The sequence below is a fragment of the Ixodes scapularis genome, unplaced genomic scaffold (assembly GCF_016920785.2).
Source record: "Ixodes scapularis isolate PalLabHiFi unplaced genomic scaffold, ASM1692078v2 PGA_scaffold2__306_contigs__length_199485367, whole genome shotgun sequence".
Taxonomy (NCBI): Eukaryota; Metazoa; Arthropoda; class Arachnida; order Ixodida; family Ixodidae; genus Ixodes; species Ixodes scapularis.
In genome coordinates, this window is record NW_024609857.1 from 143,445,694 (window position 1) to 143,560,434 (window position 114,741).

Below are 114,741 nucleotides of genomic sequence, written 5' to 3' on the forward strand. Positions count from 1 at the left end.
GGCGTTTTCAACAAAATTACGTCGTTTTAATTGAATAATGGACTCCGGATTGTTGTCTCAAATCTGCCGTTTTTATGCTTCGTGTTGGACTGCGTTTGCACTGCGACGTACACCGCTCGAGTAGATGATTCGGTCCTGCAACGAGTTTGTTGCGCCAATAATGCGGCGTGAATAAATTAGGGCAAGGTTTAATGCCTGCCCACAGATGCATGTACTGAGACCATTTTTTACGTAGTGAACGTAGTGCTTTTTCTTTATTTTGGGAAGAGGCGTTGGTGCATTTAATATGGTACAATCACTTGAGAGTTGAGAAATTGGAGAGCGAGCAAGCTTTCCCAACTTTGTCTCTTTCTCTCTTTTACTGCCCTGTTTCAGTTTCAGCAGGCATATCTACTAGCAGGTACAAACTGCTCTAAAGCAGTTAAAAAACGGGAAGCTTAGGACGGTGCGGACTCCGTGTTTCGCGCTTTTCCCAAGGTGACGGGGTAAATGCTTTTGTGAGGTATGCCGAATATGCTAGCGATTTTGTTATGCCCGTCGTTTGCGTCTCTCCAGCAAAACGAATAAAAGGATCTACTACAAAGGCGCAATCACAAGCCAAGATTTACGATAGCAGTGCGTTTGCTTCGGTGATCCCTGTAGCTGTATTTTATCGTGCACTCTAAAAAAAAAAGGTGTCAAGGGAGAGTAAGTGCCCTAACTTACTCTCCTTTAACTCTATCTGCATGGAAGTTACTCTTTCCCGACCGCTTCTTTCGATGATACTCTCCCTTAACCCTCCCTCGACCTCGAGAGTAACTGTAACGAGAGTTAGTTTCTCCTCGCGATATCACGGGCTGTCGATAGATGGCGCCGCTATGGGTTCGGCGCAAGTTCGACGCTGTTCGGCGCAGGTATTTTTTTCGTTTTCTCGGGGAAACCTTTTTTTCCTATCCGCTTTTCTTTTTTTTTTCTTCTTCTTTTTTCTTTTTTTTTTTGGGGGGGGGGGGGGGGGAGATGGGCAAGGATGTTTTAATAAATGAGTTGGTACAGCCTGCCTTGACGGGTTTATATTTCAGTATTTATTAACTTAATTATTACCTGCGGCAGGAAGATCATTTGAGCGGGGGACACTCCTTTATCCAAGCAATAGGCAATTAATGTTTTTGCTACACAGATATATTAAACAATAAACATGTAGATCAGTGTGTAAACGGGTGTATGAGCGGATGCTGACGCGCGTGTGCGATTATGTTTCGTTACATAAGTGCCTAGGGTTGTTATGTAGCCCAGGGATGTTTTGGGGGCATTGTTATATTTTTGGGGGGTCGTTTCAAGTTACTGCTGAGCCCGACCTCACTGATCGTAGGAACAGGTATATGTATAAAAAAAAGTATTTTTTCCACATTCGCATTAAAAGCAAGCAAATAGGAAAACCTCCCTCCGTGACAGAAGAGGTCGGCTTCGCGCGGTCTATTGCGTACGCCTCGTGACGACCATTTCATAAAGCGTCGCCCTAAACACGGCGTTTGTTTCGAAGCCATGTATAGGTTCAAAAAAACCTATACATGGCGGCAAGCCAGGTTTATGGTACGTGACACTAGGGGCTCCCTTATTTTCACCGCCGTGGAGAAAATAAACGACGGAGCCAGAGCGTTTGGAAAAGTTGTTAGCGATGATTTCCAAACTTGTTATGCGGTCTTTGTTTTGAGTCATTAAATAAACTTGGCTTGACTACTACCTTTTTTTTTCAATATTTACATTTTACTTTCCGAAGCGAGGGAGTCGATTAGTCTTCTGCTCTGTTCAAGAAAAGCTCTGAGGGGTTAAACCTTTAAAGGGGCACTGACACATCAAAATCATATTTTTTTTATTATCCGAAACGATTGAAAACGATGCCGGGACATTACCCTCAAAATTTGAAATTTGGGAGTTCAGTATTTGTGAAGTAAAAAAAACAATTTCCAAATGCCGAATTCGAAGTTCCCGCGCGATCGGCGCCGGTGCCTTGACGTCAAAAATCGCGGAGACCTGAGAGTCGACTTTCTTTCACCACCCCCTGCTGTTGCCATGGCGACCCAAAGCGAGGAGGAAAGGAGTGAGCGGCGGCGTTACGGCCAGTTACGGCGGACCGATTTTGAGCGGTGTCGCCTGTTTTCCGTTGGAGGATACAAATCCAGGAGACGGCACCACAACGAACTCCCGATTTTTGGTATTTCAAAAAGAAGGGCTGTAGTGCGTTCGCAATTGCGTTAAAAAACATGTTTTACGATTGCCGTAATTAAATGTTATAGAGATGTCGCCTACAAAGCTTCTAAATTTTCTGATTTTTGACGTCACCGATCAAAAGAAGCGAGGAGGCGAGAGGCGGGAAAATCAAACGCCAAAAATAAAAAGGCGCGCGCGCGCGCGGGAAAATTTTTTTTCGCGATGCGGTTTTTTTTGCGTGTCTATGACTGCAACTTGCATCGTTTTAGACAATAAAAATAAATACGACCTTTGGGGTGTCAGTGCCCCTTTAACTCTGCACAGTTTGCTACATCCTTTAACTGTTTTAACCTCACTCTCCGAAGCTCCCTTGACAGGAAGGTTTTCGATATAAGAGAACATTCAAGATCGCTGCTCTTTTCCGCTGTTCATCAAACAGTTCCTAATGTACAGCGGAAGCACCGTGTAGCATTCCGGATATCGATATTTGTGGTACGGATCTCACTGGCTTTAAATATAGATACATTAGTGTGTATTACAGAAGTCTTATTTCGCTGTCCAACAGAGCCACATGTAAACTGCCATTGACGGGTTCACCTTACGTTCAGTTGATTCTACACAGCAAGCGATTGCTCAATTATTTGGGGGAGAACGTAGATTGCTCTATGTCGCCCTACGATATGTTAAAAAGTATGCTAAGCTTCTTATCTTCAATGTCCCCGAGGTACGAAACACGGACGACAGAAGCTCAGTTAAAATGAATGAGCGAAAATGTCTATATGTTCTCTAACTACCGGTTGCTTCCTCCATCTAGCATGGCCTTTGAAAAAGCCTGTGTCTAGAGTGCCGTGGTACTCTTGCCAAGCGTTCAAGTGCCCACGTCCGATGGCACTCTAAGCACGCATTGGAGTGCCGTCCGAATGCCCTAAATGGGCTGTACAGAAGACGTGGGTCAGCGCGTCCCAAGAAGCATAGCCTGCCGCATCCGTGAGCTAAAGAAATCCGATTCACAAAAATTTTTTCATTATCGAAGTGCTTCGGAAGTGAGGGAAGTGTCGCAAGCGGAAATTTAGAGGACCCAGAGGAAATTAGAGAGTAAATAAATTTAGAGGAATTTAGAAGATAAATAAATCTGTCTTTAGAGACAGCCAAATTTACTTATAAGCTCGGTCTTGGTACCAATCCAGCCAGCTGAAAGTCATGATGTGGAAAGATTGTGAACTTTAATTTGGTCTCCTGTGTTTGTTAGTTACCGAATCGACAACAAACCAGCACCGACCAACCAGCTCTTTTACGACGCAAATATTTTCACGAAAAAACTTTAAAAAAAAAACTTCGAAAAAACAAATAAATAAACACAAAAAAGATGGTGTGGAATGGGCATGCTGCGGACACTAAAGTTCGTTAATATTTTTCTCGTATTTCTTTTTTTTTTTTTTTTTGTATGGAGCATTAGTGCAAGCTGGGTGCAAGGTGCGCAAGGAACGAGCGAGGCGCCCGTTGAGTCCGGATTCCCTGGATTACCGCCTTCGGAAGCACACGCTGTCTTCAGTTGCCACACAAAGCCTTTAGTCATGGATCGGGGACTTTATCCCCCGTAAGCTGACAGCGCGGTGGAAACTACGTGCTTGTTAGACCGTTTGACTGTCAGTCTCGCACCACGTGATCACCCCTTCTCCGCATACACACGCGAGGCGAGCGAAATCAAGCGATAGGAGTCAGGCCACTGAATGGTTGGCTAACGCTTAGCTTCACCGCATTGTCAACTTAGAGATGAACGAAATAAGAGCTCACCTCTTCAATCAATTTCCGGCCTGTTATCGCCTGACATCACTTTCTGCGCGCGAAACCTCCAACCTTGAAAGCAACAAGATCGTTTTGCCCACGAGCAAGCTTCCCGGAACTTTAGAACGGATGCCTTGCGAACGATGGGGCCTAGGAAGAGTAGCGCTGCCATATATTTTTTTTTCTTTTTAAATTCTGTTTTTGATTTTACGAACGGTTTCGGAATATATGACCGAATACCGTTTTGGCATCTCCACAGAACTAAGATTTAGTGACACTATGAATGTGTCATTGATAGTAGGTATTCCATGCGCAATTATGCATAAATATATAGGACAACGATAATTTATTTGTTATGTTTGTGAACACGGAAAATACATAAATGAATTAATTAATATATTTATAAAAGTATCTGTTTCATATTTTTTCTCAAGAAGGTCTTTCTCGCGCGCTTCATGGATAACAACACAATCATTTAAGTACTGACGTGTGCACTTATATGGCAGAATTTTTTTTTTATTTTTATACAAAAGACCTTTACGTTAATTTACCTTAATTACTTTTCTCGATTAAATTTTCCCTATAATAAGGGACGTGCTTAAATGCATATATGCTTCTGTGCAACCCTGCTGTCATTGCTGCCAAAAAAAGCAAACATCTTTTTGATAGGACAGGTCAGGAGTGCTTATATTATAAATTTGAAATAAACATCCGTGCCAAAATCACCGGTGCATTTCCAATGAGAGGGGCCGCCATCCCGTGCTCGCCTGGCGTATAAATGATCAGTGACTCATCATTCGTAATCTATAGATAGTATTTCGGATGAAAACATTATTTCAAAGCAAATGAGGGCGAAATTACAGTTGATGTGCCATAGTGAATCGTTAATTAAACAAGAGTCCCACCTACACCAAATCTATGACGTCGCGCTTAGGCGGTGGTGCAGCCTGTTGAACGAGAGCATGGCCGAACGCTTCACACTTCGGGAAATATGTGCATGCCGCGCGTCGTGCGCGGAGCTCTTGTGTGCAAACGCGTGCTTGTTTACACGCAATGAGTTGGTGTACACTCGATTCAAAGGTCAAACTGTTCGTGAGAGATTATTCGGCGTGAGGTCGGTCTGCCTTTCAAGATTTGCGACACTGGTTCACGCTGTACATGAGACACGCGTAGCTATACTCTGTTTCATACTTAGCGTGCAACGCTGTGAAAGCTACTGGCGCGAGCGCGTGGCTTTATCTATGGTTTTGTTTGAGCGAGAACGCGTGCAAATGATCAACGAGATCAAGCCCCACGCTCGCGCCAGTAGCTCTGACAGCGTTGCACGCTAAGTATGAAACAGAGTATAGTGCAGCACGACCGCTAACCTGAGGTCGTTAACGTGCATCACGCGCTATACTTAGTTTCACCTCCGAATGAACCGCAGATGCTGTTTCAGTGTGTGTGCACCCGCGAGCGCTCGTGTGCCCGCCGAGGCGTCATCCAAAACAATTAGCTCGCGCTTTTAGCACGTGTGACCAACAATGGTCCATGCTGAGTTGAGACGAAGTATTCCTGGTGTTCATAGCACGTTCTACAGAATGAGCTTGCGCTCCTCGTGCTCCTAGCTCCAACCAGTCAGCGACACGCGCGGGCTAGCGCATAAACCTCCCTTTGAAACAAAAATTTCTAGCGCAAGCGGTCATTCCGCGAAAACACCTCTGAAAGCTGCACTTTCGTGCCGGTAGCCTTCGCTGTTTAAGGACAAGCCTCGGGCACGTGCAGCATTCGCGCGGGAATATATGTTGGTGGTGTTGTAGTATTTTGAAGTGCAGGAGAAAAGCTAGAAGCCACCTGCATCTCTTTCACAAGCAGAGTGCTCGCGAAAGTAGCGTAAGTGCTTTTAACGTAAGCTACCACTTTTAGAAACAGATTGTAATTGTGTGAATAATCTTCATTCTTTTTTTCCCAAAAAATTGATTTGTGATAGGAGTGATCTCCGAGAATACGGGTCACCAGTGATACCATATAGTGCCATATTGGCGTGATATTTGAGTGCTGTGCTCTTGATGGATCGTGTTCCTTCTTATTATTCCTTCTTTTTTTCTTTTTTCTTTTTGCAATTTGAGAACTGGACTTTTATGTAGTCGGACGCTGTGTTTCTCTACCTGTGACAATTTGATAGTTTATGTACGAAATTAATCCCTAAAATAATGCCCTCTGCACACCGTAGGTATTTTATAAATAAATAGAACAAATAAATATCTGCGGGAAGGGTGCGCTAATAACTGATTGAATAATTTTCGATTAGTTTTTCATAGGTTGGCACTTTACGACAGTTAATCATTCAAATATTAAGCTGAGATCTGTTTTTGTAGTGAAGGCAACGTGGAAACCGTTCGCGAGTTTTAGAGATTCGAAGGGCTATCGCTGTAAAACGCCAAACACTATCCAATGTACTTTTTTTTTTTTCGGACATGTTGGTTTGAATATATTTACTGTGGCGGATGCTTTCAACGCGTGAGCTCTTGTTTAGTGGGGGCATTCCTTCAGTAGTGCACCCGCTCTCTCTTGCCTCGGTATTACGCAAATCATATGATTAATAACCCCTCCAACTAGCAATCCGGAAAATGGGTTTTATCGACGTGTTTTATCCGCTATGGCAATCAGTTTGTTGGAGGATGCTTCATCGACAAAATCGTCTCGTCGGCACCCTGTGCTGTCCCATCGACGGTTTCATCAAAACGAGCGTTGTATCGTTTCATAACATAGCTTGCTTTGTGGTAGCATTTATGGGCGAGCCCTGCGCACTTTACGCGTCCGTAACGGTCCGCCGGTCGGTCGTTTGTAACCATACAACAGATTGGAACCACCACGTAACCACAGTGGAAATAGCGCTCCATATAATAGTCACAAGGTCACGTGACTATAATCCATGCGGGCGATGTAAACATCCTCACTGATGAATCCATGAATCCCGAACAAGAGCTCTGCCGGACAAAAGCTTTTATGACCCGTACTAAACCTCAGCACATTTTTTCCAGAGACGCGGATAAAAGTACATCATTTTACGACTACACATGAGCAAAGGGTGCATGAAGAATTTTTTTTTATTTCATTGCCGATCTTGATATGAGGACCGTATGTTTGTTTCTGGGGGCCGAAAACTGCGATCAGAAATGTCTCGATATGGGCTCATCGGGGCCGCCAAATGGGGCTGCCGATGTCCGCGTCAATGCCTCGCAGTTCTGTCGCGGCCAAATGCATGGGAACTTTCGCTCCAGAATATTATGTTGACTCTATGACCTCGAGAGAAAAGCTTCGTACTCTAACTACGGGTTTATGGACTCCATTTCGTGTCCAGTGAAGAACCCCGGTGCGATTGACAGGACAAGAACATATTCTGAAACGTGGTTATACAAGGACGGCTCTATGACTTTACGGCACTACTGCTGCCACAATAACACGCCGAATGCCTCCAACATGGCACCAAGGCACTGATAGCAGACGATAACGTTGTTTTTGATTCAGAGTTTAGCCGGAAATAACGTCAACTGCAAAATGCAAAAAAAAAAAAAAAAAAAAAAACGAGCACAAAGAAGTATGAGTGCACACTCGGAGCGCTACTGGCTACTGAATTTTATTTGGAAAACACGAACATATATACACACATTATTATACCTCACCCCAAATTAATCTGATTTTCTTGTTTGATGAAACGAGTGACGACGCACTGATGCAACCGTCATCCTTCTTTACACTGATTTTGAATGCCTCGAAAATTTTACCCTCTGTTTTCGGTACCTACTTGCCCGGAATAGGTATTTTATCTAGCAAAAAATCATACGAACGCTTATCACAGTGGACTGCCAAGTTCCACAAGGGAGACCGCTTTACAGAAAGTTCATGCCCTGTGTACGATCTGGTGGTGCACGAAAGCACCCAATGTCAAAAGCCCGTGCCAAATGCCCCACGACTGACACCTCACCCTTTAGCCCCGCCTTTAAAAGGCTAGCTTGATCAGAAGCCCATGACGCGAATCCCGAGATCACATGGCCGGGTCCTCACCGTGACGGCGGAGCATTCTGCTTTTAATTAAGAGACAGCAAGTGTGCACGCGAGCGTGTGTAACGTAATCATGCCGTCATTCGTAGACCCTCAACGTATTAGCTTAAGACATGGAACTATGCTGGTTGAAGCTCGCACAGGGATTCTTGCACGTGAGGCTATAATGCTACACCCGTACGATCGCCCACATGTGGTTGGTATTTTAGACTACCGATCTGGTGCAATCCACATGTTTGCGTGCATGTTTTTTTTTTTTGTGTGCGCATGTTTTGTTGTTTTGTTTATTTTTGAGCATCGCTGGTGCTCCAAGGCAACGCGAAAGTGGCTGACGATTTTCTTGAAAATCATATTGCCTCTTTTTTATTCGTTGGGAGACATTTGATTTATCATTCTCTTTTTAATGTTGACATTAGGCTTCAGGCTGAGTTCGGAGCGTCGTGTCTGCCAGATTCCTTTTTTCTTCTTGCTAGAGCTGTCATGTCTAAGCAATCTCTACCACATTGGTTTTTTGGATATCCGGCAAGCAGATACCAGCAGAGACAAACGAAAGAATTCGAGCGCCCTTCCCCCGCACGGCGTGGGGCGGGGGGGGGGGGGGGGGGGGGGGGGGGGGGGAAGGAAGGCGCACGCACCGACGGCCTCGAAGCCGGAATGCTTACAAGGTCGCTCGGCCTGGTGCAAGACCTCTATCTTTCCCTGGGAAAGGGCGAGAGAGGGTGATGAGAGGACAGTTCCCCACCCGTTTTCCCCACACTGCCCTACACCATCACCAATCTCTTCTAATCTCTTCTTTGCAAGCGAAGAGGACTCGTCCTTGAAGGAGGACTCCCTTCATTTCTAAGCTGACAGTGTCGAGCGAGCTAAGCGCCCACCGGACCAGTTATCACCTGCCTCGCTCTCTGCGCCTGGTTACAGGAGGGAGCGTGATCACGTGGTTAAAGACAGACGTGCGATTAGTTCACCGGGCCCCCCTTAGCTTCCTCTACACTTTCAGCTTAGAAGTGACGGAGCCCAGCACGCAAAACACACACACTAAAAAAAAAGTAAAAAAAAAAAAAAAAGAGACGAAAGCGTTGAGAGGCGCGCGAGGGCGCGCGCGGGAAAACGCTGACGCCGTCGAGGCGAGATCTCTTTGCTTTAGGGCATTTCGCCATCGGAGCGGCGTAGGGAGGCCTACCCGAAAGCCGGCGCACTCAGCTCGCGGATGAAGACGTCTGTCACGTGATGTTTACTGGGCGCACCGTCGACACCGCTGCGTAGGCTCGCCGACGGCAGCTCTTCCGTGACTTCGTTGCCGCGACCTCTTGTCACCATTCAACCGCACTTAAAAGGTAAGTAGCTCATTTTCGCATGAGCCTTGAGAGATAATCGAAGTGCAGAAGGAATGAAAGACGCGTAACTTAACGCGATAGCGCGTGTTGTGTCAGAAAACGCGCTCAACCCTGTTGCTTCTGCTTTCCCCACTCAGTTGCACGAGGGCAACGCATCCTCGCATGAGACTCGACTCGATTGATGTGTCCAGGACAAGGGCTCATATCCATGGGAGTTCGGTTTGCTCTGGTTTCTTCCAAACACTTTTTGTTCGTACCTTTTCGCTTTCCGGCGCCGTAAGAAGAACAGAAGAAATCAAAAACACTGAACCGCGCTCGTTGAATAATTATAATGGGCGCTCTCGCGTGCTGAAATTTAAGAGAGCATGTCATATTTTCTTTAGTCTATATATATATTAAAAAAAAAAAAGTTCTTGTCTTAGGCAGTGGTGTGTTCGTTTCACATCGCGCATCCCCGCTCCGCAAGTGCGGCCACCGGACGGCCATGTTACATGTCGAAAAATTGCCTATTTGGAGCGTTGCGGATGCTGGCGGCAGCGTGCTGAAGATACGTGTTCTACTCGTTCGTCGGTATTCGCCGAAGAAGTTATTTAAAACCCTGTGTAAGCCGTGAGACTTGCCGTTGAGAACACGCGAAAAGTTTTACGGAAGCGCAGTGCCGAAGGGAACAGACGCAACTCGTCGAGATCAAGTTTACCGCGGCGTGATCAAAGCTTCCTTGGCACGCCGAAGCGCTGCGTCTCTCTGCCTTCGCGCGCTTGGATACCGATCAAGAATCGGCGCCGCCGCAAAGTTTTGAAGGTGTGTCGCGCGTATATGTCATTGCATCATATATCGGGCACGGAGTTCTGGGTCGTCCAGCTGTTCCGGCGAGTTGCTATGAATAAAGGGGGAAAACAATATGGGGACAGTTGCTCTTATGCACTATTAACCATGGCTATTAACCAAGTTCCATATCTGCTCTAATGAATCACATGGCAGCACAAATAGAGCAACGCTGCGGAGCAAGTTTGGTTTTTGAAGGCAAACCTGCCTTCAAAAACCAAACTTCTTTTTGAAGACAGCGAGAATTAAAATTTTTGAAGCGTGACCCATACGGTCGTGTGCACTCCCTTGGCCAATCCCAATTAGGCGAGTCGCGCTCAAACGTCAAGTGCAATAAAGTAGGTTTATAATGAGTCAGCACTGATCATTATAAACCTACTGAGGAGCTGTTTTGCACAATATTCTGTAAACCGTCTAACGACGAAAAAAAGACGTGCTGAGTGCGACACAATTTGTGCGAACAAGTGATCGCTGGTTTTTCCAGTTTTTCTCTTTGAAACCAAGGGATGTCATCCAAGTTATTATTGCTACGGAAAGAGCTCATATAATGTAAGCAAAAACATTTTGTGTTCGCTAATACTATTTGGAAGTAAAATGTGCCGATGTCGTGTTCGCGCTAACAATGTCGTGATGTGTACCTTCCTCTCCTCGTTCGTTGCCACTGGACACTGGATCAAGCTCTTTCTGGACCGCTAGTGCCGGAAGTTACAAATACAGCCGTCAGAGTAAAGTAAAACGCTGCTCCAGAAGCACATATGGCTTCATGTACATTGCACTCGCAAAGCACATTTACACATTGATTCCTGATAGTTATCTGAGCATGGGAAGGCACAGAGACACAGCACTTTTCTGGGCCAGGGAAGCTTTGATCACGCCGCTAGACCGGTGAAACTTGCTTTCGACCAGTTATGCCTTTTTCCTGTGGCACTCTGCTGCCGTAAAAATGTCCACGTTCTCTCAACGGCAAGTTTCACGGCTTACACAGGGTTTTAAAGAACTTCTTTGGCAAATGACGACAAACAAGTTGAAAACGTCTTCAGCTCGCTGCCGCCAGCCTCCGCCACGTTCCAAAAACAATTTTTTGACGTGCAAGATGGTTGTTCGGTGGCCGCACTCGCGCTGCAGCGAGGAAGTGGGAATGCGTGATCCGGCAATTGCCATAGAGACCAGTGGTTCGTTCGTTTCGCGGTAGGCCTACCGAGGCGAACGACGACCGTGCTTGCATAACGTACCGCAGGATGGCGCCACCGACATCATTAGATGCTGGCTGGAAGCAGACGAAGACGTGCCACCTGCTTTTGCCACTATGATTTATTAAATACTTTCAGCGGATATGATATGTTACCGCTCGATAATAAATGGGACTGAGGTACACGACCCACTTCTGTCCCACGGTGAGCTGAGCAAGCACTCTGCCATAGACGGAAACAATTTTGTCCTTTCATGAAATTAAGGAACCCCAAGTTACTCGCTTATATTTCTCTACGTAAAAGCAACCATTAAAATATGTGCTTGAGCGAAAAGTAGCCACTTTCCGAGAAACGTTTTCAACTTTTACTTTTCCTTTATGGTTGCTTCCCTTTGGCTGGAACGATTATTGATGCCTTGCATGGGAGGAAGTGAGGTGTCAATCATTGTTTCAGTGGCCCCAATTACTTGAGGAACACTCGTACGATTCTTCCTCGCTGTATTTGCATTTTAAAGGGATGCTGAACCGAAATCTGGATTCCACAAAACACGGCGGCAAAAGCGTGCAACGGGATGCTACAAACACCAAAACCCTTATAGCGATATCTCGACCATATTTTCTAAAAAAGGAGGTGCATTTGACAGATATGTTGACGTCTTGTTTCTCCGAGAAGAGTCGAGAAGGAAAGGGAACGGTCTCGCGTCTTCCCCGCCTCGCCGCCTTGATAGGGCGGAGCGAAGAGAGGAGAAAACCAGATACGTTGACGCCACGTCCCTCGTCGGCCTCGTTCAATCTTGACCTCTTTTTCCAAAAATACGGCCGTCAATTCAAAATATCGCCTTACGAGTAGTCTCGTAGGTATTCTAGCGTCCCACCTACAGCTCCTGCATTGTTTTCTGAAATCCAAATTTCGGTTCACCATCCCTTTAAGGAAAAATGCATGTTGCAACGTGTGGTTTATTCGCTCTGTGGAAATAGTTTTATTGCCCTGCAGTTGTCGAAGACTGAACTGATTTAGTAAATGGATCGAGATTTAAAGGCGTTTTGCGTTTTTACTTTCTATCCCCTTCTATTACAACACTTCCAACAACAATCTTTTTGCTGCAAATATTTGTCTGTGTTTAATCACAGTTAAAATAGTTTTTATAGCACTTTGAGGAACTGCGGGGTTTTCTATAGTACTTGCATCGCTTTTTACAAGGTGATGAACCGGAACCACCTGCTCCAAAAGCTGAATTCAGAGGGGGGGGGGGGGGGGTCACACTACCACAGCCATGATGGAGCACTCACACATATTTTTGTTGCAGACTATACTTCTGAGCATCGCCAGCAATGACGGGGCCCATGTGCTGGACGGACCATGGGACGCCACTGAACCAATCATTTTCGAGCCAACCACGGGAAACAGCGGCTCCCAAAACCCGTCCTGGTGGATTTCAAGTTAGGAGCATTAGGAGCCTGCCAACATTGGTCGTCAGCTGCGATGCCTCTACAAAAGCCGTTATCCCATGCCGGTCATTCGGGGCACGCTACCACAGCCGTGATGGAGCACTCAAACATCTTTTTGCTGCAGGTTGGTTATTTGAAAACTTCAGCTTGCTGTCATTCTAGCAACTAATGTCTGCTAGTGGTATTGTGGCCCAGTGATTGCCAAATTTAGCATAGCTCTCTCAAAATTTTCTGACAATTATGTTGTAAATTTTTTTTTAAATTGTACAGTTAATGACAACGAGTTACTTTCCAAACAGAAGTTGGTAGAATTTATTCTTGCCTTTGTTCTATGCTTTCGTATTTGGTTAGACAGCACTAAACCCCGGTACAAGGAAGATTTTGAAAACTAGGGCAACAGAAAGAAAAGACTATTAAAGATAGCCAAAAACTCGAATGTCGAGGCAGCCTGGACCAAATATAACTCTTGGGCCAAACTCTGTATCGAACGTATGCATTTCTTCGAAGACAAATTTTATAACTGTGACCTGCCTTTAATATTATAGAATAACCAAAAAACGTTTTGGAAACTTATTTTCTCATATCAGTCATCCTGTTCTATACTCTTGATGAACAATGATGGCAGTGTTATTTCGGACGCTGTATGTCCTACGGTTTTGAAGAATTGCTTTTAGTCTACTTTTACTGATGGAGATAGTTCCTTCTTACCTTTTGTACCAGATGTCGATTTTAGGTATATGAACACTATTTCTATAACACCGTCTGAAATTGCGATATTGATGATAACCTCAAAATTTTCAGCTTGGCTGGTGTCGACTCAATTAATACAAAAATTCTAAAAAATATCAAGGGTGTAACCAGCGAAATATTGTCACCAAAAATAGGTGATGAGGCAAAGTAAAACTGAACAAAATGAACGTTTAATGGGGCGAACTTTGCCCAAATTAGAGGGAAATAACAGCACGTCGGAGGCGTCGAGTGTCTTCAATGCAACAGGGTCGAGCACAAGCGATAACTGGTTGCATAAGGCCATGCGGGGCTTCTTTTATAGCACTTTCCTTTCTAGAACATTCTGTACTCAAACATTCTGTACTCGAACATTCCGTACTAAAATATAGAATTAACCACGGCCTTCTCAAATTTTCCAGAAGCATCATCTTGGGAGTAAATAAAAACATCTGCCGGTCCCAAAATTCAAACCCGGGACCTCTGCATGACAGTCGGGCGCGGTGCCCACTGGGCTACCCCTAAGCACGCCGTAATATGCAGTCTACTTTTCCAGCATTCGTCCACTGGTTGCATCCCACACGAGCGGAAGGTTGGGAAGGTCGTTCCAATCTACAAAAGTGGCGACCGTCACTCTGCGGGAAACTACCGTCTTATATCATTAACCAGCGTTGTATGCAAGTTGTTAGAACCCAATATTTTCTCATGTAGTATCGCTTTTGGAATCTACTAACAACTTTTTCTACCAAGATCAGTACAGGTTTCGTAAAAGATATTCATGCTAGAGGCAGTTGCCGGAGTTCACCCATGATATTCATGTTAATATGAACACTAACTCCCAAATATGATGCCATATTTTTTGATTACTCTAAGGCTTTCGATCATGTATCTCTCTGTCATTTAATATCAAAACTTTCCTCACTGAATCTTGATTCTCCCACTTTATCATGGATTAAAAATTTTCTTTGTGAAAAACAGCTCAAAAGGGAAAAGGACAAAAAGGAAGGACTACATAGGATAAGTGCTGAATAATAACTGATTTTTCATTGGAATGTGTAGATGGCACTATGTTCGCACGGGCATAGGGCGCACCGTGGATTTTTCACTTCTTTCTTCTTCATTGCACACTCCACATGCTAACCAAGATCCAGAAAATGAATCTCACTGTTCGTTGGAGTCAGTGAAGGTTGGCTCACTCAAGATGGTCTGTTTTTTATTATGTAATAGGTTTCCTTCATTTCCTTACACATTTGGTCTTGGTGTTTAAACAATACAATGGTGTTGGAGAACTGCGGTTTGCACCCGCAATCGCGACAGTGCACCGCTAAATACTAGTATTAGGTCCCTTGCAATGAGCTTTGGTGTTCTCAGAGTTCGATGTTCAGGCATCGCCCGGTCACCCAGGTATCCTGGTCACCAGATAGAAATCAGAAACATTAAAAGATACATTTTTGTAATTATTGGAACTTTAAATATTCTGAAATGTTTTCTGTATGTCCAGTAACCTATGGGGCTGTCATGTAATGAATACTCTTACTTGCCTAATTTCTGTGTCCTGGCCCCTTTCAAGTAATTTCATTTGGGTTTACAGCTTTCTTGAATCACACTGGCACCTGCAGTGCACTTACGTGTAACTCATAGTTTGCAGGTATCGGGTGGTTTAGTTCGTCATTGCATTCTGTTCAGAACCTAACCACATTCCACATTTTTTTGTTTTTTTTTCGAGGTTCTATAGTTTTTCATATAGACTTGATTGCTGTGCAAGTTACGAACATTGCCTTCCACTTGAAAGCTGGACGTAACCCACTAATTATTTTTCGAGAAAAAAATATGAGCATGTTTTACTCAGTGCTGCATCTTGTGTGCACTTGCTTGAAATTTCTTACTAACACGGTGTTCAAACACCTATCTCTGAGAGGTGCACTTGGCAGTAACCTCTGAAATTAACTTGTGACAGCAGGCTTGATGAAACTCATTGAATGTGGAAATTTCATTTTGAAAGGTATTTTTCGAACTTGCCTTGTTAAAGTGGTTTCATAGCATAAGTCACAAGTTGGTTTCACTGCTTAGTGCCTGCCAGAATGAATCTGAGTTACCTGCACTGCGCTTATGTATAACTCATAGTTTGCTGAAATCGGGAGGTTTAGTTTGTCATTGCATTCTGTTCAGAACCTAATCACATTCCACTTTTTTTTTCCAGGTCCTGTAGTTTTCCGTATGGACTTGATTGCTCTGGAAGTTAGAGATTACCTTCCACATAAAAGCTGGACATGGCCCACTAATTTTTTCCCAAGAATAAAGGTATGAACAGGTTTTACTCCGTATTGCATCTTATTTGCACTTGCTTGAAATTTCTTACTAACATAATGTGTAATTATCTCTGAGAGACACAGTTGGCAGTAACTTTTGAAAGTAACTCCTGACAGCATGCTTGAAGAAACTCATTGATTGCAGCAATTTTGTCTTCGAAGGCATTTTCGGACTTCCCTTGTTAGTTCGTAGCATAAGTCTCAAGTTGGTTTTGCTGTCTAGTTCTCGCGAGGAGTTCAGCTGAGGCTCTTGCAATGCGCTTACGTGTAACTCATAGTTTGCAGAAATTGAGAAATTTATTCTGTCATCGCACTCTGTTAATAATCTAATCACATTCCATATTTTCTGTTTTGCTTCTCCAGGATCTGTAGTTCTTCATATGGACATATGGGCTCTGAAAATCAGAGATTGCCTTCTACATGGAAGCTGGAAATGGCCCACTAAATATTTCTTGAGAAAAAAAGGTATGAACATGTTTTACCTAGTACTGTATCTTGTGTGCACTTGCTTCAAATTTCTAACTGTTTAAGCACCTGCTAACCGCTGGGATGCGCAGTTGGCGTTAACTCTTGAAAGTAACTTGGGCCCACAACCTAATAACATTTTATGGGCGCTAGATATTTAATTTGAATTGTTCCGGCATCAAAAATTAGTTGGCGTGTTCTCCGTAACTTGCGGCACCAGAAAACTGCAACTCTCAATCACTGAGCTGCATGTCAGGCGTGACAACGGTAATCATTCACACATTAAAAATTAGCTGCCGTGTTGTCCACACCTTGCAGCAACGGCTAGAGCCTGTTGAACTGCTAGCTGCAATGATCTAATAAAACGTACGTCTCAGTGAACAATAATTATATTAGTAAAATGCCATATTTATTGTTCACTGAGGCGTCCATTTTGTTAAGTCACTGCAGCTAGCAGTTCAACAGGCTCTGGCCGTTGCTTCAAGGTGTGAACAACACGCCAGCTAATTTAAACGATTCCCGCCGTCGCAAGTTACGGAAAACATGGCAGCTAATTTTTGATGCCGGAACAATTCTCGTATCCGTGCATCACGTGCGGTACAGTGACGGAGAGTTACAGTTTTCTGCCATGCTTCTACGGGTCAAGTTACGGGGAAAACCGTAGGGCCTCATTACTCTCATGCACGTAAGACATAGTTAATGCTGTGACCATGATGGAAGACAACGGTAATTGTACCGGCATCAAAAATTAGCTGGCAATTTCTATTAATTTGACGGAATTTGTTTTTACAGTGAATGTACTTTTTGTCAGGATCCGATGAGCTTGGACTGTGTCTAACTCTGGACCGGGAATGTCTGACAAGTCCAGCGTGTAATCCACGGCGAAAGGCCCTGTACAGCGCTATTTGTAAGTGCTTTTTATTCTAATAGTTCATGAAAGACGTTATGATTGGTTACTTTTGTGTTCGAAGTCATGTTTATTTCATTTTTGCTGTTAAAATATGGCTGTCTTCTTGGCGGTAGATGTGTGCTGTAGTAAAGTCCTCCCAGTAGGTCCAAAGCCGAATGCCACAGAGCGTTGAGTTAGTCCTTATTTGCCAAGATTCGGCTTGTTGGGTGCGAGTGGAGTGTCAGTTACGTCACTGCGATATGTGAATGTATTTGCCAGTAATTGTCTTTAGTCGACGATTTCTTTTTATATGACTGATTTATTTTAAATTCTTGATTCATTCAAATGTCATGTTCTTTCCTATAACAGGGTATTTATTCGACTTAATTTAGTAGTACATTTGACGCTAGTGAGCTGAAGAGGAAGGCCAGCGGTTTGATTTTTAACTTGTAAATGATATGGAGGCAATATGGGTATATTTATGACTACATATTTCTGTGCCGCAAATACCGTAAGCCTTAAAACATTTTTTTGTTCGTTTTCAAATCAACATAAAAATATAGGTGTGAACTTAAATGGCGAGGTCGTAATTATCAGTTCTTAAAAACCGGTGAAAGGAAAAAAAATGTTTTTTTTTTTTTTAAATCTGGTTGGGGCACGCGTGTCAAAAAAAAAATTGAAGTGAAAATTTTTTTTTTATTTTAGAGAAATATTGATGGCGCGAGGTGCCTTGCAACTAAGTCAATAGTCACCTCCTTTCAACTGCTTTTCTCTTGGCATTCGGGCGTGCGGAGGAGAGGTGGATCGGCTTCGCCTTTACGTTGAGGTGGAAACAACGAATGACCATCTCGTTGAGGTGGAAAGAGCAAATGACCATTCTGTGATGTCATGGACTTTGCCCGCATAATTTCAAATCAATCTTTTGCCGTCAATATTGCTCTAAATATTTTTATTTTTTTTTCGCATAAAATTTATTTTTTGACACGCGTGTCCCAACCAAACTGCTTAAAATATATATATATATATTTTTTTCAAAGCCTCTTCAAGGTTAGATGAAGGGTTAAGGGTCACTATGATGTTGCAAGGTTAGGCCTAAGCAATTTAGAGATTCACCTTCCTACTATTTGAAAAAAAGAAAAAAAGAGCTCTAAATTCGACCTTGCAATGCAATGCATTCAGAGTGGTGCAACCAGTTCATTCACATGCAACGAGAAATTTAGAGCCCACATCTATTGTGCAGCTAGCTGCATGATGAAGTGGCACACATGAACAGCTTGCTGACTATCTATTAGTGTCGGTTGTGGCGGAGCTTAGGCATGCCACGATGCATTCTTTGTTTTGACATGTGGCACATTTATCAATTATTTTAACTCTTGCGAATCAAAACCTGTGTGTTCTTGGGTTGGGGTACTTTTATATATATATATTTAGAATTTGTGCATTTTAGTATGTATAATTTTTTTTTTTAAGGTTAAAATGTACTTAATGACAAATTAGCTCCTTGTAGAGTTGAAATTACTTTTAATTAATGGTCTCCCCAAACTAAGATGTTACATGCATTTGCTAGCTTTTTTTTTTTTTGTAAAGTTGTAAAATAAACTATAATATACGGCAGTCAGCACTGAACCACCACAATAGATTGTTCACACTAACTAATCTATAAAAACTTGGACGAGTCTACTTGGACAAATCCAGATGTTAAGAAATTGCATTCATCCTACCCTTCGGGAAAGTCTGTATAAATATAGAGCTATGTCTTTTACCACTGTGGGCAGAGGCCAGCTGAATTGCTACCGTTTGGAAGGTGGAGGGGTGATGTGCAGGGAAGCTAAACCCTGTCCCCCTCTCCCATATTGTTTGCTATAATTGTTTCAAATGTCAGGAAAAAGGGGGGGGGGCAACTGCCCCCTCCCCTTGCACCCTTGTCCCGATGCCACTGGCAGCGGGTGCTAGCTTGGGGATGCCATAAATAAATGCAACCACTTACGGCTGCCATTGCATACAAAGGAAAAAATAGAGAGAGAGGGAGAGAGATGTGGATTATTTTTCTTTTAGGTGTTCATGTCAGAAGGGGTACTAATGGTTTTGGATGGTTGCGGCTGAGTGAGCTAGCCATGAGTGCTGCCTAAGTGTTTGGTTCGGACTCTTGTTCAATCGGCAAAAATGCAAGTCCCAGACAACTATTCAAGTATATTCTATGAATGGCTCCTGGGATTTTCGAAAATGGTCTATTGTCATGCAAATGAGTGCACTGGTATTAACTAAGGGCACTTAGCAAGCTTACTCTTTTTTAATATTTCTGACTTTACATTTATGCATTCATTCTTCACAGGAGGAGTGGCACGACGGATCGACCTGCCCGGTGATGCGCAGTGATGAAGAGGACTCAAGTGCCATAACTCTGGTGTCGGAGGACCACTTCTTTGAGGTGACCGATATTGTGGCTCCTGCTGTGCTCGTTCTTGCACTGCACTGGGTCCACGACATATCTTACCGTCAAAAAGCAAGCCGGTCACTCGCAGTGATTGGGCACTTCATTGGTTTGAAGTACAAGATAAAGTCCGTCCTGGCTTTGGATCTGATATCAAAGTTAGAAACTTTTAGCCAGAGGGTATTTAGGTGCCAGTTTTGGTTTTTTTGCCATGTGCTGAAATTAAAGTCTTGGTTTATTAAGCTTTTTTCTACTGTTTTTATTCTTTCCATGCTGACTTTTCATGAAGACCTGTAGCCTCTGTACAGGCTCATTATCTATGTGCCGTTCCACATTTCCTATGCAACCATCTTGTAAACATGTACATAGCCGATTTTAGATTTTAGGGCTACTGTTCATTGCAAAATACTTGAGTTGTCCCTAGTTGTATGCAACAACTCCTGCAATAAGGCCAAAAACATTCCAGATTACAGTGAAATCAAGAGAGGTATTGACATTCATAAAATAATTGCAAAAAGAAAAGTACAGTGGTCGCACTTTAACTGGCTAGAAATGCTGATTGCCAGTAGAGTTTTTTTTTCTTTTTCTTTTTTTACTTTTTTCCAGCAAACTTTTTATTAACAAACAGCCAAATTTACACTTCTGTTCTTCTAATTTTCTTTTCAGGCGTTTCTGTTACTTTTTACTGGGTTAACTTGCACTCAACAACACAACAAAAACAACATATAAGAGTATAATTGAGTGCAGTTTGTGTGACCCCTTCCTGAAAAGTGTGTTTAATTCTTTTATACAGAGTTTAGGCACACGGTGGTGTACTTTACACAATTCTTTGTGGAGAGTAATTGACTCTATTAAAGAGTTAAGCACTCTTCGAAAAGGGGTCACACAAACTGCTCAAGTGTGCTGTTATTTGACATTAACTCTCGCTAGAGAGCATACTTAACTCTTTAGTATGAAGTGTAGGCAACACTTCGAATGGAGTTTTATTTACTCTCCTCAAAATGGTCATCACAACTCTTCCTAGAGAGCATGCTTAATTCTTTAATACAGAGTTTAAGCAACACTTCTAATGGAGTTGTAGTTACTCTACACAAAAAAGTGAAATCAACTCTTCAGGGAGAGTATGTTTAACTCTTAAGTACAGAGTTTAGGCCACACTTCTAATGGAGCTGTAGTTACTCTACACGATGGAGTGAAGGTAACTCTTCCTGGTGAGTACGCGTAACTCTTGAATACAGAGTTGAAGTTACTCTACATGAGGAGTGAAGGTAACTCTGCTTGGAGAGCCTCCTTAACTCGTTAACAAGGAGTTTAGGCAATACTTTTGATAGAGTTATAGTCACTCTACACAAAGGAGTGATATTAATTCTCGTCAAAGAGTTTAGACAACACTTTTTATGGAGTTATAGTTACTCTACACAAAGGAGTGAAATTAACTCTCACACTTACACATCGAAAGAGTAGTGCTGACTCTGGCAAAAGTATTGGCATGACTCTTTATAGAAGAGTTAAGTGAACACTCGCATGGCAGAGTTAAACTGACTCTCGTCGTTGAAGAGTAACCGTTACTCTCAATAGAGAGTGTGGTTTGCGACAACGCAGATACTCTCCAAAAAGAGTCGAGTCGACACTTGTCGACTCCTTTTTTTTTTAGAGTGTGCTCTCTGCAACACCGTGTCATGACGAAGAGCGGGAACGATAACGGTTTGTGCAGGCCTCCCGGTTGACAGAAACCCGCGTCGCCCGCATCGGCACCGAGTGCGCTTGGGCTGTTGATGCTCAAGCCTTTCATCCGCAGCTTGTCGCCAGCTCATCCTTCTGCTCAACGGTGAGGAAGGGCGAGAGTAACCTCGGAAGTGAATGTAAATCCTCGTTCATTCAGTTATCCGGTGTCAAAGTGTGGAAGATGTCCAACGTGTACTGAGGGCGGGAACTACGAGCGTTTTGCCTTGCTTTACAACCGAAACCACACCAACGAGATAACTGCCTTGCGTACTCCAAAATGACGGAAGCAATAAGTTTCAACAGGTCGAGTACGTCACCGGGGATGTAGGCGAGACGGCGCACACTGTTTAAACACTTGCAGTATCCACGAGTGGTACCAGGAAAGCGACGTCAACAGAGAAGGAGCTCGCGATTCAGCATAATGCAGTGCTACGGGCCCGTGTATCTTCAAAGTTCGGGGTGGTGGCAGTATAAAAAAGAAGACGCATCAGCGCCTCACACCAGTGTTTACGAATAACACCGGTCACAAACTCATGAGCCCCACCGCTCCACTCGACACCGACACGACATACGACAACAAACTGCATCAAAACGCCCCTATAGTGAAGGCGTCTGCTCCCGTACTGCAACTAGCGGAAGTGAAGTGTTGGGCGGATGTCCTTCACAAAAACATATAAAAAATGCTTTGCGGAAGGATCATTTTCATTTATTATTGTATACGTAATGACAGAATCCCAATAATTTGTTTTTCTATCTGATTCAAGCTAGTCGGAATGCTCATAACACTGGTCAAGCAAGAAAATAACAAAAGTTTGAACTTTTTCATGACCGGTTTAAGATTTATTGTTAACGTATCGATATTTATTGCAACGGACTAACATTATAGATTTTGCCTCCATACTTCTTAAATGCAAACAGTTCTAACACACGGCTGTCCATTGTGCCGTGTTTTGTGTATTCTTCTATAAATCTGTAATGGTCAGCGACCAAAGAGCTCACTCGCACATGTCAAGCTTATATGCGCCGCGGGGAGAAATGTATATGGAGTAGGAAGTGTCGGGCGTAGTGTCGTTGTTGTGTTTGTGTAGATGTCGGTGCTGTGTAACATGTGGTACTGGTTTGCCTGCGTTGTATGTAGGGTTGCTCTCTAGTCGTGGTCGTTCGCAGTGTTAACAGACTCGCCTTTTTTCTAAATACTGGCTGCTAGAAATCTCGATAGGTGGCGCAAGTTACCGCCCGATTTTAAATAGTTTGCTCAAGTGATTTATCCCTGTGAGTTCGGCATTTGCTTTTTGTCCAGCGGCCATAGGTCGGCATTTTAAGCTGTCCTCACTCAAACTCACGATCACCATTTTTTCCTCAATCAGAACTCACGCCCACTCACGATCACGATTTATTCAAAATAGGATCATCTCCCGGACTCACCCTCACGGTTCAACGCAAAACCAAAACTCACTCGCCGTCATCACCATGGTCGTCACGCTCACAGATCATCACGGTCATCACGCTCACAGGCTATCACGAATCATCAGACTCACAGGTCATCACACCCACAGTTCCTCACGGTCCTCACACTCACAGGTCTTCACACTCACAGATCCTCACGGTCCTCATACTCACAGGTCATCACGGTCCTCACGGCACTCACTCTCAGCTCCTCACGGTCCTCACACTCACAGGTTATCATGCTCATCACACTCACAGCTCCTCACGGTCCTCACACTCGCAGGTCCTCGCGGTCCTCACACTCACACAGGTCCTCACGGTCCTCTCACAGGTCTTCACGCTCATCACACTCACAGGTCCTCACACTCACAGGTGATCACGCTTGCCGGTTGCTCTCTTTGTGCTTTTCTTTTGTTTCTCTCAAGCCTTTGGTTTGTCTTCGCGTGAGTCGCCACTTCTGAGCCACTAATCCAATTTGAAAGAAATGTACTATGTTAATATTTATGCTCCGCACATTTCTACCAAATTTCGTAAACCTGGATGAATTACGAAAGAAACTAAATGCAAGCTGACGAAGGTGGGTGCGTTTAACTTTCGCCTGCTGACAAGGGTGGCGGAAAAACAGAAACGCGCCTTCCGACAGGTTACACAGACAACGTCGCAGTGATTAGAACATCGCCTCGCTGTGCATACCTCGCTCATTCGTACACAGATAAACAATTACCACATATATCACCTCCGTTTCTTTTTTTTTTTGTGGCACCCACAGGTACTTTTACGGAAGTTCATGCAGAATGTACATATAGTAAACATATGGCATCGACACATTTTTTTTGTGTGTGTGTGTGTGTGTGTGGCGGGGGGGGGGGGGCGGGGGGGAAGGGTGGGGGGGGGGGGAGAGAACGCTTATATTAGGTAGGGTGGTTTCACGTGACGACGTTTTGAAATCTCACCATAATCCCTGTTGACAGTGGTGTCTGTCAGTCATGCTATTTTATGAACAGAGGCCGCGGTGGCCGAGTTTTCTTCTCATTCGAGTTGCTTCTGCTTTTGTTGATCGACCGTGCTTGCCGGAGTAGGCTGCGATTTAGGGAGAATCATCGGCCGGCATTGTTTTTCAGTCATCTCGGCCTTTATAAAATACTGTCAGCATTTATTATCTTGATACATGCAGCCATCCTTGAATTGATTTCGTTTGGATTGGTTTGACTTTGGCATGACTTTGCTTGGTTTTTTGGAGTGGTTTGGTGGTTTGCGGCCGTCCCCATGTGGTTCTTTGTCGCGCTCTCGATCATGTAGGGCGCGCCACTTTTCGTGTGACAAGCCGCGTCATTCTTGACGGGCAGTTTTATAATGGGCAATCCGTTCGTCGAACAAGGTTTCATATGGCGAATTCGCGTGGTTCTTTCTGCGCGCTCTCGAGCGCTCTTTCCAGAGCGCGCGTGATCGGGTGGTTGAAAGAGAGTGCTGCGGCCTGATCGGGTGGTTCATTCCGAGGACGCCTCTCCCTCTCAGAGCGCTCTTTGGCACTCCGTGTGTAGCCGTCGGAGTGCGGAGTGGCGCAGGCGTCACGTGGTACTTGGACGGGGATCACGTGGTTTTGTTGACGATGGCCGGCAGTGGTCTGTGGTTCGGTGGTGGTGTGCGGGGCACGGCATGACGGCGGTTGAAATGTGGTTCTACGAAGTGCTTGTGATGTGAATTCGACGGTGCGAGGATTACGACGGACGGGACGACATTCCTTTGCGACCGTAACAGAAAAAGTCTACGTGTGAAGTATTCCCTGTGCTTTCACGAGATCGTTCATCTCACGGCGGTGAATCCGCTAAGCCTAACCGACGAAGAAACAGCTCGCAGGGCTCGCCGCTGTTTTACCGGGTTTTGTGGTCGCTTCAAGACATTTTCAGGTTTGGTAAAAGTGCGTTCAAAGGTTTGTGTTCTAAAACAAAGGGAAAGCCGAATATAATGCACTGTGATTTTGGCCACATGGCGATGCTTGCACGATATTTCGCCGTGGCAAAAATGCGGTTTATTAACCATTTTATATTTGCCTGTTCTGTCGCACGCATGACCGCTATCGCAGCGCGTTCACTGACGAAAACGCGATGAGTTGACAACTCTTTCCAAGCGTTGGCTTTCGTTCCGTTCTGCGAAAATCAATTCGCATACTGCCGTTTTCTTCTTCTTTTTTTTTTTTTTAATGTTGATGCGTAAATTAATTTACGTTCCACCACTTATTTCATCACGTTGCGAGCGTAAAATTTGCTCAGTCGTCCACCGTACGCTGTAAGATCGTGTTGTTTTTAACGCATTACCAATGTCAAGAAATATGAATTCCGTGACTGCTCTGAGAATCTCGGAGCGCTCTGAAGCCAGCAGTTGTGATCGGCTGAAAAGGATCCCGAGTAGCTCTGGCGGAGAGGAGGGGGCGCTCTGCTGAATCGAGGTCAGAGGAGAGAGGCGACCACGCGAATTCGCCAATAGACAGATTGTTTCATCGACACTGCGATGTTTCATCGGCAGATCGTTTCTTCGACATTTGTTTCATCGATGTGTCATCCGAAGATCGTTTCTTCGACATTCGATGCTCGACAGAGCTTATTACTCAGCCACCATATTACTACATTTCGTCGGCACTTTTTTTTTTGTTCGTTTTGTTTTACTCATACGTCTAGACGACATTTCTCTTTCTCTCTTTCATCGACGCGGCGTTGGCTACTCGAAGTCATGCGTTCTTCGCGTGTTCGCAGCGCACTACGGTGTCCGCTTCGGACAGGGCGCAGGTGGCGCAAGCGCAAATGCTCCTCACTCTTTGTACGCATGCAGTGCAGTGTGCTGTGCGTGGTGTTGGCTGTGCGCTTACGTCGCTTACGTTGCTGGAGTGGTGCGTGCGGCGCGGCGGCCTTTTGCACACGTATGGCCGTTTGGCCGCGTGCTCGGCCTGTCTAGCGGATATTTGTTTACGTAAGGAGCGTGCCCTATATGGGGGGGGGGGGGGGGGGGGGCGGAAGCTGAGGCTAGGCGCTCGGCAGCCAGACGGTCGGACGTAATTGTTGCTTTCTGTCGTGCTTTTGGCCGCGTGCACACTTGACGCTCGCGAGATGCTGAATCATTCCAAACTTTTTTCTAAAAGGAGTTTTTCTCGACGCAGTGGTGGCTTAGTATACCGCTCATCTTTTCTTTAGCATCATGTGAGACTTATTTTGTGCCCAGTAATGCACGCGAAATTCCAAAACTGACGTTTTGCATTCTCGTCTCGGAAGTGTTCCGAAATAGGTAGTGACGTACAGGTTAATTTGTCGGTTTCGGTAGTCTTTAAAAGTCCAATGAACGAGGTATTTGCATTGTTATAGAGTCGGAGCATGAGGAGTTTGAGCGAATATAGGGGGCGCTCCGATCGATCCAACATGGCGGAAAAGAGGGGATAGATTTGCGACGCCCGTAGACCGGTAGCGTATAAATTAAACGAAGCGTGCTGTTCTCTGTTCGTTTACGTGTGCGAGACGATTATCGCTTCAACCAAGACCTACCGTGATGCTACAAATGAAGTGTTCAAGTCAGTCAAAGGCAAGATATCTTACCATAGTCAAGATATGTGTGCAAGTGTTCGACGTGAGCTCTCAGGCTGGTGCAGTTGTCATCAAGTTGAACCGAATGTGGGGGGTCCAAAGAAAGGTACATATCAACAATGTTGGCGCGTTGAAACTACGAGGCGTACTTTATCTAAAACTATCTTTATCCTTGGTGTTATATTGCGATCAGCTGGTCGCCGATCGTCCTGTTTTTATGCATAATGTAAACAAGCCCCGGAAGCGCCAATCTCATTTCGATGTGCTTGTGCACCCTTACAAGCCTCCTTTTGGCTCTTGTGGAAAGCTTTATTGTAATAGTAATAGTCTCATCGGCCGTTCTAGTTGTATGTACCACGGTGATATCTGCTGTGTGTGATCTGCAAAATAAACAAGTCTGTATTAAATGCCAGAAGGAGAACAAAGGTAAAGCTTTTTTAACTTTTTTTCTTTTTACAAAAGAGGGCAAAGCTTCTGAAACAAGAGCAACCTAAGCTGATATTTGAGCGTGCTCAAGAATGGAATGGCAAAAGGTGCTTATGCTAAGTGGTAGGTGTACACAGTTAATTTTTCTTTTGACTCTGCATTGTAATTTGAAAGATATGTATCAGCAGAAGGCGCGTGTCCTTTTGAAAATGTATTTTATTAGGGAAAAAATAGGTTTTCATACACAACCGAAGAGTTCGCAACACCATTTAATGCGAGGCCTGAATGGTTACATCATCTAAGCAACGTCAACGAAAATGTTTGTAGCCGCAGACCGATAAATTTATGTTTAGATAAAGTATGCGTCATAGCTTCAGCCTCAAACGCCAAACATTGTTGATATGTACCTTTCTTGATGACAACTGCACCAGCGTGAGAGAGCCCACGTCGTCGAACACTTGCACCCATATCATGACTAGGGTATGGCAAGATTTCTTGCTTGAAGTGAAGATCATCTCGCTACGACTAGCTACGACCAGACACCGCAGCGATGCAGGCGTCGAAGGGGTGCACCACAGTCAGTCGCCGTCACCCGACGCTGCTCGTTTGGCATTCACGGCTCTCCGCCCAGGTGCTTCGTTTGTACTTGGAACCAAGTGTTATTTTCTGTGCTTGTGTCTGTGCTCAGTGACTGGATATGGGCCTCAAGAGCAGTTCTTCAGGCTCAATAGCATTCGCCGAAGAACTTGCGAAGAAAATGCCACCTAGGAAAAAAGCACGAAGATACAATGCACCAGCTTGGTGGACTATGCACTGGTGGCGGAAACCAGGCCCTGCGGATTTTACACCAAATGAAAACTATCTAAAAAAAAACATTTTTAGGCTCAAATTGGCTTCTGCGGAATAAGCGCCTGGACACTGCCTGTTATTATGCATTGTATATTCACTACTGTTTGTTGCGGCTTGAGACTGCCTTCCTGTAATGATGCAGAGGGGTCAACTGAACCTTGAAATAAACATATTTAAGCACACCTAGACACGAAGTTCCTTAAATCCAGATGGTCAGGGAAAAGGTGTGCCATTACCTAATTTGCCAACCGCACACCAATGGTCACAATCAAAACTCACCGAGTCAATGGGCAGTTTTCCACCGCATTATCGCCATGTAATCACCCATTTGGTCCATTAAAAACCTTGAGGCTGTAGCCACCAGCACACAGATTCTGGATCTGGAAAGCTTATGCTGTACACATGCATCATCACATGAGGATGTTTCTTATCAATCTTAAACATAAAACGCTAGTTATGCAACGAAATTCCCATATCATCACAATTTTAGCAAACTGAATGGTCCCACCTGTTACACTTTTAGCTTTGGAAGTAAACCAGTTCACAATACCACCAGTGGCATACATCGTGCCAAGCATTAGTGCCGCGTGTGGCAGCAAAATGTCTTAACTAGGGAAGCAAACCTAATCGATTGTGTTGATTAAAGCACCTAGATACGGGTGAAATTATCAATCAATCAAAGAAGGACCCTCGAAAGGGAAGTTTTCTCGTAGAACGAACATTACTTTTTATTGGGCGTTCCGCAATGTAAGGCCGAAGACATTCACTCCGTGATCGGTACAGAAGCATTTGCTTAGTAGTCGGTCGTGCGTGATAAAAACAACAAAAACAAAGGTGGATTAGAAACGCGATAGATTCGCCTTTGCACGGAGTACTTAAACTTAAAATCGTGTCAACATAAAGCGACTATGGCCCGCCATGCTAGCAGGTATCTTATAATGTACCCGTGTAGTCGTCACACCCGTGCACCAAACGAAAGCGTTGCTGCAAGCCCCTCCGCCGTCAACTTCGAGTCGCTGTTGAGTCTAAAGAACTGCTCTATGAGGTTCATATCCAACCACTGAGCACATACAAAAGCACAGGAAATAATACTCGGTTCCAAGAACAAGCGAAGAATCCGGGGCGGAAAGCCCTGAATGCCAAACGATCTGCGTCGGGCGACGGCGACTGACTGCGTAGTACACAGGTTGCGCTCCTTCGACGCCTGCATCGCTGCGGCGGGTGGTCGTAGCTAGTCGTAGCAGATCGTGTCAGCTCTGTTGCTCGTACCGGAACACTAGAGCCGCGTAATATTCTTGCTGCTGAAGTTTATAAGCCTATGTTCGCGGCCAATGCATTTGCACAAAGCCAACGCCCAGCTAACCTATCCCCCTCTTTCTCTTTCGGCGACCGGCCGCCAGGGCGGTGACATCGTCGCTGAAACTCCTCAATCGTCTACTTCGTCTTTGCCATAGGGCATTTGAACGGTATTAGCGCACACGTATGAAGAAGAGAAAAGAGACATTCTTCATACGTGTGCGCTAATACCGTTCAAATGTCTAACTACCAACTAGCCCAGTTATCGGGAGGCACTCACTTGATCGAATGACGTTTTAGCGAACGCCCACGTTTCATCGAACGACACTTTAGCGAATAGTCGGACGCCGCGAAGCGGCGTTTTGTTGGTGGGCCAAGTGAGTTCACATTTTTGTAATGAGTTGCCGTAGACTGTCGCCGCAAAGCGGCGTAAAGCGCAGCGCGACGGATGGGTTAACGCGTGCCCCCGTTATTCGCTAAAACGACCATTCGCTCAAATGTCGCCGTTCGCTAAAATGTCATTCGATCTTGTGATGTGGACCCCTTCACAGGAGGCAGCGGTAGTGCACGAGACGGCTCGTCTCGTGCACTACCGTGGCGTTTACCCTCGTGCGGAAAGACCACAGTTCCCGGAATTCATTGCGACAGAGGAGGCATTGCGAAACTGGCGATGAGGTCGGTCTATTATCCCAAGCCCGGTTCACAAATCTGCGTTTCGAGCGACAGAAACCACAAAAACAACACGAACGACATGCCAAAGGGGACGATTATGTTCGTATTACAGAGCGTGACAGATAATGCAATGAGCAGCTTTGTCAAGCAATCATGTGTCACGGTTGTCCCGGTGTCATGTCGTTCGTGTCGTTTCTGTCGTTCCTGTAGCTCGGAACGCAGATGTGTGAACCGGCCTTTACGAGCCTACTCTGATGGTACGCTTGAACGTCACGGAAAATCGGTCTTCTCGCCTTTTCGAGGTGTCGCCACGGGTAGAAATACTAGCGGGGTATTAAGGGATTTGTTCGGCACACAAGCGTCAGTACAGGTCATGACTTTGTCAACATTGCCTGAATCCTATTCTAATTGTAAAACAAAATATCGAAGGTGTTTTCCCGGGCACAATGTCCGCCCCTATCAAAATCGAACTTGGCGGTGTTTTTAAATACAATATTTAGCATTGTTCCGCGCATTTAGTTCCCGGAAGTTAGCAGCACATTCGGGAAGTTGAAGTTGAGTGGTATTTTTTATTTTTTTTTTTATAACTCGCGGAAATGATGACAAAACGGTTTCTCCGGTCATTTAGTTGCACATTCACAAGAGATATTATAATTTATGTTGCGTAATTAGCAAACCCGCGGCCTTTCTGTAACCATCGGTTCGAGACAGATTCTTTGTCGCCCAGTTAGCAAATGTTCATTCAACGCATTAGCGCACTTCAACGACCCGCTAATCAATCTTGCCGTCTGCTACGCCATTGTAAGAGTTCATTACGGGCTTGAATCATCGCGATATGTGTCATATGCCTTCCAACGATAAGAAGTGTTTCAGAATTGAATTGTAAAAAGTTGGTTATCAGATATATTATTTTTGTTTTACAAGAAATTCTTGCCTCACTCTGAGTACCCATGCGTTCGGCCATAATAACGTAAAAAAGAAACATGAGTAAACAACAGTCAAGGGGGGGGGGGGGGGGGGGGAGCACAGCGTCCTGCACGAAGCCCGAGAAACCCGGGCAATTGGCGCCTCGGAGTCGCGTCCAGCCGGCGCGCCGGCAACCCGGCCGTGACCGTGGGGCAGGCGACGCGACGTTGCGGCCACCGCGCGCCTCCGTCACAGAAGGCGCACGGCACACGGCGAATTCTGCGAATCCCGACGAGCCAGTAGATTTATGGGCGTAAGACACATGGCAGCGTCTCACAGGCGACCATTCTAGATGCCACTAGTCTCTATGCGACGCTCTAATTGGCCCACTGAGTCGTAGCTTCCACAGTTTGCTAAGTGTGCCCATAGGCAACCTGCAATGCAGCTTGGCACTACACGTTGCGCCATCTAGCGACTGAAAAAAAAAAAAAAAACAAGTTGGGTAGTCCACGACGGCCCGGGTCGCGAGGACTGCGGGCGGGTGCCTTTAGAAACCACGTGTGAACGTGGCATTTTGGATCGGCATGAGCCTTTTTGGAACTGTTTTTTCATAAAATTAAGTCTCAACTTCACGTCTCTATGACGTTTCCGGGTTCGGGTCCATATCACAAGAGCGAATGACATTTTAGCGAACGGCGACATTTGAGCGAATGGTCGTTTTAGCGAATAACGGGGGCGCGCGTTAACCCATCCGTCGCGCTGCGCTTTACGCCGCTTCGCGGCGACAGTCTGCGGCAACTCATTACAAAAATATGAACTCATTTGGCCCACCCGAAAACGCCGCTTCGCGGCGTCCGACTATTCGCTAAAGTGTCGTTCGATGAAACGTGGGCGTTCGCTAAAACGTAATTCGATCAAGTGAGTGCCTCCCTCCGGGTTCCTGTGACATCTCCCCTAAGCCTAGAGTTTCCCCCAAAAATAAACGCTGCTACTGCTGCTTGAAAGACCGCCACAGTCGCGCCGGTGACCCAAGCGTCAGACCTTACCGCTTCCCTTTAAGACCTTGGGAAGCGACACGGCGACAAAGGGGATTACTGGAGTGCGATGCACCAAGTAAGTGAATTTTACATTAATTGTTGAAGCGAACGAAAATAGATGCGCAGGCTTTGGAAAGTGGTCTGACAGACTCCTTTTGCAAAATAACGTATTTATACTAGTTGTTTCACGAGTCTCTGAGACAGCCATTTAGAGAAATACAGTAGGAAAAATCGGGCCGATTGTTGCTTCGCTTTGACGTCGAGAATCAGGCGATCAGGTCTTCAAGCGAGATGCCCTTTGACCTGTTCCGGTACTCGTAGTTGTCAACGTGCATTTGGTTGCGACCGCGCGCGCCGTTCGGCACGCGCGGTCGCTACCAAAACCTTTTAATAAAAGCATGCAAGTTTTCAAATAGTGGATTTTCGTAGAACAAATTTTTGTTTGTTTCGCTACCAAATTTAATGCTGAGTCTGGTAACAAATGTGACGGCGTGCAGAAAACAGGATGCAACTTTGTTTTCTAGAAAAAGCTCATGCGAAGCGTAAATATCCTTCTCACACGCACACTCTTTTGCCTGTCGCCTTTTTACACCAGACTTGTGCACTGTTCTCTAGCACGGAGAGTTTGGTTCTAATTACCCACATTTTATTCTAGTGTCGTGGGGGCGTCGAGAGGAGAAGAGGACGGTCGAGCGAGGCGCGAGCGGGGGCCAGCCGGCGAGGAAAGAGGAAGAGCGTGCTGCACGAGGCTGGGGCCGGGCAGGAACGATAGAGCCGTTCTGGCTGGTCCGGCCCATGTCGGTCCCCGGAGCATTCCACCAGCGAGCTTCGGATCAGGACCGGCGGAAACGGCGAGCCTGGCATTATCGGCCTAGTCCATGACGGTCCAGGAGCGGTTCTGCAGCGAAACTCTGGCTGTGATAGCCGGGAACAGCTAGCGTACGCAGTGCATGGGAAGGACGATCCGCAGGCGTGGACACGGACTCCGACTGCCAGCCATGAACGACGGGCGACAACTAGGGTCGGCGGGTCCGGACTGCCGGCTCTCGAAGACGGGCAACCGGGAAGTACAGTAAACCCATTCGCTGCCTTCTCGTTGTGTTGTGTCACTTCCTGGGAGACGAGCGAATCACAGACCGATCGGGCGGCGATTATTATAGAGCGACCCCGCAAGCGCACGAAGACATTTCAAACGGGTGTCCAAATGACAGCTCCAGATTATGCTCTAAACACTTCGACCTATCAAGGCTCCCGATGGTCTTAAAAAACCGCATAAAATAAACAGGGACATGGCGCGCACGTGCACACGGGGACTGCTGAAATCGGGGTCTCCACCGCTCGCCACGGCCCGACGGGCGGACTGGCCACTGGCTAAGAGAGACACCTCCGCTTGTTGCGCCGAATGCAGCAATCTCGTGGCGCCGCCTGGCCATTGCCGGCTGGCTGTCATGCACTTGCGCCATCTTGCCCCAAACGACACTTAAAAGCATGATATCGCACAATGTGAAAGACCTCACTCGAAGCTTCGATCGATCATGGCACCGCCTTTGTTGCACTTCCTGAGTGATGACTCATTTGCGAAAGGTACGTTGAGGTGCGCGGAAAAATAAAATTCCGGGTGCTGATGAGGATCATGCGAGTCATTTAATTTTATTGCAGCCGTGCGAACGTTATAGTTGACGCAATCGTAAAATTCTGTGCCCACTGACACCAACTTGACAACAGGAACCGAAATCCACACGAACCTTTCTATGCCACAGAGAGAGGAGCGCTAGCCGTGTGGAGCGCTTCCCCAACTCCGACGTTACCGCGCCGCCTCGAGGCGCCGTCAGTCCGTTGGCGTCTCGCAATCTGCCGTGAAGCGGAGAACGAACGCCGAGGAGAGACGAAAGCGACTCCCCCCCTTCCTCATACCCCCTCTGCCCTCTACAGCTGGTTGAGACATTGCGGAGGGCGCTGGCAAGTAGGAGCCTGCAAGAACAAGCACCCCTCCCCCCCCCCCCCCCTCCTCAGCCCTCCACAGGAACCGGCGCGTTCACATGGCGAAGGAGCAGGCGAGCGACACCCAAACCAACCCTGAAGGCCCGAACCCCACGCAGTAGTTGCGAAGCGAGAGTCTCCTCGCCCACTAAGACGGCCCGGGAGCTCACGTGACCAACCCAGCTAAGAAAATACCAGCGCTCACCACGACTCATCATGGCCATGGTCCTCAGTCTCACGTCATCACGCAGACTAATGCGATCACCAGACTCATATCCACCCTAAGACTCACGTCTTGATTCAGGCTCATGCTCATGAGCCTCGAAACTCACAATCACACTCAAGAGACCTCAAAACTCACACTCATGAGTACTTCACTTAGCGCTCAAGCTCACACTCGCACTCAAGAGTTTTAAGAACTCACAATCACACTCACGATCAAACTCACGTTCATGAGTTCGCAGGGCTCACACTCGCACTCACACTCATTAGTTCTCAGAACTCGCGATCACACTCGCGATCAGGCTCACGCTCATCAGCTCTCAGGACTCACACTCACACTCATAAGTTCACGTAACTCACGATCACACTCACACTCACACTCACAATTTTTCGAGACTCGCGGCCTCACTCACGATCACCTCAAATCTGATGGTGAGCGTGAGTGATCGTGAGTGATCGCACTCATGAGTGAGAATGCCGAGGTATGCCAGCGGCTCGTTGAAGCTACCGACGCCGCCGACCGCCGACGACGCACGTACAGTACGTACCTTTGCACGTAGGTACGTCCGCCGCTTGGAGACTTTACTGTGCATAAAAGATATCGAACGAGAACTAACGCGCCCTGTGTGCTTTCAATTCGGCTGAAAGGCGCGCGGCTCGCTGGGCTCGTCTCTCGCCTGTTCTCGGCCGCTGGCCGCCATGTTTCATAAGGAACACGCTCGAAACGTGTTTTGCTGAAGGCAGACACGGTGTAGCGTGTGAAGTTTACACATCACCTCATGTGTAGACGAAAAACACAGATTGCTGCGTGTAAAACGAACACGTTTCGACGTGTCCGCTATGGGACAACGGTTTACACGTCTGGGCGTGTTATTTTTGCTAACAGTGTAGTGAACTACTTCGCCTTCCCCAGATTCGAGATGATTTCTTCGATGCTCGGAAATGGATACGCATCTTTTACGGTAACCGCGTTCAAGCGCCGATAATCGACGCAGAGTCTCGATGTTCCGTTCTTTTTGGGCACCAAAACCACCGTGAATCCCCACGGTCCTGATGACCGGCGAATGATTCCCGACTTCAGGAGCTCATCGACTGCGGCATCTATCGCTTTTCGCTTCGCCAGGCTCCCAGGACGCGGATTGGACTTCCAAGGGCGTGCATCCCCAGTTTCAATGCGATGTTGCACCTGCTTAGTGCAGCCCGGCTGTTCGGTGAACATTTCGTCAAAGCTGTGGAGCAAAGCCGCCAACCTCTCTCGCTCTGGTCGGGACAGTCCATCGGGATTGGCCAACGGGCGGCCCATTCCGTCGCAGTGCTCGGCGGAGCTCGGAGTTGGGTGACTCATGGGCATGGCGTCGTCGAGGTCGGTTCTTTCCTGTTCTGTCGCTTTTCCCAGCGCTGCCGCCGTGGCCCCCACGGTGCGCTCTCGGAAACTTGAAAGGAGTGTATGTGCCCCTTCTCGGTACCCGCCATTTGCCACGTCAGTGATGATGCCGGTGTGGGCCAGGAAATCCCGTCCCAGAATGATGGGCACTGCCAGCCCGGCCAAATGGACGAACCGCTCTCTTCTCGCGCGTTGATTCCAACGTACCACGAGACGCACTGCTCCCCTCGAAGTCGTCGACCCACAAGCCAACTGGAAAGTGGTCTCCCCATGCCTCACCCGAACGGTCTTCTGTTGGAGATGCCTGAGGAGCTCGTCCCCAATTAGCGACGCACTAGCCCCGCTATCCAGAAGAGCTGCGAACTCCTTTCCCGCCACCGTCAGGGAAATAAATGGGGCCGCGGTGCTTGTCGCTGTTCTGACTCGATACGCCGTCGGCACGCACACGGTCGATGGGGTGTCGGGGACCCGCTCGTTGGTCTGTTTCGCCGCCGATAACTTTATCGGCGGCCTCCTCCGTTTCCCGGAATCTCCCTTGTGCAGTCGCGCCTATAGTGCCCGATTTCATGGCACCGAAAGCAGCGGCCTCGCCAACCTGGGATAGGATTCTCCCCAGTGGGACGTCCGATGCGCTCACCCCTTCGTAGCAGCGGGTCGGCGGCAGCCTGCTCCTGGGCTGCGGCGATCCGTGGTGCACCGGTCGGCCGGAATTCCGTCGCGTGGATGGCCGCGCTCCCTCCTCGGCGCGATCCTGGCTCCAAGGCGTCATCCGTGAGCTCCCAGGGATTCCCGCTCGGCTCTCCGCTGGCCTCCGCCATTGCGGCCTCCCCCCGTTGATACCCACGTGGCACCGGCCGGTGCCACGCGCATCGGGGTTCGAGCGTGTCGATTGGTGCTGGGGAAAGGTGGCACCTGCGCTCCTCCAGTATGTCGGCCTGAACTCTGCGCGCTTCCTGTGCGAGCTCACTCAGACTTCCGAATGGGCGCCCACGCAGATACCGCGAAAAGGTGGGATGCGCCTGCCTCACCCCCGCTCGACCTGCTCCTCGTTTGTAGCATTCGGATCGGCGATCTGCAGGAGTTCCGGCATTGCCCGCAGGTACTGTCCGAAGGGCTCAGCGGGAGCCTGCGTTCTTTCCTCTAGTTCCCGGCGCATTCTTGGCAGGTAGTCTGCCGGCAAGAACTCTTGTCGGAAGAGGGCCGTGAACTCGTCGAGTGTTCCGGCTGACTCGCCCGCAAGGCGATGCCACCTGGCTGCTGGGCCTACAAGAGCCACCGGTAGAATTCTGACTAGCGTCTCCTTCTCGTTCAGGCCGGTATCCTTCCGATATCGCTGGATTTCCAGCAAGAAGTCGGTCGCGTTCAGAACTCGATCGCTGTGTCCGCTGTACTACGGCACCGGAATGCGGATGAGGGTTTTTGGCGGCGGCGTTTCCCCTCTGCATGCTCTGTAAGGCCTGAGCGAACGACGCAACCAACGCCGTGGATTCACGGGACATCTCCGTGCTTTGCGGCATAGACACTACTGGCGATACCGTCGGCGTTTCCGGACTCAGCACTACGCTCATCTCCGCGGCTTTCCCCTCCGACAACCCCGAGAGCCGCCGCTCTTTTTCCGCTTGTGTCGTCGCGACGTCAGCCAAAAGCATTAATTTTTTTAGCGCGAAATTACCTGCGGCCATCCCGAACACTTGTTTGGACGTGCCCTCTCTACCATCAAAGTGCCGCGGTATAGACCCGCCAAGTGACCGCCCCGCGTGAACTTTCACGCAGTGTCGTCGGCGGACGTTGCGACCGTAATTACGGCTCGCCTGCCCCAACGTTGATGAGCCATTTGTAAGAATTCGCGTACCGCCGCCGATTTGCCGTTTCCCACGTGGTCCGTCAACAACCCGAGGCCAGCCTGGTTCCTTCACGGGAGCGGGATTCCGCTCCCAGTTTATTGGTACAATAAAACACAACGCTACAAAACACTCAATCTAAAATACAAATACAAGCGACATTACACAAATATTTACAAACGCACGTTAAGCCAAAAGCTAAACACAGAGGACGCCCCCAGGCCTCGTGTCCCGCGATATCCTAGATCCGGTCGCCACCCACCTGCCTCCGTCTCGGTCTCGTCCGAAGTTCTAAGAGGCCTCTCACCCCCTGCCCCACCGAGTATATATCGATCGATGGGCGAGGAGGTTTCTCCTCGCCTGACACGGGGCACCTGCAGCGCCATCCAGTGGCTAGGAGAGAAAGCGGCACGTCGGGAAGCCGAATTCGAGATCCCGATCGACCCCGCGGCGACACGACCATGTGATCGTGTCTGAGGCGAGGCAGCTACACAGCTGCCTGGCGGTTCCATAGCTGCCTGGCGGCCAAGATTGGCAGAATGGTTTGATGGGCGCCCTCGTGAATGCACGGTGCTTCATACACTACAGCGAACTAACGTCTGGATGCTCATGGCTCTGCTTCGGTTTCTGTCATCAAATTCTTCCTTCACCAGCCATCCATCACATTCGAATGTGCGGATTAGTGCCACTAAATAAGCTACACTTATTAAGCTAATTTAGTGTTTCATCTTAAGCGTAGCTCATTTAGTGGTCCATTTAGCTAATTCAGTTGTTCATTTAGCTAATTTAGTGGTTCATTCAGCTTAAGCGGAACTCAGTTAGTGGCTCTGGCACAGAGGATACACACTTCGGTGATGATAGCTATCGAAGTTGACAGACAAAATTTCGGAAAGGGTCTATTGTTCTGGGAAGCGCTTGCGGAACTTGCGAGCACACGTTTCGTTAAACAGCTTTTCCACGCGCTGTTGTGAAGACATCCGCTGTAGGTCAGTGCCACAGGAAACTATAATAATTTACTGCTATGAGCAATTCCGACATTTTTCATATTTTTTCAAAACTTCTATATTTTACGAAAAAAACGCAACCACGGCTACTTCACATCCTGGAAGTTGGGTGCATTGGTAGGAAATCAGATCCGCTCTGGAGCTATTCAGGTAAGCCTGTTCATGACCGTTTGGTAGAAATACGTAGGATTAGGTGAGAATGTGCGCATAAAATCTAGGTAGTATTTACTGACCATCATCGTTGAATTCGTCGCTCAGCGCATGATCAGAGCAAACTCCTACTTGCAGTCTGCGAATACATTCCGAAGATTTCTGGAAACCCCCTATCACCATGCATCAACATTGAACGTAGCTAGATTAACAGGGACTGCCACACCTACAATGCCTAACCGAATATCTATGAACCACAACCTCATTATCTTGATTAAATTAGTGTTAATCTCGTCTCTCTGAAATATTTCAATTTGCCGACCTAGGTGGCTGATAAACCGTTGAACGTCTGATTTAGGCCTTTACCTTGCGCCTATTCGAAAGTTTAAGTGACAGTTGTAGGGCCATATGAATGTAGCCGTTTCTACTTTATTGGCAATTTACGAATAACTACAAACCTTTGTTTTCTCATTCATTTTTTTTTAAATACAATGATTGGCATTAACGGTATTTGTAGATCAAAGTTGTGCAATCCTGTGTGAATTCCAAATGCAGACACAGCGATACCTTTCACACCTTATCGGACCCTAATGTACTCTTATGTAAAAGCTTGGTCTTCTGGGCAAGTTGGTAATGGACATTCATATTAAAAATAGCGCAAAAAAGACGGGACGAAAAGACGAAGAAGCACACAGGACAAGCGCTAACTGGCAGCTAAAGTTTATTGAATGCTTCCAACTTTGCTATCGACGTGCACGCGCTTAGTCTCGTCTCAACAAAAATACGGCGTACCGCCAAATCAGCAGATACAGCCCGCCCACCGCCTGTTCCAAAAAGTCAGCAAAACAGCTACGTCACCCCGCCGCACAATCCGAACGAGGAAAGGAATACAAAAGAACGCCGCGTTAATATTAACAAGTTAGATAGTGTTAATGAAACTGTACTCTTACGGCTGCATATACACCGATGCGACGCTTATGTAAACGTCTTTGACACAAGCATGTATTTTTGCCGCCTCCAGCAACTCTCGTTTTATCCTTCCTTTGTTGCGTCCCTCCACCTGCGCACCATCCAGCGTGGGGGAACAACCACAAGTTTTACAATGCCCCGGCAAGTGGGAACCGTAATTGTTGCCAAGAGAAGCCGCATGCTCTCGAAGTCTATCATTTAAGCAACGTCCCGTCCGCCCTATGTAAACACGACCGCACGTTAAAGGAATCCTGTAAACCACCCCAGTGGCACAAGGCACGAACTTTGTGACGTGTTTCTTGCTGCAAACAGGTTTCTTCACTTTCGGCCCGCTCACCATAGCGCACAATTTTGACAATCTGCACGGGGCAGTGAAAACAACGTCCACGTCGAACTTAGACGCAATCCTTTTCAGATTGTGCGACACCCTATGAATGTAAGGTAGCACTACAAAATTCTTTGGTTTCCTCTTAGGTACAACGGAAGAGCTTTTCAGCTTTTTTAGAAGGGATTCCGCAACTCCCTGTGTTAAGACCGAGGGAAACCCGGAGTGTTCCAAGCGAAGTGTCTGGAGGTCAAAACTGTCACTAATTACATGCGGACAGGACTTCAACAGTGCCGACCGGAGGCACAGCGAGGCGATGCTTCTCTTTATCAATTTAGAGTCAAAAGCCAAAAGGGCCTTTTTTGTGCGTGGCCTGTACATCTAGCACACATGGTCAAGGGAGTTTAAAGACAACCGGACATCTAAAAACTGAAAATATCCTTCCAACGGAAGTTCGTATGTGAAATGTAAATGCTTAGAAGATCTGCTAAAAACCTCCAGAGTAGTCTCGACTAAAGAGACGAGGCTTTGCTCTGCAGGAACACTAACAAAAATAATAAAATTGTCGACGTACCTACAAACCTTCACAACGGGGATGTCAACCAACTCATGCAAAACCGAGTGGTCAAACTTGGCAGGAAAAATCTCACATAGTACAGGCGCCACTCTAGACCCGATACAAATGACACGCCTCTGCACATACGCCTTGTCCTCAAAGCAAACAAGCGTTAAGTTTATGTAGCAGTCCAACACTTCTAGGAAGGCATCAGCCGTAACCCCACACGCATTTTGAAATGCAAGAACGCCCGATGTCTCAATCAGTTCCCGAACAGCAACTAGAAGTTCGTCGTGTGGAACCGAATAAAACAATCTCAACGTTCAAGGAGAAAGCGTTGTTGACTCCAGATAGGCCCTCCCGTAGTACGTCGATGAGATGGTCCGTAGTGCTCACCTTGTAAGGGTCTTCTGGAAAGACGTTACTCAGGAGCAGCTGCAGAAACCTGCTGACCTGGGCCTGCCAGCTGTCTCTCTCTGTGACGATGGCTCTGAAGGGGCACTCAACTTTGTGCGTCTTCGCCGCAAAGAACATCTTCAGGACATCCAGTTTGCAATTTCTTGCACACTTCGCCAAAGCCTCGTGGTTCAACTCCTCTAGCATCTTAACCGCCCTAGTATTTGCCCTAGCCGGTCGTGTGTCTGCTAGTTTGAAGTTCTCGTTGATGGCCCAGCATACCTTCCTCACCAAATAATTTGCTTCGGAGTACCGTGAAGCTTCCTTCTTTGTCAGCCAGCAGGAGCGAAAGGTCCGAGTCGTGGAAGTGACGGAAAACCCTCCGGAGAACCGACCGATTGTCTTTGCTACCTTCGTAGCTCCTCTGCAACGACTCCACCCCTTCCGAAACCCACCGCTCCTTTTCCTCTGTGGGGAGCCTTGTCTGCAATCCTGTGGACAGCTGCCAAGAGTTCGAGTTTGTCCGCAGACGTTTCAAGACTAAACTTTGGTCCTCTTTCCGGCACTCGCTCCACGGCAGGTGGGACTGAAGCAACACCCAAAAAGACCACCGGAGCTTAAATGATAGACTTCGAGAGCATGCGGCTTCTCTTGGCAACAATTACGGTTCCCACTTGCCGGGGCATTGTAAAACTTGTGGTTGTTCCCCCACGCTGGATGGTGCGCAGGTGGAGGGACTCCGCAACAAAGGAAGGATAGAACGAGAGTTGCTGGAGGCGGCAAAAACACATGCTTGTGACAAAGACGTTTGCATAAGCGTCGCATCGGTGTATATGCAGCCGGAAGAGTAAATTTTTATTAACACTAACTTGTTAATATTAACGCGTCGTTTTTTCTATTCCTTTCCTCGTTCGGATCGTGCGGCGGGGTGACTTAGCTGTTTTGCTGACTTCTTGGAACAGGCGGTGGGCGGGCTGTATCTGCTGATTTGGCGGTACTCCGTGTTTTTGTTGAGACGAGACTAAGCGCGTGCACGGCGATAGCAAAGTTGGAAGCATTCAATAAACTTTAGTTGCCAGTTAGCGCTTGTCCTGTGTGCTTCTTCGTCTTTTTGTCCCGTCTTTTTTGGGCTATTTTTAATATGAATATACTCTTATGTATCTTGCACTTATGCGCCTTGCACTAATGGACGCGGCATGAGACTCGGGCGGCGTGATGCGAAGTTACACTGCGACCATTCTGGCGGTCATTGCGCGATATTCATGCGCATATTTCCTCAACAGATGCGGTTTATTAGGTACGCGTTAAAGCAGTTCGCGTGGCTTTGTGGTAACGCAGTCGCTTCACGAACAGTGGACCAAGGATTGCATCACAAGAAAACCGCATCTTTTTTTTTAATCATTTGTCGATACCGACGACGGGCGCACTAAAACTACAACTGCATCATCAACAGCATTTCGAGTGAGGGAGAATAACCCGTAATAACTATCACGGTAAAATAAGGCGGATTGCATAAGCGCCCAAAAGGGAACCACGGATGCCGGTTGTAAGTTGACCATGCAGATTTTCTGCATTTTGACAAGTGTTATCGTGCACCTGTAAAGCCGGCTAGCATCAAGGAGCATCAGTATTCTGTACTCGCGTTCGTCTTCGCCACCCTTGGTCGATTGTCGCAACCTATACTGATCGGCTTGGCATAATAGTTGATGGCGAGTGTGTGAATGTTTTTATCGGTATTGCTGTCACCATTAAACGTGTAAGAACAACGCTGATACCACCAGCCACTGTCGCCAGGTTTAACCATCGTAGGAATAAAAAACAAACAAAAAACGAACATGGACTTTATTTCAGAAAGTTTTGCTTCCCAGCAGTCGAAGGAAAGATGAAGCCGATGAGGGCGCCGATTAAAGACGGTGTCATTTATTCACCCTACCCGGTGTGCTCTATCCCCTGCTCTTCTATATACACTGCCATTCAGAGATGCATTGAAGCTTCGCCGGATAGAATTGCCATTGTGAGTACTCTTTTTTCGACCTTACCATGAATAATACGATGAACTGAAAACTTTTCACAGTGTTCTGGTATTAGTCAAATAGTACTGGGTAGAATAAAGTGAATGCAAGGGTGCAGGCCAGCTGGTTAAGGACTCACATCTTTCACCCTGGAGAATGGGGAAAAGGAGGAAAATGCAACATGAATCTCTAAAACACAGCTGGTGTTAGTTTCATGAAACACAACCTTAAATAGACGAAAAACACAAAAAAAGAAAAAAAACCGAACACTCCAAAAGAAGACATGGAAGACAACGATAACGTCACACGTACCCAACCAAGATTGACGTATTAAAAAAATGGACGCATCTCAACGTGGTGAATGATGTTGATTGGGGCGAAGCTCTGGTGGTGCTGATGATACTGATTTTATTGTTCATAGGTAGAGCTGATGGTGCTGATTTTTTTATTGCTCATAGGTAATGCTGATTTCCGGGTTGCGTCTCGACTTCATTGTTACTGCTTTATGGTCCGTGAAATGCAGAGCCAGTGGTTCTTCTAGCGCATCAGCTTGGTTCCGCTAGGAGCCGTGGGAACGCATCTCCACCGCTTAAGTCAACGGACCATGTCAGAAAGAGAATGTGTGGTATGGATCGTGAGCATTTGACCGCAGCGCCCTCTCGTCTATGAACATTAAGCCAATGCATGCAAAGTTTAGCGCGATGATATACGCATTTGGCCGCAGCGCCCTCTCCTGTATAGACGTTGAGCGGCTACATGCAACGTTGGAGTTTAGCGTAGAGGTTAAGACGGCTGCCTCGAAAGCAAGCGGTCCTGAGTTGGAACGTACGCCCGTATAAGCGTACCTTTTTTTTTTTTTTTTTTTAATAAGTGGGCCGATTCCGGAGGCAGTGCAATCGATGTGAGCACGGACGCCGGACAAGGCTAGACCCTAAGGAGCTCCGCCCCTAAAAGAGTAACGCTTCAACTCCCACATTAGACTCCGCTACGAATATATGGTAGACTGAACCCTGTTGTTCTTGTTCGTATCGGGGTGCAATCTACACCTCTTTGTTGCCGAGTTTGGTGTGGGGATTGGTGTGTGCTCATGGACACGTGTATCCTGGTTGTGTAGGTGTGACGTCATCATTGCCTCCCGTGACTTCTTTTATGTCTCTTCAGGGTTCTTTTTTCTTGATTGCCTGTTTAAAGTTGTGTTTCCTGAAATTAAAGTCCCGTGTTAAAATGCACAGATGGGGTATCTTACAAGTAATGACGACCGCTGTGCGAACGCGCGAGACACGTGTCACGAACGAGCGCAGCGCCGTCATTTGTTTCCAAGGCCCCTGACAAGGCACGAGCATCGTGCACTGGTGCATTTCACGCTACCTGCAAGACGAACATGTCAGGAGACTTTTGGTAGAATGAGTGACGTGACGGCAGAAAATATTGCTTTTTATTTATCTTTTTATGATGAAAAAAGTAAGCGCCAACGCATCTTTTGGCTTATTAAAAATTGTCGCATTATTGGGCCTCAACTGTGCATTTATTTGTTATTATTTTAATATATCTATAAATTCGTTATGATCAGGGATTATCTCATTTTCCTCTTTTTTTTTTTTTTGCAACCGGTGAGTGTGAAGACCCAGCAAGGGTAAGAAACAGATATTTTGCAATTGTTTCTGGTTTCTATATACGTTCGGAATATATTTAATTAGCACTTGACGTAAATATATATGGTTCAAGTACGAAAGTCGTTTTGTTTTTTCTGACTCCGGAAAACTGTGTGTAAAAAGAGCGTGATGAAAAATGTTTTTGTATGCACAAAACTTAATACGTACTGTACATACTTCTCCACTTGATCACCGCAAAGATTTGGACACTTACCGTCACGTGGCACGAGCTTTTTGTTCCCTTCTCATAAGTTACCACCTGTGTTCTCAGCAGGACTGGGCAGTATCGCGGTAGTACCTTCGAGCTACTTTTGAGTATCTTTAAGATACGTCACTTGTGTCGAGATACTCTGTCAGACTTAGGTATACTCGTTACAATTGATGTCGAATATTAACTGCCGCCTTTTTACGATAAACTGACAACCACCTATTTGGTGCAACGGATCCTAGAATTCCTATTATGAACCTGCCGCATAAACCCTTGTAGAAAGGGGGGGGGGGGGGAGGGGGGGGGGAGGGAGGGGGCTGGCCTGGGTGCCTGGTAGATCGCAGTCAACAAAATGAAACCATAAAGAGAACAAATGCTGTTTAAACAATAGTCACTTGCAAAAAGTGCAGGATGAGCTCCACCCAGACAACCCGCTACCCTTTCTGCTTTAGCAGAGCAAACTTTATAAAGTAGGGGAGTGGAGGGGAATATATGATCAGTCTGAAGAGTAAAAAAAACTTTAGGAGCTAAATAGCGGGCATATCGAACGTTCAGGTTGTAACGCGTTGACGCCACCAATTGGAGAAGCTCGCAACTACGACAGCCTCCCTGTAGCCTTGCCGGTGAGCGAAAACATGACGCCACCAACGGGCTGGAGGCTCCGGATCTTTTGAGATAATAATAATAATAATAATAATAATAATAATAATAATAATAATAATAATAATAATAATAATAATAATAATAATAATATCTTTATTATCTTTGAAAAAATGCCGGTGTAAGCGTGCTGGCGCTTTCCGATGGCTGGAATTAGCCATTTGGAGCGATAAATATAGTCATCCGTTCGATATAGAATCGTGCGATTGACATTAGCAAACTTTGTTGATGATGCTAAATCTCATTGCTGAACGTGATGAGTATGTTTTAATTTGAATTTCAGGATTCATTTAAAGTACTGAATTTCTTAACGCCTTTTTTAACGGACCCGTCTGACAGAGGTATAAGTGTTGCAGTGCATTGTCGTTCCATCTACCTGCTCTGGGTGACTCAGAAGCACTGGCATGGCAGTGTGAGACGCACCGTCACGGAAAACAAGGTTAATTTTAGGCATACATCTTTGGTGATAAATGGCAAGCAGTTGTTTGTCTTCAGTACCTACACGGTTCACTGGAGGCGACAATGTTTTCTTCTTTTGTTTGTATAATTCGGGATGGCAGCTAGAAATATATAAATAATTTGGAGTAACGAGTTGTGCATGAAGTTACGTTGTTAGAAGTAAGTTAGAAGCGGAACGGCTAGTCGACAAATCATAATGATATTATTATATCTATAATGGGCTTGCCTTGGGCTTTCTGTAGAGCCAAAGAAAGAAAATTTACCTTAAGTACAGACAAAGTAATGACCTGCCAAATTTGACCTAAAAGCGACCGGAGTGACGAGTTTGACATGTGTTTTAGAAAACAATAAAATTCCTAAAAATATTTGAATACATCAAGGTATCTTTATAATACCTATTAAATGAGGGGGAAAAGTTAAAAGGGCGTAGAGAAAACAATAGCGTCAGCAGAGGGTGTCAAACACGCGACCTGCGACGGCAGGCAAAAACACTAGTTTCTGCCACTGCGGCTTCTACGGCTCGTAACTCGAGAACGAAAAATCGGGAGAACATGCGGCTTGCGCCCTCCTTCATTTGAGAAATACCCCCAAGACATATATTTTTTTCCTGAAAATTAAAAATAAGACCATTTTAGCCTGCCCGATTTGAGATGAAAACACCCATATATATGTAGGCAAAAGTGACGTGCGCCCACACAGGAGCCGTAGGATGTTAAAAATAAAATTCTAATGGTGAAAAAAGTCACGCCATTAAATTAGAATTTTATTTTTATCATTCTACGGCTGCTGTGTTTGCGCACCTTGTTTTTGCCTATATATCAACGGAAGCATTTGTAAACATTCGCCAATATATATATATATATATATATATATATATATATATATATATATATATACATATATATATATATATATATATATATATATATATATATATATATATATATATTTATTTATTAGTTCAACTGAGGGAATAATCTTGTCAACCTACCAGCTTGTCTGTTTAGCGCAGTCTTCGGCGCGCCGTGGCATTGCTACACTTTATCAGCCTTGCTTTAAAGGGATACTTCAGCGAAATTTGAAATATACCCGTCGTGTTTAGATATAGGCTGAATACGATTCATAATATTTGTAAATGACAACGACACATTACTGTTTTGAGCCTGATGGCTGTATTTTTCGTTATAAACGGCCCACTCTGGCAAGCGCTCGGAGAGAAGCCAGCGGAGAGCACGTGACATCCGCCGCAATCGTGACGTACATTGTCTCCGGACGAGCAAAGCTGCAGCGGGGTTGACGTCGAGAGCATGTCCTAGCCATTCCAGCCACCGAAGCGGTCGAAGCACGCCAGCGATTGGGCTGCCGCAACTAACCCTAAAGCTGCTTTTGTACAAATTTTGAGAGACGGGTAAATGTACTATAATCTTGTAGAGGGACAATAGGGGCGTCTTTGACACACAGAAAAGAGTCTTGAGAAGGGGGAGTTCTTCCTTCGCCTCGTCTTTCGTGGTGGCCGGAGGCGAGATAGTTAACGTCACTTCCTGTCAAGGCTCCTAGACGGGCATTAAAAACGAGGCGTTAGTGATATTCACCAAATGTTCTTTGCTAATCGCCTAATTCGTTTGAAATTTTCTTTTCGTATCTTTTTCAACAAGATATTGGTGTGTCTGACGTGCTACTGCTCCATTGAACACGAGCAGACCAAGAAATAAACGCCGAAGTTTCGTTGTAGTGTCCCTTTAAAGCAGAATGTGTTTTATCAGCCGAATTTCACGAGAAAACTGCTATGAAGAACCGTTATGTCAAGTTTTCCCGCAAAATGTATCGCCGGGAAATCGCTTCCTCGTGTTTCCCCTCGTTAAATATGAACACACAATGGCGTCACCAAGGCCTATATGAGAACACGTGTCGATACAACGAAGGAAACATAACCCAAGCCGGATGCTGACGGCGTACTGTAATGTTCAATCCGTGAGCGTTTTCCGTTGTAGTGTGTTGAACTGAAAAGCCGAGTGCATCGGCTTTGGTCGCGCACATGTTTCGGTTACTCATGGCTGCTGACGGTCGCTTAGGTAGCAGTGAAGCGCAGCCAACGCACGTGTTTTAACTCGGATCAGGTGGTTGCATTAACGAATTGCGGAAATCAAACCTTTTATGTGAATTTCTGCGAAACGATAACAACTTCCTTCAATATTTCAATGACGAACGCCGATACAGACAACTGAGTCACCGATTGTTTTATTTTTCTACGGGGGTTCATTACATTCATTCGACCTGTGAATATACAGCACAGTTTCTAACGAGTATCTGAAACTGGGAGTTGTTTCATTCCCAGTGTCAGATACTCTGCTCTGTGGTGTTACTTATCTACTGATGTTTCAAACATTGTGCACCTAGTGCGGCCGTAGGGACCAGAACATTTGGCACGCCTTACCAGATTCGAATTCTAAACCTCAAACTGGGCACGTAAACGTCGTTTCGCAAAACGTTTCATGTCATTTTTAGAGCTCAACTCACAACTTGTGAAATTAAAAGATAGAAAAAATATAGCAAACACGGCGGCCGTGAATTTCCTGCAACGGCCTGCTCTTCGGCTGCATGGTAGTTTGTAAGTTCACTCCCATTTACCGTGGTGAACGCACGATAAATAATAATTTTAACGAAATATATGATAGGTGCTGCCGCTCCAGTTCTAATTTAAAAAAGAAGCGAAGTTTTTTGGTCAGTATATTTTTTTAATGTAGGCTAATATTTTTTTTCTTATTTTTTACTATCCACTTGCGCCTTCCTGCTGGTCGCGGAAAACGCGTGTAGCGAAGAGCGAACGAAGAACGCACGGAAAAATGAAGCAAGGAATCGTATGCTTTACAATTACATTTTTATGAAACAACCGTTTCAATCATTACACATACAAATATGTCGAACAAAAGACTGACAGCACAGAGCAAGTTTTACAACCAACATTTTACAGGTTAGTCAGCTCTCGAGTTAATGAGAGTTGGGAAGCGGTGCTTACAAAAGTAAGGACCTTTTACTAAAGGGCGGAACCTAGTGCTGACCTAAACTGGCATCTCAGAAAAATCCCACAAGGTCTCTCGCCGGCCCCATATTGCACCACCGCGCTTTCGCGGCAAATTGGTCCGTTCATGCGAGTTCAGAGGACAAGAAAAAACAGAACGGACACAAAGTTGGCCTTGTTTTCTTATCGTCCGGCTTTCTTTTGCGTTCTGAAATTGCGAAATTCTAAACAAACATGAATCGCTTTATTTATTCATGGGCACTCCTTTACGCTCAACACATCGGATTGCCGCAGAGCGCCGAAAAGGTGACGGCAGGCGCTGCGTATTTGTTGAATTGTCTAATCCGTCTCCCGGCGTACAAATTCCGTTATTTGTTCTTGTTGTTGTTCTAGCTTTTTCGTCTCTTGTTTTTTTAGGGAGCTTATTTTTTCTCATACGTGTGCCACCTAAGGCACTTTAAAAATGTATTTTCGTTCAGTGTTTATTTATTTATTTATTTATTTGCAGAAAAAAAGTGTAGCGCCGACGCATTATCGCAGGTAGAGCCTAGTATAACTCGTTTGTGGAACGGTAACATATGTAACAAATCAGTAAAGACTTTTAATTAGACTCTAAATCAAGTTCAAAACAGGCAACCTAGAAATCCGAATCACTTCCTGAAAGAAGCTATCTCATGTTTTGCACATGTAACGGCAGACTAGTACACTGCTTTCCATGATTTTAAGGTTGTTCTGACTATGCTTTGTGTTTAAATAATTATTGATTTGTAGCTTACTGCCTTCTTTTATGCTTTTATCATTATATTATTTGAACTGAGTGCATCAATGACTGCATGAATTAATGACTGAATGAATGGATGAATGAATAAAGTTAATCCAAGTATAACACTTCACTTAGCGTAGCAGAGTTTAACTCTTTGTTGATAATAGTTATAAAGCTCTCCGCACTCTACCGACCCATGGATCATCGTTTTTAATCTTTTGACGCATGCCTTTCATTCTGGCTAGGTCGACGACTCGGTGCAGTTAACGCGAGCTCAGTTCTTCGCGAGAATAAAGCGCTGCGCGGCAGGTTTGCAAGCTCACGGCATCAAGCCGGGAGACCATGTCTGCGTCCATCTTGACACCAGCGTTGAAAACCTGATTGCAATGTTCGGATTCGTGTTTGCTGGGGCAACACTCATCCTATCCTACATCGGACTCAATGAAGGTACGCCCTTCTAAATTTCCACCTAAAGATACTCGAAAATTGCATGCGAATAACTATTCAGCTAATTTTTTTTCTATTCACACCCTTTAATTAGCTTTACATGTGGTCCCGTGATTTTTGTTTATTTTCTTCAAAAACATATTTAACCTTTTTAAGGACTGTTACCGAAGTATGTTAACAACATTAACAATTTCTAAACGCTTGTAATCAAAAGAGAAAATCTAAATGTGCCTCGACCCGACGCACGTATATACCTAACATAGCTGCCATGATCACGCATATATTCTACTTAAATTTGATATCTCCGTGCTTTTTATTCTTGAACTTTTTGTACCAAACTTTATGGGCAAAAAAAAAAAAAGAAACATGAATGAGATTGAAGGTTTGTTCTGGAGTGTGGAAGAATATTGAGATAGCGACTAAATGGAGCTTTCATCTTGATTATTGACGAAGAGATGTTTTTGTGGCTCGCTCTTGTGGTTCCTCTTTGTGATGCCACGACTGCTTGCGACAATTTCGGTGGTGTGCGTAAAAGTCACAGAGAAAACTTAAAATATACGCGCCCTTAAAAATCAAGCATTTTTTAATGATCTTAAAATTGTGTTAACCCATTAAAAAAAAGCATGCAAGATTTACGGCGTTTGACTTAATTTAAGGATCCTTTGGCCCAGCGCAGAACGAAAGGTGCTTAGCTAGCTAAGCATTGTTTGTCGGCATTCATTGGTCGGAGATGTGACTGACGTGTGAAATGTTCTCTGCAGAATTACTTCTCCGTCCCGTAATGGTACTTATATCAACAATTTTTTTTTTTAATGTTTGAGAAACAAATAATCTAGTTGGAGTCATTGTTGTTTTCAAAAATTTCTCGAGATTGCTCTTACCGTTTCGGTTTCAAATGATAGCAAGCGACCATCGCTGACGGCGTTTGCGGCGTGCACGCAGTAGCTCGTTGAGCTTGTTTATTTTTATGAGTTGAAGTCCTTCTTCATTCACCGTGATGTTAGAGGAAGATATGAACAGCCCTAGATTGCAGCAAACAATTGTAACCTTCGGAAGCGCTGTGCTGGTGATTGTCTAAGCCTAGCGTCCCACGTCAACTATTTTGCTTGATCTGACTTGATGTGTTCGTTTGCGCGTGTTGATGCTGAATAAAGATGTTGGTTCCCGGAAGCGCGTCCCCGCTGCTTGGTGAATGGCGCAACCGTCGTCATTGTAACCATGGTTTCAAAACCCAGATGATACCTACACAGGTAAGAATTAGCGAGCCATTTTGGTAGAGGCAATCGGGCGTTCGGCTCGCATCAAGTTTGTTCAGGTATGTTTCCGTCATCTTGATTCGAAAGGCAAGAAGCTCTCAAATTTTGCAGTACACCTGGCCTGCCAAAGCTAATATTTCTAGGTCGCGTTTTATATGTGGGTTTTGACGATCACCCACCCTGCTCGCAATCTCCACTCGAAAAAAAAAAAAAAAGCAAGAAGAGAAAATTTTAAATTACTGCGTATTTAGCGTTGATCCTTTTGGTCCTCTCGGTCGCTTTTTACCGTACGTCGACAAACGCTGACGGACGCTTGAACTGGACCGTGGCTCACTAGATCGCCGCTTTCATGGCCACGGCTTGCGAGTGTTCCAGACGTTTTTAGGCGGTGGTGGTATACAGGACGGACGCAGGCGGTAACGGACGTCGACGCGCCGCTTTCATGACCGCGTCTTAGAGGGATACATCAACGAAATTTGAAATATACCCGTCGTGTTCAGGAATAGGCTGAATATGATCCGGAATATCTGTAAATGAAAATCGCACCCGTGTATTTTGAGCCTGATGGCTGTATTTTTTTGTTATAAACGGCCCATTCTGGCAAGCGCTCGGAGAGCAGCCAGCGGAGAGTACGTCACATCCGGCGCAATCGTGACGTAGTTTGTCTCGGGGTTGAGCAAAGGTGCGGCGAGGCTCACGTCGTCAGGATGCCTTAGCCGTTCCAGTCACCAAAGCGGTCGAAGCACGCCAGCGATGGGGCCACCGCAACTAACCGCAAAGTTGCTTTTGTGTGAATTTTGAGTAACGGGTTAATCTTCAATAATCGTGCAGACTGAAAATAGCGACGTCTGGGACACACAAAAGAGAGTCCCGTTGAGTGGGGAGTTCCTCCCTCCCCTCTTCTCTTGTGCTGGCCGTAGGGCTGTCGGGATGACGTCAGGTTCAAAGCCTGTATAGTTCTAGGCGAGACAGTTATCGTCACTACCTATCAAGGTTCCTAGACGGTCATTACAAACGAGGCTTTAGCTACATTCACCAGATGCTCTTTGCTAATCGTTTACTTTGTTTTAAAATTCGTTTTCTTGTCTTTTTTAACGAGATTTTGGCGCGTCCGATGTGATACTGCTCCCTTGAACAAGTATAGATCATAATTAAGTTCTGAAATGTTGTTGTAGTATCCCTTTAAGGGCGTTGCAGGTGATGGCAGACGGTGGTGGAATAGCAGATGATGCCGAAGGCTGCCGCGCGCAGCCGCGCGTCTGCTCTCACGACTAGCAGGCGGTGGCAGACTAGACGCACCGGACGCATACCGGACGTCGCGACAGGGAGACACTAGGATTGCGAACGTGTTCGGCCGAGCATCCAAGCCAATCCAATAGTAATGGGCGGGCCACTGATCTGTGGGCGTTGCGGACCGTGACCTCCACCTAGATTGCGTCTAATTGCGTAAATACTGCGCAAAAAAAAAAGAAAGAACGGGAAAATCATTAAAAAATTATACTGTGCTTCACTTAAGTTCTTGAAAAACTTTTCTTTTTTTATTTCAGTGTTTGTATATTGCAATACCGTAGAACTTGACAGTCTCACATTTTCCCTGAGTAATAAAAGTAGAAATCAGCATACTCAAGATATCAGAGTAAGATTTTTTTCCAATTGGGGATGGCAGACCACAGCGGCGCTTTCGGGGGCACACGTCGCCAGTTACCCGCGACATGTTAAAAGAATACTAAAATGGAGAAAAAAAAATTAAATGGCATATGTGGGACAAGTATTTGATTGTTATTGTTTCGCGCAAAAAAAAAATTGCGAGCATTATTTACGCCGCTAGTTCTGCTGAACACGCAATAAGCCTAGTGTCCCTCTCTCGCGACATCCAGTGTGTCTAGTTTGGCATCTGACACTGCCTGCTAGTCGTGCGAGCAGACGAGCGGCAGCGTCCAGCATCGTCTACTATTCCACCGCCATATATCATCTGCAATGCAGACGCGGACATAAAAGCTGCGTGTCGGCGTTCGATTTTGCCTTTGTCTGTGTCCTATTCCGCCCTCGTCTGAAAACTTATCCAACGCTCGCAAGGGGTCCATGAACGCGGCGTTCTGACGTTACATCATGTACGAGCCGCGGTTCAATACAAGTATCTGTCAGCGTTTGTCGATGTGCGGTAGAACGCAACCGAGAGGACAAAAACAAATCAACAACGTAAATACGCAGTCTTTTAAGCTTTTATGTCTGTTAAAATTTTCCACATGGAATCCGCAAGCAAGGTGGGTACGTGTCATCAGTCAAGACGCAGACGCGACCTAAAAATATCCTCCTTGACAGGTCACGTGCACTGCAAATCTTGAGAAATACTTGCCTTTCGAAGTGAAATGAGGGGAACATAGGTAGACGAACTTGACACTATAGTGCCAAGTTCGTCTACCTATGGGCGTTCGGCTATAGCCGAACGCCCGATTGCCTCAGCGAAATGCCTCGCAAATTCTTACCTGCGAATGTTTCTTCTCGGTACTGAAACCATGGGTGCAATAACGTTGGTTGCGTTAAAGTCGGAGAGCAGTGGGGCCGCTTTTACTTCATTCAGCGTCAACACACGCAAACGAAAATCAAGCCAGATCAAGCAACATAGCTGACGTGGGTCGCAATGGCTTAGACCAGTCCCGCTACGAAAACAAGCGAACGCAAAGCGCTTCAATTTGCGGCCAACAAGGTCGGTCGAGGAAGTCTTGCATCTGAACACTTCGGTGAACGCGGAACAACTCGCACTCATAGAAACAAACGAGCTCAACGAGTTACGTTTCTTGAACGCGCCGCAAACGCCGGTAGACATGTTTGTTATTGTTTGAAACCGAAGCGGATGGGCCATCTCGTGATATTTTTGGAAACAAAACTGACTCTATCTATATTATTTGGTTCTCAAACATATAAATAGTATCGATGAAAATACTATTGCGGCACGGATAAACAACTTTATAACAAACGATCCACATGTCAATGAGACCCGAGAAATGGAGCGTAGTTAAATCTGTTCTTAGGCCCGGCTATCTTCACCGAAATCGCGTCTAAACGTACGTTTATACTCCAACGTAACGTCGACGGGTGTGGCGTAGCGCTGCGGGCACAGATACTGATTTGTCGCAGATATTGAGTTTCTGGTTGCCGGCCAATGAAAGGCGCGCGTTCTGCGCTACGCTCCGTTCACTGCGCTCAACGTCGTGAGTATAAACAGTGCTTAATGGCGTAAATATTGCGGAAACATTTTTCGTATAAAACAAATATGTGTTCTAAATAAAATCTTTAATTTTTTTTTATTTAAGGTTTTTTTTAAGGAATGCAGTAGAAGCATTTTTTTCAGCACGCGCCTGTTGCCTTTTTTTTCGGGTTCTGACAGTTGCGTGCGCCGAAGTGTTATCAAAGGCAGAAAGTTCGTGTAGGAGGCGAAACATCTAATTCTTTTTTAGCCCTGCACAGACTATGAGTATTGAGTCTCCTCAATACTTCGCATTAATAGTTTATTGCATGTTTTGTTTTAGACGAACTTCTTTCGCATATCAAGGACGGTGATGTTACCCACATTCTGACTGATTTCAAGAACGCCAAAAAATGTATCAATTTACAAAAACAATCAAGTGTGAACCTAATGGTAAAATGTTTCACCATCGAGAAGCATACTTTGTTTGAACTTCATGCATGAGCTCTTTACTGGAGTCAGCATTAGGCTAAGACTTCATGTTAATGATTCTTACTTCCATCACAGGGTCTCTTTATAAACGGCGAGCTGCCTGGATTTATTGACGTGTTGGAACTCTCAACCTCTGATGAGAGCAACTTTGTTGAAGTGGACGTTCCTGATCCGGCAAATACACTGGCTGCTATCTGCTACACCTCAGGCACTACGGCATTATCCAAGGGCGTGGAAATTACGCACCTCAGTTTTGTCGCCAGCCTCTACGCCTCCAAGTAATTACCGTCTTTTACTTTTTATTTTTTTCTCAAAATCTTCATATATCTACTTCTTTGCAAGCCCGTGAAGCATCAGTCTTTGTGTGACAGACAATCGAAGCAGCATAATAACAGCGCAAAAGGCCGGGATAAGCAGAATACTGGACAAGCGCTTGTCCTTCCAGTTTTTACTTCATTCTACTTGTGCTTTGCGCTACTAGCTTTTGAGATGTTAAACCAATTACGCCATGAACGTATATTGAAGCAGCATAACGCTTGACTAGACCCAGGCAGTGTTCTAACAGCTGAATATAGTTGCATGAGCAGCTGAATATAGTTACACGAAAATTTTTTGCTGGGTGTGTCTTGACTAATTAAAATATAAAATTGTTCCGTTGAGCTTTAATTTCACGAAGTTACTATAATATTAGGCAGGATGTTCTAAACGTCTGCTGCTTATTTTTTAGCTCATTAGGGTTCTTTGAATTAAGTTTGCCGCGGGTTTTCTAGTTCCCTGCAAATCAAACATGACGTCTTTTTCGTGTGCATCGACGGGTATCGCGGGTACGATGTATCGCCGGCACCATCTGTAGCGTCGCCCCTTTGCTTGCTTCGAATGATTTCCACGAAGTTTGGCAACCAAAAGTTGTCAAACAACCCAAGCAAGTGGTGCGCAACGTGTACGGACAAGTGAGACAGAGGGAACCGGGACTCTTCATTGTTTGGGTACTACACCGATTGTTTGGCGAGCCCACCGGCGTAAGCGTGCAGGTATGGGGATGGAGTCCAGAATCCCTGGTTTTTGCAGCGTGAGCTTTCGCTATACGTGCTCCGAGCTATCGTAAGCCACCGAACCCCCCCCCCCCCCCCACACACACAGACACACACCTAAGGCCAGCGGTAACTGAAGACGATTCAAATGTTAGTTGGCTTCGCGTAGCATGTTCGGTGCATCTGAAAATAAAGGGTGTGGGACAAGGTGAAGAAAGACTGACACAGCGCTGCTTTGTGCGTGGCAAACGACGATGGCATAGATGACGACGATGCAGCAAGGCTGAACAGTGAAGCAATTAAACGGGCCTATTGTATTAGAAATGAACGTTGCTAAAGTTGAAGCTTGGCCTTGTTTGTATCACATGGTTGGCAGCACTGTGTCTTGCTTCATCTGGTCCGTTGTACTTCGCGCAATTTTAATTTTTAAATATATTGTCACGGGTGGTAACCAAAAACCAATAAATAAACAGGAAGAAATAAACGTTTATTGTGGCGAACTTGTGCCAAAAATTAAAGGGTACAGAAGATAATAACAGTGCGTCGCGGGCGTCGAAGTCTGCGTAACAGCAGAGTCGAACGCTGGGGCAAGACTGACTGCAGATCAGCACGCGGAGTCTCTTATGTACGCGCGTTAGGTTCTGGAACAATCGGCCTAGATTGTTCGGTGATTGGAACATTTGGAACTCGATCATACGAGAATGTTCTCGAACACACTAGAACGCAATGTCGAAAGAACGAATAAAAGAGCATTCCACTGACTGGAATCGAACCCAGACTTTTCGCGCGACAGTCAAGCACGGTAACCACTCGGCCACGCACGCGGTCGCTCGCCGACGAGCGTGGCATTACTCCCCCCCATTAAAAAGGCATCTTCTCGATGCCACGTAGAAGGGCAACAAAACAGAGCGAAAAAACAAAAAAATGGGAACATACGGAGGTTCGCGAAACACAATCCTATCAGGCGGTGCACAAGATCACAGGTCGCAGTCTTATCGCGCGTAGTACGGCTTGAGGCGCACGACGTGGACGACTTCCGGTCGCGGAGCGCGGCGTGATGAAGTCCGTGTTCCGTCGGGCATCACCTCGTAGTTCAGATCCCTGAGTCGACGAAGTACTTTGTAGGGCTCGAAGTAGCACTTTAGGAGTTTCTCACTGAGACCACGGCGGCAGATCGGTGTCCACACCCACACCCTGTCTCCGGGTTTGAAGTAGACGTCCCGACGACGAAGGTTGTAGCGGCCAGTGTCTACACGTTGTTGGGCTTGAATACGGTGTCTGGCGAGCTGGCGGACTTCTTCTGCTCGTTGGGCAACCACCTGGGCGTCGTCGCTTCCGTCGACAGCCGGTTCGTGGGGTAACATCGCGTCCAGCATTGTCGTTACTTTACGTTCATGAACCAGTTGTAAGGGTGTCACCCCGGTGGTCTCTTGCACGGCCGTGTTGTAGGCAAATGTGACGTACGGCAACACCTCGTCCCATGTCTTGTGCTCCACGTCGACGTACATGGAGATCATGTCGGCGATGGTCTTGTTGAGTCTCTCCGTCAGCCCATTGGTCTGCGGGTGGTACGCCGTTGTGCGCCGATGGCTGGTGTGGCTGAGACGAAGGATTTTTTGCGTCAGCTGGGCCATGAACGATGATCCACGGTCTGAGATCAAAACTTCGGGAGCACCGTGCCGGGGGACGATGGACTCGATAAAGAACATGGCGACTTCCACAGCAATTCCTGCAGGAAGGCTTTCGTTTCGGCGTACCGTGTGAGATAATCTGTGGCGACAATACTCCATCTGTTTCCTTGCGTCGATGGTGGGAAAGGACCAAGTAGATCCATTCCGATCTGCTGGAACGTTACGGTCGGGGGAGCGATCCGATGCAGGAGACCTGCCGGCTTCGTCGGCGGTTTCTTGCGTCGCTGGCTCTCGTGGCAGGACCGTGTGTAGAAGTGAACGGTCTTCGGCAGCTTGGGCCAGTAATACCTTTCACGAATTCGGGCCAGCGTACGGCTGTAACCAAGATGTCCGGACGTCGGGTCGTCGTGGCAGGCTTGGAAGATCTCCGCTCTAAGGTCGGTAGGGATTACCAGCAGCCATGGTGTGCTGTTTTCTCCGGAGTTCTTGTTGTAAAGTACACGTTGTTGGAGGACGAAAGTCGTCAGGACTCTCGAGAAGACATGGGGGACAGTAGCCCCTCGTGCTTCGAGGTGCTCGATTAACGCGCGCAACTCAGGATCGTCTCTTTGACGTCGTGCTATGTCGTCGGTGTTCACTGCAGCTAGGAAGCACTCGTCGTCATCGTCGTTGTTGCTGCCTGAAGGTGTTTCGACGGGGGCTCTGGACAGGCAGTCGGCGTCGCTGTGCTTGCGGCCTGACTTGTAGACCACAGCCATATTGAACTCTTGTAGTCGTAGACTCCATCGAGCGAGGCGTCCTGACGGGTCCTTGAGGTTCGCAAGCCAGCAGAGCGAGTGGTGGTCCGTGACTACACGGAACGGGCTCCCGTACAAATACGGACGAAACTTCGTGATTGCCCAGACGACCGCAATGCATTCTTTCTCAGTCATGGAGTAATTTTCTCCGCCTTGGACAGTGTCCGACTTGCGTAGGCGATAACTCGCTCGATGCCTTCTTGCACTTGAACCAGTACCGCACCAGGTCCAGCGTTACTTGCGTCCGTGTCAATCTCGGTTTCCGCATCTTGGTCGAAATGTCCTAGAACAAGAGGAGTCTGCAGTCGTAGCTTCAGCTCGTCGAATGCCTGCTGCTGCTCCTCGGCCCATTCGAACTTCTCGGCGTCCTTTGTGAGGTTTGTGAGCGGTGCGGAAATCCTTGCAAAATCCCGGATGAAGCGCCGATAGTAGGCACATAGTCGAAGAAACCTTCGCACGGCCTTCTTGTCTGTCGGTGCTGGAAATGATGCGACGGCGCGAGTTTTCTCTGGGTCGGGGCGAACGCCTTCGTTACTAATCACGTGACCTAGGAACTTCAATTCGTCATAGGCGAACCGACACTTTGACGGCTTGGCTTCAGGGTGAGTCCGGCGGTCCGTATGGCTTGGAGAACTGCTCGGAGTCGTCGCAAGTGCTCGTCGAAGTCGCTGGAAAACACTACGACGTCATCGATGTAGACGAGACAGCTCTGCCACTCCAGTCCTGCCAGTACGGTTTTCATGACACGCTGGAAAGTTGCTGGAGCCGTGCACAGTCCGAAGGGCATCACCTTGAACTCGTACAGCCCATCTGGCGTGACGAAAGCTGTCTTTTCTCGGACCCGTTCGTCGACTTCGATCTGCCAGTAGCCGCTCTTCAGGTCCATGGATGAAAAGTATCGGGAGTGGCGCAGCCGGTCTAACGCGTCGTCGATGCGGGGGAGTGGATAGACGTCTTTCTTCGTCACTACGTTCAGCTGCCGGTAGTCCACGCAGAACCTAAGCGTTCCGTCCTTCTTCTTAACCAGTACAACTGGAGAGGCCCACGGACTGCTTGAAGGTTGGATTATGTCGTCTTTCAGCATCTCTTGCACTTGCTCCTGGATCACCTCCCTTTCTTTAACGGAGACTCTGTATGGCGATCGATGCACAGGGCGCGCGTCGTCCTCGGTAATGATGCTATGTTTCGCAACGGCGGTTTGGCGCACCCTCGACGACGTCGCGAAGCAGTCACTGTATTCGGCGAGGAGTTTACTTAGCTGCCGTCGTATCGGGCCTGGAAGCTTGGGGTCAATGTCGAGCTGCGCTGGCGGTGTAATGTGTTGCTGAGGCGGGAATGATTCTTCAGCAATCGCGGCGATTTCGGCGGAGTTCCGAATTTCTTCGACGTGGCCTATAGCGGCACCCTTCGTGAGGTGTTGCGCTTCTTGTCGATAGTTCGTCACGAAGACCACGGTGCGCCCATCCTGAAGTTCAGCCACTCCTCTTGCGACGCCTATTCCTCTTCCTAGGAGTAATTGAAGGTTGCCTTCAAGAAAAACTTCGCCGCAGGTAGCTGCATCGGCCACCACGGGTACGACAACACTTGATCGCGGCGGCAGGTTCACGTGGTCGGCAGCGAATGACCGCGTGAACCTGCGGTCAGTCGCTGCCGGACGGCGGCTGACGCTGTTCGAGGCTTCTCTGAAGACGGAACAGGCTTGCGCAGCGTCAATCTGTTCTCACCAAGGTCGATGACGGCGCCGTATTCACACAGAAAGTCCATGCCGAGAATAACGTCTCTGGAACAGTCTTGTAGAACGACGAACTTCACAGGGCACGTCTCACCGCAGATCTCGACGCGAGCAGTGCATCTCCTGATTGGTGTGATGAGGTGCCCACCGGCGGTTCGTATTTGAGGTCCATCCCACGGCGTCGTGACTTTTCGAAGGCGGCAGGAGAGCCTCCCACTCAAGACTGAGTAGTCTGCTCCGGTGTCCACGAGTGCTGATGCGTCGTGGCCGTCGATGACGACGTTTAGGTTATTGGACACCACTGCAGGGGTGTCGTTTTGGTCTCTGGTAGCGTTCGAGTGGGGGCCCCCCGACGTTCGTGGAGGATCTTGGCGTCGGTCGTCTTCGGCAACTCCACCTCCAGGGGTTGCCGCGCCTAGTTTCCCCGGCGAGGAGCGAGGGGGGACAGGCTTTCACGTCGTGGTCGGTGCATCGGCGAAGCTGGACGCCGCGGTGACGGCGACCGAAACTCTCGGCGGGACGCAGGCTCGGGGGACTGAGGTTGTCGCAGGTACTCGTCGATCTCAGTAGGGCGTTCACCACGACGGGGGCGCGGGTCGTTGGGGTGGGACCCGCGTAGCCTGAGTCGTCGGTATGGGCATCGGCGGTAGGTGTGGTCCGCTTCCCCGCAATGGAAGCACAGAGGGCGTCGGTCGGGTGTTCGCAACACGTCGGTCTTGCGGGGTGCGCGAGGCTCCGGGCAGGCGTACTGGACCCGGTCGTCGTGGCGTCGGTCGTGCTGCGGCGCAGGAGACTGACGTCGGGGCGGCGCGGCATAGGTGCGACGAGGAGGCGGTGGCCGTCGGGCCACTGCGGCGTAACTCAACGTCTGTGGTTCCGGAGTGGTGCTGACGAGAACGTCAGGCTGCAGCGCTTGCTGGACTTCTTCCCTGACAATCTCGGCGATTGAGGGCGAAGCTGGGTTTGCGGCGGGAGGTAGAAACTTCTTGATCTCCTCCCGGACGACGTCCCGGATTATCTCGCGGATGTCCGTGGTGTTGCAGCCGGAAGAAAAAAAGGAACCGACGCCGGGAACTCGGTGATAGTGGGCGGCTCGTGCTTGAAGGGCACGTTCGATGTTGGTGGCCTCCGTCATTTAGCCTTCGGCTGTGGTAGGCGGGCTTCGCACAAGACCACCGAAAATGTTTTCCTTCACGCCGCGCATCAAGACTGAGCTTCTTTGCTTCGGATGCTTCAGGATCGGCTCGGTTGCTCAGTCGCAGGACGTCTTCCACGAAGCTAACGACGCTGTCGTTAGGGCCTTGGATCCTCGCCTGAAGAAGCTCTTCCGGGCGTTCTTTTCGTTGTTGGTTCGTGAATGTTCTTTGCAACTCAGCCTTGAGTTGCTCCCAGGAAGTGATCGACGCTACGTGGTTCTTGAACCAGTTCCGGGCGGTTGCATCCAAGGCGAAGTACGCATTCTGTAGACACTCTTCTAGTGTCCACCCGTTATGACGGGCCACTCGTTCGTACTGTTGGACCCAGTCGTCGATGTCTTCGTGGTTTTCGCCGTGGAAGGGAGCCGGTGTCCGAGGATCGACGGGTAGGTAGACGACGGCAGGAGCGGCGGGGTTCTGCGACTGGTTGGCCATCGTCGTCTTCTTCGGCTTGGGCTTGTCCAGCAGCAAACCGTACTCAGGATCCTCTCCTTTGGTGCGGCGGCTGGTCCGAGTTTCAGGTTCTGCGGTGAGTGGTCTTCTCACCGGGCCGGGAATCGGACTTGCACTGCGGGCCCTTGGAGGGGAACGCTGCACGGGAATGCGGTACCCCGCAGCTCCACCAAAATGTCACGGGTGGTGACCAAAAACCAATAAATAAACAGGAAGAAATAGACGTTTATTGTGGCGAACTTGTGCCAAAAATAAAAGGGTACAAAAGATAATAACAGAGCGTCGCGGGCGTCGAAGTCGGCGTAACAGCTGAGTCGAACGCTGGGGCGAGACTGACTGCAGATCAGCACGCGGAGTCCCTTATGTACGCGCGTTGGGTTCTGGAACAATCGGCCTAGATGGTTCGGCGACTGGAACATTCGGAACTCGATCATACGAAAATGTTCTCGAACACACTAGAACGCAATGTTGAAAGAACAAATAAAAGAGCATTCCACTGACTTGAATCGAACTCAGACTTTTCGCGCGACAGTCAAGCACGGTAACCACTCGGCCACGCACGCGGTCGCTCGCCGACCGAGCGTGGCAATATCATACCAATTCGCCAAAGCTTCAACTTTAGCTACTTTGGTATATCCCGCCCGCGCTATGATTTTTTAGCACAAGAGGAGTTTGCGTATCAGGGGCCTCAAGACTGCAGTTTTGGCATTTCTTAAATCAACGGCTCATATACGTGTCGGTGGCAAGAAAATAAAATTCGACGAGGTCGACCACGGGTTAATTTACGTTGTAAGTCGGTCCGAGTGCGTCAGTAAAAGCGTTACCTTGTGTTTACAAACGGATGAAACGTAAGGAAAGAGAGGCAGATATGCTGCATGCTCGGCGATCACGGTTCAGCACCCCCAGCCGTGATCCTAATACGAAGAGATGAACTGTAGCAAATGCTTGTCTGTCATGCCCAAAACCCAAACTGAAGCCGAAATCAAGTGAGTCTGGAACTACCAACGAGTTAGATGGCCTTAGAGTGATAAACTGGCAGCTGAAAGTGACCCCCAATCGGCCGCCTCCATGTTGCACATTTCTGATCACCAGGCACGTGACCTTATAGTTTTACGTCTAGATTTCGACGAAGTACCGCGCACAAATAATTGCTTATTAATATTTGTTAACAGTGCCGACGAGAAAAGTTATATTTCGTTGCTTCAAAATCCAAATTATGCTTTTACGACAAAAACTTGGACAGCTTCGCAATGCCTCCCCTAGATGCCATCAGCCGCGATGCTGCATCTTTTTTGTTAGCGGAGTTGGACATTGGTCTCTGGGGCTAAGAGCATTAAGAAACGTAGTTTATCGTGTGTTTTTTACAGCGATCGCAATAGAACTCTCGGCTCAGTTTTGCGTGAAAGCCTCAGGATTTGGTATGGTGACGTGTCTAGTGGTCAAAATTGTGCAACATGGTGGCCGCCAAGTGGGGGTCACTTTTGCCTGGTGAACGGGATACAACGAGGTAGAGGGGCTTAGAGCGATACGCCGGGGTTCCGGTCTGCACTAAAAGTAACCTACTACAGGCCACTGCCATTCAACGCAAACGTGACTACTCGTCACGTGACCAAACCGAATACGTGACATCACGGGAAAGATGGGAGCGCCCAGGCAGCGGCTGGCCCCAGCTGGGCCGGAGCATCGGCCAGAGCTTGTCGGATGCGTTGTTCGTTGTCGGTGGTATGAGTGAGTTGATTTCAGTTGCGGGAGCCGTCGCATATAAAGATGGTCAAAGGCGACTTCAGAGTTCAGAGTGGTCTCTCACGTAGGTATGACGTGGAAATACGAAGGAACCGTGTGCATTTCGCTGGTGATCGACGGGGATATTGCTGATATTGCTACAAAAAAGACAATCGGCCCTGCGATGCTTGGACCTCGGAATGATTTGGATATCACAAGAATAAAATTTAACGCGACGTTTTTGTGCTCTACTTGACCATCGGAACCTTCGAGGTCTTGAGTGAAGCGTGTGTAATGTATTTGAATACACATTTTAGGCTACGGAAATTGCGGGAGTCGTGCTTGGCAGTGTGCAATCGTGGCACTCTCAAGAAAAAAGGGTGTCAAAAGGTGTGTTCTTGCACCGTTTGTCCCATACAGACGTGGACGTAGTTCAACTACACTACTCCAAATACTGTAGTTTAACTACTTTTTCGAGTAACTTGGTAACTTTCAACTACAACTTGATTTGGGTAATTAGTAGTTTAATTTAACTACTTTTTCAGGTAACTTCTACTGAAATTACTAACTACTTTAGAAATTATATAGTGCTAATTTTGCCCATCACGAAAGTTTGAGCGCAGAAATGAATAAGACGCCGGCAGATGAAGTGGCATTCCCTAACAAGGGGCCCCCTTGTTGGGGAAGGCGTCCTTGGGTCAAGGTGGCGACGAGCAGCCAACACATAACACTGGCGCGCACGAACGCAGGAAGAGATGCCTTGGTCGGGTATTGACCTAATCCGGTAATGCACGCAGGCGCCGCGTTTCCAGCTGCAACCGTGAAAGACGGGGACACTCCGAGAGTTGTTGTCTGTCTTTAGTGAGTTCTGACTCAAGCGGTAGGTTCCACGAGAGGCGCCACTGGAATGACCTCGCAGCTGGGCGCCTGTTCCAATGGTCGCCTTGTCGTCAGCGCATACGCCTTTGCAAAGCCGGACTCCCCCGCGCACAAACCCTGGCACGGTTAATCCGTTCATGGGAGCACGTTCCCGCTTCCAGCTGCAGCTGTATACGAGCGACGATGCTTGTTCACGTAATCATTCGCGTCCTTCCGACCATTCATGCCTGGGAGACCTCCTCTTTGTTAAAAACGATTTACTTGTCAGGCGTGTCAGGCGCGTCAGAATATTGTAGTCGCCGGCGAGGATTGCGAGTTACCCTTGGGAGATCCTTTTGTTGGACCGGCGTCAGCGGCGAAGTATACTTCGGTTCATCTTCTGTTAAACCAAAACATTTTTTTTTTTGAGTAGCGTAGCACTAGCACTACAACGGAACGCGCAGTCGTCCGGATGATTACATCGTCGTGGCGCGAGACTTGAACCCTTGGCGGTCTGGTGCACTCTCTCAGCGTACTCACAGAACGACGTCGGAACAAAGAGGTTCCAGTCATAACAATCTCAACTTGACGAAGAAAAAAGAAAAAAAGGAGGAAAGTTTGTTCTAAAACGGCCTCTACCCGAGGCAAACCTCACATGTTTTGTCATGGACACCGAAGATGCCGACACTCGCTTACCTGACCCTGCACAGCCTGTTTCTCAAATTCAACGCTGCCGTTCCATTCAGTGCCACGGTGGAACGTCTATTTAGTTATAATGCAATTAAATACAAAGGGGCAAGCGAGCTGGACAAGAATGACGAAAATAATCCCTGGAGAAGGGGAACACAGGGACAAAGGACAAACACAAATCTCCAAACACAGCTAGGTGACTGGTGAGCGACCGAAAAAATTCGCCTGGTCCGTGTATGTAATGGAGAGGTCCCGGGTTCAGGGGATACCCAGACCAGGCGGATTTTTTCGGTCGCTCACCAGTCACCTAGCTGTGTTTGGAGATTTGTGTTTGTCCTTTGTCCCTTTGTTCCCCTTTTCCAGGGATTATTTTCGTCTATTTAGCTTGGCTGGGGACGTCTTTAAAAGGAAAAGGGGAAAATTCTCCTATCAAGAACTTTGAAAGTCAATTGCTTCTGCGAGCGAATAAACTATTTTGGCGAAAACGCAAGCTATAAGTAAACTGCATTTATTTTAGGCTCGCAGGGTTTTTCATTGATCAAAACTGCTGTTCATTTTGCTTCCACAACAATATAAAAAAGTAACTTCGAAAGTAACTTCAAAGTAACTCGCTACTTTTTAGAGTAGTTAGTAGTTTATTCAATTACTATTACAAATGCGTAATTTCTACTCTACTCAAATTACTTTTGGCGTCGATACTCAGTAGCTTAACTTAACTACCTTTTTTGAGTAATTTGTACATGTCTGGTCCCATATAATACACCCCAGAATTTCAATTCGACGTACAGTGCCCTACAGTCGAACAGAGGGCCCGATATTTTACGAGGGGCTTGATAGCCGTGTGGTACAACATTTTAAATAGCTAAAGTACGTATCAAAGACCACATAGAAAAAACACTGAGTTTTTACAGTAGGACCAAGAAAACCCGGATTATTTTTTTCGTGTTCATTGAAACGTTCATTAGTTCTTTTAATAAGTTGTACCACACGGCTGTCAAGCCCCTCCTAAAATTTCGGGCCGTCTGTTCGACTGTAGGGCGCTGTATGTCGAATTAAAGTTTGGGGGTGTATTATATGGGACAAAGGGTGTAAGAATACACCTTTTGACAACCTTTTTTCTTGAGAGTGTTCGTTCAAAAGACCGAAGGCTCACTTTGGTTGTTCGGCTCACCGGAGAACTGGAAGTTCCCATCTCGTGCTAGATGATGCTGTGCTGTTTCCTAAATTGTTCCGGCGGAGGCGTGCATTTTCACGGAGCACAGTTGTGCGGCACTCCGAAGAGCTGTTTTCAAGCTGGCAGTTCTTGTGCCGTGCTAGGTGATGCTGTGCTGCTTCCCGAATTGCCCTGGCCTAGACGTGCACTTCACAGAGCACAAATGTTACAGTTGGTATTAAATCCGCTGGTCTGCCGCGCGTTTCGTGGATACATGTTTCATCAACACTCGTTACGCGAATCGCAAGCTCTATGGACAGTTCATCGCGCGTGTATCACGGGGGCGCGTGTTACCTACCGAGCCCACTCGTTCACGCCGCTTCGCAGCGACAACCTGCAGCGGCTCATTACCAGCAAAGTGGTCCCACATCCATTTCAGTTCAGTTCGTCCACGGCAGTCGTCAAAACTCCGAGGAGTTGACTTATTCGGAGAAAATACTACCAAAGCAATGCAGCTTCTTTACTGGTCAGAATAGACTTTTTTGTGTCAGTTTTTTTTATTGTCACGGATGCTTGGTCCAGTCTCTGTATCCATCCTTACTATTGTAGAAAGTTCCAGGCCATGCTCACCTTTCACGGTACGTTCTGTTGGAGGTGCTAGGTATTTTACCCTTAGCACTTCACTTTGTGTGCACCCTGGCGGCCCCTCAGCCGAGTTGCTCAACAACAGGACAAGGGTGGCGGGCTGCCCGGCCTCTGACACCCCCGCCAAGCCGTGAACCAAATACAATCCCTAGCCGGGCAAAAAAAAAAAAAAAAAAACTGCAAGACGAGCGAGTCTTACAAGAGCGAACCCCGCTAATACACCACAAAGAATTTGAAATTCGAGTCAGTTGCTGCTAGCAAGAAGAACCACCGGAATTCGGTCGCCTGCCTGAAAAACCGAAGCGAACTAAGCCAACGATGACTAACCCATGACAGTAAACCGCGTCCGCTCCCACCATTGTTTGCATGCCCGTCGCACCTCGCACTCCGACGCCCTCTCGCGGCAGTGTGTATGAAGACGTCGAGGACTGTATCGAAGATTATGACTATGTAGCCCGCTACACCGGGTGGACAGACGACCAGCACCTGCAGAACCTATGCTTATTTTGGAAGAAACTGCCAGGCACTTGTTTGAGAACCACGAATCCTTCTCAGCGTCCTGGGAAGTTTGAAAGATCGAGCTGAAGTGCACATTCGTCAATCAGCACTGACAAAAGAAGACTGAATGCCTAATTCGGTCCAGGACACGGCCCCAAGGAGAGTATCGCAGTCTTCGTGGAGGATATTTTGCACCTGATTAAGCGCCGGCGCCGACCCTCATGCTACAAAAGACAAGAAGCTTAGAATCCTCATGTCCCTTATGTGAGGGACGACATCGTCGGCAGCCCTGTCCGTAAACCCTCCGACAACAGTCGAAGGGTTCATCACCTAAGCTTTCAACATTGAACGTACACTGCACGCCCGAGCCCCTTACTATCAGCAACTCCCCAGAGTCTCGACACTAGAGTCGTCCAGCTGGCCAGTCTTCCAGGCATCCGCGACATTATACAAAATGTTGTCCGGGAGGAGATCAGGAAGCTACGTCCTGTCGCCAGTCGTCCGGGTTTATTGGGATTGCCGACATTGTTCGGGAAGAAGTTAAACACGCATTTCCACCGGAGATTTCTGTTAGCGAAGCAGCATTTAACCAAAAGGGACTTACGTCGCAATGGCACAACTAACGCCACGGACTGCCCATTAGTATGCCAATTCAACGGGAACCCCAATTCTGCATCATTGCCGATATCGGGAAGAACCAGTCTAGGTCCGCACTGAATAAACTACACTGAGGAAGACGGAGGTTGAGCAATCGGCCGACCTACGACCACTTTACTACCACTACGTGAAGCCGACATGTCTACCGGGGGTGCCCGTACCGATGAATTGGCTTGCGAGGGTTCGTGCCGAACGACCCTTGACCACGTACCGAGGAGCAACCTTGGGACATTAAGAAGTATTGTTGGCAGCCTCTGTCCCTGGTGCCGACACTATCCCGAGGCTTTCGATTCCTATCACCTCGACGGGAGGTTAGCATGACACATGCTTCTACACTAAGCACGGCCAAGCAGCTTGGCTGCAATGCAATGGCAGCTGATTTGGTGTCGGTCGTCGTGCAATGGAAACAGTAATTGGCGACATCAATTATTTTGTCCACACAATTTCTAACTTCGAGGAAGAATGCATCTGTCTAGCTTGAAGAAATAAAATGGTTGGTCGTTCTCATAAACTCAACACCAAGCATCACCAGATTTCACTTTGCCACACGAGACTTACACAAGTTGCAGTGGTCGCGGCTTGCAGAAGAAATAACCATTGCGGAATGGAAGTGAAGTGGCTTTGATAGCAAACAAACATTGTTGCGAGCCATCAACTCAACGATACAGCAAAAAATACAACCACTTAAGCAATACATGCACAAGCTCGCTACATTGACGCAGAAAACTGCCAGAAAAATGTGTAGATTAGAAGCCAGCCCTGCAGATTCAGAGCGTCAAATGTCAGTGGCGGCACAGGGCGTATGATCACTAGGTGGCATCAGTCAGTCAAAGTCGCCACTCGACCAAACTGAACACCGACGTGGCAGGAGAGACATCTGACAACAAGGAACGCAGGTACTACGGCTGAACGCCTGACGCGAGACTGTCGCAGAAAGAACTTGTTAAGGAACCGTTTGACAATTATAAATAATTATGTAATCAAGTGGAAATAAACATATTCGATATACTAACCAAGCATGCGTAATATTCACAGTCCTTTTCGCCTTCAGAGTTTACACATCAAGAATTGTGTTCACTGCATGCGGTGGAGCTTTTGAGGACACTCGCATCTCTGACACTTTAATATTAATAAATGGAACAAATCATAATGGCAGATTTTTTGCATGTGGCTGCACTTTTGCCACCTCTCCTGAACATATGGTGCACCCGAAAACAAACTCCAGTGATCTGAAAATGTTGCTTTGTTATTTAATTCCTTCAGGGACCCCTGTAGGCATTGCATAGAAGATATTTAAAACTAAACACACATTATAATACCATCATAGCACACTGACATTAATGAGCAGAGAACGGGCCCAGCAACTGAAAATAAATATTACACTTCTAAGAAATAATTATTGCTGTAACTTGTTCATTACAAAGACGATCACATTTGTGAACATCTAGTTTAATATAATGCGTTAATGCATTGTCATATAGCAGAACATTTAGTATACGTATAACACAATATACCCTGTGCAAAACCCCATCAAGCAACATTGACTGTCACCATTTTTTTTTCGGCGTAAAACACGTAAATGGGCCCCAGTTCACGTCGAACGCTAATGTAGCATTCGAGTCCAATAGACGCTGAGACGACTTCACAGTGATTGCTGACATAACATCCTTGTCAAACAAATGCCCGAAGTATGAAGGCCTTGGGTAATTGGCGTAGTAGCTACTGTAATTCATTTCATCGCAATTTGCCAAGCGGCGAAGGCAGTGAGCCCATATGCACGTTGGAGAGAGGCATGTGACAACACATCATCAGAGTGTTCTCCTTCTGCAGAGATTTATCGCATACCTCCACCACGTCTCTCTGATTGGCTCGAGGGGGCTGTGGCGGTTGCTCTTTAACAACTTACGGTGAAACAATGTATAGGCGGCCCACACTTTAGAAAAAAAAAAGGTCTGTTGAAGAAACTGAAAGGAATGGTAGTCAACATTTTGTAACAAGACTGCTCTTCGGGCAAGGGATGAACACAAATACGAGTCATTTTGTCCAGGTAATTAGACGAAGTAAATAATTGACCGACTAATACAGTGCACTCTTGATGAAAAGCAATATTGCTACAATAAATCCTACGAAAGATAAAAATGTGCAGTTAATCTTCCGATTCCGAGCTTCATTGCATTTAACGAATTGATGACATGTGTGGTGCTATCTCTGAACATCTAAAGGGTGGGGCTGCATTTTTTAAAAAGATCCTAGATGTTAGGATGATGGATTAGACAACAATCTAAGACGAGTCTGATTATACACATAGACGTTACTGTGAACTATTGATATTGATCGGCAAGGTAAAGAGCCTACTAATACTAATTTTGAAAGGAGATCGAATACAACATTTTGTGCACTGATCAATCAAAAATGTGAAGAATTGCTAACTGTGGTTTGAGTTTCAAGAGGATATATGAGCTGTTTTATAAACGTTCGTAATGACCTTTCTTCAGAATGACTGGTTTGAACGCTTTGTAACAGTGTGCGTGCACTTCACTTAAACAAACACCAGCTTTTCACTTAAAAAGACTACTGCGATCGAATGAAAGCACGTTATATGAAAATCTTGAGAACTACCAATTTGTATAATCGTCGATTAGCACACCAGGTTAAATATCGCAGGAGCTTCCTCGCTAAAAGTTGCCGTGATTGTGCGGTTACTTAGGGCTAAAACAACTTCCCCTGGGCCCTACTTCCCACGCATACATTTCGCATCGATTCTCGGACGTTCCAACGTTCAAAGGAAGCTAAGAGAATGTGAAAATTTAATGCTAAAAGCATGAAGTTCCATCGATCCTCGAACAGATTCGGGAATCCGAGCACCGGTACGGCGATACAGCCGATGCTGTCTCATAGGTGTAAATATCCAGGTGACCCAGAGCGATCTTGCCCAAAAGGTGTGTAAAGTGTCATTCCTTCAAATCTTCACATTATACCTGTGTCAGAGGGCACGAAAAAGCCCGATATCGTCGAAAGGCAGCGGCACATCACGATCGTCACGGGTACCGTCGCACCGAACAAACTCTCATCCGCCAGCTCTGGGCGATGGCATCTTACCGGTCTCGTCACGGCTCTTGTGAGGTCACGTGACGGCTGGTCAGTTTTGCGTAAAACATGGCGGCAGGCCGGGGGGGGGGGGGGGGTGCCACTTTAGAACTTCTGGTTTATTACTCTAAGTCCCTCTACCTCGTTGGCGAGATCCCAGTTCATTGCTATAGCCCCTCTAGCTCATTTGGAACTACTTTGCGCAATCATACGGAGTCGTTAGCGTTGCCCCCTAGCTTTGTCTTCATTGCCACATAACGTTGATCCCGAGTATAGCTATTAGACAGCTAACTATGAGATAAACACATGTCGCATTCGCGATATCTTTTTATTAGTATATTTGGGGGGACGTGGAAGGCGAGAAAGGTGAGTATGGTGCCGGGCAGTGGGCCGTATATTCCCACGCGGGCAGGATGCGGCCCTTAGGCCGCCAGTTGCCAACCTCTGAACTAGATTGCAGATTAAAAAAAAAATGGTTTCGCGATTCGCTGACATTTTCTGTAGATCACAATGATCAGTTTCCCCTGTACCGGAGAAGAGTTGAATGCAGGTGTTTCTATTTTGCTGACTGAATAGCTATTTTTTTTGTATTACTCTACCTGCTGTGCTTCGAAGAGGAGGCAGTGGCAATCAGTCAGGCACCGGTAGGCTCTACTATGCTGGATGCACACACTACCGTGCGCAGACCAGGTTATCGCAACGTTTAGGGCTCTGCAAATGCTTTCATCTACCTTTTAACATAATAGGGGATGGTCAATGCGTTTTTCCTTGTAGGCTGTAACTTTTTAATTCAGTGATGGAATTTAAAGATGTTACATTAGAACGACAGTTTGAAATCTCCTCTTTCTCAGGTGCACATAACTTTTCAAAATTGTCCTCATCGGCGATGACGCACTTCCGCTCCCAATGCACAACCCTCCGCACGCCGTCGTAGATGATTGATCGCGGCTGTTGACGACACCAACGGCAACGGCGCCCTGCACGGTAACCTCGTCATCAGACGCAAACCGTACACCCTTCAGATGTTCCTTGTTTCTTGGAAGACAGCCAAAAGTTTGATTGTGCGAGATCCGGGCTGTCAGGTGAATGAGGCAAAACGTCTTAGAACTGCAGCTTCTACAGCGCGGCGTTGGTCTCGTCAACACCCGCCCTCAATTGTCTTCGACCGCATACGGAGAGTAGTTCAACGGTAGCGGAAACCCTTCGCCGCCGAGGGTCTACGCTGAGAAGTTACGTGCTCCCGGGAATGAGGAGATCCGAAACCTTTCTTGGAATGTGACCTCCTTTCAATTTCGTCACTAAATAAAACAGTTACAGCCTAGGGGGCAAGAGCTATTGATCACCCTAGCATATTTTACGAGCTCTATTATAAAACCGATTTTTTTAACCATTACCAAGAACAATATAAAAAACCGTCACGAAGGATCATGACGTCACGTAGCATTGTTACGTCACATGACATCATGGCGTCACTTGACTCTGGGATGTCGTGAGGTCACGAGATACCATAACGTTATGTGGCACCGTGATGTCAGGTGACAGCATGACGTCATGTGGTGTCACGTGGTATCATGTCGCCGAGTGACGTCACAGTCATGTGACTACGTTGCGTCACGTGACGTCGGTATGACACAGTAACGTCACGTGACCTCATGACGTCACGTAATGTCGAACACACACCTAGTTTGTGCCCCGCTCGTTCACTACGCATTCTGTACTTTCCAGTGTTTGTCGGCATGAGCTGGCTAGTGTGAATTTTATTATTCACATGATGGGGAAATGAGACTCATATTAGAATTAAAAAATATTTGCATTTGAAATGTTTCCTTTGAACGCCAATATTTTTAATGTGTACGTAAAGGTGTCACTTTCTACAGATGTTTATTTTAATCGCAGATCACGGCTTCTTGTGTAGTTTTTTTAATGAGTGCACCTCTGCACCTGCAGGGCCTGCATGACGGACGAGGGAGCAGACGTCCTGTTGGCTTGTTACCCTCTGACGTTCGCATCGGGCTTCCAGTTTATCATGAGTGCGGCCTGCAGCGGATCAACTTGCGTCGTCGTCAGTCCTATGATGATGTTTGATCGGTTCGCTCAGGTCATCAACGAATTTCAGGTACTTCGGAATTCATCTTTAGCTACGCTGTTATAGTATTTATTAAGGTACATTTATGTTGCGCGATGTACCGGCAGTGAATCAAAATGCCATATCGGTAGAATTTGGCAAATCGCACCAGTAAACTACACGGTGTTCCTAAAAAGGTGTACGGTGTTTTTTCTAGTTAAAAAATTAAAGAACGCATCGTCGATCGATCAGACTCTGTCCAAATGTAGGGCTGTCGGTCCGAACCATATGCTAAAGTTTTAGGACAAATCGTTATCTTACTAACAAGTTGTAAGCGATTTTCGAAAATCTTCAATGGTAAAGGGGTGGGCGACGAAGACGATGGACACGTGGGGCTGAAAGTCGAAGACAACCGAAAAGGGGCCCCATTTTACTGCAGAACGTTTCAGAAAATCATCTATTATTTTTAATAAGGTAGCGGTTAGTTCTGAAACTTTGGCATCTGTTCCAAGCCCCAGCTAACATTTAGTTGGCCATTTTTATTCTCTAGGACAAAACAACATGAGTTCCATTAAGAAATGATCGAGTATGAAAAATGTAGGGTGAGAACACCGGCGGTGCGGAATTGCATCAAGGAAATATAGAATGACTAAAACGAGCATCCATTTTTTTTTGTTGGTGTGGTTCCATGAAGCATTAGAAGTCAATTTCAGTTCTGCTTCATTAATTATGTCTGAATATACTGAACGTTTTAAACATGCACAATTACTTGCTTACGCTAGACTGTGAGAATTTCAGCTGCGTGTTTCGCTTGAGTAGTTATTTTGGGGCTAAAACAGTCATAGCGTCACAAACCAAAACCTGGAAACAAAAAGCTTCCCGCTTGTGTAAGCAACGTCTTCTGACAGGATATGATAGGTATCCATAATCTTCAGACTTAGAGAAACTTGGCGTTTCACGTAAGCGATTATTATATCAAACTTATGTATCACAGCTGCGTCGATATAATCGTAAAAAATATATAACGTGCGCTGGCTCTAAAAAGTCCAAACATTTGGTAGACCTTTGTAGAGCTAAGCGTCTATCTCTGTAGTCAGTGACGAAATGGAATTCTAAGTTTTGGTGAACAAATGCTTTGCCGCTTGTGTTCACAATTCGATTGTGATTACTGCAATTATGCTTGCCTGGGGCTCTAATTTGGACACTGGGCGAGAAAGTTGGCGAGATGTATTCTGCCGCACTAATTTGCTAGCGCTAATGTCAAGCGCGGCGCTGGCCAATCGCGACGGTCAGAAGTCTCGTCGACTTTTTTTCTAAGTCCGATGTTTCTTCCCTTCAATGTGACCTTGACCGTGTACTGAGTGGTGTAACTTATGGCGTATGCAGCTTAACATTAACACATGTAAGGTAATGAGGGTTTCTCGGCTTCACATTGATGTCTCTTGTTATTACCTGAACCATACTCTTTTACAACAAGTAACAACCTACAAATATTTGGGAGTTCATATTTCATCCCATCTGTCCTGTGGATCTCATATTCAATACGCAACAAGTAACGCCAATCGTATGCTGGGTTTTTGAAAACGAAAGTATTCAGCAGCCCCTCATCGTTTAAACTACTTCTTTACAAAATACTTGTTCGCACTAAACTAGAATATGCCTCTTCAATTTGGGACCCCGGTACTGACGTATTAACATCTGCAGTTGAGGCAATTCAAAATAGATCCGTCCGATTCATACTTAGGTACTAATTATCACCGCACTGCCAGCGTAACATCCATGAAATCAAGTTTCAACCTGCCTAATCTTGCATCGCGTAGAGAAGTTTTCCGTTTGTGCCTGTTTTACAAAATCTACTACCACAATCATACTTTGCGTGGCAAGCTATTAGCATCTCCTTTTTACATATCACCCCGTCTCGATCACCAACACAAGATGGGTGTACGTTCATGTAACACTACTACTTTTCACAATTCATTCATACCCCGAACCACAGTGTTGTGGAACCACCTTCCAGCGTCTGTGGTATCAATATCTCACAATGCCGCTTTCAAAAATTGCCTTACAATGTTCACATTTCAGCGTTCTACTAATATGTATATATTGTTTTGCATTCATAGGTTGTTATTTATTGTATGTTGTTGAATTCCAGTGATGCAAACCGCTCCCCTCCGTAATGCCTTCGGGCTCCGAGGGAACTTTTAAATAAATAAATAAAATAAATAAATACGTGTCCGGCTTAGAGGCCCTCCTCATTGAATTAAAACCAGGACAAGCACTTTTTTTTAAAACCCTTCCGTAGAACACAGTGACATGGTCATCCACGCAGGTATTACGATTGGAACATGTTCTTATGTTGGAACAGAACTGCTCTATTTTTTCAACTGCTCGAATTTTAGGACCATTGATACGCTCTTCTTTTAACCTACGTCCTTTAGGTGACAACCATTTCCAGTTCTCCAACGCAACTGCTGTACTTCACCAGCGAGATGCGCCGCACTGGAGTTCAACTCAACTCTGTCCGGAAGATCAACACTGGCGGAACTGCACCCAGCGAGGTGCTCGCCAAGGCGCTGATGACGGTCTTTAGGGACCTGCGTTGCCTGAGGAACAATTATTCGCAATCGGAATCTTGCGGCCTCGTCTTTTTCCCTCCTTCAGACGAGATGGATCTTCGCAGCATGGGCTTCCCGGCTCCGATGGTCCAAATCAAGGTGACTGAAGCCTTACAATAATTACGGTGTCAGGAACGCTTTTGACTGCTGTGTTTACTGTCACCATCCCGCCCATGCATCAAACGTGGTCCAGAAGTGACCGCAAATTGTCTCTCAGGAGCCAGTGCGTCATGCTTTCGGATGTCGCGATCCTGCCGGTTGGTTTTAGAAATGTTGGCAGAAAGGCGAGCGGACGGAAGGGTCGTTGTCGTTGGTTGCAACATTTTAACTGATGTTTGCTTTCGTTTCCATCGACTGTTTGGTTGCAGAACGACCTGCAGCTGAGCAGACCTCTTTCGCCTCCACGTCTGCTGCTGTGCTAGGGTGGCGGCAGGCAGCAGCGTAATTCTTCACGTCATCTAGCGGAAATTGAGGGACTACTTTTAAGAACGCGGTAAACACACCAGTAAAGAACGCACTTCAGGTACATTACTATGAGTTAGTGATCCCAAAACCGTAGATTATGAACCGCGGATGATATATGTATAGACGTAAAAAAAAAAGTCGAATATCTTTACTCTTTGCGTCGGGAAGAGCTCTGTCTGTTATAAGTATTGAGTCGATTTGGATTCTGTATATCCCAAGGTCATTACTATAGTCTCCTTTTAAGTATTCACAAGAACAACCACTTTTTTGAGGGAGTGTGATTGATATTGCGCAATATGTTCTGAAGCTTCGTAGCTTCCTTGAACATGCCACAGTTCACCTAGAGTATGGTCAAATTCGATAACTAGAAATATCGACATTTATCGCGCGCAATATTTTTCCTCTAGTTCGTCGACATCGAGACAGGAGAGCCGATTGGTCCCGAGGTCCCCGGAGAGCTGTGCTACAAGAGCCCATGCTCCATGAGAGGTTACTACAAGTGTCCCGAGAAGACCTCCGAATTCAGAGACAAAGACGGCTGGTGCCATTCGGGTAAGGCGATTGCACAACTGAGCATTGGAGTCTAATGCGGCTCTGCTACGCCGCATTTCGATTATAGACCTTTGCAAAAATTGCCTTCTGCGCGCTACCATCTTTGTCTGCTGGGCTGTGGAACGCCTTCGGAGCATGCGCTGTCGCTTTATGGTGCGGCATATGGGACGCTGCGCACGCATCCACACCTCACTCACTCAGCATTTTTCGGCGGGTTGTTAAGCGATGCAACGGTCTATACTCCGCCATGTAGTCCGAATCGTCGCACCGTTGTCGCCCGCACGATCGTCACACCTCCAAAATTACCACCTTATAGGGCCAATGAAGCGTAGCCAAAAGTGAATCGTCACGACGCCCGTAGATTTTCCGACAAAAAGCACTGAAGCACTACATACGAGTGTAGAATATATAATATTGCCAATTCTCAAGAACACTTACTGTGACAACAAAGCAAGGTTAGAATAGGTTAGATGATCTCTTCTGAAGCTTAGCAAATCGTTAAACGTAAAAATGAGGGTCATTTGGAGTTTTTGTCCACAAGTCGGGTACCGAATGTTATTGATAGGACTAAGAGCCTTCTGCTACTTGTTTTTTGCTTGGGAACAATGGGCCAGTTGTGCTGTATCACTTTTCGGAAAAATACTTCAAGGTTTCTGGTGCGACTATCTGAACGAAGCTGTCAGCACGTCCAGTTATTTTACGTTCTGTCGAGCTGCTGCTGTACAAAAAGGCTTGGTGCTTGAGTGGTCTCCACACACCGCGAAACACACCTAGCACCCTCCGCATGCCGCCACTACCTCGACGCCAAGAAAAGGGGACACAATGCAGTAAGCTTTGTCAAGAATATTCGGTCGTGCCGCTTATGGACGAAAGCTGTAAACAAGGACGGGTTTCTCAATACTACGTTAAACAAAAAGCTAGGGATCAAGAGTGTTGTTGTAACCCGCTTTAACGGAGCTTTTCGGTTGTGAAATATTCTCCTGAACTTGCGTTACCAGATATTTTAGGTAACTGTATGTACTTCCCTACGGTCTATGCGAGTTTTTTTCTTCTTCAAAATTAAAATTAAGGAATATTTGCAGGTTGATAGAAGTCTACTTCTTACAAGGCTTAGAGTGCATGTCGAAGCGACAGTTGGTCAAAGCTGAAATTTTATGCTAGGCTGTCGGCACAACAAAAATTGTTTTGATCAAAGACTTCCGGTATAAACTTTTGGAGGGAAGTATTTATAAGCTTTTGATTTTCACGGAAAAAATTTGAGGTATTTATTTGACAGTAATTTTTTAAAGTTAATAAATTCAACAGGTTTCCGAAAACCTTTATATATTAAACATAACATCCCGTCTACGCGTGAGCTTTACTTTATTAATTAGCTGTTGAATCTAAGCCAACGAATACTTTGACATAAGAGTCATACAAATGAAGATCAAGTTTCGCATTTCAGAAAAAAAAATAACTTGGAACATTGCGTTTTTTAAATGTACGGACTTACATGTGCAAACCCTATATCAGGCTAATTAAAGAGAGCACCAGGCTCTCTGGAAGCGAGAAGTTTCAATACATTCGCTTCCTACTGATTTGATCAGCTGCCGGCGCGATCTCTGGACTGCACACAACAGCGGCGTGCCACAGGGATGCCATCGAGATGGAGACAAGCAGATAATTTAACGTGAATATCTAGAGAGGCCCCGATACCTGCCAACGCCAAAGTCGGAGGGGGATAATACAGGATTTCTAAATATCTACGATCATGTCCAAACCAACATTCGGAAGTGTTTAGGCAGAAGTTCGCATTGGTAAGATTGTGACTGCGAGAGCAGTATACAACGACAAATCACCTCTTCGAGGCCTTTGTCGTCCCTTTCATTTGCCATGACATCACCGAAACACCCATCGAGGTCTCCTTGCTTAAAACCGCCGACAAGGTGGTGCTTTCTTCAAACCAAGCAGAGGGCGGCATATGCCTGCTCATTAAAGCGAATGAGATGTGCAGATAGCTAAAGGAAAAAACACGGCGCTCATCTTCCAACACCAATCTGGTAGCCATATCAACTATAGTCTGTTCACCCTTCAGCTGGGACTGGAGCCAAAGCTACAAGTGCGAGCTAGCCCGCACTCCTGGCTTTGAGACATGCATTTCTAGTGCGAGCGCTCGTTTTGTGGGAGAACGCTTCAAAACAGCGACCTCGAGCTCTCGTGCTCGTGGCATTGGCTGCAGTCTCAGCTTAAGGGGCCGACCAACACAATGCACGATGTGGCAAGCCGACGGAACCGTGAATCGTGCCGCTGCGAGCTGTCCAACAATGCGACCCGGCACCCACCAACAGTGAACGTGCACGAGTGCGTGCGCTCAGTGGGCCACGCTTTGCCCCTCATGCGCCCTAACGAAGCAAACCCTGAACAAAGGCTGACGAGGAGCCTGCTGCGGAAGGTATTATGCTCGGCCAAGACCAAAACGACACCGCTATAACGGAAGGTGACGAACTGAACGGATGGCAGTCACGATAGCACGACAGAACCCACCATCACACGACTAAACTTTGTTCACCCTTAAGTTGAGACTAGAAGCCCCGCCTTCAGTGCGAGCTTTCTACCCTGGCTGACACAACTGTGAACGCGCAGGCGCGCTCCAGCAAAGCACCGCGGAAGCCAGCGTGCTCGCCCTCGAGACGGAGCTTCCGGTCTCAGCTTAAGGTTGAACGGAGTATACGGAAGGAGCGGTAGCGCGGGATTTCTTAAAAAACGCGGAGCCCCAACCACGGGTAACGTCAGATACTCGGAACTGAATATTGGGCACTACTGGTATCGCAGCGAAGACCCGAGACACCTGGGCCAATTTGCTCATCTTGCGGCTGCGGCCGCGGCTGCGGCCAAGAGGGATTTTTATGTCACGTGACCAGCTCCATGGGGACAAGGAAGTACCTAGCGTCCCTGCCTAATGGCGGAGTGATCCGCATCGTCTCAAGCACAAAGGCCTAATTTCGTTCGCAGAAACTGATTGCAGGGACTTTCAACAGGGCCTGTTTTCTCGAACGCGAACCGTGGTTTAAAGTTAACTATTGTCCCTAGAAGGGGGAATTCCAGGTCACGTGACTGGGAGAGCAGGGGCTCCGAGGGAAGAGCAGTACCTAGAAGCAAAATGGCCGCAGCGTCGCTTAATGAGGGCTAATAGTTCTGCTTGGTTCTGCTGAACATTCATTTCAATCTGGCTGTTATATTAATGACTCACCATCAACCTATTAGCACGTCAAGCAAAGCGGTAGTTCAGAGGGACTACTAAACTAACCGACGGCAGCATTCCGCGAACGCATCACTCTTCAGCAGTCCGGGATCCAAGACATATAACGGTACATAAGCCTTGCAAGTGTTTTTATGGTGAGTAAAAAAAATTTTTGCGAACGAGTGTTGGTACATATTTATACTAAGACGTTTAATTTGTTACACTATGCACGCCAACTCGTGAGCAGCGATTACTTTGCGGAGAAAGGGGGTTATCCTCAATAAAGTCTTCGTTCCGGGTGAACAGCTGAGACGTACTGTTTTTTTTGTTCACAGTGCGCCGACAGTACGCCGACAGCATTGAGGTTTCTACATATCCCCGGTGGCCAGCAATTCAACGGTGACGAGAAGCTTAGCTTCTCGTCACCGGTGAATCGGTTGGGCAAACGGAAGAGAGGGCAAACAGTTGAGATCAGCAGGAATCGCAGAAACGTACGTCGCAAGGAACGAAAACGAGACTACAGCCCTGGCGTTGCCAGACTGGAAGAAACACGGGAAAGTTAGGCGTTGTTCATGGCGAAACATATTGAAGGAAATGTTTCTTACATTTTCGAATATTCGTCGACAGACTCTAGCATAGTAACTAAAATTTCTTCGTACCATTGGAAGCAAATAAATTGGTCTTCATGTACAACATTACTATATTTTGACTTAAAATACCATACTAGATCGATGACAACCAGCGGAAAAAGAGGATAAACAATATGACTGGCTTGTTTCACCGATAGATGGCGCATCTTATTGCCCAATCAAAAATAATTATTGTTGTGCTATATCCAGCCGTTTATTACAGTACCTAGGTACTTTTCCCTTCCTAGGCACCGTGGTTTACCAAAATGGGTTTACCATCGCTTCGAGAAAACCGGCCCTGGAGTCCAATTGACCGCCCTTTTATACTGTAGGAGCGGCAGGTAAAGTTACGGCCAGGGAAGGTAAAGAGGAGCCAAAATAAAGAAAAAACCACACGAGCTAGAAGCAGTAGCAGTATGTTTAGATACTTCCGCCGGCGCCGGCGCTTCGCGCTTTCTGCTATGGTCGAGAGGTTAAAGCGTCGGTACTTGTCGTCGCGGCGTGAAAGTTCCGGGTTTAAATCGCGCTAGTGACTTCTTTTATTTTTTTGTACTTTTGCGCGTGTCTTACTTTTTAACTGTGATCTTTTTTAGGAAATCATCCACTTGCATACTGCACCTTACACGGTTTTTACTGTTAGTCCCACCTGTTCAATCGAAACACCGGAAAAAAAAAAGATCAACGCAAGTTAACGCGCTAATACAACCATTTCATAATGTTCATTAAAAGGAAACCAAGGTAACAGCATCGGTATGGCTTTCACACAGACGGAGCCGAAACAAGCATCCTTTCGCCAGCATTTACAATTTTATCTGTTTTTAAATAACGCTCCTGCTACGATTCCTTTCAATAACAAGAGACACTTATTTTGGACCAAAAAAAAAAAAAAAACTGCAGTTGTGACAATTAAAAAAAAAAATAACTACAAGAAACGAGCAAAAAAAAAAAAAAGACTAGCAGCTGGGGCTACATTGATTGAGCGAAATCCTACAGGCAAGGCAGCAAGTCAAACGTCTGAGTAAGTTGTAAAACCAAAATAAAAGAGATCATACTTTTACTTGCATGGAATGTGATAAAAAGTATATTTATACTCTTTACATTTTGTTGTGGCAATCGTTTTGTAATATTAACACATTACCTGTTGAATTTTAGTTAGATTAGCAGGCGATCACGACCGAATGCAAAAATGAGTCAGGCGTCGACATCGCAAACCCTCTCTCTAATGCAAACACCTAAAATGACTTCGGAACAACCAATGGAATTAATTATAATTAATTATATTTCTTGGTCCAAGGTCATTTTAGGTTCTTGTCTCTAATGCAAACACCTAAAATTACTTTGGATCAACATATGGAAATAATTATAATTAATTCCATTTCTTGATCCAAAGTCATTTTAAGTGTTTGCATTAGAGAGAGGTTTATTCGATGTCGACGCCTGATTCATTTTTGCATTCGGTCGTGATCGTCTGCTATTCTAACTAAAATTCAACAAGTAATGTGTTAATATTACAAAACGGTTGCCACAACAAAATGTAAAGAGTATAAATATATTTTTTATCACATTCCATGCTAGTAAAAGTATGACCTCTTTTATTTCGGTTTTACTACTTTCTCAGACGTTTGACTTGCTGCCTTGCCTGCAGGCTTTCGCTCAATCAATGTATCCACAGCTGCTAGTCTTTTTTTTTTCTTTTCGATTGTTTTTTGGAGATTTTTTTTAATTGTCACAACTGCAGTTTTTATTAGTCCTAAATAGGCGTCTCTTTTCATTGAAAGGAATCGTAGCAAGAGCATTATTTAAAAACAGATAAAATTTTAGTTGCTGGGGAAAGGATGCTTGTTTCGGCTCCGTTTGTGTGAAAGCCATACAAATGCTGTTACCTTGGTTTCCTTTTAATGAATATTGTGAAATGGTTGTATTAGCGCGTTAACTTGCGTTGATCTTTTTTTTTTCCCGGTGTTTCGATTGAACAGGTGGGACTAACAGTAAAAACCGTGTAAGCCGCAGTAGTGCAAGTGGATGATTTCCTAAAAAGGATCACAGTTAAAAAGTAAGACACGCGCAAAATACCAAAAAAAAGAGAAGTCCCTAGCGCTATTTGAACCCGGAACTTTCACGCCGCGACAAATACCGGCGCTTTAGCCTCTCGACCATACCAGAAGGCGCGAGGCGCCGGCGCCGGCGAAGGTACATAAATATACTGCTACTGCTTTTATCTCGTATGGTTTTTTCTTTATTTTGGCTCCTATTTACTCTCCCTGTCCGTAACTTTATTTGCCGCTCCTACAGTATAAAGGGGCGGTCAATTGGACTCCAGTTGAAAGTCCCTGCATTCAGTTTCTGCGAGCGAAATTAGGGTTTTCTGCTTGAAGCGATGCGGATCTCTCCGCCATTAGGCAGGGACGCTAGGTACTTTCTTGTCCCCATGGAGCTGGTCCCGTGACGTAAAAATCCCTCTTGGCCGCAGCCGCGGCCGCAGCCGCAAGATGAGCAAACCGGCCCTGGGGTGGGCAAGACACCGCGAGGGGACGAGGGGAAACACAGCAAGGCCAGTGGCGAGGACAGTGCTAGGAAGAACCGGAACTGCCCCAAGTCGAACTCTGGACTTCTGCACTCTTTGGAAATTTTTAAATATCGCAGCTCTTGCTTTCTAATCTTTTTGGCAGGGAGGATGTCGAATATTTAATGCCAAACAGTGGCTGCAGGAGATTGTGATTTCTTCTATAGAAGAGGAGGAGGTCGGATGAGGGCCAGCGTGCGGTGATCGAATCTGTATGTTCGAGTAAACGGTTTTCGTAGAAGCTTGCCGTCCAGTCTTTCGCTAAACGACCTCCACGTCACCATCAAAGTCGCCGGACGTGAAGAGCGCTTGAAAATCGCAACAGAAGGTTTTCGAGTCTTGCGAATCTCCCAAATAGCAACCTGTGACGATAGACCAAACCCTAAAATCCGCCTTTGGTCGTTTTGGAAATAAAAGAATAGAGAACTAAAGATATGATACAAAAACGGTATTGAGATTCGTCCTAATGAAAAATTTGCCCAGCATATAATCTTTTGTTATTCTTTATAAATGTACTTTTTTCCTAAACGAATTGAAATGAAATCTCCCTCATGCAATTAACATGTGTGGGAGCGAGTCTGCCACCACGCCCAGAGGTCGCTGCCGACCGCCGAAAGTGGACTACGTCCGAGAAGCGTTGTGAGAGAGAGAGAAGGCGCACAACAGCGCACGAAGAATAGGCGCGAGAGCCTATTGGCCTCGAGGTCGACCAAGAGGTGGCGCTACGGTCGCGCTATCATCATCAAAGCGGGGATAGGAGAACGGCCGTCCCATAGGCTCTCCACGTTCGCGCGCGAGACGGCGTAGATTCTTGCGTTTATTTTGTCGCATACTATCGGTGGGAAAAAAATTCTAGCAGGAAAGGATGCGGGACTGTTTGGTGCTTCAGTGAAGATCGAATCGTGTTGCCAGCGTGCGGCCTAAATTTGTACAATCGCTTCTGTGGGTGCGTTGTCTGTTCTTGGCAGACGTTGGAAAGCATGGTTCACCACGACTGATGCCTGTCTCCGGCTGAACTGGAATATTTATGTTAAATATTTGTTTCTTTTAAAATGGATGTATCGGTTCATCAACGTGGGAAATAAAAAAAAAACAATAAATTCCAGCCCAGATGACATAATACTGGTACTGTGAGATCGCAGCATCTATGCTTTTTTTTAACTTCTAGCTTTTACAGTAATATAAATATTTAGAATGAAGATAAGTTAGCGCTGTATTGGAAATTACCATGCTATTCAGTTTCTCTGCCCTCTTACTGTGCCATAGTGTGGGTAAGTTTTTTGGAGTTTGAAAAAATCTACTGCGTTGCGATGAGGAGAGAGTGTCTCTTTTAGTTAAGATCTGCAAACTGCACGGTTTGCAGGACCACTGAAACAAGTGAAACAAACTGTTCTAATATATCTGCCGTGTCTGTAATAAACGAGTGTAACCGAGCAACGCAGCAATGTTCCTGTTATTAAATGCTTTTCTCGGTAGTGAGGGTTCACCCGCTTCAATTTTCTTGGTGAGGGCCGCGGATGTCAAGAGGTTAATACTATAAATTTCTAGCTAAATAATCTTGTATTCAAACACAGTAGACTCTACAACCCCAATAAACGACGCGCACCACGACACAGACAGCATCGGCCGCAGTGATACTCTTTTACTGATGAGGGCTAGCGACCTTCACGAGACTTTCCGATCACCCTCCGCCCTCACCTAACGTATATCGGAACTGGGCAGTTCATCGATTAACTTTAAGATTATTCAAGCAATGCTTTAATTGCGTTTTTTTTTGCCGGTTAATTGGAGTTTGTGCTGGAAAAAGTCAACAAGGAGTAAAAATTGCCTCCTTTAATATTTTTGACATGTTTATTTCTTTTATGACACAGGAAATGACAAGCACTCAGCGTGCTTGTCATTTCGCCGAGGGTGATTATACTGTTAAAAAATAACTTAAAAATACTTCATTTTAAAAGGCTTCCCGTGTTCATATTTATGTAGGACTCACAACGTGAAGATTAGAATGGGACTACAATATGCCATTTATGACATAGTAAAACCAGTAAAAAAATGTGTAGTTTTAACGTCTTTCACGCAATATGACCGGCGAAAAATTAGCATACGGATTTATTGATTGATTAGTCTATTAAAAGATAACGATCGGTCGGGTTAGTTTTCTAATCAAACCACAGACCACTCAACATTCAATGCTTTATGAAAGCCAAGGCTTGTGCGAGATAGCACAAATACGTGGGACCAGCGACTGTGTATACAAACCACCACACTAAAATTATGAAAGCTTCCGACTTAATAATAATCGCTTTGCTGAATTTCTACGCGTGGGAAACGATACAACACAACCTTTTAGTAAGAAGAAACGCAAAAAAAACACATAAAACATTTAATAAGGAATGTCAAGCTCAGCCAGAAACGGGCTTGCGTCGTCGAGATCCATGCTTCTGAGCGTGCGCCCGTAGCAGACGACGCACGGCGGTATCCCCTCTTTCGCGCGTTTCCGATTTCGGCCGCACCGTGGCGACACGGTTCGATCTCGAGGCGAATAAAAGAGGGGACACGCCCACGGAAGAGGGGAGACGGACCGAGGTCACGGAGGCGTGTACATCGAACGCTATGGCCACGTTATACTTCAATACTAGCAACCCTTTGCTGTTACTTTAAGAAATGTAGTTTCTTGTTTTGGAAACCCCGGCTTCGTGTTGTTCCTCCCGGATGGGCATGCAGCAAGGCAACCCTACCACACATGCTATTTTATAATTATTTAGTTCGATAGTAGTGTGTGTTTGGTGCGGGGATTGAGCGCTGGAAAATCCTATAGCCCAAAGCAATTTCTGCCCCACATACGGAATGCAATAAATCTAGATAATTTCAAAAATCAAACGTAAAAGCGCAAAAGTTTTTTTTTTTTTTTTTTATCATAATCCTTTACAGCCCATTCACACGGGAGCGTTAAGGTACCTGCAGCAAGGGGCGTTTTTTATCACACGGCGAATAAACGGATGATGCACGTGTAGAGTGGAGGCTCGCTATATCTCACTCTACATATTTATTTACAACATGTGAAGTGTCGATGTGTCGATACTTCGCATGCAACTTTGGCGTCAGAGTCGGGCATGCGCACGTCTTTGAAGACTAAGGTCTTTGAAATGTCCGTAGGCATTGTAACTCCAGGTGCGTCTTTGTGCTTCGGCCAGCTGATCGTAAGGAACTGCAAGGCGCAGGTTGACCCCAACTCTGGAGAGTGCGTCAGCTGCGGCGTTATCCGTGCCCTTGATGAAGCGAACGTCGGTGGTAAATTCCGAAATCCATACCATGTGCCGTACCTCACGCGGAGTGTGTGCCGTACTGTCGGAGGCAAGCGCGCAAGTGAACGGTTTATGGGGTGTCAAGACAAAGAAGCTTCGGCCTTCCAGGCAGTAGCGAAAGTGCCTAATGGCAAGGTATATCGCCAGCAGCTCACGTACAAAGGTGCTGTACCTCTGTCCTGTCGGAGTCAACCTTCTTGCAAAGAAGAAAAGTGGTTGCCAATTGCCCCCGTCTTGTCTTTCTAGAACCCGTCCAACAGCTTTATCTGAGGCGTCGACCATAATGGAGAGGCGCGTCGCTTTTGGGGTGGCTGAGAAGCGTAACGTTGGCGATGATATTTTTCACTCTCCAAAGCTTGGTTGGTGGTTGGCGTCCAATGGAGTGGTACTGCCTTTATTTTGGTGGCTGGGAATAGGTCGTCGAGTCCGTGCAGCTCGTGGTCTGGAGGCACCTCGTGTCTCTTGTTTGATCCTATACCATGAGCTTGGCGCCGTTCAAGCGCTATGGATAGCTGCTCCTACATATGTATGGATGGGTATCAAAGGCCGTGCTCTTTTTCTTTAGGGCTAATGCAACGATTTGCGGAACGTGAACTAGCGTAAATCGGGAAGAAAAGCCCTTCTACATGGCGAATGAAGCAGGACAAGCTTGGACGAGCGGTGCGTCGCACACCTCGAGGTGGTCTAATGAAGAACCTGAGGTATCGTTTTAAAGGAAATGGTTCGTCAACAAACGCCGATGCATTCGTGTATGCTGTCCTGAAAAAGGTTCGCCATCTTCCCATATATTTGACCTCCTCGAACCGGCTGGGCATTGCGGCCGTATGACGGGGCCGAGATTACAGGCAGTGTATTTCAATAAACGCTAAGAACTGGTCAAATATTTCTTGGAAGGTTGTTACCTAGCTTGTTCTTGTTGCCATGGGCGTACCAACCGGGGGGGCAAGCCATGTGTCTTGCCCCCCACCCCCCCCCCCAGTTCTCAAAGGGGGGGATGGGCAAGACTTGTGCTTTGCGCCCCCCCCCCCCCCCCCCCCCTGAAACGGCCGCCACTGGGCAGGGCAAACACTGGCCGGCGGCGCCCCAGGAATAGCAAGGAAATCGCCCCCCGGCCCGCGGGGGCATATTTTTTACGCGCAGGCGATACAAAACCCTAGCAACGGCGCTCACGCCGGATTGGCTGGTTCGTGGAGATAGGCGCTGCCGCCGTCAACATAGGCAGCGGTTACAATGCGAGTTTCCGAACCGGAAGCACAACTTAGTGGTAAGATGTCTGCCTCATATGTATCAGACCCGGGTTCTATCCATGGTGTGGGCTTACTTCTTTTATGTTTTTTCCTCGAACATTTTGTTTTGTCGAGGCATTTGGCGATATTTACGACATTTCTTTTTTACGATTAACACTGAAAGAAAACGAATGTTGTTGACGAAACATCGCTGCACTAAATCGTATGGAACTCTATTTACGGAGGTGCATGGGGGACAGCGGGGCTTGGGTTGCCGGCTGGACGCCGCAAAGCGGCGTGTACGTGGGAGGGGGGGGGGGGGGGGGGGTGAGTGGGTTAATCGTTTTGTAATTAGCAGCCGCACACTGTCGCCGCGAAGCGGCGGGAACGCGGGCGCGGGGGTGGGTTAACGCGCGGGTTAACGCGCTTCGAGTGATACACGCGCCGTCCGAATACGAAATTTAAGTGCCCGCGCGTTGCCCAGCAGCCAATCCGGCGTGAGCGTCGTTGCTAGGGGGTCTATCGCCTGCGCCGTAAAAGGAGCCAGTGACCAGAGCGCCCGGTGCGCATACAGAATTGGCCCTCTCCCCCCCCCCCCTCCTTTTACAACGCCTACGCACACACACGCAGTAAACGTTAGTGATGGACCGAATATGACGAACTTCAGAATCGGCAAAGTTCCGCACATGCCGAAATTTTGAGAGAAAGTTCGGCAAAGATTCGGCAAAATTTGGCAAATGTCTGCGCACGCGCACGAACGCGACGGAACCATGGATCGCAAATGGACGCCGCGCAGTCGCGCGGTTACCGTCGCACAGTTTAGTACAACCAGCGGTTACGGCGAGGTGTGGAGTAGGCGACACGGTAACTTTGCGTTTATGACCTTTTGTGGTTCTCTTGAATATTTTCTGCCTCAAGAACAGAAGATCGACCATTAATTTACGCAGTCCACTGCGCAAGTTACAAATGATGCGGTGCATTCTGGATAATGTGACCTTTCCATTGATGAAACGAGGTAGTTGAAACATTGACTGACAACTGACAATTACGCTCAGTGTGCGCAGCCCACTACCGTCAAACGGGGCGGAGTCACGAGAGCTTTCCAGAATGTATGGGATGCTGCTGGCATCCTTGTCATAATGTGATACATGTTTTACCCTTCTTTTCTTTCCTTTTTACGTACTTTCTGTAGTGTGTATATTCTGTACATTTATTTCTCTGCTTTGTTTTTCATATGTGGTGGCGGGCTGGCAGCAGACACGTACGAGCTACTCTAAAAAAGTAATTAAGTCACTGAGTATTAGCCTCAAAAGTAATTTGAGTAGAGTGAATGAATGAATTACTCAAATAGAAAGTAATTGAGTAAATTACTAATTCCCCTAAAAAGTAGCAAATTACTTTTGAAGCTACTTTTATTTTTTCTATGCTAAAAAGGAAATACTTACAAAGGTTTTGATGCGTTAGCGAAATTCTGCTAGCCGAATATAAAGCGGCTTGTGTTTTCACATAAATGCTTTAATAGCTGGTTCTGCTTCTGCATGCCTAATTGTCGTGCACTTCTTTTTAGTCGAGGATGTACTGCGGATGTATCATCTCACCTTTGAGGTTTAGCACTGCCTGAGCTTGGTTTTGCAGACTGCGTTCGATTGCTTACAATGTTGCATAAAGTACATCTAAAAACTACCTGGAAGTACAAAGTAAATGAGGGGTTATGTACTTCAAGTAAAGTAGTAAGTACACCGAATGCAATGCACTTGAAGTAAAGTACTATAAATACAATGTATTTCCAAAGTAAAGTTGAAGTACTTTTTAACACTCTTTCAGAATGCCCTTTCATTTCCTATACAACGTTTTTTTTGTTTCTTTAATTGGCCGGTATGCATTGTTTTTGGGGAAATCGGAGGTGCATCAGTTTTTTTCGAAAGAACGGCAAATTCGAAAATGCATCACTTTTTTTTTTTGGGGAAATGGCGGCAACTAATACGCCATAGAGTAATTGCTTTATTCTCGCTGCCGAACCGTTTAACACACTCAGCTTATAAAGCACTTATTTGTATCGGTTTTATAGCCGCCATTACTTTACTCAGTGAAATGACCAGATGACGTCTCGAAAGACAGCACAAGCTATACAGGAGCACCAAATTAACTTCAGAGCGGGTGCTGCACTTTGTTACCCCTTTTCAGTGAGGATGTAGTGTGTATACCTCCTGTACTAGGCAAGAATTCCTACACTGCGGAGAAGCGGAGACAAGCCCTTTCTTCAAATGCGTCAAGTCTACTTGAGCTTCGGGACACAGAAAAACGCCAGTCTTCGGCGCTAATCCCACAGTTACTCGGCCTCTCTTGCGTCGTGTCTGTTCGCTCCCCGCGCCTCTTAGCAGTGTTGTTGCAGTGGGGGGCTCGCTAAAATTTTGGGGGGTTTTGAACTATCCAAATTACTTTCTTCCTCCCCCCCCCCCTTTTCTACGCCACATGCTTCCCCCTCTGCAAATATTAGCTGACCTTCCAACATCTTATCTCTGTTGATGGGCAAAACAACCACTAAAATTCGAACGTAATTTGTAATTTGAGTAGAAGTTACTCGGAAAAGTAGTTAAACTACTTATAACCAAAATTGAAATGTAATTTAAAGTTACTAAACTACCCAGAGAAGTAGTTAAACTGCAGTAATTTGAGTAAAGTAGCTGAACTACGTAGAAGCTTGGCTGGCAGGAGCTCTGCGTAAGGGTTTTCACCTATCTGCCTAGCCCCGCACACCACCACATGGGCCCCTTCCAGAATGTGCAAATGAAATTATTATTATTATTATTATTATTATTATTATTATTATTATTATTATTATAACAGTCTTGTTTTGAGCTCACATGTAGTTTGTGCCAAAACAAAATAATATTGCTTTTTAGTTCGCGTTATTTCGCGATCCATGTATCTCCATAAAACTAAACACAGAACTATCATGCTGGATGTTGTACATCCGACATTCGTAACTATCCCCCACTTCCTAAACGTCCGTTTGTGTTCTAACACCAGAAACTGGAATTTAAAGATTAAAAACGTAACTTTGCGAATATGGAACACATATACTTTCATGCTAAGCTGACGTCAAGTGACTCAAATCGGAAAACATGCATATTTCCAATATTGTTTTCTCTTCTTGTGAAGGAAAAGCAACCATTGCATTCTGTTTTCGCGCAAGAAAAACGGTGACTCCCAGAGAAAGTAAAAACGCAGGGATTGCCTTATTTTAACAACGTAATCAAGCTTGCAGAAGTGCGCTGATGATGCCTCAAAATCAAAACTCTCATAGCGTGATTTGTGACTGCACCGGCTACTACCCAACCTCGTTGTCACTCCACTTTCTGCAAGCAAACACTAAAATTCCTAGTAAACACACAAAAGCGACATCGATACTATCTTGTAGAATATTACTTTATTTAGTCATAACTGTGTCAATAGGCACTACATGTTGTATTAAAGTTAAGAAAAAAAACATTAACCTTTTTTCGTCATAGAGAACTAAATATCAATGTTAAGTCTGGTAACAGTGCATTTTGCCGAATCATTTCCGAATCTTTAGAAAAGTTCGGCAAAAGCTGGGCCCCTCACTAGTAAAAATATGCGACCGGGGGAGGGGGGGGGGGGGTCTGGTTTGCCCCTCCACTGAAAAACAAGTTGGTACGCCACTGCTTGTTGCTGTTGTTTTGCTTTGTTATACAAGAAACCTCTGGCGGCAGGCATCGTACACGTTAACTCTAAAATTATGTGCCTCCCTTCAAGGCTCTTGAGAGTAAACACCCAACACGGCAAAATAAGCCTTTCGAGAAGCACGCGGCAATGCTTGGAAATGAGTATGATAACAAATAGACTTCCGAGCTCGAGTGTTCTTTGCGTACGCCGTCGTGCTGCATTATAAGTTGGGCGCAATTTTGAAATCGACACCTTCAACGGAACGCGCGAGCACCAAGCCTGCTAGTGCAAGTTTCGGTTCTTGCTAGCGTATTGCACGACGTTTGTGTTCAGAATTATTTCCGTGATTGCTACTTGTAAATGTTTAATTTGGTATAAAACATTAATCAGCATATAGGTATATATATATATGTCATTTTTTATTCCGAATTTATGTGTTCGAGGTAGATGTAAAGGGAGGTTCGGGAGCTCCCTTTAACATATGCTTTCCCCTAGTTAAAAGGACCTTTATACGCCGTGTCATAACGATCTCCACTGGGCAGCGTAAAGCTAAAGGTACTTTTACGCTGCCCAGTGAATGGGACAGTAGTGAGTAAATCACTTGAGTATGGCGTAAAAGTATGCAAACTTCACAGCAGCCGGTGTTTTGGCGTCAGAAGTTACAAAAAGAATAATTTCAAGATAAAAGGTGCGGAATAAATTTAGAAGTGGAAGCAGCATTCTTTTAATCGTTTTTGTTATCCATGGCTTTATTATAAAATGCAAGTTTCTCTTACTAGCCACCACTTAAACCTTTGGTGCATTGCCGATTCTAGGGGACATCGCGTACTACGACCAAGACGGCAGGGTCTACTTTGTAGACCGGTTGAAGGAATTCATCAAGTGCATGAACGACAAGGCCTATCCCTCGGAACTGGAGAATCTTCTTCTTAAGAACCACGACGAGATTGCCGAAGTCGCAGTAGCAGGCCTGCCACACGACGAGCATATTGAAGTGGCCGCCGCTTTCGTCGTTCTCAAAGAGTCCCACAAAAAGGACCGGAAGACGACGGCGGCGGAAATGAAAAAGACAGTCTCAGGTGAGGGCGAAACTTGGAAAGTGCATAATATCGCGTGGAATAGATACATAAACTATTCGTACGTTTCCGGATGCGTCACGTTGTTAAGCACCATAGTTTAGGAAACATTAAGGAAGCAAAAAAAAAGCTATGTCGAAACCTAAAATATAAAACGGCTCTGCAAAAAAAAAAAGAAAAAAAAAGAAACGCAAGAATATGAAAATGGACCGATTTTTTAAAGACTTAAAAGGATGAGCAATGTCTTCGACCGCGCCTTTGATGAAATACTTCCTTAATATGAGTGCCAGTTGGCTCAATTTTAGTTCATCTGGATATTCAGTGCTGAAGGAGCTCAGATAGTAACAACCAGTTGATCAGTTGATGAAGGACATTTTGTTTAATAGGATAGGCAAGTATATACGTCTTCGTAGGAATCTGGAATAGCTAATTCTACAGTGTAACGCGCTTCTACTCAATTATTTTGAATATTTGTATTTTTGTCTTCTGTTATTATAAAACAAAAACATGACTACAGCTCCTTTACTTGAGTAAAAAATGGCTACGCTGAGTGAGGTAATGGAATTATGTAACCCAACAAATGGGAGAAACAAGAGAACGACTCATCGTGTTTTAGATAAGTGATCTGTTCGTTTCTTGCCATAGTTAATAATGCTTAATGACTTTTTCTTCCACTTATTATAGACGTATGCCCAATATACAAGCACCTTCACGGCGGTGTCTACTTCCTTGATCACCTACCCAGGACTCCAACTGCCAAGGTGAAGCGGGCAGCTTTGAAGGCCTATGCGGCATCTCTGGGTTCTTCCGCTTCTGATTCGATAACCTCAAGCAAATAGTCTAATTAATATCACCTGTGTGCAGATAGAGCTTACCAGGAGCAAATAAAGGTTTTGGTATAACTTACCCCACCTGTACTCATACATGGTAAGGTTTTGTCTCTTTAAATTTCTGAATGCACACATGGCTGCGATTAATTTTTTTTAATATTTTTTCTTTCTTGCAATAATGTTCGCTTTTTACTTCTTCAAGGACTGCACTTGCAGAAATCTTTATATTAATTTACATTCCTGAATGATTCAATGTGCCCATAAAAGAAGCAATTGATTGGCGTGTGGCAGGTCAACGATGTTGCTCTAGAGCATTGCAAGATGAAAATGTAAATTATAGGGTGGGGTGCAACTAAAGAATGGAGTCGAATAGCTGAGGGCCATCTTCGACTTTAACGCTATACAAAGGGACGATATGTCTTGAGTTCCTTTGCACTATGAAAGCAATAAAAGGTGCAGCGGTATACAACTCGAACCATTGTTCGCATACTCGTAATGAAATGCAAAATGATAGCAAGACCCGCGGAACCCAAGTACGTTCTTGCTCACTCAAGCACATACGCATCTGCAGTGATGACTATAAATCGAGACCGGGGCAGAAGGACGAAAACATTGTGACAGTGGTAGAAAAAGTGAAAGCCGCTTACAACTCCATGTAACGCCGAATTAGAGCGCAGCTCTTGAGGAGGAGGAGGGAAGGGTACTGGGGGGGGTTCAACTAACCAGGGGGGTCACGTGACCTTGGGGGTCACGTGACCATCCCCCCCAATGCCGAAGATGTCATCACTGACGTCACTGATGACGTCATCAGTGACGATGACGATACCGATGACGTCATTAGTGACGTCACTGATGACTTCACCAGTGACGATGACGATGACGATGTGAATGTCGGTGACGTCATCAGTGACGCGACGATGACGATGCCGGTGTCGACATCAGTGACGTCACTGATGACGTCATCAGTGATGATGACGATGACGATGCGGATGTCGGTAACGTCATCAGTGATGATGACGATGCGGATGCCGGTGACGTCATCACTGATGATGACGATGACGATGTGGATGCCGGTGACGTCATCAGTGATGATGACGATGACGATGTGAATGCCGGTGACGTCATCAGTGACGATGACGTCATCGGGGGTCACGCGACATCGGCGGGGGTCACGTGACCTCGGGGGTCACGTGACCCCCTCGAGGTCACGTGACCTCAGGGGAGTCACGTGACTTCGGGGGGTCACGTGACCTCGGGGCGGGCCACGTGCCCCCCACGAGGTCACGTGACCCCGGTGGGGGGCTCGCGCGGTGCATTATGGGACATTTCCCATAATGCACCGCGCGGTTACGCCGACGGCGACGCCGACGCCGCTCAAGCCGGAAACGGGCCCCTAAGGGTTGCGCTCTAAAACGAACTGGGATAGACAATATCTCTATAATGGTAATCTTCCTTTAGCTCGCCTGTGAACTACATGCATTTGCGTTAATACGCATAAAGGAGGCTTTTGAGGTTGCCGGCTTCTAACTCCGATTCCCACAGACCCTGTCCCCGGATGAACATGACACAGCAATACTTCGCTCTCGGCAAAAGGGTTTATTCACTCACCTAACGCCTGGGGGGCTTCGGGATCGGAAAACGGTCATCGGCGAGGCCGGGGGTAAGTCCGCTGCAACTGCAGCTGCTCCAAGTCCCAGCAGTGGTCGTTCACACCGCGTCATGGGGACATCGTCGTCGAGGGTCGCCGTCCGGTCCGTCTGTCGAGTCCGCCACTCGACGTCTTGCCCGCACTTTCCCCGCGCCTGCGTCCGTCTCCCGCCAAATCCCGCGCTAGCGTCCTCGTCTCTTTGTCACCGCTGCACCATACTTCGTGTCCCGCCGTTCATAAGCGTCACCGTCCAAGAGGCTGCCGTCCAAGAGAGAGCCTTCCTTTGTCCGGCTTCCCCTTTTCAAGCCTTCGCCCCTTTGTCTTGGGAAGCCAATCGCGTGACGTCAGTTGGCCTAGGGGAGCGCCGTACCCGGATCTTTGGTAGGCGAGGCCATGGCCGCTCCCCCGAGGCATGACGTATCTCGGAGGCCCGAAATTAGGGTCCGGAGGGTCGGCGCGGGGGAGGGCAGCCAGATCTCCACAAGGTTTTACAGATTTGTTTTAAGAGAGATTCACTCGCCCGCCACCCAATGGGCACATATCGCTACACAAACCTGAGTTTCAGGAATGCACCAGAGCATTGATTCCTTCTGAGCTTCATTATGAAGATGTAAGAAATGTGTACGATCCTTGAATTTTACCCTTAGAGAGCTGGAAATGTTAATAAAATTTAGCAATACGATCATTTTGACTGTTTTGAGCTCATTTCGAGGTAATTTTGAAATTAAAATTACTTATCAGATAACTGCGACAAAACGAATGAATATACGTACTGGAGACGACTCCTATCTTAAGTTTTACACCACGATGAGAAAACCAAATGCCTTGGTATTCGCGTATTTGTGTAAATAAATTTGACAGGGCAGTTTTCGTTGGATTTTTTTTTTAACTGGTTCAACGAGATGGCGACACCAGCACCAAATGGCCCCAAGCCAGAGGATTTGTTGTCACTGTTTTCACGAGCTCGCACGGGCCGCGACTCGCGGCACGAGTCCGTTGCTTGGCACCGCCAAGATAAGTTTTGCCGTTTTGCCGTAGAATGATCTGTGTGAGATATTGGTACAGTGCACTAGAATACGGTATAGTGTTCGCACATGAGCCCCCTCGCGTGAGGCGCGTGGTGTAGATCACGACAGATGGCGACACTAGCGCATGGGCAGCAGGGTTGTGCGCTTGCGCGCCGCGATGAGTGTGAAAATACGAAATTGACATGTCAGTCAGGATTAGTTGCAATGAGAATTTGCGTGAGCGACGTAACTGTGAAACTGACAAGTGTGTTACGTTCTGACTTTATATCAGTTTATTGCAACTCTTGAGTGTACCGCCTAAAGCCACTACATGAGCTTGTTTTCTAGCTCTTGTTGTAGAAAAGGAGCGGTAATCGAGCGTGCAAACGCGTATCGGAGCACCCGGACCAAAAGCTCGCGTTGCATGACCCAGGGTTCAATCCACGCCTATGTATGTTTCGATCTAGATGAGCATCGCACCGACGTGAGGTTGTGTTTCACTACTGCGTGATGCAGGTTAAGAAACCCTGGCTTGCAGAAGTACTGCACTTATTAACTTCTCATCTACAGCGTAAACTAGTGTCGCCGTACCCAAAGACAGACTGGCCCTGTTAAGAACCCAGTAGGTGCTCTGCCTCGAGCACGCGCTTTCTGCCTTTGATAATTACACTTCGTCGCACACGCAGTCAAAGCCCGTCAGTAGGCAACGAGCGCCTGTTGAAGGCGAGCATCTAGTGGTTTCCTATCCTGTCGCTTCATACGAACGTCAAATTTGATTTTGAAAGTTGTGGCAGTGTTGCCTCAGCTACGACTTTAGGATTGTGGCAGCGTTGCGTCAGCGACGACTTTAGGATCCTGAGGTGGTCATAATTTTAAATGAAAACCCTAGTTCTTCTGTCAATCAGACAAACACCTAACGTTTAGCGGATGGATCTAAAATTGACTACGTATGGCAGATGGCAATGTAGTTTCTGTTTCATGGCAGTGTGGGACGGAGTATGTCGCAACAGACACGCATACCAAAACTCGTCTCAGACATACTAAAACCCGAAACCGGTTTTAGTAGGCCTAACTTCAACCAGCCGTGTTTAACGCTTTTATGCAAATAACCTTCTAGGCGATGGTCGTTTAGAGATTAGTTTTTAATGCTTGACAACCATCTGGTGCGTGTTGCAAGCAGCGCACGATCACCTGAAAGGAATGGTTCATGTGCCATGACACTTTTATAGAGCATTTTTATAGAGCAAAGAATAATTTATTCAATCATATACAACAAAGCTGACACGCAACTAATTTAACTCATTTAATGTTATGGTCCCTTTTCAACAAACCCATTCCCGCATAATAACCAGAATAGACATCCGCAAAGCTTTGAACAACATCCGTTACCAAGGCATCCTTCACAAAATCTCAAAAATCAGCCACGGCCAACGACTAGAAGCCTACATCAGAGGCTTTCTCACCAACCGTGCCATACACATCCATGTATGAGAGTACAGAAGCAAAGAGAGCCATTACCACCGGGGTGCCACAAGATGCCATTCTAACCCCACTCTTTTCAATGTTGCAATCAAAGACCTACCCCACAAATTCACAATATTTCATCAGTAGTAGATGTGGATAACATCACTGCCTGTAGTGCTGCAAAGGCTTCCAGCACAACAAGAGCACCACTACAGAAAGACCTAGGCACCATCTGTGACCACATTCACACGTTGAGACAGTCCCGTCTCCCAGAAAAAGCCGAGTATATTATGGTCCTCATCTCCAACCGATCACAGGCAGAAGAGAGCTGTATCCGCATCCAGCTAATACTTGCAGGATAGGCCATCTCCAGAAAGAAACCAATATAAATACTAGGTTTTTAGTTGGACCAAAGTAGAAACACCGACGAGTTACTTTTTTAAGAAACTGGTAAGAGCACACCTGATCATGAACATGATCAGCACCTCGCTTTCCCCTGCCTCCCAACCGAACCGCCCCCATGGAACACCATACCATTACATTACGACCAGCGCCATCTCTAGGAACATGGACTCAGAATGCTATTAACAAAGAAAAGACCCCCAAAGCCCGCTTACCCTCAATACAACCACAACCCACAAACTGCATCCACACAGATGGCGTCTACTTACACCATACATAGGAAGGTGCCATGGCCACAACCGACCATACAAATAAAAAAAAAAACACAACAATGCATCATCTTTCAATAGCTGGGAGGTGCAACCCATCGCAGGTGTCGTTTAAGAAGATGCTGAACTACAGGGCATCACAGTCTGCTTTGAAAGCCATGGAGCGCTAGAGGCGTTGAGGGGCATAAGACTTCCACCTCACGCAATGACACTGTTAACAGCAACCCAGGCCTCTGGGCCACACTCAAGAGGGTACCATGCCACACAGTGAATAAAGGCCAGCTCGTTCGAGAAGATATTAACGAAGCAAGACCGTCCACCCCTTGGCTACAAACACTGAAAAGCATTTAACTTTAACCGAACCAAAATATTACAAGAATGGCAGAAGAGAACCACTCACCCATCTCCGTCACACGCTCAACTGACAACGCACAATGCTAAAATGGAGAAGCCAAATTGACACCCTCCTCACACCAAACATAACATGTAACTTATCAGGACACAAGTGTCAACCTAAATGGTACGCCTCTAGTAAAGTATACGCCAAACGACAATTGCTTTCCGCCAGTCAGATAAGTTTCATCTGCCTCATACCTTGAAAGCAGAAGTGATTCTACCAAAATAGCACGAAAGTGATAAAAAAATATAGGCCTGAAGTAACAACCTTTTACATGTCTGTGACATAACCACGATCCTCCATTCGATTGTGGAAGCCAAATGGGGCCGCGAAACTACAAGAATTCAAAGCACGTCACTGGACAGAAAAAACAAAACAAAAAACAGGCAAGTCAAGAACAACGACTTATCTTCACGTGCTTTGCTTTCATGCGCCTACCGGGACTGGATTTGTTTAACATTTTAGTCGAAAAGTGAAGTCGAGTCAAAACATATAAGTTCACTATTCGTGACTTTACATCTGTGCAATGATCCGCACATCCAACAGTTTGCTCAAGGTCCGTGCTAATAAGAGAAAGTATATCTAAAATATTGTCCCGATGTGTCTTTTTTTTTTCATTAAAGCAGTCCGTGAAAATATTTTCCACAGACCCGGCAAAGCATAAGAGGCTATCTCATGTATATAACAGCCCACCAATATCGCAGTGCTCTGTGAGGGAAGCCTCATCTTTCCTCGCGGCCTCTGCTGCAGGAACTAATAAACTAATAGTCGTGCTCAATTATAACTGTTACAGAGAGGCGTTCCTCAGGTGCCTGGAGGTTTCCTGAAGTGATCAGGTGATCGACAACCTCCCCCTTTTTCTGAGAGGGCAAGAGTTGGTCGCGTACATAAAGCAGTGAGCTAAAAACATCCTGTGCAGAGTTTTCACCTGCTACGCTTCTGGCAACGTTGTAGAAACTAAGGCAATTGACCGAAACAAGAAATCGTACAGGCGTCGGATGGTCATTGCAGCCAGAAGATTGCCGCACGATTCCAAATAGATTTTCTATGCAATCCTGACAGTGGTGGGCAATCAGGAGATAGCTGTAACCGAGCTCCTTGGCGAAGTAAGTGAGCAACGAGAGAGTACTACTGGAAAAACTACTGATGGTGACCCTGGAGCCTTTAGCGGTGGGCTTGCTCAGGAAGCCTCCTCCTTGTGCATCTGCCTGCTCCTCCCGGTCCGTAAAGTACTCAAGGAACTCGGAGAGTCTCTTTTCTCGCCAACAGTCGGCCGACAAGGCCTTGGAGGAGAACCGAGAAGTCATGATAGAGATGACATCCCAAGCTTCCTGCACATCATAAATAGACGACAGACATGTCAGGTGGGACATGGTGGTTATAAATTGTCTCGCAACACGTAGCAAATGGTGTAATCTGCTAACGAGCAGCTAAACTGTCAATAAATGAATTCTCCGGATAAATTGCTGAGTCGCATGAAATCTTGGGTACACCCACTCGATCTGCAGTTAGGAAAGATGCAGAGCTTGTAGAATATGTGGCCCAAATAGTTGGAACGCAAGGCTGACTCGGATCGGTTCGAAGGAGTTTTAAGCCAGGTGACCGGGTGTCATGTAGGGCATAGCCTTCAAGGTGACGTTGTTGAAGTCCAGTTTGAAGGCCTGTCTAAAGTGGTCGATCATCACCTGCAAAACAACAAAAGGAAATGCGAAGCAAATACGGACCGCCTGCTTTAAGGAAAAAATGCAAAGCAATTCACGGGAGCAACGTAATACCTGACACATGACAACCATGTCATATATCACATGTGTGTTCCATGACAAGTCTTTCGCTCAAACACACAAACCTTCTATACAGGGAATCTTCGCATGTACCGTTCAGTGCAAAGTAAGAGTAATCTTAAGCAAGCTAGAGTTATTTTCAGTCGTGAGCGGCTGTGTCAGCCACAGCATCTAGCAACATAAAGGAAAGCTGGCAAATACTTGCATTTCAGGTACCTACCTGCATATACCAATGGAAAAAACATTCAGTAGTCCTGTGTGAATAAGCAGTACAGTCACAGCGACACCTATGACACGTTATTGAATCCTAACGTACCCTTATGTATTGTACACTTATGTATCTCGCACAATATGTGGAGGAGCCATCACCGACATCTGCAGACACTAATTTATTTTTGTACACACAGAAGCGCTAACGGACACGGCGTGAGGGTCAGGTGCATGATACGATGTCACCGTAACTGCGGTCATCTATACTCGGTGTCAACAATTTTGTGCTATGCTGTCAAGGCTAGCACCGCATAGGTTAATGGTAACGGGCTCGTTTCACATGTAGTGGATCCGGAACCAAATTCTGAGAACAATCCGCCGGCGAGCGACCTTTTCGAAGCATTCAGCAATATCAAGGACGGACGTCCTACAACAATGACAGCTTCAACGGACACCATTTGCAGCGGTGGGGAGAGCCCAAGACATCTAGGGATGTAAAAAAAGAAGAATGCAAAGTTTTGTGCATCGTTGGACGTCCCCGTTACACTTCACAGGTCTGGTGACATCAAACTCGATGCTAGCAAAGAACCAGTTATAAGCAGACAAACCGAGCGAAGCGTTCAACAGGATGGCCACAGGTGGCTCGCCCAATGACGAAGAGAAATATGTGAAACTTCCCTGTAGTAATGAATACATTAAATGTTGAGAAATCCCACCTTTCTATCTGAAGTGTTCAACGATGCTTTCAGCAGTGAGTTCCGCAGACACTTCAGGAGATGAGAAAAGTCTGAGAGGAAATGCAGGTTTCTGTTCGAATCAACAGGATGGTGGTCTTTGCAAGTTGCTGTTCTGCTGTGGCTCCCACCCCCATCAGCCTCCACATCTTTCTGTTTCATGCAGCTCTATCACAAGTGACGAAGTCCGGAAACGGACCTGCACTTTCAGCCAAGGCCATTGCTTCAAGCGAAATCTTGACAAGCACCTCAGCTTTCACATTCTCGTGAAAAGCAAAAATCCCCAAAGGTCTGTGTCCATTTGCCGGCAAAGGGTACGAACATCACCACCATTCCGTGGTCACATAAGAGGCATCGCTGGTCAGAGGTCCTGACGCCCCGGCTGATAGACTTTCCGAATACTTTATCTCGTCCACCACCAAACCACCGTGGCACTGGAACGGTGGCAAGCCAGCTGTTTTTTGCCTTAGAATTTGGAAAAGCCTTTTGTTATAGCCAAAACCGCTTCTGTACCCAGTCATCTACTTCCTAAGGGTGCTTAGAAAAGATAAGATAAAATGTTTTGTCTTTTCAGGTACTCCTAGACTTTAGGATTTCTCATCCTCATCAAGATGCATTTTAGTCTCCACTCCTTTCAAAAGTTCATGCCTCTAGTGCTTGACCTTCTGGATGCTTTAAAGCACTGCATTACTGTCAGCTGTTGCTTTGGTGCGAGCTTCTTAAAACGTTCTTCGAGTACACCCTTCTCTACTGAAGCAGCGTCTGCCCTCATCTCTTCGAGTGTTTTCTGAAGCCTGCATACTTTCTTTTTTAGACGGCTTGCTTCTCTGTAACGAGGCCCTCAACTTCTCGGCTTGGCTCTTGGCTTTAAAGGGCTTCCTCGTCGATAACCTGAATTTTCTGGTCAGGAGAGACTTGCGAAGACGCCTGCACTGCACACAACGTCCATCTAAAATGAAAAAAAAAAAAAAAAAAAACTGAACAACGAATCCTCAATTAATTGAAAGAACTGTAAATCTGCTGCTTTGATTTGTTTACTTCAAGCTATTTAGTTCAGCGTGTAAAATTCTAGGACTGTGCAACACGGCAGCTGCTTTCAATGCCCTCCTCCCTTTCAACACCGTTCTATTTAAACAGGTCTGTCTTTAAAATGAAGAAAAAATATTACAATTAACCCTCGTCAGACTCCTTCTACTGCAGTCAGTGCTATAGATGATGCCGTTTTGATCTTGAATCTTCTGTCGCAGTCCCTCAGTGAGATCCGTTGTTGATATTGCTGTACTTGAAAAGACACCGCCGCAGAGTGGGAGAGACGCAGCCCGTCGAAGTGCCTCTTCAGCTTCGTGAGTTGTTCTCACAGGAGTGTCATCTACGAAGTGGCCTTGAAGGTACACTTGGCACACCACACCAGGCAACTTGTCAAAGAAAACAAGCACTCCCCTTTTGATGCTAATTTTGCTTAATCTTTGCTCGAGAGCAGTCTCTAAGTATGCAATTCCGTCGAAGTGGGCAAACTTTTAAACAACTAAGTAGGGCGTTGGCAGGTTCAGGAAACGTATAGCAACGCGACCGATGCCTTGGGGAAGAGCAACCGGGAAGAATTTCGGCCTGATGAATCATGGCCTAGGGAATCGCTGCAGGCGCCTCGGTGTTCACGTCTTGCGGCAACGGGTCCAATTCTTGCGCAAGCCCCGAACGCTTTCCAGCGAAGGTCTGTGGTTGACTTGCCATCCGCTTTCTGTCGTCTCGTGGTGCGGGCAGTGTGACAGTCTCACCACAAGGGTGCTGGGGCATATTTGGTAGCAGGGTTGGTACCGCTTCTGGCGCAAGCGCGGGGCGTCCGGGGGAAATTCTCACTTCCTTTCCGCCAATTACGTAAACGTAATTGCGAAGGATGAAGCTGGGCTCGAAATGCAGCTCGCAGACAACGCTTCTGTCTTCAGGGCGTTTGTCTTGTCTTTGCAGATTCTTTTCCTAAACATCTCTTACGGCTTTGTTTTTTGGAACGGTGAAAGAGACGCTGCTTTCTCACCCTTCACGTGCGTGCCGCCGTAGTTCGTCCAGCAGCCAGGCACATAACAGTACCTCTGTCGCTGTCTCGCGGGGCCATTTTGACGAAACCCCTACTTGTCCATCGTCCGCGCAACTAAATTAACAGAACAGGCAGCACGGGGAATTAAGAAGACATAGTCGCTCGCAGACGCAACCCATGTGCGAAATGAATGCGACAAAAAAGCAAAAAGTGTTGGGAGCGGTTGCGAACAAATATTTGCCAAATTTGGCGGGCTTCAGCAGCTTTCTGCTGCTCTGTCGACTGCAACGCCACGATTGTTGTCTACGCACGCCGCCTCAGGAGCTACCATTGCCGAGCCGAGCCGGTCCCAAGACTACCACGTATTCTAGTACACTGTAGTTTTGTCGCACGTCCCCAAGCGCGATGTCCATGAGACGTTAGAATGTGGCAAGACAGTTGCTCACGTGAAAAGGCATGAGCACAAACTCGTACAATCGTGTGTAGCATGTAAATGCTGTTCTCTCGATGTCAGCGGGTTCATCTTCTATCGGGAGAAAACCGCGACTGCAGTAAAGAATTGTGAAAAAGCTTGCGTTCCCCAAACTGTACACGATCGACTCAATTGAAGGGTATGGGTACGCGTCACGAACGGTTACCGCATTCAGGCGGCGATAGTTGACACAAAGCCGAGCCGTTCTATCCTTTTTGGGGGCAAGGACAATCGGGAAAACCCAAGGGCTGTGCGACTCACGCACTGAACCCGTGTCGATCATCTCTTTTAGCGCCTTCTCTAGAGGGGATCGTTTGTGAACGCTGACCGGCCGAGGGTTGCAGCGCAGAGGTCTTGTGTCCCCCGTATCAATTTGTTGCCGCGAGATACCAGTCCTGCCGGGATTCTCTGCAAACATGGGGGATAATGTTTCCAGGAGCCTCTGGAGTCGTCGCTTTTGCTGGTCCGTAGCAGGACACCTGTGCAAGGAATCGCTTACCACGCTTGGGGGAGCCGAAGGTGAAGAACTAGCGCCGACGTTGCTCACGCTCACGATACAATTTTCGCGCCTTGTAAACGGGATAAATTCCGTGGTTTGACCGAATCGGTAGCCCTTATTCGGAAAGGCAAGAACCAGATTCTTCCCGAAAATGAAATCTCGCCCCACAATAATCGGTACCGCGAGACCAGGTAAGCACACGAAACGCTGACGGCGCTTGTTCTCGTTAAACCCGATCTGTAACCTCACGGCTTAACTCGCGAGCATTTCTGGTCCCGACGCTAGCTGTAAGCGCATGTTAGACTCGCGCAGGTTAACTTTCTGCTTTTTGCAGCGTTCAATCAGATAGTTCCCCAAAAGCGACAAACTCTAACCGGTATCAATCAGCGCTGCCACAGCTATTCCGAGCACTGTAACTGTCATACGAGGCTCAATTAATTCAAGGTCAGGCTGGATCCGACATACCGACGGTAGCGTTGCTGTGTTGTCAGTGGCCACCGTGGCCGGTGGGCGTTCAGGGGTCAGCGCCGTCAGCCGTGCTGGTTTTTCGAGACCGCCGGACGGTTGCTGAGCAGGTCAGGGCAGTCGCGGGAAGTGACCTTGTCAGGGTCAGGGAAGTGACCTTGTCGGCCGCAACCAAAGCGGCGCACCGAGGTGCGGCGGTCAGTGCCGTGGGTCGGACTGCTCGGGGCTTGTTGTTGCGGCCTGTTGCCTCCCTTGCTGTGCCAGCGATCCGCGCCCCGTAGTGAATCCCGGGGGTGTGACGTTAAACGGCTTTCCTCCTGCCGCGGTCGGGATCCAGCCGGCCAGGCACTAGGCCGGAATCCAAGCCACCGGGGGGTGGGCTCTCGCGCTCCCGCTGTCAGAAGGCGTAGGGGTCCAGCGCACCGGGGGGGAGGAGTAGGGGGGGAGGGAGAGAAGGAAGGGAGGGAGGGGGGGGGGGGATGACCGCGCCATACTCCTGGGGTTGGCGCGCAGTCGGACCTCTTCTGGGCACGAAAACTGACCAGGCACAGGACGGCTCGAGAGCTTCTTTGGGCGGCGGTGGTGGCCGGTACTGGTGCTCTGCCTGGAGCGTCTCTCGGATGCCGGAGTGTCCCGGGCCAGGTGCTCAAGGGTCTCGTAGGTGCGGCCATGTAGGTATAGGGTCGGAAACTTGGGTGACCCTCTTGTACGAGCCGAGCATCCCTGTCCGACTCCGATGTCGTTGGGAAGGCCCTGTCAAAGAGCTCCTTCATCACCCGGAGGTATTCAACCAGGGTCTCGCCCGGGTGCTGGGTCCTGCGGTCCAGTTCTTGCTGGACTCGAGACTGGTACCCAGACGGAAGAAATTCTTCTCGGAACTTTTGCCGAAAATCTTCCCAGGTCAGGAACGGGGCCACGATGTGCCACCAGCGGGCGGCACTCGCCTGCAACACAGCGGGAAAAACGCGCGCGAGGAAGTATTCGTCCGAGGCGCCCGGAACGACCTTGTAACCCGCCAGCTCTGCGAGGAAGTCGAGCGTCCACGGACTTCCGGTCGTCGTAGCCGGTTTAGGTCGGGACCGGCACATGGTAACGCGCGCCATGACCTTGAAGTCCCAAGCCTGTTAGCAGCAGACGTTGTGTGACCGTGTCACATAGGTTGGCCACCCGAGCCATAAGGCCTTCCGGGTCAGGCTCGTCTCCACTCTTGGCTTCGTCAGCGGCAGCTCTGCGTGGCATGGCAAACCCCAAAACGCAGAAAACACACACACACACGCACAAAACGGGGAATCTACATAGGAGCTAAATTACAACGAATGTTCGAAGGAGGAATCCAAGTGGTCGAAACAGAACCCATATGGAACGTCCCGACGGGCCTAACGGGCCGAACGACGGGTAAAAATGCAAAAAATCGAATAAAAGGGAACATTAAACGGCCTAAAAAAGCCTCCGGTCCATGCCATGGGAGAGCAGTAGGCCCCGCGCTGAGCGCCAAAATACTGTGGGGATCTGCCCTACTGCTCACCGGCAAGAAAGACACGCAAGGCGAGACGTAAGAAGCCGAGGCTCTCGTGCGTCACGCACACGATCGTTGAGACCTCGCGCTTGAGCTCGCGGTCTTGTTTGTTGTCTCGTGCGAGTGGCATGGTCCTGCCAGTCACTGCGGCTCGTCACTGCACACATTGTTGGCCGCTTTTTACAAATGTATTTTATACACTGCAAATCCCAGTTACACGTGCCTATCCGGGATAAAACGCCAAAAATATTTTGAATAACATTTTCAATAACGGGGATTGATTCAGTTACAATGTATATCTTTAATAAGAAGATAGATTTTTTTCGTTGCTAAATTTTCAACCAGTCGTTTAATAAAGTTGTACCGTTACCTAAATGAACTGTACGAAGTTCACATCACCTCATGAGATCGACACGGGAGCACTATACTTGAAAATGTGTAGCTGTCTGGCCAGTCTGCGGAAGCGTGTTTCTTTGTTTCATATTCGGCACTGTAAAACACCGGGTCGCCGGGTATGTAAAGGTGAATCGTGTGCTTACATGATGGATTTGGAGGCAAATACGCGAATTGTGTAATTCTTTGAAATAATCCTATACACGATATGATGCCTTGCTGCAAAAAGGACATGGATATGTAATGATATTCCTCATATGAGTCACACATCAGCATGAGGTAGAACTTGAAACACTGCAAAATACTTCCGTTGGGAGGCTCACATTACATTCGGTTTTAGGTGCACGTCTACCTGAGCCCTCACTTTATATCTTTGCACTTCATCTGTCATGCGCTATAGCATTTTCTTATGGGGGATTCCACTCGCAGATTTGAAGCGCTCCAGGAGCGCCACGTTTGAAGCGGGCATCTTCTCTGGTAGGTCCGGTTCAACTTGGCAATCTTCCTCTCGCAGATTTGTGGCAGCGCAAGCTTTGTGGAACACTTCCGACTGCACTGCGACCGCTCCGTCAACTTCGGGAGATCTCCCCGGGAGTCGACAGCAACGCTGCACTGCTCATGCGCGTCGGGGGTTGAGCATGTCCGGTCTGGTCCGGTGGGCGGTTGTTTACGCGGCGGGTTGTGTACCGAGCAGTGCTCGCGGTGTGTGCATTGCGTCTCGTAACTTAAGCCGCCGCCTCGCATGGTTCATGGTGTACAGAGGCGGGATAGGAGCTTGGAATATTGTAAGTGCTGACATCTGCGATCCCGAGAGGAATAACGTGAAAGAGCAGGACAGAAAATCTTAGGAAAAAAAAAATGAAAGCCGTTTACAAATCCCTGTAACGCCGAATTGGAGCGCAGCTCTTGAGGAGGAGTAGGGAAGGGTACTGAGGGGGGTCACGTCACCTGCGGGTAGTCACGTGACCCCGGGGGGTCACGTGATCTCAGGGGGGGGGGGGTCACGGGACCTCAGGGGGGGGGTCACGTGACCCCCCCGCCCAGTTACGCCGACGCCGCTCAGGCTGGAAACGGGTCCCTAAGAGCTGCGCTCTAAAAGCAGGCGCAAGGGTAGGCGTGTTCATCTTGCCACAACTTACTGTTTACCTTGGCACACTGCATGCCACCGTTGTATTATTGTGGAATAAAAAAAAAAGAACAGACTGGGCAACGACCGTGCAAGTGATGGTTTGCTATGTACCTTTGTGTATTAATTATCTTAAGCTAGCGCGTGATTCATTTTCGCGTGTTTAGACAAGCGCCCCCCCCCCCACCCTCTCCTTTCGCCCCCATAAATAAGGCGACAAGCAAAACGTCTCGTCGTGCGTATAGCATTACTTTTTAGAGCGCAGCTCTTAGGGGCCCGTTTCCGGCTTGAGCGGCGTCGCCGTCGCCGTCGGCGTAACCGCACGGTGCATTATGGGTAAATTTCCCCGCTAAATCTAGCGGAAAAAGTTCCCGCTAGATTTAGCGGAAAAATTTCTCCGCTAAATCTAGCGTAAAAATTTTCCCCGCTAAATTTAGCGGAAAAAATTCCCCGCTAAATCTAGCGGAAAAATTTCCCCGCTAAATCTAGCGGGAAAAAATCCCCGCTAAATGTAGCGGAAAAATTTCCCCGCTAAATCTAGCGGAAAAATCTAGCGGGAAAAATTCCCTGCTAAATCTAGCGAAAAAATTTCCCCGCTAAATCTAGCGGGAAAAATTCCTCGCTAAATGTAGCGGAAAAATTTCCCCGCTAAATCTCGCGGAAAAATTTCTCCGCTAAATCTAGCGGAAAAATCTAGCGGGCAAAATTCCCCGCTAAATCTAGCGGAAATATTTCCCCGCTAAATCTAGCGGAAAATATTTCCCGCTAAATCTAGCGGAAAAAATTCCCCGCTGTCTAGCGGAAATTTTTCCCGTTAAACCTAGCGGAAAAATTTCCCCGCTAAATCTAGCGGGAAAAATTCCCCGCTAAATCTAGCGGAAAAATTTCCCTGCTAAATCTAGCGGAAAATATTCCCCGCTAAATCTAGCGGAAAAATTTCCCCCTAAATCTAGCGGAAAAATTTCCCCGCTAGATTTAGCGGAAAAAATTGCCCGCTAAGTCTAGCGGAAATTTTTCCCGTTAAACCTAGCGGAAAAATTTCCCCGCTAAATCTAGCGGAAAAAATTTCCCGCTAAATCTAGCGGAAAAATTTTTCTGGGGGGTCCCGTGACCCCCCAAAATCCCATGACCCCCCCCCCCCCCCCCCCCCCGCCCCGAGAACATGTAACCCTCAGTACCCTTCCGTCCTCCTCCTCAAGAGCTGCGCTCCAATTCGGTGTTACAGGGAGTTGTAAACGCCTTTCACTTTTCCAAGTATGTCTTACCACCGATTTGAGCTCCGCCGCTGACAATCACTGTCTGCCCCGCCTTTGAGGGGCGGCGAACGCAGATCTATTCCTCTGTTTGTGACATGGACTCCGTGTTTTGGCGCTCGACCTGTTTCGGGTATTTCGTCTGCTGGTGGACAGAAACAGTATTGATTGGTCTTTGGAGATTTCATTCAGCTCGTCAAGTTCGGGCTCAGGCAAGTTGAAGCTGCGGCCATTTCGAACGACAGACCGTCTCCGGCGGGTCGCTCCAAGAATGCGGCATCCTCCTTCCGCTCGCCGATGTGGAGCAGGTGCCACGGAGCGGTTTTCCTCCTCGCTGGCAAGTTTTGTAAACAGATCTGAATCTTCCAGTGAAATTCACTATTAGTCACCATGCCCGTGAAACTTCTCCATGCTCAAAGACTCCATGACTTGGACGGTGCCTCCTTGGCTGATACGTTGCGAATGCTGCATTTAACCAGGAAACTGAACCTTTCCTTATAAATGACTTGCATATCATGTCATCGAAACCATCATTGCACTTTTTTATGACAGAAAACAAATTTGATGATGATAAGTGTATGCTGCAGAAGGTACGTGAACAGCGAGAAGGCAGTTAAAATGGCAGCTGATGTAAAGTCTGTGCAAGTCATGTATCTGAGAGATACACACTATTTTCGCTTGCGGCGGTGTTGTGAGGGACGGCGCGATTGTGTGGGACCATTAAAACGCGCTTCTTGCCACGAGTGTTTGGGGAAACGAAGTAGTTTGCGGGGCCAGGTGCTCTGACCCCTGCTGAGCAGAGTGTACCAAAATAAGTGAGTTTTTCACCGCAAAAATCAATTACGCACTTCCGAGCGCTCATTTTTTACCCAAATATGGTGCCAGCGGTCCGAAACAGATGTCAAAGTTTCGAAACTAACCGTTATCTCTATAAAAAAAAAAAGTTATGTGATGTACTTAAACTTTCAACGGCAAAATGGGGCCCGCGTTCTCGGTAACTGGTGCCATTCAGCTTCATGTATTGGAAGGCTTCGTCGCCGCCATTTTCCCATTGAAAATTTAAGAAAATCACTTTTTTAATAAAATAAAGGTTAGTTGTAAAACTTTGGCATCTAGTCCTGAACGCTGGCACTGCGTTTGGGCGGAGCATGAGCGTTTGGAATTGAGTCAGTCATTTTTGCTGTGATGCAAACCTTGTAATTGTTTTAGAGGGGGGGGGGGGGGGGGCGGGGGGGGGGGGGGAAGACACCCTGCAGATACGACATCAAAGCACCTTTACCGCACAGCATGTTTCTAAAACTACCCTCCTCCATTTTTTCTGATCTTCCCTTGTTTACTGAGAATAATTCTTATAACTATAATGCAATTAAATGCAAAGGTGCAAGCGAGCTGGACAAGAAAGACGAAAATAATCCCCGGAGAAGGGGAACAAGAGGGACAAAGGACAAACATAAATCTACAAACACAGCTAGGTGACTGGTGAGCGACCGAGCTTCACCCTTGGGGGTGTTAGACTGGTGGCAGCTGATAAAACCCGTTTGCTCTACTGACGTCTAACCCCTGGTTAGCTCAGTTGGTAGAGCGCTCCACCTGTAATGGAGAGGCCCGGGTTTGATCCCGGGCCAGGCGGATTTTTTCGGTCGCTCACCAGTCACCTAGCTGTGTTTGGAGATTTATGTTTGTCCTTTGTCCCTCTTGTTCCCCTTCTCCAGGGATTATTTTCGTTAATAATTCTGGATTGTCAATTTGCACCCATTCGGACGTTTCAGCAAAATACAGAGGTGATCGAAGCTGGTAGGAAGAACTTAAGAACGAACTTCCTGTGAAAGTGAAAGCACATAAACGTGAAGAAAATGTCGAAAAGACGTCGAAGACGTCTGTAACGTGACGTCGTACAACGTCGAAGGTCCGAACGTTACCCTCCTTCGACGTCGATGCAACCTTTAAATGTCCGCGAGAAAACGTGCCCAGAAGGTTGAAAAAACGTTTCTAATGACGTTTGTCACACGTCACATGCACGTCTCAGTGGGCCGTTGCGTCCTCCCTCGACGTTTATGATACGTGTGTATCCGAACTACCGACGACGTTCATAGAACGTCGAGAAGCCACTCCAAATTACGTTCCCTAGGCGTCGTGTGGAAGACGTTGTGTTTAACCCCTCTTTCCGCCTCCCTCTAATTAAAAAGAAAAGTACCTTTTGAGTATTATTGCGAAGGCAAGTTGCTCTCATGCAAGTACGAAGGAAGTAACTAAAACATGGGCTTAGTGCGAACTGTTTATTTTAGCATTTTCAGACACGAGATGCAATACGGAGCGCCGCCAAAAGAGGTCCCTGGATGTGCCAGCCTGAAGTATATGAAACAAACAAAGTCACGTAAATAAGTAAACAAGAGACGATGTCATACTGCGCGGAATGTTCCACCGCTTACCTTGTTCTGTTTGTGATTAATCTGCTGACGCGCGTGCTTTACCCACCCCATCGCACATAGCTGGTACTCTCGCTGCGTGCACGGGAATGGTTTCAGAAGTGGGATCCCGTCCGCTGGGCGTTCTTGACTGAGGTCGTCGGAGGCGTCTGAAGGGCCTTGATCGGAGACTGAACTTGACGCGCCGTTATCTGCACTGCCACTTCTTTCCTGGGGGGCGTCATTCATATCCTCACAGGCACCTTGATCCGAGCAGTAATGCATTTCAACGCGTGAAGCGTTATGGCCTTGAAAACGGTCCGCGAGCTGTGACTGAACACGACGGCGTTTTTGACGATCACTGACTGCTTCATAGGGGCGACTTGAGCGACTCAGTCTGGACGGCATTATAGAGAAATCCAATCGCAGCACTTCCACTGTATGCAGACTTGAAAAAAATCTCGGCGAAAAGCAGCATGCCTCGTAGACCCCATAGACGTGACGGCCGGTGCTAGACTTTCGGAAAAAGCTGAGAGCAAGCTGGACCGGGTTATACCCATACCTGTTCTCTGTGGGCCAACATAGAATGCAGTGAAATATTTTGGGAACGACTGAGAAAATACGTGCACCCGGAACTAACGCTTGTCGATTGCTCGTCGCCACTATCTTTATCTTCCCCCACTTTTCTCTCTCGCCCTCTTCTTGCCGATTTTCCGGATGCATCCCATGGGACTCTATGGAGATGCCACTGGCATCTCCTCTGCCTGCCTTTCCCCCTCTCTCTCTCGCACCCCCGCGTTTAACACGGCTCTTTTTTTTTTTTTTTTTTTGCCGACACGTAGGTGCGGGCTGGACTCGAACGCTTTTTGGGCCGTCATCTGGGCCATTCAACGGTTGGCATCATGAGTGTCAATCTACACAAACTGTTGACAGTATCTGCCGGTTTTCGTCATTGGCGGGCATTTTATTTTTTGGAGTAGTGCGTGCGATTTTTGTTTGGATACGTCATCAGTGCCAAAGAAAGCAAGATTTGTTTTGACAGTCACGTAACAAGACGGCGCACCTATCTACCGATAGCGCTTATGTGCTGGAAGTTGGTGTTGTGAAGAACTGTGATGTTGATGCGAATTTTGTGGTTGTGCACAAGTGAACGTGGGTAACAGAACACGAAGAAAAATTGCCGAACCTTAAAACAATGCCAGGTGGTCGCGGAGGAGTATGGATGCTCCTAGAAAATGATGCATGCCTGAAATCACCTGGCGAGTGGGTAATGTGGCGACACGCCTGTGGCGCGTCCCAGGACCCAAAGAAGACGACAACGCGCGTGAAAAAAAAAAAAGAATGGCACAATTCGATCCGTTCTAGGCACCATGGGCTTCACTTCTATGGGCTTGACTTCACAAATTAAAACCGTAACAATATTTTAAACAAACTGCTAGAGGCCGCTGCCGTTGCTATCAGCAGTACGCGTAGTACTGACGTCACCGGGCGCTCTATAAGAAGAGCACCGTCATACGCGCAGCCAGATCACTGCCGGCCTCTGCGGAAATAAAGCTGTTTCGCAGTCCTTCCTTCGTCTGGCCACTCCTTGCACCGCAGACATAACAACTGGCGGCGAAGATGGGGGCAACAAAGCCAAGACGAAGGTGAGAAGCCTTGAAGCTGCGTCCAAACAGACAGCGAAACATCACCGCACGCCGCTGGGTACTCGGCGACAGCAAGTTTCTCAAGATGGCATCCTCCAGTCATATCGGCCAAGTAGAAGCCTTCGATGAAACTGTGAGTGACTGGCAGTCTTATGAAGAAAGGTTGACGTCCTTTTTTCTGATCAACAAAATACCTGACGACCTCAAGGTGCATGCTTTTTTAAGCGTTATTGGGCCTAAAACGTACAGTCTCTTGAAGTCTTTGACGGCACCTGCCAAACCGTCAGAAAACACGCTAGAGCAACTAACCCAATTGCTGCGAAACAAGCTGTCACCGAGAGTATCAGCGATTGGAAAACGAGCGAAATTCCATCGCCGTAGTCAGTTGGAACACGAGAGTATCGCGCAATATGTAGCGGAGCTCAGGAAGCTCTCTCAAACCTGTGAATTTGGCGGTTTCCTAGATGAGTCGCTGAGAAATCGGTTCGTGTGCGGTTTGTTCCGTGCGGACATACGGCGGTATTTGTTTGCAGAGGATAAAACGTTGACATTTCAAAAAGCCGTTGAACGCGCACTCGCGTTAGAAGAAGCTAAAAAAAATGTTCAGGAGGCGCACGCAAAAGAAAGGAGCGATGACTTGCACAAGATGAGTACCGAAGATTCCGCGAAAAGGAAACAGTCGTTCGAGTGTTATCGCTGTGGCTCTGATAAGCATTTCGCCCGGGCGTGTCCGCACATTGCAGATAAGTGCATGAATTGCGGCAAGAAGGGTCACGTTCAGCGTGCATGTCGGAGTGCCAAGAAGAAGACTGTTGGCGGAAAGAAGTGGGTCCGGACTCTTCAAAGCGACGACACATTCAACGTCAAGATGCTGTCACCGCAAAGCCGGCGACCCATCACCGTCGACGTGGAAGTTCAAGGAACTTCCTTGAGCATGGAATTGGACACGGGAGCCACGGTGTCCATAATACCGAAGCAGCAGTTCAAGAAATTTCAGCCTCCTTTGAAGCTTGAACCCACCGAGCTACGCCTCAAGACTTACACCGGGGAAGTCGTGCAACCCTGCGGTTTCGTCAAAGCGTCCGTAAGATACAAGGGTCAAGAGGACGTTCTACCCCTCTACGTAGTTGACCACAATGGCCCGCCTCTTTTGGGCCGCGAGTGGCTCACACGTCTTTGTCTGGACTGGGACAACATCTGCGGCGTACACAAGCTGTCGGACCCTCATCGGTCTGATGCAAGCAAGAAGTACGAGGCACGCCTAAAAGAACTTCAAGCCAAGTACAGCCGCATCTTCGACGGCACCCTTGGCAAGATAGAAGGTGAGCGAGCCACTTTATTTTTGAAAGAGCAACGTCCGAAGTTCCTCAAAGCGAGAAACGTGCCTTACGCACTCCGGTCGGCCGTAGAGGAAGAGTTACAGAAGCTTGAACAAATGGGCGTCATTACGCAAGTGTCAACCAGTGAGTTTGCTACGCCTATTGTACCGGTAGTTAAAAAGGACGGCACCATACGTGTGTGCGGGGATTACAAAACAACGTTGAACCCTGTCCTAGACACGGAGCAGTACCCCCTGCCCAAACTTGAGGAAATACTAGCTGCGCTCGCCGGAGGCAAATACTTTTCCAAGTTAGATCTTAGCAGGGCATACCAGCAGGTAGAGATGTCGGAGGACTCAAAAAAACTTCTCACACTAAACACGCACAAAGAGCTTTTTGCGGTGAACAGACTCCCTTTCGGAGTAGCGTCTGCGCCCGCGTTGTTCCAGCGCATTATGGACAACATACTTAAAGGACTACCGGGTGTCATATGCTACCTTGACGATATTCTCGTCACGGGAGCAACCGCTGAAGAACACCTCAGGAACCTTGAAGCCGTGTTTTGTACACTTCAGCAGAAAGGTGTTCGCGTCAAGCGTGAAAAATGTGAATTTTTCAAAGAAAGCCTGCAGTATCTGGGGCACATTATCAGCGAGACCGGCGTCAAGCCAAGCGAGGAAAAAGTTCAAGCGTTGCTGCATGCCCCAGCGCCTACTAACATCGCACAGTTGCGTTCACTGCTTGGACTGATAAATTACTATGGAAAATTCACGCCACGG

The 114,741-nt window shown here is 46.9% G+C and overlaps 1 protein-coding gene across 1 annotated transcript; it reads left to right on the forward strand.

The window, feature by feature from the left end:
• Window positions 1-42,268: 42,268 nt before the first annotated feature.
• LOC8053993 (4-coumarate--CoA ligase 1-like) lies at window positions 42,269-92,933 on the forward strand. The gene is made up of 9 exons (XM_029987895.3): window positions 42,269-42,400; window positions 49,405-49,606; window positions 54,393-54,502; window positions 54,617-54,819; window positions 72,639-72,807; window positions 75,195-75,470; window positions 76,244-76,388; window positions 91,834-92,097; window positions 92,779-92,933. Exons 1-9 carry the CDS (start codon window positions 42,269-42,271, stop codon window positions 92,931-92,933), a joined length of 1,656 nt encoding a protein of 551 aa, XP_029843755.3.
• The last annotated feature ends 21,808 nt before the right edge of the window (window positions 92,934-114,741 follow it).

Coding starts and splice junctions, on each gene's coding strand:
- LOC8053993 (XM_029987895.3), top strand. CDS start 42,269: ATGAAGCCGATGAGGGCGCCGATTAAAGACGGTGTCATTTATTCACCC. Junction 54,503..54,616: donor AATCAAGTGTGAACCTAATG/GTAAAATGTTTC, acceptor CTTCCATCACAG/GGTCTCTTTATAAACGGCGA. Junction 72,808..75,194: donor AGGTCATCAACGAATTTCAG/GTACTTCGGAAT, acceptor TACGTCCTTTAG/GTGACAACCATTTCCAGTTC.